At 41.1% G+C, this 123,832-nt stretch overlaps 2 protein-coding genes across 4 annotated transcripts; one reads left to right on the top strand and one right to left on the bottom strand.

The window, feature by feature from the left end:
* The first annotated feature begins 23,465 nt into the window (after nucleotides 1–23,465).
* LOC122407565 (calmodulin-A-like) lies at nucleotides 23,466–121,028 on the top strand. Of its 3 annotated transcripts, XM_043413873.1 has the most exons (10): nucleotides 42,183–42,289; nucleotides 60,967–61,083; nucleotides 61,222–62,051; nucleotides 74,338–74,379; nucleotides 100,873–101,115; nucleotides 108,883–108,916; nucleotides 113,971–114,072; nucleotides 118,019–118,154; nucleotides 118,258–118,406; nucleotides 120,040–121,028. In XM_043413873.1, the coding sequence occupies exons 3-10, from the start codon at nucleotides 61,965–61,967 to the stop codon at nucleotides 120,069–120,071; spliced, it is 825 nt and encodes a 274-aa protein (XP_043269808.1). In that variant the 5' UTR covers nucleotides 42,183–42,289; nucleotides 60,967–61,083; nucleotides 61,222–61,964; the 3' UTR covers nucleotides 120,072–121,028. The 3 variants fall into 3 exon arrangements, with proteins under 3 accessions (XP_043269810.1, XP_043269808.1, XP_043269809.1); XM_043413874.1 differs by lacking the exon at nucleotides 74,338–74,379 and having other exon boundaries at nucleotides 60,967–62,051; XM_043413875.1 differs by lacking the exons at nucleotides 42,183–42,289; nucleotides 60,967–61,083; nucleotides 61,222–62,051; nucleotides 74,338–74,379 and adding an exon at nucleotides 23,466–23,921.
* On the bottom strand, nucleotides 82,258–92,881 carry LOC122407566 (troponin C-like). Its single transcript, XM_043413876.1, has 5 exons — nucleotides 92,771–92,881; nucleotides 92,484–92,502; nucleotides 89,991–90,134; nucleotides 86,042–86,290; nucleotides 82,258–82,669 (listed from the first exon to the last, which is right to left on the bottom strand). The coding sequence occupies exons 1-5, from the start codon at nucleotides 92,771–92,773 to the stop codon at nucleotides 82,641–82,643; spliced, it is 444 nt and encodes a 147-aa protein (XP_043269811.1). The 5' UTR covers nucleotides 92,774–92,881; the 3' UTR covers nucleotides 82,258–82,640.
* Nucleotides 121,029–123,832: the final 2,804 nt, after the last annotated feature.

Genomic DNA, 123,832 nt, shown 5'->3' on the forward strand with positions numbered 1-123,832 from the left:
GCTTCAACAAATTGCTCTTCTTAGCCTCGCCAATTTTCTTTTTCTTCGGCGCTATGTTTCTTTTTCTTTTCAATAAAGACGAATCGTTGCTTGCGTAATGAGGCATTTATGGGCAATAAATTCATAGTCAATTTGGATGACTCGCGTGTTCGATAATCGATACGAGCAGTGCGTTTTTCTTCTTACACTCAGCCAAACTTTGTATGATTATTTTCAACGATCAACGAATTTGTCAGAAAAGGAATTTCAATATGAGTCCGCTCGATTAAATAATTCGTGCAAAAAGTTCTACGCACCTTTAGAATTCTTTGCAAGTTTTTTGCGTTCGCTTTCACTGTTTCAAGTGGCATAAGCAATGATTAAGGTAGTTCATTCATAAGAAAGTCTGGAAATTTACGTCTTTTTGGTTATTGAGACAAACGTGCTTAAATATGAAGAAAAAAATCGTTCATCTTTCCGTATAACGAACGAACGCTTCTTACGAACTTTATAAAAAAGTACACAATAACAATGAAGTATATAATGAAGGTTTGGGAAAAAAATCGAGACAATTGTCTTACTAGTAATGAAGATATATTACGTTGAAGATTGAACGAAATTGATAATATGCACTCGCATACCCTTACGTTTGCTTATTTCGGCATTTTTGTTTCTACTTGGCTTGACCCATTCTTGTCATAGTCTTCTGTCTTTTTATTAACACTTTTTCTTTATCCATTTCCCTTGCGATTTCTAAAGAAATTTTTTACACAAAAAACTATAGTATTTTCGCCAGGGACGAATGAAATTTTGGGTTCAGTCAGTGATGGATCCCTGTTCCATTAATGGCTTGTAATTTCATTCGCCAAAAAATAAGTTAAAAAAATGTATTCACAATTTTGAATTAATACCTCTGGCATTAATTTAAAGTGATTGTATCTTTAATTGGGGGGTAAAAATCGATCCGATTTAGACACCCATAAAATACGAGCCTTCGGGTATGATCTACCTTAAAATTCGAATAAGCCCAATTCACTCATGAGATATTCCATTCATTTTCATCGTTTAGAATAATTTCCACATATGTTCAACGTCCCCATTCAACAAGATATGAATCATCACTCTGGATTTTTTCACTATCTGAAAAGCACATCAACTGTTTCAATTATGCACAGATTTACGATTGCAAAAATTAAAAAAACAAGTAGAAACTGTGCACAGAGAATATTTCTTTCGTTCCATACCGAAATTATTATTCCACCGTGATTCTGTCTTATTACGTAGTACCGATGTAATGGTATCTCGAGCAGTTAGTGCGTCAAAATTGTGTAGCTTTGTCGGTTGATTAATGCGCCTTCTCTGGAGCTGACACCTAGCAGGAGTTTAATTGCACCTTATTCGCCCATGAATATGGATGCTTTGCCTCGCGGGCGACGAATATATACGTATATATAATTCACGAGTTGTCCAATAAGCACGTCTCGTAGTCCTCATGCCATAAAAAGAAGCCAGCTACACGTGGCTGGATAGACAGCTCGATATTAAAAACAAAAAATCAAGGGAAAAAGAAAGGAAGAAAAAAGTAATTATGATTTTGAAAAATGAACGGTACAGCAGTCTTCGGGTGGACGGGATGATCAGCTCACTATTTTCGGATGATCGACGAGGGTGAATATCCAATGTCCTTGACACAGGCAGACTGCATGCTTACTCAAATTTCATCAAATTTTTCTTCGGTCTCGAAGATTTTGTCGCTCGAGTGTCGAATATTTTTGATGGAGGATGGACCGGTCGTTGATTAATTCTCGACTCAATTATTGAGCGACTGGATACGGGAAGGATCGTTTTTGTTTTTCATTCGATAATATATGAAGAAAGGTTTGTGAATGCCTGAAATTTATGAGATACTATTTTTTATCGGGCTTAAAGACTGAGCAATTTTAGTTTTTGATTAAGTGCAATAACGGAACGTCTAATCCCGAAAAATTTTACGAGTCGAACCAATTAGCACCTCGGTCTTGGTAAAATTCAAGGCAACCCACCAATCTCAGTGGCCAACGCTCCGCACTCGATCGATAAATGCCTAATTGTACTCTTACCTTGATTTCTCTCTTTTCCTAACTCCCCCTCTGTCCCTCTCTCTCTCTCCCGCGGATTTTCTCGTCGAAGGGCGAACCTCCTGCACCGAAATCTTTGGGTTTACAAGTAATTATAGACTCTGGTAGACTCAATCGAACTGTTGGAAGGATCCCCGTCGACGCCATTTATTTCGCAGTTTTGCTGCTATATGCGAACGTTGCAATTATCCTGGAATATTTCACTCAACTCGCTTTCGGTGCAATTTCGTTTTCGTGCTTTTTTGTTTTATTATTTTATTATATTCACTGCGAAGTACGTTTAGGTATCGTGACAATGATGGATCGCTCGTTAATAATATCGTAGGCATTTTCGGGGAAAAGTGATCGATTAACTTCGGAGATAGTTCGTTTAATTGCAAGTCGTTTGTTGCTAATTTTATTCAATTTATGAGTTCTCAGAATCAAAGACTCCTCATTCTTTCAGGATTGGTTCAATTTGATCCTTGAGAAAACTATAAAAACTCAATCACGATATTCGAGTTTATTCAATTTTTCCTTCGTTTAATTGGAGTCTCTGAATTTCCGTCGTTCAAAAATCATCAATAAATACGTTCAAGAGTCTCAGAGCGTCCAGGCACAACGCAAATCTCAATTTTCAATTAATTTCATGCCGCACGCAGACTAAAAATGCGAACGAGGCGAGACTAATGTTGGGCGCGTGTCGCGATTTATCATTCGAACTGGTCGAAGCCATATTAGCAGAGAAATAAAAAAAAATCTGGCAAGAGAACGACGAGAAAAGAGAAAATAAGAAAAGCAGCGAGAACGCTCGACCGCGTTCCCCGATATATTGGATTAGACTTTTATGTTTCACAAATACATCGTTCAAGCGAGTCTCTAAATCAAACAATTCATGGGACTCTCGTGGAATGTTGTTGAACGCGCAACTCGACATAAATAATAAACGCACACGCCTCGGCAAACGCGGTGTCTCAATAATGCACATGTTTATTTGTCATGGGAATTTTCTATGCCGTGAGATCAAAATAGAATGCAGTTAATACAGCGATATTCCTCGTGCTCTCGCCTTCGAGAATTTTGTATCGAGTCTGCCACAAGAGTATTGAAATTCCTACGATAAAATTTCAGTTTTCGATTACAGTGTTTATTTTGTACATACTTTCGAAATCGTTTTCTTGAGATAGAATTTTCGATTTTTCTTTTGCGACTCCGGAGATGAGTTTGTTGAAATAGAGATTAAAATTGTCTTCGCAATTGATGCGATTTGAAATACTTCAGCTACTCGAATATTGAGTTTTTCCTCCTACTATGAAGCGAATTGGTCAGAAACTATTTCAGAATAATATTTTATAAGCCGAGTTCCTGTCGCGCTCTTAAAGCAAGAGAAATATTAAACGACTTTTCCTTTCGTATTAATTATATTTCGAATTATTTACGAGCCAAGAATTTTCTTGTTGCAATTTTCTCGATTTTAATACCGCAATGAAGTTTCATCCAGCGGGGAGGCTCGCTATTTTTCCAGGGAAGCAAGATTAAGGAAAAGCGCGCACAGGAGGAAGAGAGAGAGGGGTCGATCCCAAGACGCCCGCAGTATGGGGTTACGCGGGAGATATTAAGATATTATCTCAGCACCACGAGGACGTACGCGTTTCTCTTTATCTCGTACACCATGTGCATCAGATGCGAGTCCGCGTTGTGTATAAACTACCATGATAATGATAGTTATAAATGCGAATGAAAAAAATTGAGAGATATTTTGCGTTGGCTCGATGTTTTCTCAGCGCGAGGAAGGTTAAAAATGATACGGGCTCCCGATTCGATAACTGCAGTCTGCTTCAGATCAAAGATAATCGGCAATGCTGTTTTTGCATATTCGAGCTCGAAAAGCAGTAGAATAAAGCAGGAAACGAGAATCGGTCATGTTTCTATTGAAACAGATGTGAAAAAAGTGAAAGAATTGGGACGTTCTGTACATCGATTCAGTGTCGTTCGATCGAGCCGAAAAATCGCTGAAATAATAATAAATTACAATTGAATTTTTCTGCATGAGGATTCAGTATGAAAACTGTGATTGCGGGGACGAAGAGTTCACCGAAATAACGAAATTCTTCGCAATAGGGAAACATAAATCGTTTACTTTGTCTTGGGGGTACGAAAAAAATGTTTTCGCACAGCTATTTTGCAGAAATCGTCGAGAGCACCGCTTCCGCAGGGAGGGAAAATTGCTAGGAAAAGTGTTCGGCCGGTAGTCAAAAGCCTCAGGGATTACAAACTCGTTTTAAACTATTGATTACGCAAACGAGAAAATTACTTGTACTGCGAAAAGCAATCATTATTTTCTCGCATCGTTACGTGCGTGTATCGGAGGCTATTATTCCGGGATTTCCAACGATTTTACAGCACTTTTGACCCATTATGAGAGACGAGAGTGCACTTCCGCGGTGTCGTGGAAACGCTGCGCGAGTCGGTGCCAGGAGTGAATTTAACAAAATATTTTCAAAAAAACTATTTTCACGAATTTTTTTGACCGGAACAAATTATAAATATGGTCATAGCAAGTGTTAGGCCTAAAAAATGCACCCTTAAAATACAGAATTTTTTTTATATTTATTTTACTCAGTTTTCGTACAGAAAAATGGAGGAGAAGACAGATCCGTAAACAAGATGGGTGTGTTCTGTTGAAAAAATCTCTGGAATAGACGATGAGAAAAAAAAATAAAAACGGTTTTAGATTCGATCGCGTGTCATAAACCTACGAAAAAACACTTTTCTCATCGTTTTTTGCAAAAAAACATAGTTTCGCACGAAATTTCAAAATTCGTATGATATGCGCTATAGCTATAGTCATAAAAAACACGTGCTAAAATTTCGGTAAAATGCAGTAAAAAAATCGATTTTTTGAGAATTATAATCAGCTTAACAGTTTAACAGGTGAAAAATTCGATCACTTTGAACCCAGATAACCAATATTTTTGAACGAAATGAAAAAACTCACAATTTCGAGGCTTGAGTCTTCAGTTTCATCATGAAACTCCATTCCATGTAATATTACAGTTTTTTTTTTAATTTTTAATTTTTTAACAAATTTCCATCAATTAAGGAAAGAAAATTGAGATGCGCGCCTACAGATTTATAAAATCGTAAGTTCGTGAATTTCCATATGAAAATTTATCCTCGTTCCGACGTGATTTTTAAATTAATAGATCGCATTGTATAATTTGGAGTCATATGCGAAGTATGGTGGGGAGGTTTCATGATAAATGTAGCCTGCATGGATCTCCGTGTACCTAAAGTAGATGGAGTCGTTCGAGGGCGTAACCGACATTGCGGCGAGTATTACGATGCTAAAGAGTTTGTCGAAGACTCCGAATACCGCAGAGCTCGTGCGACCTACCTCATCGAGGCACTTCGCCACGTAGGCTCTTCTGTATTTTATGATTATTATCATTTTTATTCCCACACAGGAACGCGCGCATTGCGTACGAGGAAATGAATAATAAAGGATGAAAAAATAGCGAAGAAATCTCCAACGTAATTCAGAGTGAAATTAAATTATCCCTGGGCGTTAAATATTTATAAACATGACGTATATACATTGCCGGATGATCGTGTATTGCGATATTACCGCCTGAGAAAAGGGCCGGCCGAATCGAATCGAAAATTCGATAATGCCTTACTCAGCCAAGTCCAGGATTCGCCCGGAAGCCGCGAATTATACGCGAGCGCTTTCTTTTTCTGTCTTTCGAGCAAAGTTGAAGTAAAGCATTTTTCAATTCGAAGATGCGCTTCGTTACAACGTTTTTTTTCCAGTTTCGATGGAGTCGTGATTTAAACGAATTTTGTTCTCGACTCTCCAATCCTGGAGATTAAACAACAACTGAAAGTTCTTCGTTCCCTCGTATAATGAACCGAATCGAGGCAGGTTCACCCTCGTTTTATAAATATTTTCTCAAACCTCTATTATATACGAGACTTGTCGAAATTTCTTCGAAAATTTCTCCGCCATAAAACACTGAGCTGCTCATCAGGCTCGAAGGGAAAAAAGTGAACATTTTTTGCTGGAGCTCTAGTCATGCCTGGTTTGCCGTTCAAGTCGCTTTGAGAATCGCCTAATGAATTTAAAATGAAGGGGTGCATTTTTTATTCCAAGTTCTTGCACAAACGAGATATTTTTTGGAGCAATGGAGCGGGATATTTTGTGAAAAAGGTGGCGAGTTTTGGGCCAACACGCTCAGAAGCGGAATATCGAAGAAAAACATAAAAGTGTGCGGATTCATATTTCCGAGTTTTCAAATGTTGCGAAATCTTTTTTCGTTGCGCGAACGCGCAGACTTCTCGGCATAGAGAAAAATACGGATGAATATAATTTTTTTTTAGCCAAAGAAAAGAAACGGAGCCCCAGGCACGCGCCATTATCTTTTTCACCGCCATCTTTATCCGGTCGCGAAATTTTGGCAAATTTCTTTTTAACGATCGCCCTGCCATATCACCTTGAGCACGCATATTTCTCATTCGAGATTGCTGTATACAAGAAAACGAGAAAGAGAGACAGAGAGAAAAAAAGAACTGTGAAAAAGTTCATGGAAATAAACATGAACGCACGCATGCTTAAAACTCGGTTATGTAATTCAGAACTTTCGGGATGCTCCGTCTCTAATAACATATAATATCCGCTTCACCCCGTCCGGGTAGAAAAAGTTGTTCATTAATCTACTATTAAACATTGTTATCAGCACCAGGATAATTTTATTATCCCCTGCGTTGTTTGTTCTCTCGTGGATTTATCGCTCGAGGATTCTCGTAGCACACGCGAAAAGTGGGGAAACGAGATCGGAGAGAGGATTAATCACGGAAATTCATTCGGTCCGTTCATTTTATTGAATCACGAAAGAATTTAATTACGATTCATTTTTTTCAAGAACCAGCACATTTTTTACTAGCCGTGCAATCATTTCAATCAGTTCTGGGATTGAGAATTCATTCAGTCAAAATTCATATGAATTGAAAGTATTTCAAGATCATCTTGCCCATAAAATCGATCTGATGCCCCGAGCATCTTTTATTCTCCTCAGAATCCCACGACTACTCTAATTCTAAAAGGTTTTTTAAGGAGGATACATCCCAGTTTTTTACCGAAGAATCACCGTCAGGTGTCTAACGAGCCGGTAATGAAATCACAATTAAGGGAAGCAGAATCCGTCAAGCCTGAATTGCATAAGAGAATAGGATTTCGCTGCGCAAAGTCCCTTAATTAGATAATGGCCGGAGACTCGTCTCCTTTCCGAATCGGTCTGTCGCGCGGTGTTCGCGATCTCGTTTCGACTGGGTAAGGTTGTTTCTCGATCAATCACAGCGAATAATCGGCCAATTATCGCAATCGTAACCGGCGATGCAAAGCTATCTCCTCGCATCTAGGAATCTTAAGATCGTTCTTCTCCTTCGAGAGAAGAGATTTCTCGTCCACGGTAGCCCAGTTATAATACCGTTTCTCTCAAGATATATTCCCCACCCTCAGTTGCTCTTTCGGTTAATTTAATCCCTCGGGAATGGAGTGCGTGAGAGAGAGAGAGAGAGGTAGAAGTCTGTGCGGTGTATAGATTTAATCTCGATGGTATTCAGATCGACACGCTCGATTTATATCTCTTCGATGATTATCTCCGTGATATTTGCCCCTCTCTCTCTTTCTCTCTCCTCTTATGCCTCTTTTATTTGCCTTTCGTTTGCTCGCCACAACTCCGAAACAAAAGGGCCAATAACAATGTACAGACTAAAATATGACAATCGGATAAAAAAAAGTGTTCGATCCAACTGTCTTGAAATTTCGTTCGAAAAGTCAAGCGTTTCTCACCATAATTTGTGAATAAAAGTGAAAAGATTGTGAACGTGCGAGTGCTCGCGTCAGCGAAAAAAGACCGTGGAGAATCGCTCACTAAATACCTGTCATAAGTGCACGCGCGCAATAAGAGATTATCGTTGTCGTACGCACATAACTTACCATAACCGCGAGTTGAGAGATGACGAATTTGGCGTTTAAACCGTCAGCAAATTCAGTGAACAGAGATCGCAGCTCTCGCGGTGATGGTGCGCAATTAGTAATTACCTCGTCGTGCTACCGCACGCAAAAGTACATTCTATCATTATCCGCTCTGCTGCACCGGTGTAATTGAATGTCCGGTTGTCATGCTCTCGTCCAGACTCTCTTTAATCCCCTTGGCTCCCACTCTTTTCTTCTCCTTCTCGTTGAACGGGCACGGCAACAGGGACGCGAGTTTAATTATCGACGTGCGGGTACTTCGATCGGCGAGTGTGTCACAAAATCGGTTTTGTCACGGAGGAATTCGTCAGTTCGAGCACGCTCGATACTTCCATTCGAAATGAACGATCCAAATTTTTTTCCCGCGCAATTAACTACCGTACTTGCGACGATCATTTGTCATGAGATAATCGGATAAAAAGTTGGAGCGCACACGTTCAAATGTTACAGCCTCATTTGCCTCGAACGTTCCCCAAATCTGTTATTTTCTTTTCTTTTCTCTTATTTTCGATATCCAGAGTTATTCGCATGCGCGAACCACTCCGGGGAAGAATTATGAGTGCTAATTACTCGTTTCGTTCGGGTGCCCTTTTTGATTAGTGGTTAATTTAGTTAGCACCTGCGGGCTGCCTCTCGTTTGCGAAATAAAAATAAATATTGCGACGATGCGGACGTCTGCGTGGGAATGGACCTTTTTGCCGAGCGTCGACCTGGACGAATAACCCAACAATAATATATTGCGAGGGAAGCAGGAGAACGAAAAATGGGAGGACAAGAATCGACGAAAAACATTGCAAGGTCGCATAAAATTCGTGTCGTTTTTGCTCTCGTATTCGAGACGACTTGACGAAACAAAGTCGGCAATGAAATATTGTTTCAAGGGCAGTAAAGATGTAAAGAAATCCACGTTGGATGGGCACAAGAAGAAAAGTTTGAGATTTCAGCTTCCTTCTCCGAGTTCTCATCGCCGTTTGATCCGCAGCGAGAAAACGAGAGAGAGAGAGAGAGAAAGAACCGCACCCAAAGAATAAAAGTCGTCCGCGCAACGCACCGTAGGATGCCCAGCATCGAGTATTTTACATTCTTCGCGAATTGTCTTTCTTTGTCGCGTAATTCGCGCACTGAAAATTACCTGCTCTAATTCCACCGTAATTACTCTTTTGCCATAGTCCTGCGGCAGGCTGGAAGCGCTGTGTAAAACGCGAGTGTAATCCCGCGAGTGTAAAACGTCTCCGCTCTGCTGGTAAAAGAGCGAAACGATAGTCGTGTCTCTTGTCGCCAATCGTTTCCTCGCATTCCTCAAAAAAGCGCTCCAATTAAATAACTCGAAGACCTAATTGAGACGTACCTATTTGCAAGAATTTGTAACACAACCGGTTATTATTAACCCAACATCCAAATGCATTTGTAATCATTCGCAGAGTAATTAATTACTCTCTCGAACAGTTCTGGATACTCGAAAAGATTCTCGAGACAAAGGATGCTTCGTATGGCTGTGATTAGGATCACTCGAAGCAATCCATCACTCTCCATAGATAGACGAAAGAACATACTTTGGTAGAAGAGAACTAGATTAGTTTTTGGTGAAGAAATTAACGATGAGCTACAAACATGCATGATTCGGAAAAATCATTTCTTCCTCCTCATTATCCTTTAAGGCATTTTATTTTCATTGCAGCTTCATGGAAAAACTATATACTTGACGTTATATAGTTGAAATTATATTTTTATTATATATTTCAACATATCCTTCAGTATACGATAAAATATAAGAAAGATATGAAAAATTTCGCCGATCTTGCTAGATGGTCCAATATATTTTTCAATATAATTTTTATTATCTTTATTAATATACGATTCACATACATACAAATATATATAAAAGTATTTATTTATTTAGTACGATAGATCATCATCTTTTTCTTCGACGTGAGTGCTCTCCCAAGATCCTCCAACCCATTTCACGAGCGCCAGTGATTCTTTTCTCCCACTCATATTCGCGGTTCCTCGTACAAATAAAACATTATGACGAAAGTATCAATTTACTTGACGTTAAATTACTTTAAATCTTGAAAGTTATGCATTTTGAATTATTCAGAAATTTACAGATTTACTTAACCGGTTGACTGGTATTGGATCATATATGTACAAAAAAAAGTCGGGCCCATTCTGGTTTTGTATCATATGTGTAAATATTGAAATAACTTTTTCAATTTTCAACCGATTCGGACAAAAATTGGTATACAATGGTTTTTTGGGTCGCTGAGTCGATTTTTAAACTTAATTTTCACCTCATTACCCTTGAAAATCGAAGGTTGAGGGTGAAATTTTTCGTTTTTTCGAGAAACAAAATTCGCTACCCCCAAAAATGTGAAAAGTAAGGGTTCAGGGTGAAATTTGTTAGTTTTTCACTGCGAAAATTTCACGCTTTATCACATGAAAATGGAATCAGCAACCTCGAAAACCCTCAGAAATAAATTATCGTGATTTTCGGTAACATATTGGCTCGTACCAGATTTGGCACAAAAACTGGAAAAAGCTCACCAGTCAACCGGTTAAATAATACGAAAGTCTCAGCTAATCGTTGAATCTGTCACGTCTCTGCGGAAAGCTCAAATAGTGACGTTAGCTTTAAATGCTTGTCCTTCTTTTTTTATGTCTGTGAGAGTGTGGTAGAGCGCGCGCCGACTTAACCTTTTCGACCCAGACGTCGAACCGTTACTGTGGCTTTTGATTTATAACGTAAATAAAGCCGGTTATAAAATCTGTATATGCCGATTACTGGTTAAGTAGTCTAAAAAAAATACGAAACTTTTTTGCACTTTTGGCCGGAAACTCATCGTGGGGAGTGCATTATTTAATGTATTTTTAGCAACTCGAAATATACCGTAAGTTATACATTTTCTTGTATTGTTCCATGTAAGATTTCATACATCAACAAAATATACTGTTGTCTCATATTTAAAAAGTATATTGAAACATATAGAAAATTTCACCGCTGTATATCTTTCCTGTATTCATCAGTATGTTTTTTAAATATGTCTCGAAAATTCCAAAAATTCTTGATCGAGTTTTCGTGAAATTTGCTGAACACCGTAACATCAATAAAACCGAATTAATCAGGTGTAGCTGTCAAAAATGACACCTTTTGTGTGATCTTTCCTCACGAGGTTTCAAGTTCAAGTCTCTGCTGCGGAGAGGACTAAAGTCATTGCAGGGCAAGACAAATTGGTTCACGAGTCATGAGCTACGGGAGTTGGGTAATAATATAATTATACACGAGTGGGCCATGGGGCGAGGAAGTCTGAAGGATCCAGCCGGCTCGCTCGGGGCCAGTTCGGACTTTCAGCTTCTTGCACCCGTCGTAATCTGCATCCTCCTCTGGCTAAGTTGATGTAACGAGTAGATGACATATGCTGACGTCGTTTTTGCTCGGTGGATGTATTTAAAGGGTGATTTGTGAGGAAAGCTGGAACTGGCAAGTTTTTTGGCATTTACTTTGGCTTCATAGTTGTAACGATGATGGAGCTGCTTTACTTTTTGCATAAGTGTTTTCATTTATCTCAAGTGAACAAATAATATTGTCAAATAATTTGAAGCGCGTTGAAATCATAGTGGAACACTCACTTTGCGTAATCTCACAGCTGATGCGGCGCCCATGAAAAGGCAACGGCTGCGGCAATTGCGATGACGATTCGACAGGGTAAGGTCCAAAGATTAGAACGAGGAAAGTGTCTTGAGCTCGTTGATTTTCTGCCGCTGGTTTTTTGTCCTCTTCGTAGACATTCCCGCTCGCGGTGTACTAAGACGGATATTTTGCGACGACAACGGAGACGTGGATGCGACACACAAGAGGCGAACAGTAGTATATAGTTAGATCGCTCTCTCGCTCTCTTATTTTTCTCTATGGCCTTGCCTGCTGGTGAGTCGCATGCAAAGCGGATCATTACAACGGTATAAAAGCTGTGTGAGAAGGGCTCCGCCGGTTTGGCCCTATACGAGGCAATAAATACTTCAATCAGTGCCCTCTAAGGCGTCAGTTAGTATAGCGACGATGCCAGGGAAGGAGAAGAGAGAAAGAACGACGAAGAGTCTCGTTGTGGTCCATCGGACAGCCGGGCGGCGATTCCCAAAGACTTTTAGCTCCATTCTCGCTTTCGTCCTTTCTCTTATCCTTCTTTTCCCTCTCAATCTCTCTTCTTCACCTCATTCGTTATCTCTCTCTCTCTCTCTCTCTTAACTGTGTTTCGCGGTAATGTATGTTTGCCTCCGGCGACAGCCACCTGCGCAGCTCGAATCTTCGTCCAAACGCCCGTACACATAATCCCTGTCCTTCTCATTTCATCTCACCTTTTTCTCACCAATCTGCATATCTTCCTAGCTGCAAGAGTGTCATTTCGTCCTCGAGGAGCAGCGAGCCCTCGAATCGCAACAGGGATGCAGCAACGACTGTTCCAGGAATTTTCCTTCTACTGAAATTTCGTCCCATTTAATAGGGTGCCGTGGCTAAAATGAACGGTAAGTGAACGACCCGAGGAATCGAAGAGGGTCAAAAATGACGTTACCGCCGGTGAGCAATGATTTCACGGTCTCTGATGAATCGCCTTTTTGAAGTTTTCAGCACAACGTTGCGTGACCAATACGATAAAAGGAGCAATACCCAGCACGGATAATCTCATTACTCTTTAGCTCATATACTCCAATAAATCATGTCAATTATATAAAGTTTATGATTCCCCGGTACAAAGCACTGGAGTACGGCTGAACGTTGGCAGGGATTGCAAAATCGACGCGATGTTATCGCGCTTCTGCGCTTTTAGAGGGAAAAAGTCATATGCGGCGTGAAAGTCCTCACGAATGGACCGCAGCATCCACTTTCCGTGCCGGTAGTATTTCGAGCGAGAGAGAGAGAGAAAGGGACGCGGCGAAAGGTCGTTGTCAATAGGTTGATAATTGGGCGAGCAAAAGTGAGAGACCCTTGACACCCTCTCTTTCATGAGAACACGAATGCGAGAAAAAGAGCAAGCAACAGCGTTATCTCGCCGGACGATATCTTTGTGCTCGATTTCTCTTCTTCGGAGTTTTGCCGTTGGAACGATCAACAGGAGCCTCGAGAAGCTGAAGAAGGCTTTTCTCTCATCTCTTTCTCTCAAACTGTTTGGTCCTCCGAGATACGAAACGGCTCTGCCAGCCTGAGCTCCTCAGCCACCAGGGCAACTCGTCCCTCAGTCAAGTTCCCGTCGGGACAATAAATCTGGATGTTCGGTGCGCGCGGGTAATTGGGTTCACTCGCTCCAAGATCAATCCGATACTGTCTGCCCTCGTGTCTGTCTGTCCATCCGCTTACCTCTGTCCTCCCTCCTCTCCGCTCTTCCTCGCGCTCCTTCCCCTGGCTTTTTCAGTCTCCTGCTCTACGTGATTTCTACGCGAACGCGCGCCTCGTCCCGCGTTGATCTTGAGAAACTCGCGGGAGAGACGAGTCTCTCGAGGATCCTCCTCGGGGTTCGTCTCTAATCCCTGTCCCGTGTTTTCCCTCGGCTATTATAGCGAATCGTGAATCCCTCTAGTCGTACAAATCAAGTTAAAGACCGGAAAAATCGTGATTTAATGTCAACTCCTGCTTGACGTACTTTTTCTCTCATATATTTGTAAGCCACTCATCCGGATATCGAAGAACGCGAAAGATTCTTCAGAAAAAGCCTCTTTTGCTAAATCCCATTACATTTTATCTCATAAAATACCGTCCGAAGCGCCAAGAACCGTGAATACCGGATTCCTGAAATTTTCCGATATTACTTCGACTCGTCGGCAGGCGCATGGTCATCACGATCCGGAACGCGCAGTTTTTGTATCACTCTCACCCTCCGTAGGTTCGCTGCATTATTTCCTACGGAAAAGACAATTTTGAAGAGAATCGAAATTCGTTACTTTGAGGGATATACATGAAGATGGGAGTCAAAGTCGTTCCACCGAATTCACCGAATTCTTCATTTGCTTCGCAAATCCGAAGAATCCCCGGACCTCCGAGGATAGCGCCTTGTTATACCGCCGCCACGATCGCGCGGTTTCATTCAAATCGTGGGCTAAGATCGTGTCGTATGCAAAACGTCGAATTTCGCGAAAGGCGAAAGCCCCTCCGTCTCTCTTTCTCTGTTTCAGGGCGCGCACGTCGAAGAGACTTGCGAATTGAGCGAGCGCATAACAGCAGTTCGATGCTTCCATACTTTTTCGTACACTGTATACACGCATACATGGACGTTGAGAGGATTCGAACGCGCCGGGACATTCGCAAAGACCTGCCGATCCTGTGGGAGTCAGTTCGAGGTTGGCTATAAATCTGAATAATAAATGAGCCTCAACGGCCTCTAAGAAGTATCCGCCTCAGCGAGAAGACGCGCGCGCTTTTGCTGAGGGCCTTAAAAGATGAATTTACGAGACTGCGCTCCACCCGAGGAGACATCGCCAGCAGACGAACGGCAACGAACCAATAGAGCAAAGGGAGAGATCAATTGCAACGCGCGTATTCGCGCGGGGTAGAGAAAACAGCAGCCTGCGACGATTTTTACGCATGCTCATTACACGAGACTATGAAAAATTCATTTGCAAGCACTCGGCTTGTTATGACTGAAGGGCGAATTGAATTTCTGCTCAAATTAATTCCAACTCGATTTTCCTTCCCTCGAAATTTTCGCTGGGCTTTTTGAATCTTAAGATTTACTCTCCGATTCCTCGAGCCATTTATTCCCACACTCCTTAAGCGCGTTCCTCCGCACCGTCCGAGTATTTAGCTTCCATCTACACTTTTGTCCGGACTTTCATAAAAACATTCAATTGAGGAAGAAAAATAAAACAATCGAGCAGTAAAGAAACGTTCAAAGACGTTAGGCGCGATTATCCGTTTCGTGTCTCCACAGTCTCATTACCGGGACGAAAACAATTATTAGAATAAAGGTGTGCAAAAAGGATTTCTCGAGCTAACGATACTAATGACAACAGCAAGAGATTTTTCGGTCCCCTTGCTCAACCGGAAAATCCTCCCTTCGCAACAATTTTCCTCATTAATCGAGAAAACACGAAGCTCCGCATTCGTTTGTCGAACGAGCCTCGCTTCCTAGACCGCGCAACGAACATTCCTAAAGGAAGTTTTTTCCCCTATTTCGACGTTGGAATATTTCTCCCGGCATTCTTGAGATTCATGAGCACAGAGAGTATATCGGCAATCATTTGGAAAATCGCTCGTTTACAAACCGCTTCGTTCAACTATTCGAAATATTTCAAATCCTTTCGCTTCGTACCCAATTTCGAGAGGGGTCTGCTCTCTCTTTCTCTAGCCTGCTTTTTATCTTCTGCGTGTTATTCTCTGGAACACTGGTTAGGAAACTTTTCGTCGCACCTGCGCACCTCTTGTTTATTGTACAATGAACGCGTCCGCGCAACCCCCGTCTCACTCCACCGGCATCAAAATAGTTAGGGATATGCTCGTATTCATATTTATACCTCTGAGATCCTCGCACTAATGAATCTGACGTCCCGTATCCACGTATGAGACGGTGTGAAATTTCGAGGATTTCGTAATTGGCCCATTCCGTTTCTTTTTATTCGACGTTCTCGCTTCTTCGCTTCCTCCGCGATCTTTCGCAGGACCGTCTTAACGTTGTGTATATAGATGGGATACACACCGACGGGAAGATTTCTGGTGGACCAGTTTTTGAGAGTGCCGGAGGGAATATTATCCGATCGTTTCGCATCACCTCACCGTTCTTCGTCCCATATAATTAATCGCTAATTAATCCGCCCTTCCTCAAGGAAATAACAAAGAGTAAAAAACACACGGTCCGACCAGAATTTATCGTGCTCGATCTCGAAGAAACTGTGAAATTGCGTATTGATTGATGGCTCGAAGGGACAAAGTTGCACCCATTTTTTTCGACCGCCAGGAAAGCCTTTTTGCTTCATTAATTACTTTGAGAATTTATTGTCAATTTATAATGATATTTTTGCGTGTTGATTTTATACTTTTTTGTTACGAAGATATTAGATTTTCTGCGGTAGACTTGAAATTCTCGGAACAAAATAGTGACTCGTGTGGAAGTGATCTTTCGAGATAAATCCAGCATCTCGTCGCGAAATAGGTGGTTCCGGACACTCTGTCAGACTCATCATTTCGAGTTTCGTATGAAAACGCAAAGTCCTCGGCGTTCGTTAGCTCTCTCGCTCTACGCATATTCTCTAAGCAAAAGGAGCGAGAGGAATAAAAATTCGATCTCTTTTGTCTTCTTTTTCATCTTCTCAGCCTGCGGTTACCCACCTAACTCACGTCACCGCGCCCCGTATGATTAGATCTCCTGCCGTTCTTTCATTTTTTCCGACTGTACGTCAGTTCACGATGCACTGAAATACACGTCGTTCCCTTACGAGCAGACTGCGCGACGTAACGCAAACGTTCACCGCTTGAATTATTTCTACACTTACGTCCTTCATTTTTTGTTAACGAAAATGTGAAACAGCATCCACGATAATTTTACAAATGTGAACTCTGTTATTTACACTTCGTAAGTGAGGTTTCAGGTGTACGCGAAGATGCACGCACCTGAGCAATTTTTGTGATGGCAGGAGGGCTGGTTTTAAGGTAGATCATGCCCGTAGGATCGTATTTTATGGGTATCTAAATTGGGTGATTTTTTACTTCCTCATTAAAGATATTATCACTCTAAATTAATGTCAGATTGTAAATACATTTTTTCAACTTATTTTTTGACGAATCAAATTACAAGCCATTAATTGAACGGGGATTCATCACTGGCTGAACCCAAAATTTTATTCGTCCCTGGCTAAAATACTATAGTTTTTTATGTAAAAAATCGCTTTAGAGATCGCAAAGGGAAATGGATCAAGAAAAAAGTGTTAATTAAAAGACAGAAGGCTGCCCAAGCCAAAAAGTAACAAAATGCTGAAATAAGCAAATGTCAGGTTACACGAGTGCTCATTAACAATTTCGTTCAATCTTTAACGTAATATATCTTCGTTACTGGTAAGACAATCGTCTCGAATTTTTTCCCAAATTTTTATTATATACTTCATTGCTATCGTATACTTTTTCGTAAACTTCGTTCGAAGCGTTCGTTCGTTATATGGAAAGATAAACGATTTTTTACGCATAGTTCCTGTGTATTTTTCTTCATATTTAAGCACGTTTATCTCAACAACAAATAAGACGAACCTGTTAAATTTTGATACGCGTGTCAGTCGACTAGCCAACTCTGTGTAAATTTCAAGACTTTCTTAAGAAAATCGTTTCATGCATGATCTACCTTTACGAAAATTGAGACTTTGTGAGACTTGAGATTTACACAATTATCTTTTTTAACTTGAAATAATGAATTTCGTGTCTCTTTTCCTCGGCGAGTGCGAGCGAGGTGAGTAAATCAATGTCAATTAAAACGAATGAATCTCCGCATTCTGATAATCAAAGGAAACTTTCGAGTGGATAAAATCAGAAGAAAAGTGTCGAGTAAACAAAATGCAAGAACGTGAAACGAGATCAGGTGGGCGCGAGGACGGCGGAAGAAAAATTCAGACGATTTTTGGTACGAAGGCGTCTGCATTTATTTCTGTCTCTTTCACAATAACGTTGGAAGCGCGCGCGTGGGGGGAGAGACTTGTGATTCCACAGTGAGACGAGGGCCGCGAGCAGAGCGCCCGCGGTTTCTTACAAAGCTTTTGCGGAGGATATCGCGATGTTGCAAAAGGCTTCGTTCTCGAGGGTTGGGACGAGGCAACGCGAGAATTATCTCATGAGTCTCACGAGAGAAAGATAGTGTTTTGCTCTTTAGGAATCATTAGCTCCGGCTTTCGCGTACTAATTCAAATTGTAATTCCTTAGTTCAGGTTGAACCAGTGAAAGAGCAGGATCAGAGAGAGAGAGAGAGAGAGAGATCGAGATCGAGCTGTGGCATCGTCTCATCAAAATACCGTCGGACAAACGACGTTGTCCAGCGAATATTTCTTTCCTTTTCTCTTTCTTACTCATCCGACGAGACAAAACATCGAGCGAATTAACTTTATGCCGGAATGAAAAAGTGTGACAAGGTCGTCGGTATATTACCTCGTTGCAACCTTTCCTCGTCCTCCACATATACACAACTTTCGAACCTCTCGAGTTCTCCTTGCAAGATAAACGTTTAAACTACTTCTGTCATACACCCAAACGTTTTATACTCTCGGCAGATTCCCAATTTACGAATTCTCCGAATACCTTTGCCGCAGTAGCCCTTAGCGGCTTCAAACGAACGCGTCGAGAGCCACAGCCTCGCGCGACTTCTCGATAGTTACTCAGCTACGACATTGATCCCAATTACCCAGCCTGTAGAGCCAAATTGTAATGAACTCCTCTGAGTTATTTTTCATTCGGTAATTAAAGTATTCATTTTCAGACCAGGGAATAAATACTTCACGAGATCGCCTCTCGTTCGTTTGCCCTCTCATGGGTTTATGTACTGCAAGAGAGAATCCTCCGGCTCTGCTACTCCTCGATCCTTTTCTCCGCTCGAGCGGTTCAGCACGCGGGGCTCCAGCTCACGAGATCTTTGCACGGCTATCTTCTCCTTTCTCTTTTCCTCCGCGCCTCTCTTCGCTCCTTCTCTTTCCTGCTCTTTATTTCTCTCTTTTTCTCTCTTTTTCTCTCTCGGGCTAGCCGCGCGGAGCAGGTAGTCACGCGTGGCACGCTCTCCACACGTGGATCACTCTCGTCCCATTCGCCTCGGCTCACATCGGCTGATCTCGTATAACCTCGTGAGCCGATGCCACCCACGTGTCTCTCTCCGCAACCGATCACGCAGCCTTCCACTCTTTCTACCATTTCCTCTCCTTCTCTGGCTTTCTCCCTTTTAATAAAACAAGTACGCGCCGCATCCTTCAACGAGAATCGACGATTACTCATTAGGGAGACAAAGCTTCTCTCGACGTCCGAGTAATTAAAGTAAATAGGAAGGGAATAGAGGAAGGAATGATGCGATCGCGATCTCCGTTTCAGTCCGATTGGACTGCGCGTCCTTTGTAAATTTACCGTCGACTCGGTACCGACTCCAGTCCTCATTTCCAATCCTGCGATGCGCCATTAAAATCCGAAGATTTTAGAATTTGTGGTGCCAGCTCAAACAATATTTTCCTCCATCGAAAAGTTGAAAGATCGATCGAGTCGACGATCGAATTCGTTTCCGAAGCTCCGATACTCGTCCAGCTCCAAAATGACCTTTCAGTCTCCTGTTTTTATCCTCTCATCTCATTAAAAACACGCCCCTTTCATTTCCCAGGCATCCATCATTCCGCCTCGAAACCCTCTCGATCCCTTAAATCGGACAATTTTCGCTTCCGTTATATGAGCGAGTACCAGGAGACTCCTTCTCGAGGCTGCACACCAGTTTTTTCCTCTTCTTCATTTTTCGAAAAGCAATTAAGAAACGTCGGAATCCCCATTAGACAAACCGCGCGGAGCCCTAATTGGCCAAGACTCACTTCGCCATGGTAGTCTTATTAATTTTCCCTGTTTTGGTCCACGCTTGACTAATGAGTCTCGCGCACATAACTGGATCTCTCAACCGCGCTCTTTCTTCCCGCGCTGCTTGAGCAGGTAGGATTTTCGAACTATTCTCATAGCTTTTTCAATCTCGGTTATTTTAATAAAACGAAAGAATAACCTACGGACATTAAAAACTGATTGTAATAACACGCTTTCGTATAAGCATCGAGAAGTTATGATCTGCGATCTCATTGAGATGATTTAATGATAAGCAATCTCCGGGTGGCCAGACTTGCAGACGGTATTGCAAGATAAAAAAAATATCTTCCAGGCTATTTTATCTTCGGCGTTGGCTAATTCGAGCGATTAGGATATTCCTCTGAAAAAGCACGGGGTCTCCGGGGCCTTTGTTTCTCAGCGAGCCCCCGTTGAACTCCACACTTTCCCGTATGCTCGTAATCCGTCGAAAATTATGAAAAAATAAATAAATAAAAAATGTGGAACGGTCAAACCGGACGCATTTATTTTTTGAACTTAGATCATAAAATTGAGCTAACGAGAAACGCGCGCGCGCCCGAAGCACGAGCGCGCTCGTCCGGCCGCGGTCCGCTTCTCCCGCTCATTGGGCGCTATAAAAGCGGCAGCAAAAGTGCGGGTAATCGCGCCCCTTCGTTCTACAAAATGTCCATTATTACACGCTCTCAACGCTCGACCGCACAGGCCGCATCGGCCTGGGTGGTTCGACTAAAAACTTTCGACTCTGCACTCCGTATGACCAAAACTTCCCTCGATCCGCAGCCTTTCCAGCAAGAGAGAACAAAATCAAGTTGAAAAATCCTCTCGTTTGAATCTGTTGAGCAGCTAACGACTCTTCGTCGACGAAATTCATTTTTTCTTTGACAAACCCATTCACGCTCGTTTCGTAAACACCGCCTCGCATGGAACCGAGCACTTTTTTTATATCACGAGATCCGCGACAAAGTGAAGGGAAGATACTAACTCTGGAGTTTTGAGTGTCACGGAACCGTGGCAGGTGACGCGACGCGAGAACTTCCTGTGCGCCACATTTATAACTGTACCATTTCCCGGATCGCCTACCTTAAATTCTAAAATCGAGCAAATTTCTTCGCTCCCGTATCCTTGCACCCTGAAAACGTATTCTCATCGCATTGGGGAAGGTTCTCACGTCTGAACCACCACGCAGCCGGATGCTCGAATTATCATCGAGCCTCCATGAATCAAAACACCCTCGTCTTACTCCGCACCTGCCCGGGGGAGTTCCGACGTCTACAGTTACATTTCAATATTGTAAAACTATTATGTTGTAAGATCGATTCGGTCCCGAGCTGTTACGAAATAACAGTAAACTAGCTGAGAAGCAGGAAGTCCATTTCATGCTCGAAATCGTCAAGTGTATCACGGGTCTCATATGTCCCGCAAAAAACTAGTCTTTTCCATCCTATTGAAAGTGCTGCCCATGAGAACAGTCGTCGAAACATCTCAAGAGAAACGGGACCTCCGAACTAACCACAAGTTCCGGGCACCATATTGCGGACCAAAGAGATCCTGATTCCTCGAAACGAATACACAGTTACGTCTACGGTAACCTTCGAGGAAGCAAAATTTGAAGATATTGAAAGAAGAATGAAGTGCCTTGCCCCAATAATGAGCGAAAATATTGGCTCGCGCGAACAGTTCATTCGGTTGAATGAAAAACAACGAATGTTCAAAGATTTTCGAGAAAAGTCGTTAAAATTTAACGGATTATGAGACTAAATGTCAGGCCTCGACAGCAATCGACCTTAAACAGCGGTTTCGCGATGGATTCTCTTTTTTGTTACTGCGAGATTGGACAGACCGGAAATGGGATTTCAAAAAAATAGTAGGAGAAAAAACCATCGAATTTCACCGTCGGCGATTCTTCGTGAATGCCTCCAAACACGAATTACTATTAAGCTACTTCGCCAATATTGTTATTCGGGTGGTTAATTCAGTATCGGAGGTTATTAACCTTGGCAATCGATTCCGGCGGGTTGTACTGCGGTTGCACTGTAAATTTCTCAGTTTACGAATAGCCCGAGAACGCTTCTAAAACAATGATCGGCTTCAGTGATATCGAAAAGTAGAAAACTTTTTAACCAACACGAGTAAACGCGACGGTCGATAAGAGGGAAAAGTTCATCGACGTTTCAGGCTCAATGAATTTGTATCAACGATTGAAGAGGAAGAGGCCTTTTCATCCGCCGCAAGAATTCAAAACCTCGGTAGAAGCCCGTCGTCGATGAAGTGGAAACTTATTAAAAATCCATCAACATTCGATAAAACTGAAATTCCTTATTCGATAAAGTGAATCCCACGCCCTGATCCTCAATCTCGTCTCCCTACAAGTTTCGAAACTACACCACCAACGATCTAACCAAAACACAGAAATATTTTATTCCCTCGTCTCTTCAAAGTCCAAAAATAATGAAAAACTCGCCGTAGCAAAAACTCCATATAATAGAAAAGTAGACCGCAGAGCAGTGGCTTTGAACGACAGAAGAACAACTTATCAATAAAATTACATTTTCAGAAGAGAATGAAGGAAGTATCAAGATGCGAATGCCACCAAGTAGAACCTCTTCCAATTGCATTACCCCTCCACAGTACATTTCGTATACCAAAGCAAAGGATAACGAAGGCCTTAACTGGAGCTATCGAATTATGAGGTGCAATAAATTATGCAGGTTCCGTGTCTTCCACGAGTTTCAAATGAATACTCTGTGAGGGGGTCGATTGCAGAGTAGAGTTTGAATAGCTTACAGAGTGGTGTCACACGAACCGTTTCTGAATGGCTTGTGCGAAGAGAACAATTAAGGATGTACGCGGGCATGGAAGGGACGAGAGGAGGCGGGGGGTTGGAGGTTTGAGAACTGACCAGTAGAATGTATGAAGGTGTGATGACGATCGGAATTTGTGTTTACTAATATATCACGCAGCGGAGAAGGAGGGGCGGTGGGGGGGGAGGTAGAGTGCAAGGGTTGCATTGATGTTCCAGGAACAAGAGACCGATGAATACGACAGATTGGAAGGGATGTATTGTCTGCTGGCAATCTCACGAGAACAGTGAAAGGGGCATATGGATCCTCTGGTCGGATGGACGCGAGTAAGAGAAGAGGGATGGTGAGGAGAAGGAGGGAATGGGGGATGATGGTGAATTGTGTATGTTGTAAGAGCGTGTCGGACATTCGACCTCAAAGGCAGGCGCGGCCCTGGCCACGGTTTTCCATGGACTTGCGCCGTGTGCTACGGGGTACTTTCATCCCTCTCTTTTCCACATCAGTCTCCTCTCGCCTCCCGCCCACCTGTCTATCTCTTTCGCTTTCTCTCTTAGTGAATCGCACTTGCCAAGGAAGGCGCGCAACACACTGCGGGAGGGAACATTCTCTCGCGGCAATCGCGTCTCCACCACTCAACTTAAAATCCTTATATTTATATTTATTTTTGTATATATGTATACAGCTTTTTTATGGGGGCACACATACACTCGTGTTGAACTTTATACATTGGTGCGTTCTCCAGTACACACAGCACATCCCCCAATCGACGCTACTCCTCCGTCGACCTGACCACGACCAGACGGGATCGCGTGACATACCAACTATACACACTCAACCTCATCCACACAACCGACGGGGAAAAGTCTTTTACCACCTCTCGCTCTCTCTCTCGCTCTCTCGCACTCTTTTGCTTCCCGCACCGCCAACGTTACGCAGAATCCTCGCGTTCGCTTCCTCTTTAGATCACGACTTCCTCTCCGGCAGGTCACGTCGAAGAGCCAGATCAGCCAGAGATTCATCATCGACGCGAATCACTCGTGGACCGGTATCGAAAAGTAATCATTTCCAAATAATCCCGGCATTGAACTGCTGCGCGCTCACATACGCCGTTGAGACAGAAAGAGTGGGTGAAAAAGATTGCCATCGAAGGGGGTGCGAGATAGTTTCGAGAGCGAGCGCCGCTGGCCGACCACCTGTAGTTATTTGGATGAAACCAACCCCCACTACGCCCCAACCGAACTACTTAACTCGCCGTTTCAACGTTTCCCGGCTTGTTCCAATCTCGCGCTCGCGGAGGCTTCTCTTATCACTCCAGCCGTACTCGAATCTCATTTCGATAAACTTGTCGCACTGTTTTTCAAGAACGCGACATCTGGAAGGGACCCTTCGGCACGCTTTTTTGGGCATCGAGGACCGCCAGGATTGCCACTAAAATGAAGACTTCATCGTTCTCCTTACGGGTTATGCGCAGGGTGAGTTGTCTTTTTTATACTCAGTTGTTTGTCGTTTTCTATTGTTGAAAATCTGAAATATTTTTACCTCACGATTACCGTTTATTGCATTAATAATTCGCTTTAGAGTGCGGTGGAGCTTGAGTGGAAATTGAACGGTTGAGCAATTTGCATTTCGCTTGATTTATTTCTTCGCCTGAAAATACCGAATCTGCGTTTCGCTCGATAAATTATTGTTGAAAAAATTGCATTTTCTAATAAATTCACAAGTTTTTTGTTCTTCTTTTGAAACAGAAATACTCCTTGAATCGTTATTCGTTGTGTGAAGCCCCGCGAGACTCTAGTCATTCGTATTCGTGCTCCACTTCTCTATTTTTTATTTGCCACGAGAAGTTGGAGGTAAATTTGAATAGAAATCGTTGCGAGCATAGCGGAAAATTTGGCCTCCACAAACGTTCGTGATTTGATTAAGGGACATGAGGAAAGAAGAGAATAATTAAATCTCGAGGATTTTTACATATTTCTCACGTTTATTTCCGTGTGCTTGAAAACTGGGAAGATTTCCATCGAGCTTCGATCGAAGGTGTGGGTCGCGGTGCAGTAAAATTTTTTTCCTTTCCACCTTTTTTGATAGCGTGTTGCTATTTCTATTGAAATTTCCCATTCAAGCAGAACTTATTCATGGGAACTGACATTTCCGGGAGGCATTGTGTCGCGAAAAATATTCTCGTGTCTCTATGAAATATTCAACTGTGAAGTAGCAGAGCGAAAGCAACAGCAAACGATTATCATTCAACCGCAGTCAATAATTTGCTCACTTGCTTGCTATTGGCGTGGGCTCTGAAACTTTATGGAGTTGACAGCCAATTAAAGCATCCTATTAACTGTTGTAATCTCAAACGAAAATATTTTATTTCAAACAGAATACCTGAATTCAAGAAATTTCAGAACAGCAAAAAAATGTTCATTTGAGAAATAATTTACGAAAAATCTTTATATGCTAGTTTATTGAAATTACCCATATTATTTCTAACTGAATTCAAGGTAACTGTAAAATTATATCCACTTTAAAGGTACCATCGTAACACGTTCTGTGATCACTTGTCTCTTCGAAATAAAAAATATCGCCATGGAATTTAGATGCGAACTTAGATTGTAGCAACAATGAAAAATAATTCAAAATTTTTATATCGATTTCCTCGTCCTCCTCGAACCAACGAACCAAATGGAGGAAAGTCTCGAAACAAGAGACTGACAAATCTCTTGAGCGAGAGTCGAGGGTAACTTTTTCATTACGCACGAACACAGAGTCTCTGAGATCGCACGAAAACCACATTTTCCTTTGTCTACATGAATCCCCATAACACGGAACGTGCAAAAGCGATCGTTTCATGAAAACGCCTGTAAACGTGTTCCCCAACTTGAATAAACCCTTGAAGCATTTATTCAACTTTTCTTTCCTTGAGAAGAAAAAAAATGGAGGGAAAATAAAGAGAAGTTAAAATATCATAAATTTATATACTTTTTCGGCATAAAAACTATGCTGGAAAGTACGTATTTGAAAAAAAAAACTTTTTTCTCATAAAATCATGATCCTCGCTGAACATAAAAATACGTCAAAATGTCACGTGCCTCGATCCTACTTTTCGTCCATTTTGTTTCCCTGACATTTATTTCAACTCAATATGGATTCGTGTTTCGGGGTTAGAGGCGCGTCGAAAGGGCGTAATTTGCCACAGCCCTCCGCGCCAAAAGTGGCATTCGAGGCTTCTTTTTTTGGCGTCCAACACACTCGTGTATCAACTCTTTTTTCGGCAGCCCACTACAGAGTGAGCATCACCAAAGTTTCCCCTTCGTTCGCCACATTCGACTAACTTTAACACAATTTTACCCAACTTTTAGAATTACTCCCTAGAAACAAGAATTGGCAAAGTTCGTTTGTCCTCTTGCCTCGGCTGTTGGGGGGCTTTTGCTTCGTTCTTTCATCAAAGCAAAAAATCTCAAGAACAAAACTTTTTCATCTCATTGTTATTTTTTGTTTTTCAAACATCTGGCCGCGGAAAGTTCGTTCTTTAATAATGAGAACGGCTTCTCGTTGATTCGTTTAATTCTCCAAATGCGTACAAAAATGAACGATATTTCGCCTGATTTTGAACGCTAATATTAAATTAATTAGGACGCCAAGAGCATGACATTGATGCAAAAAAACCAAAACGGGCACCACAATGATGTTTTCAATAATTTCAACCGTTTCGATGCTTCCCACCCTATTTACTTGTGCACACAATAGGAACCTCGGGGCAATATTCACCATTTCCTCTCATTGCTGCTGGACAATTAGCGCTTGAGTCTGCCCCTCGATGCAGCGACGTACCCCAAACGATTTTCAATTTCCGCTCAATTTGTATCGACGAGATTGCACGATTACCGATCTAATGGCATGTTTACCACAAGCGATCCAAACATTCCCAGCGTATATCCGATCGTGCTCGCTCGCTTGGCGAGCTCGAGAGCTTTTAAGGCCGAATCACGGAATGTTTAAGCCCTGCTTTGTCACGCCAAGGACGTGCGTGAGATTTTTATCTTCCATGGCGCCCTCTACCCTCCAGGAGTTCCTCGAAATCCCATTCATTCTGAATTTTATCATTGACCCGAGCCTCGAATCATAAATCAACGACTCGACACGTTTCAGGAATACGTTGGGTTCCTCTTCAACGGAAATTTGGTTGTTCACGACGATGAGAGAAAAGACTGAAGCTCGTAGTAATAAATGCCTACAGAATCTTCTGTATATTTCGTGAAATTTTGAGGCTTGAAAATGAAAGAAAAATTTAAATTTGCCACGACAAGTATTTAACAAAATGTCCGATTGAAAAGCTCCTCGATTTTTCGTTTTGAAAATTGGCACGAGTTGGAAAATATAGTAGAAGCTCGAAAAAAAAATTCTGTCCTGCTTTATTCCACGGCTTTGTTTTATCTCCGCGTTGTTTATGATTTTTTTATAACTTCGTCGATACGTGCCTCATTGATCGACGCAGTTCCATCGAAACCGTAAATACGTTACAGTCCCGAATTACAGGTGCAACGTGGATGAATTGTGTACAGTTTCTGTAGAGAATATTGTGTTTCAGCATTATTTGCATAAGTATGGAAGAGCCCCACCCCAAATGTGGCGCGTACAAGGGTCTCCGGAGATATCTCACGTATCTTGGGAGTTGAGAGGAGGGAAAATCGATAAGCTATAGGAGTGAACCTCAGAAAGAAAGAGAGAGGGAAAGGACAGAAGAAAGCGAAAATGCCTGGAGCGAAAGTCTGGAAAAAAGGGAAGCGTACGAAGAAATAACCACGAGTTGCTCCCATCTCATCATGACATCTCAGTAAGAAGTGGCCAAAACTTTCGTGCGCTCGTGACATCAGAGAAATCCTTAAATTCGCATTATCGACTGACGTGAACGAGAGCTCCGTTGAATCTCAAAACACACATCGAATTCACAGTCAAGATTATAGCAAAGTAACGTCGTGAACTTTAGAACATGAATTATTCTCGTGGTACACTTGCCGTCATTTTAATCCCATGTCATCCACGCTCTGTACCATCCGCAAGTTTCCATACGCGATAGGGTCTTCGCAGCTCGAGACTTTCCATTGCTCTCTCGTTACTGAATTTATAACGCTTCGGTAAACCGACATAAAGTCCGGAGAAACTAGTTACAAGTGTACACCTTTTCATCTCCTTCAACCATCATTTTTGACGATCCAAAGTTGACCCAACTACCACACACCGCAGAGTCTGGGCTCACGAACTTTCATACCTTTTTTTTTTTTTTTATTCGTTTTTTTTTCTTTGCGTTCTAACTTTGCCATAAGATTTTCTAGGGGATTTCTCAAACCCTTGGATTTTACGAGACGAGAAAATTCTTTCGAGAAAAGGCATCCAAAGTTCCATCCTCGTCATGGCGTTTCGTCTACCCAGTAGTACGAGTACGTTACGTGTCAGACGCACTCACCACTCTGCTCCTCAGTAACGATCCAACGTATTCTCTTATCCTTTATATCGCCTCTATATTCCTCAAGTTGCTTCGATTTATATGCAGTCTACCCAACCTCTCTGTGAACGTGCAGGTTACTTCACTCTCTCAAGAAACGTATATTAGCTCGAGGGACTGTCGCGCTGCAAGCTCTCTGTCACTACTTTATTACCCATTTCTATATACGTTTTCTTCTCATTATTCATGCTGTAGATACTTCTACGAGCTTCCCATATTAACACGTTACTTGGACGTTTGTGTGTACGTAATGAAGCTTTGACAGCATTTTTTGCTTCCTGAAGAATATTTTTTTTTCTCTGTCTTTCATTTGAGGTATTGGGTGCTCACTATTCTTGCTTTATTGCAAATTCAATAACGCCATTTTTCATTAAACGTCACTGCTGTTCGATAGCTTGGAATAACGAAAAAAACTGTTGATGCAATTTTGAGATAAAGAAAATAGTGATTCGCTCTCTTTTTTTATCTGCAGTTGAAGAGGAGATTTAACGAACCTCCATTCAACTGTGTCCGTTCCCACCTTTTCCACGTATTTTCTCACGCACTCCTCTCCACGAGTAATTAACGTCATCCATTGCTTCCTCGGAAACCTTTCGTCATCCATAGAGTTAAATTTCCCACGAGAGACACCCCATTCTCTATAGTTAAAAAAATATCGTGACGATGAAAATTGCTCTAAATGGGGCTGGAAATTTGCGTCATAACTCTGAGACGTAATTGCGTTTTTGTATATTCTTCATTTTCTGAAAACGTAAATCCCTGGTGGCCTTGCATTTGTGGAAAGCTACATCGAAAGCGCTTGTACTTGATTTTTTTCCGTAAATACACAAAATTTCTTTATTTTCCTACCCTCCTAAGGTCGGCATCACAAAATGTCTATATTCCCGGACTTTGTGAGATCTGACGAATTTTACGATAAATAAAATGCGCGATTGCGTGGTGAAAAGAGGTCAGACGTCCGTCGAATCGAAAATCCTATTTATACGAATAAAAGTCATTTTAAAACGGATATTTCAATAGCGACATTATGAAAATTAACAACATTTTGCAACGGAATTTCGTTAGCCTTCTGTTTTCGAGTGGTATTCGTCATGTCAGACTGGCGCTTACTTATAAGTGGAAATGTATTGTAAATCACAAATTTTCACTGTCAGCATAGTAAATTCTATGATAAATACACGAATATACATCGAATACGTGACATTTTACCATGCACACAGTTTTTTTTCAGGCTTGCTCGAGCATACTTTACGATATAAACATTTGAATCGACTGAAAACATTTTTTACCATGCTTACAGAGAAAAAGACTCTCGAGTCTTTTGAATAAAAGTTATGAGTATTTTTTTTTTACTATGGCGGATAGAACAATTCTTATTACTGTTCTTCGAGTGAACGCTGCAATCCAGTGCGTATATACTGTCCCCGAGATACAATATTCCTAGTATACTTTCCTCTAGAATTTTCGGCCCCGTTTTCTCGGTGTATAAAAAACATGAATTTTTATCTTCGACCAACATAAACGTGTTAATAATTCAGTGAAATTCGTGGAACACATAGATTCAACCGCGTTATCATCGTCGTCATAATCGCCATTGATTTTTCCTCCACCATCCATCGCGTTCTGATAAATCTCTCATTAACCTAATTACGATTATTTCACAACTCGCGCACCCGCGGTAGTTGGTGAACGTAAACGTTACAGGTAAACTCCGAGCATCGGAACACCCATTGTTCGGATGCTCTGGGCGACTTCGAGTTGTATTTGCGTGTGGAGAACGGTGGGCATGGCCCCGTGTACATTTGACAACGACTGTTTGGTGTCGGAAGGGCGTAAGTGACGTGTGAGACGAATTTCATGTTATTTAGGTTACGCTCTTTCGTTTTCAATCGCGTTCAATCGATATGTATTTACATACGCAGAATTCGAAAATGGTCGTTCTGCAAAATCGACAAGGTATTTACGACTGCAGGCATTTCCATGGCAGCAGTTTATCACCCATGAAATGGTGCTGTTATCCCGACAAAATCGTTACCACGAGCGTGGTTCGCAATGGGCGATTAATCACGTCGATAATAGAATATTAAGCAGCAGTTACTTGCACTAATTGTAAAATGAGACAAAATTTGTTTATCTCCAATGATTTATCATAATTTTCCTCCGCATTTTTCCATCAACTGGCGAATCCAACATCTTGAGCAATTAATCTCGAGTATCAAGCCACAAGGCGCAAAAAAATGAACTCAAAGATTCCTCTCGAGGGAGAAATTCGAGCGAGAGCACTGCGAGACTTATTAACTGCCCGGAACCCAGAAGACTCCTCACCAATGAGCCACTATTTACTTTCCTTCTCGTCGCGCCCCCAGCTAATCTCAATTCTCCGGGCTTCGCATTCGCGATTGTAAGTACACAGTTGGACGTTCCTGGAGTCTTTCGGGTCCGTCAGAGAGTGTTCGTTGTATAGCTATAATTGTGAGAATTCGCTTGCTCGCTTAGCAAATGCAGTCCACCTGTTGCTATAGGCCTAAAGTGCTCTCATTCCAGCAATGTATATCCGTGGAGCGAGCAACGATGATAATCTAACCGCAGTGAATAAACTTCAATTATGCTCTCGCCGAGAGGTACAGCAATTCGAAAAACGTTGCTCAGAACGTCTCTCACTTACTGCGTTATTTTTCAAGTGATTTAGAATCGGTATTTATGACTCGATCTTCCCGCAATATTTCTCAGCGTTCGAAACCTCGTTTGTATAAAATTCGAGACAAATTTTCGTACCTATAAAAAGTGGTCTGTGAAACTTCACTTAAACACACGCCTCGCCTCCTCTATTTCATGTCAATCAAAAACTGGTCACGTTCTCGATCGTAACAAGATATTGAGCCACGCAGTATCCAATTTAAATGATAATTGACGTCGCCTCGCAATGACACATCTCTCGCGCTCTACACGTGCCAGCCTGAAAATTGGGTGTCGCAAAAATAGCCTTCCGTTTCACCAAAAACCCGTTTGTATACGAAGAGTGTGCGAATTTGAATTTTTATCGACTGTTGACGAATCGGTAACTGTGAGTGAGTTCCACATTTCATCCAATGATTTCGATTTTTTTTTTTTTTTTTTTTTTTTTAATTCTCCTAGAAAATGAGAATCGATTTAGTATTCCAGTTTATTATTACGTAAATTATTATTTTATAGGTTCAATGTTTTATTTGAATTTTTCTTCGTTTAGCGCTTTTCGCGACGAGCCTCAGAACTGGTGCTGCACGAGCCAAAACTTTTATTGCATTTGAATTATTATTGCTCATATAAAGGTGGAGAACAACTGTTTCAATTCAATAAATTCAATAATCGCTTTGGACTTGGCCAAACGCTGTCCAACTTCCTTAATTTATTAAATACCAACGTAGACAGAATATAAAAGGAAACAAATTAAGGGAAGACTCAAAGGGTACGAAAGACAATTGGATCTCTATGGAGCAAGGTTTATTCGTACCTTGAGTTGCCATAGAGACGATCCGCGAGCCTGCTTTGCCAGCACGTTCCCCAGAGTGAGAAATTCTCATGCTCGTGGCTGTCGTCATGTCTTGCGTCGGCCTCGCACCTCCTCACCCTCATCGTGCCTTTCTACCCCAACGGCGTTGGGCTTCGCGCAACTTCAAGGCAGGAAAACGTGAGAAGAGAATGAGAGAGAGAGAGAGAGCGAGGGCAAAAGCGGAGGTACAACTCGAGCCCCGACCTCGCCAGCCCTGCTGGAAACTTCGCTCGAAAAGTCTTACTCCCAGCTTTGTCAGTGTCGAATTTTTTAGCTGTACACCTTGGATGTATACGCCGTGTAAAGATGACAGCAAAAAAATCATGTCTGTCATAGCAAACGTACTTTGATAACAATAATCTTGCGAATCTGGACGAAGAAAAATTCTTGGAGAATCAGAAACTCACGGTTTCTTCATCGAGAAAATCATAACCGTCTCTTTAATGATGCATGAATCCATACAAAGATCGTAGAGGAACCCTTTGAATCGAAACTCTCACAAAATCGTATGAAAAAAAAATCACAATAATCATGCCCAGGCATAATTTATTCTGTACATACCGAGTTCGAGTGATGAAAAATTCCTTTCACACCCTGAGAGAAGAAACGTAGTCAGACACGCCGAAGTGGATTTCTTCGTTGAACATCGAAGTGAAAGGTTTTGAGTGCCTGAAATTCATTTTTCTCCGGGTGTTTACGACTTTGGTCGTTCCGTACTTAGAGTCCTGGCGAATTCTTACTCTTCCCATCAGTACGATAAAGAGAGATGCCTGAGGGACAGGAGCAAAGAATTTCACTGGTGTATGCTCAGCGAACGAAGAGCCTGAGCTCGGTACCAAAGCCTGTGAAGTTGAGCCCTCGTTGATCCGAGGGTCGGGGAGAAAATAAACGGAATGCGCCTCTCGCCCATCAATTCGGGGAGATCCTGCCAATGGGATTTTCCTCTCTTCCACGCATTTTCAAACGCTCCTCTATTTTCTATTTCCCCTTTTTCCTTCCCCGTTCTCTTCCTCCCTGCGTACCTTATTCCTCCCTGCTCCTTTTCATTTTTTCTTCTTTGACGAACCGGAGGCTGAATTATCGGGGTCACGTACCAATACATACCGACGTATGTAGTCCCGCGTACATATGGAGCAAGAGATCGAGACGAGAAATGCGAAAGGTCACGAAATCAATCAAGAACGTATAAGTTTTTTCCCCGTGAGATGCGAACAACAAATTCTTTTATAAAAGCTACGAAGAATCCTCCCCTCTTTTTATCGAATATATGAATATGTAGAAGCTGTATGAAGCACGTGTCGCTGTACGTGGAGGCAGCTGCGTGATAAAACTGAAATTATTATTCGATGTGGTGAACATACTTTTTATATTCTCGGAATAAGTATGAAAAAAAGTGATAGAAAAATGATAAAATTCATTTTCTCTGTGCGTTCTTACAAAGGACTTGGGTTAGATGTGCTTTGTAAGCTTTTTTACGTTACGCTGTTCGACCATACCGGTGGAAATGGGAAAGGAACATTTCGTCGAAATTTAGGAGACGTCTCGGGTGTCACAAGCAACACGTGACACGTTACGACTGCGCCAATCGAGCGAAAAAGAGAGATAGAGGGAGATTTGCAATAGCACTAAAGAAAATTGGCTCACCGAGAGGAAATTTGTCCCTCCGTTTTCCCCTTAATTTTCTCCTGTCACGAATACAGTTTGAATTCGATGATGGAAATTTCTCGATGGCTTATTCCCATATATCTGAAGGAGAATCTGAATCGATGCGACGTCAAAAAATTTTTGAGGCAAGGTCTTGATCACGATGTACGTAAACATCCGTTTGGCCTGAAAAAGTATGAAAAGAAGATCGCAAAATTGTTTTGAGCCTCCTTTTTTTTGGTTTGATCTCTAAATAAGTCATCACGTTTTACGAGGGTGTTGCCAAAAGTAGCTAATTTTTAAACCGGCAATAAAATGATAGAACATGCGCTCTGTACACGCCAAGTTTCTGGAGAGACGACCTTTGACATTACCTGCCCCACATAAGCGAGCTAGAATCTGGATCACCATGGCATCGTCGCTGCTATTGCTATCGGTCACGAACCCTCGCCATCCCATGGCCTTGTTCCATTTCAAATCCGAGAAAACAGAATAAACATATCTGATCGGACTGAATTTCATTACCAGCAGAGAAGAGAAAAAATGTTCGAAGTGGAGATAAATGTTCTCGGAAGAAGCGACGAATTTCAATTAGCGGTAGAATCAGAGTATGAGAATTGTTACTCGCGGTACGAAAGAAAAAAATTAAGTTAACGAATTTTCGAGAATGAAATATAACCATTGCCCCAAATGGCAATGACAAAAAACTTTGCTCGAATCGACTTTCCTCGTATATTCAATGGTAACCTCAATAAGGTGAATCTTACACGACATTCGGAGGAAACGAACATTGCATTGATACAGGAAATGAGAATTTAGTTTGAAATAAATTGTATCGTTCGTAAAAAGCTCGAGAATAAAAGGAACGAATAGGATTGAGTGTAAAAGCACGTGTTAGAAAAGACGTGGCGATATTGGGACGAAGCTTTCTTGGATTTCGCCCTGCAGCTCGAAATTTCATTAACGCCAGAAGGGTAACAACGTATGGCAAAGGATGCGATGAAAGAAACAAGGATGGCGTGCACGCAGAGAGAGAGAGAGAGAAAGAGAGAACAAGGAGGAGGACGTAAAGTTGATCGTGCAATGGCGGCGTATTCTTACGGGCAAACGAACACGAAAGGAAACTCTCTTGGGGGGATGATGTTGCAGCAATGTTGCATTAAAGAATACAGTAATACTTAGGTTTCTGAGTTGTTATATCCGCGGCTGAGAGAGGGCATTAGTTTGAGCATAAGAGAGTAGGTGAGTCACGTGGACATCCCAGGAGCGTGCGGAAATGGTATTTTCAATTTACTCGCGCGCAAAAGCGCGAGCTTTTCCTTTGCCATTTGCCCGCTCCACTATTCGCCTTTCACTTTGCTCCGGGGGCACGCGAAGGATAAAATATATTTCTCCGCACATATAAATTCTTCATTCTCTCGGCCACGGGGGAGGCAAGAAACTTGTAAAACATTCGCATTTATACATAAAAAGGGGCAAAAAGAAACGACGAGAAAAAGGGAGTTGTGAAAAGCCAGAGAAAAGCGATCCCCTTTGGGCACCTTTTTTCCATGACCACTAAACTTTTCGCCAGGTAAATCAGCGACGAGAAGAAAAATCTCGCTGAGAAGAATCATGCATAATGGAATAAATTGTCTGGCTCAACTAACTCCCCTTCTTCTTGCAGCTTCGTTTTTTCATGTCTTCGCAGAACGCGAACAGCTTCAGCTTCGTTAGCTCTCTGCGGTCAAGGATGCGAAAAGTGTACGCTTTCCGACAGCTGTGCACAAGTGAGAAGTGCAACAAGACACACGAGGCGCGCCAACTCACTCTCTTTATCTTTCTCTCTATGATGGAGCTACTTTTCCACCGTGTTTAAAATTTATTTTTCCATTTCTCTCGCGACCTCGACACTTTACACTCGATTAACTACCAGCTGCCATTTTTTTATTCCACTCATCCTCATAAAAATACTTTGATTATATGCTGACCTATAGATTCCAGTACAATCAACGGCTACATAATTATTTACGGTTTTTACAAGCGTGAGTGTTTGAATATATATCAAACGTACGAAAAACCACGATTCCCTCAGCCTCCCCTCGAGAAAAAACATTTTGCTCGCCCAAACCGGAATCGCAATTTCAAATTTAATCAAACGAATTCTGTTTATTTTGACCGTTGTCCAGCCCGATCCCGATCGGACGATCGACCTTCCGCAGAGGAACAGTATTTATAAATTTTTCATCGAATCCAAATCTTCGGAATCTTCAATAACATCAAATTTCACTGAAATGATTGGACGTCGTTTTATTTCGTCCTGATTCAAATAATTCGTCGCTTTCATACGGCATATCTGCGTCGAGTTCTCGCTTGATTAAATTCTATCGTGCATTTACACGTGCTTCTAAACCAACGATAATAACAAGTTCAAGGCTCAACAGCAATTACTGGAAGTGCGCTACACACTTGGGCACTCGAATCCGTTGTAGTGGAAATTCTAAGAGGACGAAGATACTCACGTGCCTACATAGGTTGCTCTCGAGGCTTTGGAATATCATGAATATATATCGCGATCAGACAAACGCTGTGTAATGCACGGAGAAATTGGTACGGAACACGAATTATCAACCGTTAGCTTTTACGAATGAAGCTTCGAACAGACGCATTGGGATTGATAACGAAATTGGAAATGTGAGAGCCGGACACACTGCGTGAGTTTTTTGTATGAAATCTCTTGTAATTAAGGGGTCAACCGTAATCAGAATTTTCAAAAAATCCATTTTTTTATTGGTTTTTTCGGAAGTGTACATATTTAAAAGTATCGTACTAAAATTTTATTAAAATCTGAGGAGTCTAAGTGCGCACTTTTGAGCGACGTTTACTCGGTTGTCTGAGCGCGCTAATACGCACCGCCCAGTGCGGTAACGCTCACCTGCCTTTGTTTGAACGCTTTTTTCTCAAAATTACGTTTTTGGACGGCTCGTTGACAAAATCTCCGAAACTGTTCAACCGATCCTTACCAAAATGTTATCACGTGTTCTTTGTGACTATAGCTGTAGCGCGTATCATACGAATTTTGAGTGAATTTATTTTTTTTTGCCAAGAGTGATGAAAAAAACGTGGTTTTTCGTAGTTTTTGAAAAAATGGCCGCAATTTTGTCATTTTTGAATAAAATCAAAAATTGTATGCTATAGCCTATTGAATCTCAAACCATTTTTATTTTTTTTTCTCCGATCAACCATTCCAGAGGTTTTATCAACAGCGCACACCCATCTTTTTTTTGGACCTCCCTTCTCCTCCATTTTTCTGTACGAAAACTGAGCAAAATAAATATAAAAAAATGTTTTTGTGTATTTTGAGAGTGTATTCTTTAGGCCTGACACTTTTTATAGCCGCATCTATATAATTTAACCGGTAAAAAAAATTCGTGACAATAGTCTTTTTTGCCCGTCTAATTAAGGTAGACCCCTCAATTTTCACTAAATTTCATCCCCGAATCGACTCAGAAGAGTAATTTCTGGAATAAATAATAGAAAATATAAAATCAGAAATTGTTCAAAGCCAGCCTCAATATCGAAGAATATAACTTGTCATTTGCAGCAAAAATTCACTAGCTTCAGGGCGTTTCGATATTATCTTGAAAGAATTTACCATTGCGTTTCTATTTCCGTTTGCTCGATCGGTTTTCTTTCCCGTGTCTCTGTCAACGTGTGCGATTCATTTGTTCTTACGATATCCATTTCCCCCCCCCCCCCCACGAGTCGTCCTCCCCGTACACGCAATCTTGGAATCGATCACATTCCTTTCAACAAAGGAAATGTCTATATCAATCCAAGAAGAATTTTCCACCTGCAATAGGAAGCTCGTAAGCTTCTTAACGGTTGCAATTTCATAGAGAACTCTCGAAACCTCGGACAATTCTCTATAAATGATTTCTTTCATTTTTTTGTTTCAGGTAAGTTCACTCCGTGCAATTACCGATGCTCATAAGAAAATGGTGAGTCTTTAATGTCGTTTTTATAGCTAGAAGAATTCATTTGAAGAGCGCTATAGAAATGGAGAACAAGAGGAACGAACTTGAGAATTTTAATGTCAACGAATTAAGGCATCCTCGAACGAAGTCAGTGCCAGAGTGATTTTTCTGTCTTGACTTGAAACTAATTTTAACAAGAGCTTTGACTTTATGATCTGAGAAACTGTTGAAATACTCATTTTGTTGACAATCGGAACACCTTAATACGAGAAAATTGTTTTACAATATCTCCTTGTCTCTTCGAACGATTCTTTTGTCACGTAATTCTTACTGTACGTCGATAAATAAGTTGTCAGTCGTTAGAAATTCATTTGTTCTGTAGTATCAAGTTCCCACTTGTCGGTGTCGAAGATTTCTGAATTATCGACAGCAACAGGTTTTTACCTGACTCGGATAACGTCGATAAGACAGGAAATCCCTGAGATGTATTACCCACGCCTTGAGTCGGTCGATAAGCGACCGACTCGTGCTTGGAATCGTTTTTCACTGTCTTACCCATTCCAATATTGTGGTTTCCCCATTTTCCTATTACAGTAGTCTTCACTCACTGGCACTCTATTGATTTCTGATACGCAGCTGAGATATCAGGATTAGCTTATTTCGTTGTTATCTTGCTTGTTCAACGTTGCATTGTCGATTGTTCTGTAACTCGCAACCGCGCAGAATAACGGAGCAACAAAAACTGAGTGCCCGAATATTGGCTGCAATAATTTTGATTCAACTTTTGGATCACAGGTTTTGTCATTATTCGTGACAAAAATCACCTCCTGCTTCGTCCCAGCGACCGAAAAATTGCTCATTTTCGAACGAACTTTAAATAAATGTGTGAATGCCGTGAATATCTCGAGGAAATAGAAGAATATAGGAAAAAAGGGGGAGCCGCTTTGTCAATGGGAATAAGATGGATGAGTGGCACGTGTTGCCCACCAAGCAATGTAACTTCTCACTACAATGACTCTCTCAGCGTTGTATCCACGAGGTTTCAGTTCCCTTGAACAAGTGCCGGAGCTCTTTTCTTACTCTTCGGTTTTTTTTATCCCCAATCGCACCAGCAACCCTCTTTGCCTCGTCGAGGCAACGTTATTTAACGCGTTACCACTCCATTGTTGCGGTGGGGAAAAATGAAAAGCACACTATGAACTGCTTTCGAAATTTTTCAAAGACTCGCATCGAATTTGGTCAGACTTTTTTTGATCCCATGAAATGGAATCCTCACTGTAGTTACTGATCTGACAATCGTTTGATAATAAATTGTAAATGCTTTGGGAATAATCGGTTAATTATCATCCCTCCGGATATGGGCTTTTGGGAATGCTCAACTGCCATCTATTCATTCATAATCGCTTCGTTAGAATTTTACATTTAACCTAATTATTACACATGTTAGCTGATACTTAACGTAATAAATGCTAATGGCTGATTGAAAATTACCTCGTTCAAATTTCACTCTGGATACACTGCTTTTATTGGAATCGTGCCGATCTCTGTATCGCCGAATCATCAACAGCATCGACATAAGTGGGTTGGGATAGTCCGTAAATGTTTGCCCGAGGCAAATAGCTCTATGGATAGGAGCCTTTCTCGGTTTAACAGCTACAAGAGCCTGGCGTTACACCGAGGGTTGTGTCTTCGTAGAAATAACGAAATTCGTCCCAGCCGACTGGCTGCTCTCGTCCTTTATGATAACTTGATTACCGGTCGTTGGAGACAGGACTCCGATTGCCCATTTCCGGTTCACGAGGACCCGGATCATTTCTATCTCTTCAACAGTTCTGAATGGACATGCAAATCTGGTTGCTGAAAAATGCTTTTCTCACTACATTGGACAATTCGAGATCGATTAAACGGATTTAAATGAATCTTTAAAAGGCAGAACGCCTCTGCTTTAATATGAGATTCAGGATTCATGATAGTGAAAAAGTATACACACAAGATGATTTAATTCGAATACGAGTCTAATGATAAACGGACGAATAAACTCTGAATATTTGTTCAACCAGCCTGTCCTGATGTATTTTGACAAAAACCATTGAGATAGTCGAGGATTTTTCTAACATGGTGCATTTCATCGCAGCACAATTATTTTATATTCACAATTAATTTTATATTCGTGGAAAATGTTGATGGGAAAACGGTAAAAAATTGGAATCCTCGACATCTCAGCTTATTAAAAAAATTACAACACTTTGAAGGAATTGCTCTCGTTGAGCTACGACGGGATGCGAATACCGAAAATTCAGATATTATAAAATAAAATTTAACATAGTCATACAACGAAATGGCGAATGGAGATAAAGAGCTTCGTGCCGGTATTATCAAAGGACTTTGAAGGACTCGGAGAATGGATATTTCGATGGGGACCGAGCAGGTTTTTCCTACAATAACGAGCTATTTCAACATTGTTTGAGTTATTTCGGTAATGAAACTGAGGCGAAGCCAGAATAATAGCTAGCGTGGTTCCACATATCTGTATACAACCTATAAATGTTCTCAGATCCACTGACAGCTGACATAACATGATCGAGCGAGCTTGTACGACTGGGTTAACGAGGAAATGTACACAGCTCAACTGGCAGGTGAATTATGTCGTATAATTTGTATAGTGGTAAAAGCCAATAACTCATGCTATACGTTCGGTCAACTTGTGTCGAATAAACTCTCAAAAGCTGGTCTTTAGTTTGCTCTAGTAGAGAGTTTGTAAAATAATAGCCTATCGAACAATTCCCATAGCTTCAAGCTCCCAAAAGATCACACGAAAATGATATTTCGAATGAAAAAATGGAATGCCGCGATTCCAAATTCACAAAGCAGTCCGAGGAGAATTAATGGCAGGCAGAAAAGCGTGTAATTTAGTGTGGAAAAAATTGGATCATTTTTCCATTAGAGGATGTCGTAAGCCCATTCTTCCATAGCAAAATGCCAAGGAATACAAAGCATTTTGAATGGAGGCTGAAGAACAAAAGTTTCAATTATCTCATTGGCTATAGAGAGAAACTAGAAGTTGTCATCGCTCTGTGTGGTCCTGCGATGTGACCGCCGAGCTTGCACACAAGCGTGGCAGAGCTGTCACTCAGAGCGTCCTCGCCGAGCAATCTGGAGTACTTTTTGTTTCTCCTTGGTCGACGACACGGGGAAATGACGAACAAAAAAACCGCAGGACATCAGCCGATTTCTGTGAGCAACCTCCCAGGGGAGTTGAATCGAAAAGCTCGCTGGAGCTTCCATGCAAATGAAAAAGGGAGGGCTCGAAAGAGAAGAAAAGTAAAAAAAGAAAAAGAATAAAGAGAGAAAATAACAATTCGTAATCAATGCGCACTCGGATAACTCGTTTCAACTGTCCAACGATTTCTCTCGCCTCGATCGAACTTTTGACGCGATTAAAATGTCACATAATACCGAGTGCGCTACTCGCTGGAAGCTTCGCCAGCCCAGAATCGAAGGACAACCGTTACGAACCCGGTTACAACGTATCCGCCATTTTATTCAATACCTTTTCATTCACTTTTCCATTTCGAAATAATACTCTGCCAGCCTTTCATTTTCAAACGAATCTATTCTTCATTGTACTCTTCTTTATGCAGCATCGAGTTTTCCTGCTTTGACACACGCCAATATTTCCCATAGAATAAAAAAAAACCTCGTAATCATCCGTGGCACACCGATCAACTGGCAATGTTGAAACTCTCGAGACTCGACACCACGTTCGTTCATCCTTTGAACAGGCTTCTCCCGTACGTCGGACGAGTGAGCGATTGGGAGATGTTCGAATACAAAACAATGTCAGATTTCATTGCTCTGGAATTTTCCCTCCCCTTCAAGAAATCAGAGAATCATTTTCCCAAAATTTGATGAGCCAAACCGAGTCCTCTGCTCTCCCATACTCGGATTCAACTTCCTGTGAGCTAATTCGATAAAAAGATATGCGAAAAAAATCCACATTCCCAGTGCGATCGAACATTTTGTTTTTGTCTTTGTTTTCGATGCAATCGAATTTGTGAGGATGCCTGTAATTCGAATGTGATCGATGACCAATAGGGGCTCATTCATGACGAGACATCCATTGTTGAAAATGGAGCCCTACGTCGTTTCAATGATTTAGGTACGTCTACGTTACCTGTGACATATATCTTAACCTTTTGCCCATGCTAATAGGTCACATATAAGTCGACACACACTGTACAAAGGCATAAACATATACGCAACGAACTGATGCTCGAACACATAATATTCGTGATCTATGTGGCGCCGGGCTAGTACACCAGAGGTGCTCGCACAGTTATACGTCGGCGATGGCAACGGGTACACATCGTTCTATCTATTTATCTGCATACATATGGATGTTTGCAGGCTGATTCAGAATAGATGATCGAGTCGTGGGGGAGGCAACTTTTGCGCTTGAATTTCCCGTCATCTTAAAATTTTCACGATAAAAACTTCGTTAAATAATTTTATTCGTGTTAAGGATTGGTGAATTTTTGAATTTCAATGTTCTTCGTAACTCATGCTCGAGAAAAGCATTTGATATTCGATAGGAAAGCTGAAAATGATGGGGATGAAAAGCTCGCGGGGTTGAGGAAAACTCTGTTTTCTAACGATTCGTTTTCTTCGTTTTCGGGGATCGAAAATTTGTTTTTTTTTATGAAGATTACATTGGTGAATTTGAATAAGGCTCCCGAATTTTTACTCAGAGGCTCCGGCAAAATGGACCGTAAATCGCATCGTTTCAGCTGCTCCGCTTTATTCTCGTCCACATCGATTCCATGGCTTTGGATAAACGGCGTGAAGTATCGATCAAATAATCTTGGAAAGGAAATATTCGAAGAATAAACTTTTCGGAAGTTGAGAAGGCTGCGTCAGTTTTTCCGCTGAGGATAACAGCAAATTTCTGGAACATCCTGTACCCTTAACCGCGAGATAGAGAGAGAGAGAGAGCGAGAGAGAATACATCGATGTGCCCGAGGAGGGAGCTCGCTGCGGGGGTGATTATATTCGCGGGAGCGCGACTGCCAGCTCGGTCCGAGAGATGCACGGGCCTGCGCAGTGCCGTAACAAAACGTAGGGGTTTGCAACTGTGTATATAGGGCTGTGGAGAGGGGAGGGCGCGTGGAGTTACCGGGGGTGTCAGTCACGGCCCATCTACCCACCAACGAGCACGTAAGTCCGTTTTCCACAAAACGAAACAACGTTCAAGCCATCAAGAACCATCGTCATTGTCATCACCACCATCGTCTTCATGTTTCGTTTTTTCCTTCTTTTCATTTAGTTTTTCTCCATAAATTTCCAAAATACGGGATTTTAAGAAAATTTTTATAAAGACGAACCGCCCGGCTACGCGAAATGTGCAATTTTGCTTCGTGACTATAACACAGCGTGAGAATAAATTGACGGAGCATCGAGGGGTGTCGCCCGCGACAAGGACAACATAAAAATGATTTTTCCTATGTTTTTATTTCAATATCCATTTGCACACCATTCGAAGACATAGATGGGTATCATATTCACGGATATACGTACACTCATCATGTAATAGGTGTGTTTATGTGTGTAAGAATGGCAGAGAAGGCCGGAGAACGAACCCCGGGTGCACAACCCTCCATTCGGAACCCTTTTCCTATCTCTTCTTTCTCTCCTGCTTTTTCGCTCGCTCTCAGCCCCGAAGGGCTCGGGATCCTTCAGGATTTTCCCACGATTCCAGGAGCCGTTTACCCAGATTTTAACTCTCTCGAGTGTGACACTTTTATCGTGAAAATGGCGCTTGTGTCCCGCCGATTTATCGAGATTGCACTCTCTCGCGAGTTCTTGTCTCCTCGAACCCATCCCTCTTCCATCTAGGCAACATTAACATTTGAGAAATTTGAAAAATTCAGACCCTCCTACCCGGCCGTTGACCTCGTCGATCTTGACGAACCGTTCCATCGAGTCTCCTCATCGTTGTTTTTTAGAGCTCGTAAAGTGGGGCGATTTACTTTTTTACTTTCATTCTTTCGTCCTCAATGAAGATGCAGTTTTTGCAGTACCACCTCCAAGGTCGTTAGGGATCAAGGAATCCCCTCGATTTTCCAGCGAGATTCACTCCGTCCAGAGAGAGAGAGCTTAGATTTATAAACAATCGAACGCAGAGGGCTCTTCGTGTGGGCTACGCCGTATACACACGTGTGCACAGCTCGCAGTGCAACAAAGTTTTATCGTCGTATACGGAGGACAGAAATAGGTGACGCACTATAAATTAATTTGATGTGCGATGGCCCGTAAAATCGTCCCTTATCTATGACAGTGACGGGAAACATTATTAGTTTATCTCGATCTGTTCATCTCTGTGTATATGGGGAATTCGAGGTCGAAGGATTCCAATTAATTGGCGATCTTTCGATGATCTGGCATCGATTAAAATTCAATTTTCTAGAGTTCTTCTTGGGAACGATCATTTTTAGGAGATGAAACCACGTCTTTGGGGCATTCAAATTTATCTCGATTCATAAAAATAATCTGTTTCGATTCACTATTTCGTTTGGGTATGAAAATTCTAATTCATTGAGCACGATGTTTGGATATTGTGATGTGAATTTCATTCGTGGTTCAGACCACCTTGTTTGAAGAGTATTCGCAAAGTATGCGGGAAGGAGCTTCACCGACGGTTACTCCATTTTTGTGGGTAATTTGTGAGCATCGTTAGCGGTGCAATGTTTCATCGATAGTGAGCTGTCGCACTCGTCAATCGGTCGGATGATTGATTTCGATGAAGCTTGCAAAATGGTTATTCGTCGACTGGCCAGGAGAGCTGGAAGTGCAACGTACTCGATTTGTAAACTTCATTTTTCAATATCTGCAATATTAATTAATTCATCTTTAAATAATCGTGGACACTCAATAAATTTCTATGATTAAGCTGAGAAATTGGTCGTTAATTTCGTAATTTATTTCATTTTGTTCCAAGATAATTAGCAATTTGAGGAAATTTAAAATTGTGGATGAGAGAACAAATTTCAGTTTCCAACTTTCATACATTTTCAGATAATCCTGTGTGCATTTAAGCCCAGTGCCAAGACAGCAGGGAATTGTAAATCCTTTTTATTCTTTTTATTCTTCTCGGCACTCAATCAGCCCCGCGGATTTGAATACGGATTCGAGTCCCAAGAGACATTATAATCGGATGCATATATGCGCATCGAGCACATATATAGATATACGTAGGTTTCATGCTCCATTCTACAGCCGTGTAGCAAGCCCTCGTCGAGCTTTTCGTTTCCTGCTCAAATTTGGCACGTCCTTTGTCGGATAAACTTTTTTTCGAGCTTTCCTACCGCGTCGTGTTTCAACGTATTACGGCGAGGAATCTCTAGAAATGCAACCGACTACCTTCTCCTTTTATTACGAGATTTGCCCTGACAATAAGCGGACGAGAACGAAAGCTCCCTTCCAATTTGTCACTACTGGACATATCTTACTTGAAAGCTCGAATTTTTATTCAGATATTATAAAAAACGATGCTAGAAAAATCGGGCAAAAAATGATTGAATTGGCTTTGGTAACGAAATTCATTTTTATATTGTTCGTGTCCATCGATGAAAATTAAGTGAAAGAATTATTTTGTTCCAATATTCGATTTTTTTGTAAAGACATTTCAGTCTTTCGTTGCAATCATTTTACTGAGTGAAATTCCAAAGGATTGTTGGAATTTTTCACAGAAATTCCAGCAATTATGTTATCATTTTTTTTCTTCCTTTTTTCTACGTAATTTTCTACTGTTCGTGTAGGAAATGCTGTAATGAGTAGAAAAAGCTTTTCTGAGATTACGAATCTATACTTTGAAATAAAAAGTTTTATTCGCTCAAGCAGGAGAAACCCATTACAAAATTGCTTCATAAAAAATTATTTTTTTTCTTTATATTTTTCTCCGTTCTATTTAATAAATCGATCACGAAATAATGAACACAGTTTTTTAAGCTAGTTCATCCACGAAACGATTTTCTTAACAAAGTCTTAAAATTTACTCACATTTTCAATGGGTAGTCAACTGACACGCATATCAAATTTTAAAGGGTTCGTCTTATTGGCTATTGAGATAAAGGTATTTAAGTATGAAGAAAAATATATACACGCAGGAACAGGGACTATGCTTAAAAAATCGTTTATCTTTCCATATAACGAATGAACGATTCTTACAAAGTTTATAAAAAAGCACACAACAACAATAAAGTATATAACGAAGGTCTGGGAAAAAATTCGAGACGATTGTCTTACTAGTAATAAAGATCAATGTACTTGTCTCGAGATTCTACCGAGTCTCTTAATATATTACGTTAAAGATTGGACGAAACTGATAATGAGCTCTCGTAACCTCACATTTTGCTTATTTCGGCATTTTGTTTCTCCTTGGCTCGGGCCATTCCTGTCACGGTCTTCTGTCTTTTTATTAAAACACTTTTTTCTTCATCCATTTCTCTTTGTGCCCTCTAAAGCGATTTTGTACATAAAAAACTGTAGTATTTTAGCCACGAATGAAATTTCGGGTTCTGTCAGTCATGGATCCCCGTTCAATTAGCAGCTCGTATTTCATTCGCCAAAAAATAAGTTGAAAAAATGTACAATTTCGAATGAATAATTCTGACATTAATTCAGAGTGATAATATCTTTAATTAGGAAGTAAAAATCGAGCGAATTTAGACACTCGTAAAATACATTCTTACAGACGTGATCTACCTTAATAAGGAATCGAAGTTTTTTAAATTTCTGGAATTGATTTTTAATTACTTACCATGTAATTGTTAGTCGGTACATTGGACTTTGGAAAAGATTGGCTTTCACTTCGGTCGCGAGGCTTTTCCGAGTTCGAGCAATGTTCGGTAACGTTCGCAAAGTCCACAGGAGTAATTAAAAGAGGGAATGAAATATAAATTCGCTCGTTTACGAGTAAATTAGTCGATCAAGGGCTCGAAGTGAGTGTCGCGTTGGCATAAAATCACAAATTCGGTCTCCCATAAAGCAGCTTACGGTTGCAACTTTAGGAACAAGTTAATTTGGCTAACGGCTCGACTTTACAAAATCATCGTCGTGTAACGGTGGTCCACTAAATCACCTCGCACGCAGCACTAATCGGGGCCTCTCTTGTGTTCCCTCCACATCGCTACGCAATTATTGAAATTAGTTTGGACATTGGCGTGCGACGGGTAAAATCAATTTGATAGGAAAACCTGCGATTACAGTAATTTTCTTTGCTTTCGTGTGTCCAATACTTGTGTTTTACTCAAAAATTTTATTCCCCAATTGAATGAGAGTGCAACACTGTTTAACAAATTCCTTGAATCATCTTCGTCCGAATATCTCCAACAAACTTTTTTCCGAGCCCTTTTTCATTGATTTCTAGCAATTATTTACTCGTCGAGGTAAAATATCATTTCCGTTTCGTTATCGATCACAAAATTATCATTCCAACAATAAATTATTAAAGTCAGAAGAATTACTCAACAACTAAAAAAAAAAATAACCAAAAAAAAATTGTTTATTTACCATCAATACAATATTCCAGTATCAGCGAAACTCAAATTTTCCAAAATCTCAACAAACGAGTCATGCGAATATGGAATAACAGTTGAAGAGTGAAGCGCATGAGAAAGAATTTATGGAAAGTGGAGGTTATCGCGTGCGATTTTATCATTGATTAAACCGCAGGAACACTCAGCACTTTTAGAGCTTAACACAACATAGGATATACACAAAAGTACATTGATAGCAAGGGTTTGTATCCCTCGTTTGTATATCCATCTCCATAATGACCTCCGAGAAGTTATTTCAGGCCACGTGCTTTAACGTTATCGTGTATCCCTTAAATACGAGACGCGAATGACTCTCTCGCCTATTTTTAGTTTATACTATACCGTTCGAGTATAAAAATATTTCAGACTTTCTCCAGTCATTTGAAATAAAAGTAACTGAGATTGGGTCAAGTACGTTGACGTCTGGTTAAAACGTAGTACACGAATCAGAGCACAATAACCTTCGAAGGGCAGCCACGAGAAGAGCAAGACGAACAATCGAACGGCGTTTGTCTCCAAGTAGTTTTACGTGACGCCACCACACTGAAAAAAAATCGCTGTAATAACAACTAAATGTCTCTAGTTAATATTTTTGTTGCTTTATTGAACTGAACTAACATCCGCTTGCGATAAATTTATCCGAATCACTGAATTTTTGTTTATGTGAATTGACTAAAGGAGTGAAACCAAATATTTTGTTCAAAGAACTCGAAACATTTGTTTATTTCTACTTAATTCACATGCACTTTTATGATTTATTTATTTGAATATAAAGTACTGAAGTATCTAAATGGATTTATTGAGAAATCGAATCATACTGGTCAGTTCAATAAAACCCAAAATTTGTTGAAATTTGTTATTACATTAGCTAACGTGATTTGTGACGAATAACAATTAATTTTGATAATCGGATTTTTTCTTCATGTAGCTTAACTAAATCTTATCGATGACGAATCAAATCAATTGTTTTGACAAATATCTACCCCGAGGGAAAGTTCATTATATTTTATGTATAATTTAGTTAAACAGATTTGCTTATTTCTGAACTAACTAACTAAATTTCTGTCCGATGTAATAGTTGATTTTCTTTATTTCAATTGTTGGTACGAAAAACTTTTTTTTTTACGTATTCCTAGTTTTCGGATGCACTAACTAATATTTTCGTACTAATAAAATATGACGTTATAGTAACCCAAATATCCTCACATAACCCTCAATTTTGTTAATCCAAATCACTATTTATTTGAATAATTATCTAAATATCTTGTTGTGCGTATGGGACTAAATATTTCAGTTAAATTGAACATTTTTCAAGTGTTTCAACCAAATTTTTTCTCACTGCATAAATACTCCAACGCGTTATTAAATACTCAATTTGCCTGATCAATGATGTTTTATCCGACCCGAATCACTTCATTTTTCTAATAGCTACACTTAAGTAAGGAATCCCAGCACATTAACTCATCAGTTTTAAAAGGCCACTAAAGGTTATCGCAAGCACATCACTTTTCTTGCATCGTGTGTAGGTTAAATCGTGAAAGCAATGCCAACGAAGCAGCACAAGTTTGTATTCTAGCAGCTATACTCAAACCAGCATTTCGTAATTAATTACTTCTCCAAATTTCATGTATTTCGTGTATAAAAAAAAAAAAAAATCGCTATTCATGATAAAATTAATACGAGATTCGCACACGCGTTACGAAACAAACATAACACGTAACAGAACGAATATTCGAAACGTGATTGCAGTAAAAGAGAAAAAACACACACATTTGACCGGAAAAAGCTCAACATAAAAACCGTTAAAATAATTACTTTAGGCATCGATTGGATGAAAAAAGTTTCAGGAATGTTAAAATTCTACCCCTCGTGTCAAACAAACGTTTTTGGTCGAGTATTTCGTTTGATTAAATGTAGGTATTTCTCCCAATGAAAACAGCCCGGGAATTTCACGTTTCATGATGTTTTTTTTTCTTTTTTCAATCCTTCCGAAAACTTTGATCTTTTTATGAAAAAAAAGCTCTACAAATACGACGTGAAAAACGAGTGAAAATCGCCAACACATTTACGGATTCCAATTACCTTTAAATACACTTTTTCGAGCCAGTATTTTTCATCTCGATTTTCGAGTATTTGGAACCCTCCGAAAAACGAAGAGCCCTCGAAAAATGAGGCTGAGAATAATAAAAATATTGAAAAATTGAGGATAATCGCACGCAGACAGTTTCAATGGTTTTTTCTTACCCTTTTTTACCTCACGTTTAATTTTATAAGGCCGTTACGAGCCACCACCAGAGATCAGTATCTCAACGAGTTGTTCGTTAAAACTAAGCGCTGTACGGGACGCGCAATGCTTCGTGGGACCAAAGTTGCGTATAATGACTCAGCTAACTCGTTTTATAGTGGAAGCCTGCTGAATGTTTCATCCGCACACACGCGATACGGGGATGCATGTAAATCCTGTCGTAAGCATATGTATGCGAAAAGTTGTAAAGGCTACTTTGTAAAAGCTCGAAGTCGAACGGTCCCGGAGAAAGGGAGAAAAATCGGGGGTTCGCCCCTCCGTGGATCTATCGCTTGAGCAATAGCTCTGCGAATTTTTGTTTTATCGCATCATTCAAATTTATATCATCTCATGCTTCGAGGATAAAACTTTCTTGAGCTCAAGTTCCAGTCGAATCTTCGAGTCGCGTGTGTGCCCAAGAGCGAAAAATCCTTGAGGGCAAAATTTCCATCTCACGTATTTTTCTGTTATGAAAAATCGCTTTTCACGAAACAACATTGAAAAATATCGCACGTACTCGAATCGAGAGTTATGACAGTAAAGTTTCGACTCCCTCAGCACTCCTCCCGCGAATGATCTCGAGCTTCGCAGCCTTAAAAATATTCGCCAGACACAAACAATTTACTGGAAAACAAAAAAAAACATCATCAGAATCTCAGCCATCATTCAAGCCGACGCTCTTTACGGGACAAAAAAATCGGCAAAGTAGTCCTCATTATCGTAACAAACGAGGCTACCTTTGGGATCGATTCGTGTCTCCCCGGAGCAGGCTCATCGATTCTCTGTAGAAGCTTGTTTGTATTTGGTAACTGGTTGATCCTAATGTCTCTCTTCACTATGCAGTTCAATCTTGTAAAGTAGGACATGAACCCAGTATCTGTACAAAGTGCAAACACAAAAACACATCTACACACACACACACACACACACACAGAGAGAGAGAGAGAGAGAAGATGCACAGTTACGTATGCACTGTCAGGAGGCGTATACAGAGATACCGAAAATTGTCAACCCCCATGCAAACCTTAGAGGATAAATACACCCTCGTCGTTGGATGTATACAGATAGTTATAAAATATATAGAATATATCAAACAGCTTTTGCCTCTCTGCTCTGCCTATACGAACGCCTGAGGGATCCAGGGGATTCCCCGGTTCTTCACTCGAGGTGTCGCGCGAGCGTTTTCGCCTTGTGGAGAGAGAAAGGGGGCGAGAGATGAAGAGAGACGACGAGAAGACGTTGGCCCAATTTCCTTCTCCAGCATCTCCAGTATCCTCGCCGAATTTCTCGCCCTCGGGATCGAAGAGAAGGATGTGAAAGAGGAAAAGCTTCTCTCGTGATGATAAATCGATGAGGGAAGAAAATTGCGTTAGGGGATGCAACTGCAAAGGTATTCGGACGAGGGGGAGGCAAAGTTTTCCAAAATTGTTAATAAATGTGGGGAAGACAAATATTTTACGGCGGTGATTACGAAATCGCGAGGAATGTCAGTGTGTTTATTATAGATCGAAATCGCTCTGTTGATTATATCGAGGGATTGAAATCGCACCGACATACCGCGAGTATACTAATTATTAGAGAATTCTCATATCGAAGTGATGCAGAGAGGATTTCGTCATTGGTACTATTTTGCTCTTCCATATACACGCTTTCAAATAGATCACTGATACAAGATATTAACGTGTACAAAATGGACATACATCTCATTTGTACGGTTTAACGGACCCGTACCTACTCGCGGATTAGCAACATTCCTGGCGCAATTCCAACCCTCTTTCTATCTGGCTCTCTTCAACTCTCCTCGTAGCGAGAGGATACACGAGCCCAACATTCGCCGTCTCGCTCCTCCAGAACATTTCATTCGTTCGCTTCCATAAATTACTCCCAATATTATGTTATCGTGCCTTAAATTGTTTCGGCCCCACTCTCCTCGAAATCCTCGTCCCTCGTTCCACCTTAATATCAATCGGTTAATTACTCCGGCTGAAGACTCCAGGTACGCTCCGCACTACTGTTTCTCCAGAGACGAAGTTGTCACTGCGAGATTACAGTCCATTTCACTTGCATCGAATGAGACGAGAATTGCTGTTGACTGCGGAATGAGAATTTTACGTCTCTAGTGCAGGAAATTTATTCTTGAACGAACCGTTGGATAATATTCGTACGGATTTTCAGAGCTATTGATAACTCTCGTTTTATCGGATATTTCGAATAGAATTGAATTCATTTTAGTTTCAAGCTTATACTTGATTCGATTTCAGATATCAAATCGCAATCGCAGTTTTCACTTCATTTTATAATTGTCTTCTCATTTCATTCTCGTATCCCAACGATTTTAATCTTCATTCCGTAATGATTGGATTGCTTATATTTTCATTATAAAGCCAATACGTTAGATTCCATTTTCAACGAGATTGATTGTACGAAATGAAGAGCCTCTTTTGGCAATGCAGAAGAGCAATGGTGAGCAGATTGATCGTTCGATGACGACGGAGACTTAGTTTCGCGTTTGTTATTGTACATTTGTACGTGTGGAAGGACCTCGAGGTCGGAGGACCACGAGCAGGACGAGCCGGGGCGCTCGAAAGTAGGAGAGGAGGGTGCAGACGGTGGGAGTGATCAATACTCCCCCTGTGCTAGCAGCCACGGGAGTAACAAAGATGAAACGAGAGTCGCGACAGGCAACAGGATTGAGGAAAAAGAAACAAATACGAAATCTATGCAAAAAAAGCGCTCAATCATTTGATTGGGAATTGAAAAAAAATGGAATAACGCGCCCCCTTTTCGATCGCCTCTGAAACAAGATTTTTCATACAAAATTTCTCCTGACACGTGGAAAAAAAGCAAATCCGTGTAATTTATTTCGCCGACGTTTGGTTTTTTCAGCTCTTTTGTACTCGTCTTTTCGCACCTCGACTCATCCCCCCGAGCCACCAGCACCCTCTCTGTCATCCCATTTTTCCCATTTCGTTCGACGTCGCCCTCGTGACGAGTGAAAACTCCAAACCCGGAGAACAAAACGAAAATCGGCCCCGAAATTTCGTTTCCGGTCCGATGAACGCGGCTCAGCTTCGGCTCTCGGCTGTATCAATACGCCCCATTCTCGTACGTACACGCACACCACGGACGCTATAAAGGAGCAGGATTTCCGGCAGGTCTCTCCTCTCTTTCCGAATCTCCTCGTATATTCATGGATATCTTCCTATATCTCGACACACACACACACAGTCCCGATGGATATCCTGCTTTTATTAGTCCGATAGGCGCCAGATATCGCCCCTATCTTTATTCGCCGCAAGGAAGTTTCTCCAACGCGAGATAATCGAGAATAGTCGCACCATGAGAGAAATTTTATCAGAATATGCGTTTTAATTGATTAAAAAAAGTAATGAAATTGCGTAGATAAAACGCTGAAATTTTATCGTTATGAAAAAGTTAATTGCTTCCATTGGAACAATCTGAAAAAATGGGTTATTGGTTGATCAGTGGATTGAAAAGATCTGTTACTTTTTCCGGCGTGACTCCAACAGTCGGAATTTCAAACGATTCCAATGACCGCGAAGAAATAACGGATGAGCGATTTTTCTTTCCGGCTTTGTTAAGCAAGTTCATCTGATATCGAATTAGACAAAAGAAAAATTATTGTGACCTCGTAGCCTGTACTGTCTGTACAGCTGTCATTGACAGAATTTTTCACGCGCGTTCATGCCATAATCAGTGTTCAAGCGCTTGGCATAATTGAAACATTTCAAAAATGTCTAAAAAAACAAGTTTTTATCAATTACACCAGTATTTTCTCACCCGTCCTTCATATTTTATTGCAAGTCCCTAATGCGAGTTGCGTCGATCCGAAAACGTAGTTTCCGATTTGAAAAAGCGCGCGGTTGCAACGTTGCCGTTGTGAAAGTAACATGTCGGTTAAACTCCCAACAATCACTACTTTTCGAGAAAAAAAATCATTAATTCCGAGCTTTATAAATATTTAATAGATTTTACGAAGATGTAAACATATTCTTTAGATATTTTTCCATCACTCATGGAAGTTTGTGCAAGAACCGTTTGTCAATGCCTGAAAATTTCTTATATAAAGATGGGGTAAAAACCACTGAAATGAACGCAAGAGACCGTGTTCATTTGGAGAATCCATTTTAATTTATTTCTCACGAACAAAGTATCCTTAAAATTTGCACAGGATATTTTTTTATTATTCATTACGGCGTATTAAAATTTTCGAATCGAAGTCTCTTTGTTATTTCGATCGCTAGATGGACTTCCTTAATTTCGTTCACAATTCATCGATTTTTTCATCCTGAATCAATAAAGTTGATGGCAAACGATATCGTTGTCTCAAGAATCGATATTCTTCATAGATATAGCTTTTGTGGCAATTAGAGAAAGAGAGAGAAATCGTTGGAGTATATATAGATAGTGTAATGAAGAATAGCAAAACTGACGATACTCCATGACGTCAAAATCTACAAATCGTGGCGGAGTAACATTGGCATTGTTCGGTGCTTGAATTTCTCAATTCGTACTTGTACCCTAAAAGCTTTCATATTAAGCTTCAACGTCATTTCACCACTCGTAAGTTTCACGACGTCGAGTGAAAGAGGAACCTGACGAAGAGACGTCGTCGTCGTTGACGACGAGAACGACGCTATCCTTTGTCCTCGGACTTCCGACGTCGAGCAGTTCCGGTTGAGAGGGAAGCCTGTTCGAGCTTTATAAAGTTCCATTTTCCTCTTTCTCTCAAGCTTCTTACACGCCAATGAATTGAAATAATTCTCCTGCCATCGTTAAATGCGCCTCAAGTCTTTCGAGGAAAGCCAAAACGTCAAAAATGAAGGTTTTATTTATCAATCAACCCCTGAAAATTGGCTACTTCAGTTTTCTTTTTATAATAATGAATTCTCAAAAATCCACAATTTTTTTCCTTCTTTCTCAATAGAAGCTAGTCGATACGTTCCGGCAGCCTCTATTCCATCGTCACATCCATTGTAACAGAGTCCCTTAATGAATTGTGTTGCCTTTTAATCCGATTATCTTCAGTTTACATCCCTTAAGTTTTAATACGCCGCACGTTAAAGCCGCACACGCGACACATGGCTCAGATCGTTGAATTTATCGTCGTCGTCGTCGTCGTCGTCGCGAGAAGCCACGATATACAATCGCGTTTATCCGCTCGTGCGTGACCGGAAGCTGTTAACTCGGACGGATACCACAACGGCGTCACCTTAATCTCTCTCGCTCTCCCTATACGTTCACTCCCCCGCATTCTCTCTCGTATTTACAAGAACGCGTGCATCTCCCTAACTCGATTTCTCGTACACGACGTACGTGTCATCGTAGTTTCCTCTCTGAGCCCCTTCTCGCGCACCCTCGCAAACTACAATAGTTGAATTATTCGCACGCCTACTATTTCTCAAAACCCTTCACCGACTCTCAACTACGCTCTCATCCGACGCACATAATCCTTTCAGTTCTCAATCATCCCTGGCGCTAACCGTTCCTCAGATTAGGAGGAATTAGCGCCGAGTTCGTAATCGAGTTTTTCGAGCACACGCGCACGCACCTGCCGCCATATCCGACGCTTCAATCGCATAATCTCATTTCGTTCGTTAGAAAATTTAAAAAACACTTTTTAAGGAGAGGGAAGTGGATCGATCTTGAATTTTGTTGACTCATCGTTGAAACCCAAAGTATTGTTGACGGTTTTCCTAATCCTGAAAATTTATTCGATCTCCGGTTCTCTTGGTCATGGAAAACTCAATTTCCACACTTTTTCAACGGGTTTTAGGAGCACTTAAAACGTGCTCGCGCATTTATTTTTCATCATAATACTAATTGACGATCGAAATGTCATGAAAACTTCGTGTTGCTGCAACTTGCATAGCGATATCTTCAGTTTTCTCCGTCATCGATAATTCAATTCCCTGCGACTTTTTCATCACGGCTCCGGGGACTTTCGAGAAAATATTTTGCTACTGCCCCGAAAGAGCGATAATTTTTTCGCTCTTAATATTAACGATTCAATATAAATGCAACTTCGGAAACTAAAGAGAATCGTTCATGCGTTACAAGCTCGTACAATATTTTATCCACTCTCCTAGTCATCTAATCGAATGAAATTTTTCGTGTTTTGTTTTTCATACTTGACTATTACTTTGAATAAATGTATGCCAGCGCAATAACGATTTATTTGACGAGACAGAAGGATCCTCGACGTACCAGATATTTTTTCTTAAACTCAATTTAAATGCAATTTCATTAAAAAATGATAGTTTCTCACGGGGGATCGGTACGGGGAAGAATTTGATAGAATCGTTGGAGAAGTGGCTGCGGAGCAACTTGAGACTTTCATCGCGAGGTATTTTCCTCGAGCGTTTCCGGTCGCGATCGTACATCACGTCATATGTTCTTTCGTAAAATGGTGTGGCGATGGGGAGAGGAAGTTATGGAGCTTATCGGGGATGAGAGCGAGAGAGAGTGAGGCATGTGGGGAATTTTCCTCTTCGCGCTTTCGCCATCTACACAGTAATATTGAATCACAACTCGCCTCTCTATAGAATCCACTAAATCGCCCCACTTCTCGAGCTTCGTGGACATTCTTTTATTATCGTCTTTTGACAGATTGCAGCCCGAAGTAGTCTCAAGATACCCAGTATCAAATTTCAATTTTCTACCCGAAGGAAATTATGCCTCGGGAGAAATACTCCGAGTTCGTGTAATTTCTCACGGAGGCAAAACGCGAGGAGAAAAGTCGTGCGATACGTGCATGAACTTTTCGATGGAGGTTATAACGGAAAGATTGGTTAGCATCTCAATTGAATTTCCATTTCGATCTTTCTCGCACTCGTTCGTTTGATTTAATTATAAAAGGAAGACGTCCCGGAGCTTTGCCTTGTCTCGGAGCCTCTGACACCCCATTTTACGAAGGTGAAATTTCACCATCTAAATACAGATTCGTCGGAGCTGCTCATAGGACTTGCACCACTTTTATACGCTCCCTTCGATCATGGGTTGCACAAAAATGTTGCAACGACAAAATTCGGCTCGAATATACTCGACAAAGTACTTAGGCCAGCTGCAACAGAAAGCTTTGGAGTGGCAAGAAAGATGCAATTTTTCAATGGATTTTTCTGGTGAATGTGGTCGTCCTTGCGAGAACGGAAAGTCCAACGGTTGGAAAAGGGGGCAAGAGAGAGAGAGAGAGAGAGAGAAAGAGGACTGAGGCGGAAATTCATTCGAGAGCTTCAATAGAGGAGCGTGACCCTTATCGAAGTTATTACTTCTACATATATTTTCTACACGCTTTTTTCCTCTCTTAAGCCCGTAAAAGCGAACTCGTGCGGCTTTAAAGCCGCTCTCTCGCTCGATTGCGTTATTATAACAGAGGAAGAGAAAGAAAAACAAGTGGAATAGAGCACGATGAAGAATCTCCTTTTCCATAACCGATCTCCGCTTCGTATTTACGTATATAGATTGAAACGAAAACACATTCTTGTATTTATATATATATATGGATTAAGAAAACCCGCTTCCTCATCCCACTGGCGAGTCCCGTGGTTGCTAGAAGTTTTGCAATTAGTCGGTGGGTGGAACGAGGAAGATTCTTAGGTCTTCGTGCTCTCGCGTCTGCAATGCCAGAACTTCGATTATAAGAAAGCAGACACCAGTCGAGATGAAGTTGTGTATTTATAGATATATTTATCATTCGAGAGAAACGTGAATGGAGAGATTAAAAAAACGAGAATGAAGTTGAGCGAGCCTTGGGGCTTAGAAATCTTCAACTTCTCAAACCGCGTATCGCCCTCGTGCGGCTTAATTCGAGGAGTGAAAATTGAAGGGGCTATATTTAGCAAGCTGAAATAATGGGCGTCGATGATCCGCTAGAGTGAAATTTTCGGTCTGAAAGATCATTGAAAAAGCACTTTTTATTCACTCCTTGAATAAAACGATGCAGACGTTTTCACTAATTATTTAATCCGCATACACGAATCGTCAAAAGATTATTATTTTCGAAGGAAACTTAAAGAGTTGGAGGTCGAAAGTATACAGAAAACAGTTAACAAAGTGCTTGAAAAGTGTGTCTTCCATTCGCCCACTTATCTGGGTCAAAGTTTCCATTCGCAATAGTAGACTGTAAAAAAAGTGTTTTATCCATCTTTATCCATTAATTTAGAACGAGGAAACACCCTTGTTTGATCGGAAGCGTGCGTCGAGGGGTTTTCGAGTCGCGTATATCGACTGTCTTTGTTACCGTGTAGTGCACACGTACGTGACTCATCACTGCAGTAATAAAAAGGGGCAAATGGTATGTGCGAAAAGGTAGTACGTCTGTGCGAGGAAAAAGATAGAATTTTCATGCGGGAATACCGTTTCACTTTGCGTGTGACATTCATCGCAATGATAAACTTGGGTCGCCCCGGCGCTGTCGTTGATGTTGGCATGCGTACGTATTCATTGACGTGCACACAGCACGGTTGCACTGTGAAAAAGTGTGTTCTCTGCACAGTCATGGCAGAGAGGCGGGGAGGGGGAAAAAAGAGCGACCAAAGTATCGTGACACACGGGACACTCTCTCGTGAATAATTCAAGAATTCGGATCTATACCGGGCATTTTATATTTTAAGTGATAAACCTTTCGAGTCCCGGAGCCCAGCGATTTTCATATATTTATTCTGTGCTCAATTCACCTTCATCGCGCAATCTGATGAATTTTGAAATATTTCGAAACAATTTTAGTACAACTGCAACGAAAAATGGAAGAATAAAATTCGGAATCGTATTCGAAGGAGATCGACTAGCTCGTGCGACCCTGATAAAACGCTCCCTCGAAACTCTCTTTGCACACGAAGTACATACGTGCGCGCATAACGACGCCGAATCAAGAGGCAAAAAATAGAGGAAAAGCTTATCGTTATCAACGGATTTGGGTGTCGTATAACAGACGCGATGTTTTCGCGATTCTGTGAAATATTGTTCGCCACGCAGCACTATGCGCCTTCGACCTCCTGCGTGAATCATGTTAAATCGTTCGATCTGTCCCGGATATCCGCGTGTTCTCGCTCAACCGGCTCCAAACGATTATACAGAGTACCTCCCCGCGCGCCCGCGGAGTTTATACTCGCGAATACATGAATATACAGCACGCTATATGCACCTATCGAAAGGATTGTATATAGGAATGAGTTCGAAGCTCGGACGACTACATTTCCGTGCAATTTCAGACGCCGATAGAACGATGAGGTTTGCCAAGCCGACGAGGTCTCGCCACACCGTTTCCCACGGATTTCACCCCCTTCGCTTCTCACTCGCCCTTCCGTCATTTCGTTATACACCGACGATATTTCCAGCCCCTCAAACCCCGATCGAATCGCCTTTACAAAACACCAGGATCCCGAGGGAGTTTCGAGGAAATCTACACTCCTTTGTACATAATATTGACCTACACACATGGAAATTCACGTACGTGACGTTTATATATGCAGTTAGTAATGAGGTTTGCCAAATTTTCGAATAGAACGAGGAATATTCTGCCTCGATCTTTCTCTCGTGATGCAGAGAGCATCGTGAAACATCAACGAACCTCATTAAATCGGGGAATAAAATCTTGAAAAAGACTTATTTCCGATTTTATACGGTGCCTGCACCGCAAGAATCATCTGAAAGCTTGAATGTACGCTTCTCGTCACGTTTAAGGTAAACCTGGACTGCGTGCTAGTCAAATGAGTGCTAAATTTTCAAAACGCTTTTAGACCAATGTGGGAGTATTGAAAACGATAGTTTTGCAAAAGCATCGACTGATAGATGCAAATTTCCACGATGGCACACTTTCACAGGCATTTTTCGAAGAATTATTTGTATTTTTTAACCGACTTTATTGAACCACGTCTCATTTTGTTTCTCAACTGCAGATCCTCTACGAATTCAGTACGTAGATTTTTTAAAAATTCGTTCTTCGTTCCTTCAGAAATGATAAATAAAAATGTTTTTTTGCTCAATGATCAAGTTGAACAAAAAACTACACGGTGGATTCGTAGAGGATCGGTTAAGGACCAAAATGAGACGCGATGCAATAAAGTCGGTCAGAAAATGCAGATAATTATTTGAAAAATACCTGCGAAAATGTGTCATCGTGGAAATTTGCATTTATCAGTAGATGCTTTAGCAAAACTCTCGTTTTTAATATTTCCACATGTTAATAAAATACGCTGCAATACAAATCCACCGACAATGCATTTAATCGGTTCGTTAGACTCGGTCTAAAAGCGTTTTGAAAATTAAGCACTCGTTTGACCAGCACGCAGCAAAGGGGTTACCTCAATGCTGCCGTGTTGTTGAAAGACTTGAATGCGGTGTAGATAAAAAAGGGTGCAGGCATTGTTTGCAAGTGAACACACGCGAATTGGAGCGAGTCGTTGAATCCGCTTGTCACGTGAAACTAGCGTTATTAAGATCTTCGTCGTTGTCATTAGTTTCGTTAATTATTGAAACGACTGGGTGGAGTTATGAATCCTCTTTACAAAACAGTTTTCATGCGTTTTAACAATTCAAACGGTCTCGCATCGTATTTATTCATATCGCGATGCATGTTCAGTCCAGCCAGTTGCACATTCAGAGGTCTGTAAGTGGCGTCGCAGGGACTGCGGGGAAGTTCGCTATTAAAACTAGCTCGCACGAGGCGCGTCCCGGTCATTAGAAATCGTGAGGGAAATACACGAGCTTTCCAACTCGCGAAGGTATCCCATAGGTTTGGTCAACGGCGACCTTTATTGCTAGTGTCGTGGCCGTTGTACAGGCTCATAATCAAAATATCTGTTGTAACATCGCGTTCCCCAGTTTCCGTCAAGCTGTGCAGAGAATCGTTGGTTGAGCCGTAAATGAGATGATCCGATTTCACGTATTTCGAGAGACTGTTGCGAAGCGTACAATTTAAATTGAGATGTTGGATCTGCTGCGATGGTGCTGCCCCATTCGAGGCTGTTTTCGCGTCGGAGCGTTCAGAGTCTGACAATTTTTATTTTTTCGGCTCCTTTCCTGTCGTAACCTAATTGCTGATTCGTTCACGCTTCACGAGACCCAGCCACGTCGTGAGGAGAAAAAATACAGTTTCAAATTCCTGATTATAAGTTTTTTTCGACGCGTTAGTTTCCGGTTAACCTCCTCCGCAGTCGGCCATTTTCCATTGATTTCCCTGATCGATTTCCCATTAGAATTATTCCGGAATTACAGAGAAAAAAGTGGGGCTCGGTTCTGTTAAAAGTCAGTTTTCATGCCGAGGATATTCGCTCGTGTTTTTTTCCTCGCCACGTCGTCGCTGTTTCCTCGCTCGTACAAATCTTTGTGATTGATTTGACAAGGGATTTTCATGTGCGAAAGCTGCACGCCGGACTTACATAGAGAAAGCCAAGCGTCACCGCGCGGTTGTGCAACCGCGTACACGCACGCTGGATCAAACTCTTTCGCGCGCCGTTCTGCGTTCGCTTTGGCTCGCAGCGTGTGCAGTGTCAGTTATCCAAGAGAAATTGTGCAAACAGAGTGGGCGCTGGTACAATAGAACTTTCCTTCTTCCTCCTCCGTTCCCCTGTTTTCACGAAAATAACCCGACAAACGAAAGGAAAGCAGAAAAATACCGTGCGAGAGTCCTTCGAATTTTTCCACACCCTTGTTTCCCAAAGAACCCAAACTTTGGCAAGTGCACTCGCAAATATTTCCACGCTTTCGAAAAGTAGAGCATTTCTGCATCCACGGGAAGGAACGATTGCACAAATAAGACGAAACACGCGCGCTCTGATCGAGGGATCGCGGGGACCGGAAAATCCTGAATTACGCGTGACTCGATCCGGTCAACCTCTACAGAAAACTCTCACAAATTCGACTCGCGAATCCCATCACTTTTTATTTTCCCATCATCGCTGCAACCCTCATCAATCGATCGTTGACTTCGACTCTTGTCAGAGGACAAGCCTCAAGGTCAAATCGAAACAATCAAAAATCATTGCTATTTCTAGATCCATGGCCATATCTCGATAGCTGCTTCAGTTAGCCAGAGCCACACACTGAAAAAGAGGGATGTTACCGCGACTCGTGTAGTAATCCAAGTATAAAAACACACCTTGGTGAACAAAGTAAATAAAACAAATATTAATTCGTTAATACGTATACAGAATTATATTCGCACTCATATGTATGTGTATATAAATATTTATTTGTATAAATATTATATATATTCATGTATGTAAACGAAGATCAAACATGGTAAACAGGGAAACGTGAATACAGGGATCGCAAAAGAAACGCACACAAATAAACAAACAAAAACGGAGGAAAAAATAGAAAGAAATCAAAGAAAGAAAACGTGAAAAAAAGCAACAGTGACCAATGTTCGTAGTGAACGACGCAACGGCTAACAAGAAGAAGAAGCAGCAACAAAAGCACCAACCTGACAAAAGTAATCCCGACGTTTCGATAACAGGCCACGACAGTTGTACTCATAATCGCGGTTATTCGATATCAAAATTAATTAAAATCAAAGTCATTCGTCAATTCCAACGTAAAAAGCTCACTAAAAATACCGCAAATATTCCTAGTCGATGTGGCCGTATAATCCGACGATTAATCGATAGTGTTCAATTAAACGATCAATTGTTTCATTCGTAATCGTCAGAGTTATACAAATTATTGTATACTCAATAACAACAATAATTATTACTATTACAAATGAATAATTATAAGAAATACTGAATAATAATAATAATCAGATTAGTTTTTTTCCGGGTAAATTAGAACAGTGATACTAGAAAATATCGTATTGCTGCGTTATAAAAGTTGTTTACCGATAACATTGAAACGGCGAAATAAAAGTTGGCCGAAAAATTTCAAAAAAATTGAATTTCGCGGAGCAATAATAAGGGGAAAAGTCGCGAGTACGAATCGACAATCGCGTGTAAGTTGATTTTTTTCGATACGGAAGTGCTTCGATAAAAAATTCACATCGCGATAAATCAAAATGGCTTTCGCGGCGGCTCGGATGATCCTCAAGGACAAAAGGCGTAAGGCGAGCAAAGAAGACTTCACACCACGAAACAGAAGCAAGGTAAACAAAAAAACAAATAAAATGAATCAACAGATAATGAAATCTGGAAGAAAGTCATTCGATGATTGCGCAATAACTTGATTAAATGAATATCGATAACATTGAAATTGACTTTTTATTTTTGTAGAGTCAATAGACTTGTGTGCGAGTCAAGAATTCTTCCGATTCTAGGCTTTGTTTTATTAATACGTTTAATGTTTATATAGACGTGCGAAATGGGGTCACAGTCTCGCTTACACAAGTGTCTTTTATATATTCTTTCGACAAACGCTGTCCGCATGAATAATAAGCTAAATATACGACTTGCCAGCAGGCAAGAGTGTAGAGGGAATAATTCAATCAACGTGACTGTGACAGTAATGTATACGGAGTAAATTATCCATACAACAGTCGACCAACACTTTATGGACAGATATGCAAAAGGGGAAAAATGAACTACTCTGTACAACAGCCCTTTCGAGAGTGCGAATCAGGATGATTGCTTATTCGTTATTTCTAATCAAATCACTCGACGACTAAAATTATGATTTTACACTTTTTTCACTAAATTTCAATTGCTCTCGTTCTGCTCGAAAATAATTTATGCGAGATAAATTTTTGTTTTTATTTAAAATCGCACTACAAAAAAAAATTCTGAGAGTTTTTCTATATAAAAAAAAATAAATTTTAATAATGTAGAACGTATCTTTGTCAGTTTCAATATATTTTCGTTTTATTAGTATTATACTCGTGGTCAAAGTTCAACAAAGTTTGTACCAAGTTTAGTGTTTTGTGAATAATTGCTTTGACAGCATGGGACTTTGAATGAAACGGTTCATTTTGCCTCACCGATCATATTATTCAACATTTGCGTAGAATTCGTGGTCAAAGAGGAATGGAGACGGTGAAATGCGCACCGCTCTGCAGGTGCATTTTGGCTCGACATGTGAGCCTCCACACTCCCAGACATTTCGTAATCGTTGACGCGGCAATTGTGCAACGCTGCGAGCACGCTGGCCTCCTCTGACGTGTTCAATCACAGCGATAGTAGAAAGCACTCGTGTTGGTCAGACGTGACCTACGAGTGGTAGTAGTTCAAGTAAACGGGCAGCCAGGCAGTTGCGCATTATATACATCCGTGAGGTGGTGCGGATTCGTTTGATTTCAATGTAATTCAATTCCATAATCCGCGGACGCGTGGAGTTTTTGGAAACTTTTCAAGTGACATTTCAAATAAATTAGCCAATTCATTCGGTAATGAAGTTGTTAAAAATTCATTGCGAATTTAGCTTCTCAGACGAATTACACAGCTTTTCGTATCGCAAATTGGAATCGCGCTTTCATCCATTCTCCCAAAGTGGATCGTACATTTTTTTGACAAATAAATTTTGATTAATGAAACTCCACTGCGCAGAACCCGCTTTTCGTGGGGATTATTATCTTTCGAGGAATCGAGTACGAACGGTTTTCAGAGCTCCGGTTGCACGTTTTACTAGCTATTTCTCTCCAATTTATCTAAAAGTATAAATTATGGAAACTCCAATGAATATTGTAACGGTTAATGCCAAACTCTCACAACTCGATTTACAGCAGGAAGATAATTACTGTTTTTTTTGCTCTGAACACAAATTTGTTCGGCTTGTCTCGCTTTTTGCCTTTTTTCTACCACTTTCCGGGGAAAAGTCCATTCCCCGGAAGGTTTTTTGCTCTCTTCCTGCCGCGAATTAAAGCCTTTGACGAAGCTACCGCGAAAAAGACATTGGGATGAAGGGAACACGACTCTTGCTTCAGGTTCTCATGCTCGGAGCTCTGAGAAAAGAAAACCGAATGAGAAAGCGTGACGGCGAGAGAGCGAGAGAAAAAGAAAATGCGGTTAATGAAAGGATGGACCGTTCTATGGATTGATTCCTCTGTGGACGGAGGACAAAGGATAAAATGTCTTCACGTTCATTCCCTCATGGCTACTTAGCAGATATCTTCTGCTCTTCTTCCCTTTTCACTTAATCGACAAAGTACTCTTCTCACGAAATTTCCGAAACTTGCGACGGCAGTTACACGCCCTCGATAGAGCGTTACATCATTTATTATATTCGAGTCTCGTTCTCATGATTACTAGGTAGTACCGCTATCAGGTACACGCTCTTGCCACAAACTTCAGCCCCAAAAACAAAACAATCTCCCTTCCGAGCCTCCTTGCCACCACCCAGACCCCATTCTGTCATACGTTGTTTTGTGCACGACGAGGCCACATCGAAATAAATTTTTGTGTGTATCGGAGTAGGTGAGAAAGTTTTCTGATTTCAAGGAGTGTTGAAATGGGAAAAAGAAAAAGAAGTCGTCGTCGAGATGAAATTGAAGATTTATTACGGCGAATTAAGAAATTGGAAAGACGTCGAGGTCGGTCAGAGAGCTCGTCGTACACAGATGGCGAGGAAGGAGTTAGCAGTCCTGGTTCTGAGTATGGACAGTTTCATCAAAATGAGAATTTGAGTGAGTTTGATTATATTTTGGCAGCAAGCTCATACCAGAGGTGAGATAAGCTGTGCGAGTTTTGACGGTAAGCTCACACGAGAGGTGAGATAAACCGGGCATTGCATTTCGGCGATGAGCCCTCACGAGAGGTGGGACATATCGCGCGTTGTCATGACGACAAATTTTTCAACAAACATGAATAAAAGATCATGCCGGAGGTTATATGCTTGAATATAGGCATCGTGGGTACACGAATGAGAACAATCGTTGGGTGATTCAAATGGCAATGAGCACAAATGGGGAAATTTGTCTATTTTTAAATTCATTTTCCAGGTGTATCCGGTAGGGTAGAAAATTCGGATGGAAATAATGAACCGGAGGTTAACATATTGTCGGAGAACAAAGCTGGAGAAGGGATGGCTGACGGTATTGACTGTATACCTTTGGATGAAGAGACAATGAAGTTGCTCGGTGAAAAATCTTCCGCATCAGAAAAGACAAGTTTGTTTCATTCAGAAATCTCGGTTCGAATTGCTCAGTGGGTGCAGGAAGGTTTGAAGAAAGAAGAAAAGGCAGAGTTATTAGATACGTATCCCCGAAAAGGAAGCGTACTGTTAGAGGCTCCGGTATTGAATCCGGAAATTGAAGCGTCAACAAATGATTCGATTAAGAAACGAGACAAGTATTTTGTTGCGGATCAAAATGTTGTAGGGTCAGCAATTTCGGCATTGGCGTCGAGTGTTGAGATTTTATTGGTTAGAAATGAGTTTGACAAGAGCGATCGGGAAAAGTTAATCAAATATCAGTTGGATGCGGTTAAACTGTTAGCTGAAGCTCATTATCAGATAACCAAGGCGCGCAAAGCTTTTATATATCCAGGGCTTGAGAAAAAAGCGAAAACAGTGTTGGAAAAAAGCAGATCGGATGAGTATTTGTTCGGTACAGGTCTTTCAGATAAACTGAAAAGTGCGCAATCCATGGAAAAGATAGGTTTGGCATTAAAACCAGTGCTACCGACAAAAAAGATGCCAATGCGTTCGACGCAGTCGGGAAACTGGCGAACCCCGTCTGTGAAGAATCAGATGTATACACCGACGGGGAACAAGTCACGAGCGTATCAGCGGAATGCTTATCAGTCGAAGGGGCAGACAAATCGAGACAGCGGCCCATCGAGAAATTACAACCAGACTCGAGCACGGGAGAGAGGTCCGCACCGATCGCAGAGGCCTTAGAAGTAGGAAAAATTGCTGGAAGAATTAGATATTTTTTTTAGAGCTTGGTCTGACATAACATCTGATAGATTTGTTTTGGACGTGATAAAGGGTTATAAATTGAATTTTGAAAGTGATCCAGAGCAATTATATGTACCACCTGAGCCGACAATTAAGAGAGAAGAAAAACGAGATTATGATAAGGCGATCGAGAATTTGCTAGAATTGGGTGCGATCGAGGAATGTTTGCCGTGTAAAGGACAGTTCATTTCTTCATATTTTTTGGTGCCTAAGTCAAATGGATTGAAAAGATTTGTTCTTAATTTGAAAAAGTTAAACAGGTTCATTGGCAATGAACATTTTAAAATGGAGGATGTTCGCACAGCCATAAGATTATTATCTTGTAATTGTTTTATGGCAAAGCTCGATTTACAGGATGCGTATTTTTTGGTACCAATGCATCAGGAAAGTAAGAAATATCTTAGATTTTGTTGGAAGGGACAGTTATATCAATTCATATGTTTACCCTTTGGACTATGCACGGCACCGTTTGTATTCACAAAAATTATGAAGCCAATTGCCAATTGTTTGAGAGAGCAGGGATTTTTGTCGGTGAGGTATCTAGATGATTGGTTATGTCTAGGTGCAGATTTTCAGTCATGCAGTACCAATGTTGAGAGATCCGTAAATTTGATCGAAGAGTTGGGGTTTAAAATAAATTGGAAGAAAAGTCGGGTGATTCCGAGCAAGGAATGTGAGTTCCTTGGATTTGTTTTGAACTCGGTTAGGATGTCGTTAGAATTGCCAACTAAAAAGCGAGGAAAAATATTAACAATGTTAAAGGAATATAGCAAAAAGACACGATGTAAAATTCGAGAGTTTGCACATTTCGTAGGTTGTATAGTAGCGGTTTGTCCAGCTGTGGAATATGGGTGGTTATATTCAAAGAAATTTGAACGTGAAAGATATTTGGCGTTATTGAACAATAATAATAATTACGAAAAATTAATGGTACTATCGGAAACATTACAAGAAGATTTGAATTGGTGGAAAGAAAAAATTGTCAGTACGGTCAACCCAATCCGTTCATTTAATTTTAAAATGGAAATTTTTACAGATGCATCGCTCAGTGGGTGGGGTGCATATTGTGGAGACGAATTGGTGCATGGTTGTTGGAAAGAAAGGGAAAAGAGGTTGCATATTAACTATTTAGAGTTAGTTGCTGCATTTTTTGGGTTGAAGTGTTTTGCGAAAAATTTAAAGGATTGTGAAATTCTTCTCAGAGTTGATAACACTACAGCAGTGTCATACATTAATCGTATGGGAGGAGTTCAATACCCTCATTTAAATCAAATTTCTCGTGATATTTGGCAGTGGTGTGAAAAACGTAAGCTGTGGATATTTGCATCTTATATTGCGTCAAAAGATAACACCGAAGCTGACAGAGGCTCCAGGTTTACGAATATGGACACAGAGTGGGAATTATCTGATAAAGTGTTTGATATCATTGATAAAAAGTGGGGTCCATTCACGGTTGATGCATTCGCATCGAGACGCAATGCGAAATGTAGGAATTATTATGCGTGGCACAAAGATCCAGGGGCAATAGCTATTGATGCATTTACAATAAATTGGAAAGATGTTTATTTTTATGCATTTCCGCCATTCGCTCTTATTTTGCGGGTAATTAAAAAGATTATGTCGGATCAAGCACTAGGAGTAATAGTGGTACCAGATTGGCATACACAGCCCTGGTATCCATTATTTAATTCATTGCTAGTGGAACCTCCGTTAAGATTCAAATGGTCACATAATCTACTTTTATCACCTGATAGGTCAGGGCAACACCCGCTAGCCGAGAAATTAACTCTTCTTGTCGGCAAGTTATCAGGGAGGCCTTTCTTCGACAAGACGTCCCAGAAGAGTCTGTAGATTTGCTGATCGCGTCATTGGCGGAAAGTACTTGGAAGCAATATAACAAGCCCTTAGAAGATTGGTGCGCGTTTTGTAAAAATAAGGAATGGGATCCGTATGAAGTTCAGGAAAGAAATGTTTTATTATGGTTAACGGAAAAGTTTCAGAACGGAGCCTCTTATGGAACGCTTAATACTTCTAGAGCAGCAATTTCGTTAATTTCTAGAGGACAATTGGCTAAAAGTGCGGTCATCTCTCGATTCTTCAAGGGAGTTTTTCGGTCTCGACCGTTGAAAGCGAAATATGACAAAATCTGGGACATAGATCCTGTTTTGAAAAATATAGCAAAGCTTTATCCGTTAGAAGCATTAAGTCTTGTGGAATTGACAGATAGGTTAGTAATGCTTTTAGCATTAGGGACGGCTCACAGGGTGCAGACATTAGCGGCAATAAACATAAGTAATATTAGGAGAACGTCATCTGGGTATGAAATTAAAATAGATGATTTTATTAAAACATCCCGTCTAGGAGCATGTCAACCATTGTTGATTATACCCAAATTTCAGGATAAACCGGAGCTTTGTATTGCCAGTACATTAGAGCGTTACTTGTTTGTTACTCGGCAATCGCGTGAGAATATCAATAGATTAATATTGACTACGAGAAAACCATTTAAGGCGGCGAGCGCTCAAACCATCAGTAGATGGATAAGAAGTTTTTTAGTACGCAGTGGTATAAGTGATGAATTCTCAGCGCATAGTACAAGACATGCAGTCACGTCTGCAGCTCTTAAGAAAGGAATTGATTTGAGCGTAATTAAGAGTTTGGCCGGTTGGTCAAGAGATTCGCAAGTGTTCGCTAAATTTTATAATAGACCAATCGTGCATGACAGAAGTACATTCGCAAGTACAATTGGTTCTTAAGTGTATCGTTCACGGAAGTTGTAATAAGATTGTGATTAATAAAATAGTTATCGAAGTCTGAGCTAAACATCTACCTAGTAATCATGAGAACGAGACTCGAATATAATTAAACGATCAAACGAACTTACCTGTTGTGAAGTTCGATCGTAATTATATGTAGAGTCTCGTTCGAAATGATTAAGTCCCACCCCATAAAGAAGTTAATGGCTTAAGCAATGATAAATACCATAGCAGCGCCCACCCCTTAGTGATAAGAAATATTTAAACGATATGACAGAATGGGGTCTGGGTGGTGGCAAGGAGGCTCGGAAGGGAGATTGTTTTGTTTTTGGGGCTGAAGTTTGTGGCAAGAGCGTGTACCTGATAGCGGTACTACCTAGTAATCATTTCGAACGAGACTCTACATATAATTACGATCGAACTTCACAACAGGTAAGTTCGTTTGATCGTTTAATTTTTGTGCTTTACGCATCGAGTGGATCGAGCGATCGGAAAATCACTTGCCATTATTCCTGTCGAGATAAAACCTGCTCGCACAACCCCCCGGAACGGAACACCAGGACAAAAACTTAAGGAGTTTCGGTACAGGCGATACAATGTTGCCATGCTAAACCATGCTAAAAACATAAAAAATTTCAAAAAGTTTAGAATTTTATAAAATTTGGTGAACATATTCTTTAGTGCCAAATTTGACAATACAAATTTTTTAAGATTTTTCTTCTACACAGTTATCGAGTAATTGATCACTAAAGTTTACGTGTATAAGCATAGCGTTTCCATATATATAGGTATACATTCCGAGCATAAGAAATCTGCTTTAATGCGTAATTACTCGATAACTAAGTAGAAGAAAATTTTGAAAAAATTTGTGTTTTCGCACTTGATGTTGAAGAACATTATCACCAAATTTGATCAATTTCTTAATATTTTGCCTTCTGTACCGAAACTCCTTAAGCCTGAGACTGTTACGAGACGTAATTCAGCTCGAAGTCTCCCATCATTTATCGAGCTCCAGACGAGCGTCTACCTGCGAGGGCAACATTCATCGATCCCAAAAATCGCCACTCCCGCCTCTCTCTAAAGTCGAGTCACGTGTCACTTCGCTGCTCGCGTGGGCTAAACGCTTTTTTCCCGTTTGTGAAACGCTTCCTTGTCACTCGGCCAGGAACGATACGGAGGCTTCGCGGGGCAGAAAAAAGCAGGGGAAGATCGTAACTGTCATCTTGCATGGGAATCAAGCAAAATGGATTTTTTATTTTGGGATCGATCCTCCGGAGAACACGGTAATACGGAACCTTTTATTTCCACGAGACAGAATCTCTGCTCGCGACGAGAGGGATTCAAGCTCGCTTCAAATTTCGTACCGAGTCTCGTCCCATTTTATTATTTTATTTTAACTCAAGACGACCGTTACATTTTCCTTTCGCGATGTGATTTATCGACAAAGTGAGTACGCTCGTGTTATCGACACAAAATAAATGATGAGAAAATGTTAGACAGGAAGGAAAATAAAGAGTGAAAGACTTTAACGTTACGAAAAAGATTCTCAAACACGAACGTGCCTCATCCTTCTCGCTCCTGTTACTTTTCGCGCTCCGGCCCCTTCTTCGACACGAGTCCTCTTGAAAGTGCATCGAGTTTCGAAGACACCGACGGTGCCACTCTTTCCTCCAACTTTCCCATTTTTTTCTTCCTCCCTTTTTTATCTCCGTCCACACCAAGTTTTATCAGGGATGAAAGACAAAATAAGAAGTACGGGCATTTCCACTCTCGTCCATCATTGGCGTACGGCTGTGGTGGAGTGGAGAACATTATTTTTTAAAAGTGTAGAAAATTCTTGGAAAAATCATCAATAATTCAACAGATTTTTCACTCCGGATCGCTCGAACGCACACCGCTAAAGGGAAATCAGCTTCGCTTTATCGTGGAAGCGTGCAAATTTTTTGTCCCGCGTATTTCCTGCATAATCCGTCGAAGTTTGTTATTCGCACGTTTGAACACCGGTAAAGACGACAATTAGCCTCACAACATTAATGCACGCCCCGATACGAGCGCGTATAACGAAAACCAATTAGCGCATACTCGTGAGACCGCTTGGGACCTTAACGACCTGCAAATTTAAGAGGCACTTCACCGCCGAGCGTCTCCCTCACACACTCTCTTGACCTCGGCTTTTTGAAGTACCTTAGGAAACTTTTGAATTCCGATTTTCTTTGATTTGCTTCGTTAACGCTCGCGCTTCGATTCGATGTTAATGATGAAAATTGCCAGTTGCTTGTTACAATTTTCAACTTTTTTTCCTATTTATGACGACGGTTGAGGGTGCGAAACTTTAATGTCGCGTACGTTTTTTAGAATTCATTCCAGCAGAGAATTTTGGGCAAATTATTTGCATCGAGGAACGAAATTTTCGTTGAATTTAAATCCCTCGCTGGTCTGGTTTGTCTCTTAAATTTTGGAATGCTGATATTCCTGAGCGCTATTTCTCAAAATTTCTACTATTTTTTCTAGTGAAAGTAATTACTGTCGAATGTCAGGGAGTTCGATGCGAGCTCACAGAAAATTCGAGTCGTTGCTGCAAGAATATATCCATTCGATGTGAATCCTTGACGAGGGTTCGCACTGATGCTGCGACGGGAGGGAAAACGTAGAACGCTGTCAGGCGACTTGATTACTCAAGCGGCAATCGGGACTCTTTTATTTTCAGTGAATTTATTCGGTAGCGAGAGGCAGCGATCGATCGGGCCTCCGCGCGAGTGTCCTCAAAAGGCATATCATTACAATTGCAATTCACCGGGGAGGAAAGATAGCTTCATGATTCTAAAAGCTTTTTCCTAGAGACTGAAAGCTACCGAAAGAAGAAACAGGTTCAATGGGTCTTAGATTCCGAGGGGGCTTGGGAAAGATTATTTTTCCAAAGAAAAATAGCAGATAGTCTCCGAAGCCTTTATTCTCATCTGCTGGAGTATCTGCACGTTTTTACGAGATTCTCTGCACGAGAGGCACCGATTCACTTTTATGTTTTATTTCTTTCACTCTTTGAGAAAATGCTGCCTCTTGTCCGGACTCTTCGGGCCTTTGAAAGCCCCGTCGGCTCTCGTGCTTCTTTCCTCGAGAGTCCTCGCCCCTTGTTTTCCTATTTTTTGCGCCCTTTTCCCGCGCGCGTACCGAAGATTAGTTTATGGAAATTCGGACATGTTTTCCGACTTCGCGAGATTTCCGATCGAAATTTTCAGGACTTTCGGCTCGGATTTTCGAAAAAAATTCTCTCCCACGTGGCGATTCATCGCGCTCCTGACCTCTCCCTCGACTGACCTCAACTCGCATCCTCCATGCTCACTTGCCAATTAAAATGACAATGCGTTCAAGAGCTGAACTGAAGCACCTTCAGGATTACAGAAAAGCCGCTTGGCAGTTTTGCCTTCCGGACACACCCAGAGAGTTTCCCATTCTTTTCGACGCTCCCGCATTTCCGCCCGTCAAACAAACGCGTCAGGGTAACCCGAATTTTTTGTTTTTTACTCCCTTTGTAACTCGTCCTCTTGCGTTTTCCTTAGGCGACCTACATCGTGAGCTCGACACATTATTCTTCATCAATATTCAGCCAACTCGCTTCAACTACTCGCTAATTATTTATTTAAATGAGAACCGAGACTGAAAGACACTTTGTACCATTGCTTGAGATTCTTGCGGACAGCGTATTATCAGATGGACGCGATGCCCAATATTCCTCTCAAATTCAGCAATGATACGATCATTGTTGTTTGCGAAAAGTTATATATTTCCAGGAAACAACGATTTCATTCTAAAACTCATTATCGTAATAGTTTTTTTTCTTCCAGCTCATTCGTCAGGAAAATTGGTTCAATAAAAATTATTTTCTAGATGAATCGAGCAAACTTTCTCGCCATTATCGATTTTTAATAAAATATTCGTTGTGTATTTCTCCAGTTTTTCTACAGTAAAAGAGATCTCTCACGGAACCAACGTTTTGTTCACGTGAACCCCGAATAAATAATGTTGAAAAGAAATAAATAAAAAACATTAAAAAATAAAAAATTAGAGAAACTGTAATTGGAGCCTTCCGGGGTAATGTTTAAAGATCATTAGTGCAAAACAGGTCAATGATACACTCAGCAAAAAATGTACACCGCCCTTAATTGTATAAGACTTGAAAATTCTTACAAGATAAAAGGCATCATTTGAATACCGTGTCATGCAAAACATATTTGTCCTCTATTCCGTACGCTCTAATAATTCAACTGCAAATTATATATATCTTTAATTAGAAATACTATAGATAAAATGCAAAAAAATCACGCTATTGCATTAACTGTTAGACTGTGTGTAGTGTGCTATAATTGTGAGCTGTGTCCACAAAACTTTTTACACGGAACACACTCATGGATCTCTAATAACTCATACCCTTTTGTGGCGAACTGAAAAAATGCAGATATTTTATCGTTGACGTATCAGGTTAAAGGCTCACTGAAATCACAAGGAAAGTATCCCTTGATCAAAGATATTTTCGAGTTAAAACAAAATTTAAGTGATTCTCAGAACTTTAATTTTTTAGCACTGTTACTTGTTATTAAACTTTCCATGGAATTGCTCACTCAAATTTCTTGGAGTGGACTCAAGTCTTTGAAGGATTTGGATACTTCGACGAGTAGTTGATTGGAAATGAAACTCTTTGGATAATCATTAGAGAAACGGAAAAATGGTCAATAATAATTTATTGTAAGCAAGTAAACGTTGTGACGATAACAATTGTCTTATTTTTGAACGTAGGAGAAATCGTAGTATGAAAAGGGTTGAAAAGTATTAATGAAAAATTCATTCACTCGGATCTATTTCTATATCGCCACTCCCTCTGACTTCCACAGCTTGTATATATAAGTTTTATAAACGAAGCACTGTTTTGTATACGTACATTGTTTCTATGAGAGTGCGATGTGCACTCGGGCTTGGATGTCCAACTGGGTATTTTTTCGAAACCTCATTTTAATGATTTTCCTCGAAACTTGCATCTCTTTGTATCAGGAGAGAATAAAATCGAAATAAAAACCTTGGAAAAAATATTGAAAAAGAAATCCCGTCTCGTGTCTCAACTCGAAAGACTTTTAGCGAATTTGAATCCTCTCGCATCCACAATATCCATAATCTGGATAAATCGAGAGTGATTATTTCGACTTAGCTGTAAGCTTAAAAAGTAAAAAGTACCGCGTTTCGGTTAAATGCCTTAAATAGAATACAAAAGGAGTCCTCGACCATGAATTTTCGACTCTCGAAAAACTCGCCCACGTCGAGAGAGTTCATTGAAGAGTGAGTCAAGGGGTCCTTTATGAATGAAGATTAAACGACTGAGGTACTTAGCCACATTTTTTTCGCCAACGTGCCTTTTCGGGTGATTTCTTTTGAGCGAACTCGTCTCTCCGTGCCCGAGCAGAGGAAACACTACACTGCTGCGAAAAAATGCCCATATCTTTGAATACGTACGTGTGCAAAAGAACTTTGTATAATATACAATAAAGCAAACTCACTTTTATCTCTATAATACCAACAAGCTATCTTCACTCTGCCTATGCAATGTCACTCTGTATATTCTGTATTACTCTGTCGACTCTATAATCTCTTGTACATATATATATATAATATCTAAGTCCACTACTATTTCTATATTTCACATGTCTACTTATTACTACTGTACTCTCTCTCTCTCTTTATACTTAACAACATGCGGTATGGCGTGGTGATTGGTGACCTGTACTGTACTTGTGTTTGCAGGCTCGCAGCGCCAGTACAAGTAGCTTTAGAAGCCTGAGCCAGGTACATACCAAGATCACATAAATCCACTTAGCTAAAATTTTCTTCTATAGTAATAGTTCATTAGATGAAGAGCAATGAAAAATTTCGATTTAGATTTTTCTTAGAACTTAGCCATTTATTAGGGATTGACTAGATTTTTAGATTCGCCGAGCATTTTATATTTTTTACGTTTTTATTGGATGTAGTGAGAACGTAAGACGAACGCAATAAATATTGGGAGCTGAGGATCGAAAATCTGCGATGTGCCTTAAAACAGCCAATTTCTCAGGCTCGTTTAATCGAATTTTACGTTCGTTATAATCGCACGTGCGGGCCAAGACATTGTGCATGACCCTCATATCGTACTTAGATGAAGGTAGTTCGTTTAGGTAAGGCGCGTATGTTGGATGAGGCATGCAAAATGTATTCGTACTTAATACGACACTGTAGGAACACGCTATCCGAGCGCGAACCCTGGCGTTTCACTCTACACGGTACAGCTTCTTCCAAAGGGAGTCGTCAACACGAGAACGTGCATGAACTCTAACATTTTTTGTGTCTTTTCTATTCTCATCTTTACACGGAGAAACTTTTATAGCAAAAATAATTACTATGTTTTTATAGTAACGTCGGGCCGCATCGATATTATAATAATAATCGCTACAGAGTGTGTCAAATAATTCAAAAGTTTGGGGAACCGTTACCACAGTACCACAGTAAATAACGCGCTGCATTATATCAAAAATGAACACCGAGCGAATTTTGATCAAAAACATAGCAAATTATGAAATGATTTGATGAAAATTTAGGAGATAACGAAGCAGTCGTTTCTCTGTGCTATACGAAAAATTGCATAGTTTCGTATTTTCCCTTTTACCGCACTGAATTTTGCTCAATAACGTAGCAAAATCCATCCGCCCACCAATTATACGAGGCGTTGCGAGTATAAACATGAAAATTAACCACTGGCACATCGTAAAATTTCAAACAATTTGTCCAGTCCAATTCACCAATTTTTAACATTTCGCCAAAGACACGAGTGACGTTCGGATATCGATACATCGTTCGATGTAAGAATGTTGCAGACCTAAATTTTGACTGTCGTACATAGTAAAATTTGAGAGAACTGCTTCCGACATCAAAATCAGTATGCACTTTGGTGAAATGTAATAGAATGGCGATATAGAACAGCGCTGCTACAAAACATAGCAAATTTTTCTAGCAAATTCATTCGAAATATTCTTATAAAAGTCTCTCCGTGTATCACTTTTATAATTCAATGCACTTATCTGAGAGTTTCGCTAATGGAATTTCATTCGTTCGAATGCGCATACACACTGATTACGAGCGAAAAGTTTCATTGTTCGAATCGTTGTAAAATAGAGAGCAGCTGAATCATTCACATTGAAAAAGTTCATTTGTTTGACATTCGATCGTTCTTTTTTTTTCATTATTTTTTTCTGATCACTTCGTACTATTTTGCCGTGAGATACTTTTTAAAATCCGATGACTTCATCGAACTTGGTGGAAAGTTATCGAACAGTAAGTAATTATTTGAAACGTTGGAGCGCCACGCTGATGTATTGGTTTTTGAAAAATGTTTAAACTGAGCTAAAATAATGGTTGAAAAGGTGGAGAAGGAAGGTTGCAGGAACGAGAAAGAAAAAGGGAAGGCGGAAAAGTCACTGCGTGATGAAAGCCTCGCGCATTTGCTCGAGCTACTCCAACGTGTGAAACTCGTAAAAGACATTTTATCACCGCGGCGCGGCTACGGGACTCTCATTTTCAGCGTGACACTTTTGTTGATGTGCAAGCGCACGAAAACGTGAAGGGAAACGATTTTTTACGCGGTGTTTTTAGTCGCGACACACATCAGAAGTGAGAAAATGACTGAAGGCTCATGAGCCTTTTAAATTATCAACTAGCAATCGTTCTTTTTCGGCGATGTGCATGAAAAAAAAAAAAAAAAAAAAAAAAAACCATTTTCGACGACCGTAACTTGATTTTGAAAATTACTTTTTAATAATAGTTTTTTTTTTATTTTCCAAGCACATGACGACGAATGCAACACTCTACATTTATTCGTGAATGTTTGAAACGGTTTTTCGAGTTATACGAGCCCGTTAAAGATCGTATGAAAGATATTTTGAAAGTTGCATTGGTGGAAACTCCAGTAAAACAATCTTAAATCCAGAGTTGAAAACTACTCGGCAAATTTCATAGAGGCTTGTCTTTGAGCGAATAAACTGTGCGCAAGGCCAACACCGCCCTCGATTACGCAAAGCCTTCACCCGACAAACTTGTCTCCCTCGATTTCCTGAAGTACGTACCGCATGCCCCTAACGAAAGTCAGCACCGGGTCGAAGCTCCTTGACAATTAATTGTGTTACGATGTGTGAGTACTCCGTAAACTGGTACACCAAAATTTTAAGATTATTGTACATTGCGTTTGAAAAGATGAAACAAAAATAGTAGACGATGGAATTATTGTTGTTGAAATAATAAATAAACGTCCATCAACGTCTGACCGTTCAGCGAGAGCGAGCCCTCGTTCCCAGCTCGTTCGCATCGAGCCTGCTGTTGTATTTTTAACTAAGAAAACTGTCCAAGTGTAAAGCCTTGACTTATGTCGAGTGAATTAAGAAAAATGACGAAGAAATGCATGATTTCCTTGAGACTCTTCAATAACTCGAGCCATCGAATACCGTCGAAATTTTTCTCCCTCTTTCCTTCCCAATTTCCTACAAAGGACTGCCAATTGCTATCGAGTCCCAGGACAATGAAGCATTGGCAATTGTGCTGGAACTTTATGGTGACTGTATAGTTGCTGGGCAAAGCAAAGTTACTCGGAAATGAAGCACTGCGGTCGAGCATTCACTGGCTGAAATCGACTGATCGAACTCTCGAGGCAGTACTACCGTCGAGGAAAGATTTTTTTCCAATTAACGATCACTGAAACTTGCAAACACCTCGAAGATCCTTTTTTTTCTCGTTTGAAGAATAATGCAATGGATACCCTCGAAATCGTGACCTGTCGAATGCACTTTCGATCCCGATCGAACAAAAGAATGAGACGGGACGTTCTCAGAGTCTAATGGGGTCTTAAGGCTTCGTTTTTTTCTCTCTCTCTCTCTCGTTTTTGGTACTTGAGAAAACGCCCCTTCCGACGAGTACGATCTCTCACGGATATAAAAGCAACACACTCGCACAGCGAGGAAAACGAGAAAGAGGAAAAGGCTGAACGCAGCTCGAGTGGCTCGGGATTTCCGTGTGGTTGTAGGTCGGGGTTGAGGGCGGTTTGAGGGAGCGTAGACCGATCGATGCCCTGGGTGAAACCCGTTCTACTCGCTTTCCAACGACCACCGACTACGACGCCGACGACGACGACGACGATGAGGCCAAGTTCTCCCTTGCTATCGTACTCTTGTTTATAATTATTATCAATCCGTTATAGCTTAGGTCAAATTCCTAACTCGTGAGTGCACTAACTCATTTCAAGGACATCGAAACAATCGAGCATCCGGAAATGAGATTTTTCCAATTTTTTCGCTCTCCCACGAGTTTCAAACCGAACTGAGATTCTCGAATTTTATTGAACGATTCTATTCCATTTTCTTCGCTTTCGTCCGCAATTCGATTGAAAAGTTTTTCCATCGACTCGTTCGATTTATCGACCAGGACATTATTACGCAGTTAAGCTCAAGATCAACTTCAATTGCGTCTAAACAATAACACCAGAGAAGAGTGTCGTGGCCTCAAAACATAAAAATCTTTGAATTGCCAAGGCGAAAGAACACACCAGCTCTTGTAGATTATCGCAGAGTGTTGCGGGGTGAAAATGTACACGAAAAGGAGGTGCGCTCCGCATCGTAGTAATGCTCCCACGGATGCCAAATGACCCGAAAAACCGTCCGAGAAAGTGAGGAGAAAAAAACCTCAAACTCTACCCGCCTCCGAGTATTTTCGACGGAGTGAAAAGAGCCGCGCACACGTTGATGCGCCCCCACAATAAGGATTCTCGTTTAGAAATATGAACGCAAGTAGTGAGGAGTGCTTTGTTAAAAGTACTGAGAAAAGAGGGAAAAAACTTTGCGAGAGATAAAAAGGTTCGATTCTAGGGGCGTTTTTAACTCGGGAGTGGTCAGAGTTTAAAGTTGTCTGAAATTATGTCGCTCTTAGGATCCACGATTCGTGCAGTCCTTGGAGAAGGCGAAGCGTCCGAGTTCATTCTTTAATCCAGCGTTGCAAGAACTCTGCGCTCTCGGCCAGTAGATTTTCCGGAAGAGAAACAGCCTCGAATCTCTTTTCCACGCGTACCTAAAATCCTTCATTCCCGACATATGAAACCCCTTCCCTCCTCTGTTCTTCGGTGCTGAGCCTCCCTCGATTTCCTGGTGATTCCCACCGGCAGTAACTCAGAGAGTGAGATCGAATATAATCCGAGCTCTCCGAATCGAGCTTTTACGCGGAGAGTCTTTCGATATCCCCGAGGAAGGGGTCCTCTCCTGCATCCCGGGTAGCTTGTATCTATCGGGGCGGAAATAGCAGCCCCGGGCGAGCCATAATTCGCCTCTCGGTTCCGTTGAAACGATCGTATCGATAGGAGAAATCCAAGTAACGTGTGCGATTGCGATAGAGTTCGTAAAAATTTGGGGGGATGAAACGAGATTTCGTATGGTCCATTGCGAAAAATATCACGAAATCGGTACACGAGGGAAGAGAGAGAGAGAAAGGACGAGCCCAAGGAAGGGGGAGGAAGCGTTATTCGCGTTATTCCAGAAGCTAAATAAATTCCCTGGCAAGGGGGTGCTCGAGGAGAGGGTCCACTCCTGCTATCTCGAGCTCGCTCTCCCCGAAATTTCACAGTTTCTCTCTTTCCGTTCCTCCGAGGTTCTTCCCCTCGGAGGCTCCTCCGAGGGGGCATAACTTTCCGAGGTTCCTCTCGCTCTCTCCCTCTTCGTCCTCCCTTGCACCCCGGCTTCTTATTGATCCCTTGGATGTGGCTTCAACGCCGGAACGGGGAGCCACGTCGGGCCACAAACACATTGATAAAACTCTCGAACGAATGTGGAGGCAAGCGTAGGAGAGAAATTCAGTCAGGCAGAAAAGGAAAAGAGAGGAAAAGGGGAACGAGAGGGAATCCGGGCTCGATCTTCCTCGGCGAAGAAACTGCGAGGCGAAGCTCCTTGAAAATCAACAAAAAACACCTACGAACCTAGACGTACGTGAACCTTGACGTCTCAACCATGCGCTCCGTTATGTAATCATGCACAAATGTATTTGCTCTACACCTTTCGACTCTGAACTCTCGAGGGATAAACCCGCAAAGTATCCTTGTACGAACAGGAAATTCTTCCACGTATATCTGGCTGACCTGTGCCCAACGGTATAACGCACTCATCGTGCAACCGCCCGGTTCTTTCACGCTGCAACGTTACGTCTGTGCATGTGTCGAACGATTATTCACGTCAACACCAGAAAGCAAATCGTTAGTCTCCCATTTCCTCTCTCTCTCTCTCTTTTCTCTTTCTCACGTTACATACTCGACCTTAATATCCTTCCACGTAAACCACCTTGTAAACATATATTTGCGGTTGAAAGGGAAAGACTTTAGCCCTGAGACAGAAATTTCTCCAAATACTCTCGTCGAGCACGCAATCAACGTCAGAGCTTGAGAGTTATCACGCGAACAAACTTACAAGAGAGTTGTATCGAATGCATCCCCATTCCCATAAATATGCGGCTCGGAGCAGGTCGTCGGTTCAACACATTCGTTTTGATCGTGACTGCGAGCCTATTTTGTATGAATTCCTTATAATTTAACGCTCGCTGTAATTTACACGGAATCGAGAGCGAATCGGTCACGTGGCGACCGATTCGCTCGCGGGGGAATAAATTTCGAACCCTCGCTTCTCAAATTCCCCGGCTCGCAATTCATACAACTTTTCTAATAAATATGAGAAATCCATTGTAAAACATTGACGTGTGTCGACAGAGGAAAAAAAAGAAGGTTTAATAACAAAAGTTTCGAAAAGTTTCCTCAACCCGGAAATGAATAACCACTATTTTACCGTCACAGACACTAAGACAAAAATCCACGCTACGGATCGTATCGAGTCACTCCGAATGAGCTGAAATTAGGAATAAATCGAGCTCCGCGATAATCAAGTCCGCGTTATAAACAGGAGCTGTAAAGGCCGAGAGCTTTTATGGTCAAACTCCAATAAGAACGTTCGACACCCACGAGCCAAAATCCCGATCAAGTTGTTCACCAAACGGTTTCACTTACGCCCTTCATTCCACGAATCTATAGATTCGCAGTTTGTGTCTCACACGTACACGTGTACAAGGGTTGAGCGGATGCGAATGTGTGGGCATCAATATCGTTGGGCAACCGTCCAAATACGGAACTCACGATTCATTCTTCGCTTTCTCTTCTGTATGAATGAATATAGTACTTTCGTCATAACACACACACACACACACACACACACACGCAGAGATGTGTGCAGACACAAATGCTCATATATATGTAGGGATTTTATTGTGCGTTGCGACTTTTATTGGCGCACGTTGCATCGATGAAATATGAACCTACCTTGGCCCAAATTTTCAGGGTTGTTCGACCGAGCGAGAACGTATTAGGACGGAAATATTCTTATTGACCCAAATAACAATGAAAATACGATTATCGAGAGCGATCGTTGCTGGTACTCGGTTTGGTGACCGATGGGTGACGATTGGCCCGTGGCTCAGATCACTGGGGGGCAGACAATTTATCTGATTCTGACGAAGCCGACGAGCAAAAACTCGATGGAGAGTCAGAGCGATGAACGAATGGATTGAGAATGAGAATATGAAAAAACGAAGAAAAATCGTGGTATTGAGAATCGTTTCTAAGAAAATTCGTTGATTTAAATTCGGTCGATCGGTGTTGAGCAGGATTGGAAATGAATGGTCGTTGCGTTCGACCTCACATAATTATTTAAGCACACGTTGTAAAGGTCCGGGAACGTGAGTCGAGCTCCGTTAAACCTGAGTAATTTGGCACGTGGATCTTAATTAGTTATGAATTCATGTTTGCGTGTCGCCATTCATTATTTTCCGCATAAACGTTTTGGGTCCTCGTGTCGTGCAATAAGTGGATCGTTTGAGGTGAGTGTGCCCAGCAGCCGCGGGTGACTCACTGGGCCATTAGCTTTCACCCCGCAATCTAGTAGAAACAGTGCCTGAGGCGCATAAGAGGAGGATGTTGAGAAAGAGAAAGACGAGAGGAAATGAATGAGAGGAGGCTACGCTGAGAGACGAGCTCCGGCAGCGTGGGGCAGGAAAGAGAAGAAACGAGATACGAAAAGGCCGAGATAAAAAACTGGGAAGGAAGGGGGAAGAAAAATCTTGCGCATGCCCGCTTCGAATCGCGAGAACACTCAGCGAGACAATTTTTACTCCTGCAGCTGTTTCTACACGCGAAAATTTCCCACAGAATATCTATAGACGCGTGACACACTCTCTCCCACCTACTTCCCCATCATCCTTCTCCAGCTCCAGCCTCGTTTCAGGCCAGACACCACGACGAGGTAACAATGAATATTTAAACAAGAATTTTGCCATTTACGGACTCGGAGAATTTGGCCTGCGGCCTCACTTGCTCCCCACACTGCCAGGAGATAAAAGATCCTCCGGACAATGGTCCTCTTATCGTGCTTCTGTTGCTTTTACCTCTTCCACTCATTTGATTTATACGTATCTATACGTGTGTGCGCACCAGCGCTTTTATCCGCTTTCAATACCTTTTTCGAAGAGCCCTTAATCTCAGTACTTTTAGTCTCGCAGCCTCTGGGACTTATCCGTTGGGCTTTCCAAAGCCTACGACAGACCTTGATTAAGTGAACAGCGTAATTAAAATTTTCCACTCACGGCTCTCTTCCTTTATTCTCTCTTTTATTTACCTAAATCCAACTCTCGTATAGCTCTCGCGTCACAGCTTTTCCTTTCTCGTTGCGCCTTCGCTATCGTACAAGCGTAAATACACACGCAATTTTTTCGCCTTTCATTTTTATTTACAGTCACATGATTTCTTACGAAAGAACGTTCTATTTTTCTTTCATCTAATTTTCATAAACAAGGTTAAGAAAAACATGTCGAAACTCTCCGGTATGAACTGTCGTATTGTACTTCCTTCCTCTTTTTATGACCTGCTTGCGTCGACCGAACGAACATCGCACTTGTGAATGGTGCTCATCGTACGAAGCGGGCTTGGGCTTCGGTGGGGATCGTTGATCTTAATCGCCGGTCATCATCTCCATGAATTCTGCAATTAAAAAAACAGTGACGCGATAAAAATTTGCTTTCGCATTTATTTGGTAAAATTTTGTGGCTCATCCTCAGAGCTTTTTTCTTTCCAAATTCAGTAGAGTTCTTGGCAACTGCTGCTATGAATGATTTTGTACAGAATCGTTTCTGATATTTTGCTCAGTAAAATAAGTGGATTTTCCTCCTCGGAGCTGTCCTGATTGCTGGAATGTTTTCAGGCAATGAAAAGCAAGCGTATTCGGAACGCAAATCGGCCTGGCCTTGAATATTTCGGCAAGACGATGATAAAACGAATATGGAAAGGGTTACGAGATTATATGTACTTCGGCTAGAATGTTCCTAGTCGAGAAGTTGTACGCGTTTCACGTTTCGACGATAAAGTTTCGTCAGCATAAGCGATATTATTCGTGACGATGCTCTGTCACGCTAGGGAACGAGTTCAGCCTCGCTGCGAAGAAGTCAGATTACGGACCATGTTCCCGACCTGTGTCATCTGCACGGTTCCTCTGTTCCACACATATTATTACGCTCGACAAAACGTACGCGCGTGCACGTGTGTGTGTGTGTTCTGCTCGAAATTGTCCCAACTAAACTTTTCGCCAACAATTACTGACCGAAACAAGCTTTGAACAAGTTCTGAAAAACCTTCATTCTCGTTCATTTAACTCCAGACATTTTCTCAGTTCGCTATTTCGTTATTAAGAAAATAAAATTATTTTTTTTTATCAAAACTGTTTAATTAGCTGCTGACAATTTCCGTTGAATGCAGTTTGGGATTTCGATCCATTTTTCAGATGCGGCGAGAAGCGAAAGTAGAAAATAATAATATACAAATGTCTGGAATTTTGAATGAAACTAAAAAACAATAGAAAGATCCCGGTGAAAAATCGTGTCTCCTGAACAACCAATTAAACACATTGTTAAAATTCTTTTCTGACAGAAGAGTCGACGATAAGCATCCGATCAAGTTGGACGATGGCTTCGAGTGGCTCTCGTCAAGTCTCGACGAAAAAGAGGCGGAGAGAGGCACAATAGTGCTGCAGTGCACGATAAGCATCCCACTGAGATAATTAAGAGGAAAAGCGCAATTAAATTTTGATTGTCTCTCGTATATCAGCGTTTGATGCATGCCCCATCTCGCTTTAAGAGAGACTGTGCGCTGCTGCTTCAAACTCGTCATGGTTTAGTTCCCCTTTTAGAAAACGCTGACAGGGTCTCGTCGTTAGCATAATGAGGTTGAGATTCATATACGAGCGTGTATGATATTATAATCAAGTAGTAACGTTGCTCACTGTGACATTATTAATACGAAATGAAAGTACGTAAATACGTTGCTGTTAGAATTTTTTCAATAATTTCTTTAACATTCGATCCTTCGAATGAATCCCTTCGCAGTATTCGAAAAATAATAATATTTCTAGACAAAAAAACGTGCAAATTATTTCTACGAGTATACAGATAATTCCATCATGTGAAAATTCGTCTAAATCGATCAGTCGAAAGTAGTTAATTAATTAATGAATAAAGTGATGGTTAAGAAACTTATTCGTACAGAAAATCATGGAATTTACCAATCGAATTATTCGACGAATAACGTCAAAAGGCTGTGTCGATGGGCAGTGAAAAATCGACGTCATTTTTGGAATGATGCGAAGTTAATACTTCGAGGTTTAGTGACAAATACGATATTCCTATTGGCGATATTACGATGAAAAAATAAAAAGCATCAAGACTCTTTTCAGCGCAATAGAGAGCACAAACCTGCCAGGAAATAAAAAGGAAATCGTGTCTGGATTCGTCCACAAAGTCCTCGTAAACTTTTGTATACCAACGAGTGTAATATCCCCACGTCGAGTGCACTGGGAAGCAAAAGGGGCTAGTTGACGCGGCTCCACGTGATAAACGGCGCGAGTTACGACTTTCAAATTCCTAGTGTACAGCCGATAGACAGCGTCGAATAAACATCAATATATCGCAAACGACGAGACTGGGGAAATGCACAAAAAATATGGGGATGGGCAATTGGGTCGTCCAGTGGTTTTTTACGTGAGCTACATTATGCATCGGTCCCAGTGGTGGCCGTCGGAGCTTCGGACTTCTGAATCGACATTCCCGTCAAAAATGAACCATTTCCAATTATTTTACGAGACGAAAAGAAGCGCCGAGTATTTCGAGCTGATTTTAACGGAGGACGAACAAATTTCGGTGGATTTTGCATCGCTCACGCTCGAATCTAACTTCAAAAAATTTGAGAACGAATTCGATTTTTCCAGAAGAGGAATAACGCTCGTCAAAATCGATGGTTATTTTGGGCACTAGTCATTTTTTTAAAAATAAACACTTTTAATCGGCAAACGAAAAGTCGAGCCTTGACCGCCAGCGTCCGAAAATGGCGACCAGCCCAAGGTAGCTTAGTTTTCGGAAGTTTCCCAAATTTCTAGGGTAAGATAGTGCGAGCCTAAATAAGGGAGAATCAGGAATTGGACCCCCGTGAATTTCGCTTCCGGGAAGTTTGGACACGAGTGAAAAGCGCGGGGCGCAGAGGGTAGACGAATCGTTACACAAAGCCGTAGCGAGAGAACATAATTAAATTTCCGTGATACGGAGGGCGGTCTCTTTCATATGTATCGTAGAGAAAACGAGAGGGCTTGTGCGGCCGACGGGAGAGGACGAGAAAAGAATGGAAGAGTCACATGGAAGGTCGCGACGCGCCCGGAGCTTTGGTGCTTGCAATTAAAATCTTAGTCGGTTGGACTTTCGGACGGAGCACACAAATATATTTATATTTCCACATAAATTTATATCTGTATTTTCGTAACTTGGCCTCGTTCGCATGGTTGGACGGTGCAGAGTTTCTTTCATACGCGACCGCAATGACGATAAAATTTTTTGAAAATCTCTTGCAGCGGTTCCGCGTCAAGGTTTTTTTCTCTTTCTCTTTCTTTTTCTCGAAGCAATGTGCAGATGTATCGAATACGTGAAAACTCGTTATATTTTTCTCATTTTCCTTCGGGACAAATTTTCATAACTTTCGAAATCAACATTTTCGGCAGTTTCCCTGGGCCCTCGCGCCACGGAGATTCTACGGGACATAGAATGGAGTCAGGGGGTCGACCAGAGGCTCGTACCAATCCGGAGTGAACATGCTTGGGATCGTAAGAAATTATGATGAGGGAGGTTTAAAAAATTCTAATAAATGACGAGCTTATTTGATTTATAGACAAAGTTAAAATCAAAAATTTTATTGATTTTGAAAATTGGCTGCTGGAATGAAAGAAATATTTTTCGTTCTCAAGGCAATCTGATGTTAGTAGGCGATCTTGAAAATAATAAAAGTTGAAAGGTAATGAGAGTAATGAAAAAAGCTTACCATCGAAGTCAACAGTGCCAGATCCGTCGGTGTCGATCTCAGCGATCATACCGTCCATCTGATCCGGTGTTATCTGATCGTCGAGGGCAGCGAGAATTTCGCGGAGCGAGCTCGTCGGAATGTAGCCGTTGCCCTCCTTGTCGTAAAGACGGAAAGCTTCCTTGAGCTCCTTTTGCAACGCCTCGTCATCTTCCTCCTGGAAGTGGGTCGCAACCCGATAAAACGAGTCGAAATTCAGCACACCGCTGCCTGGAATTTCAAATGGAAGAGATAAAAACAAAAAACGTTTTACAATTTCGTTTCTATTGATAATTTTGTGTTCGACTATTCCGCAGATCGATAGAAAAACGTTCGAGAATTTGTTGATTTCGAGGAAAACTTTGAAATCCGCTATTGTCATTGGCTCCTGGGCTCTTCGATTGTTTTCTTTTCGTCGTTTTCGTTGCTTCCGTCATTTTTTCATCACTCCATTCGGAGGTTTGGAACGATATAATTTTATGGGGTTCTAAAAACCCCGTGAGTCCGGTAACGCCATTTGGGCACGTCATTAAATGAAATAATGAAATAAATTCCCGAAAACAGATACGAAGAATTTATGTTCGGATCGCTGCAAGCAATAATATTCTGTCTTCCCCATATCCCGGTGCTCTCGACGTCGATAATTGCATTCGAAATTTGATCTCCGATTTCAGTGCGTTATATATTTGCTTATTCCACCAGTTTAAACCGAACACGAATAAATATAGTACATGTATGAAATATAGCCTGCATTGTCACTTGTGGAATTAATGTACGAGAGAGAAAAGGGATTAAATCAGAATCAACTCCCGAAGGCCATTGATCGAGCGAACCTCACTCAAGCGTTTTGATGGAAACGACGTGTTTAGAATAATAATGCGAGCCTTTAAAGAGCTTAAAAGCGCTCGGTGCACTTTAACTTTGACATAGAACGCTCGGTACAGCGTTATAGAGATTCTCATTAACGAACGAGCAGCTTCTGCTCACGGAGAATATGCGGCACAATTGAAAACAGGACGATTCTCAATGGTGCATATTCACTAGCAAATGAACTGCTGAGAAAGTAATTGAATAGAAGGAGACAGCACGACTGTCAAATTCCAGACACGTGGGTCAGCTCACTTTCTCTCGTAGATGGTCATTTCAGTGTCTCCGAGTATTTCCTTCACGTTGAATTTCCAACTCGGCTTAACAACGAATAAACGAAAAATTCGTTTAAAAAATAGCACTAATAAGTTTCACGTTGATGAAAAAATAATTTCGAGCGCTTAGAACTTAGAGCCGAACCGAAAGGAGGATCCGGAAATTCCAGAGCTCGAAGACTGCCCCCTTAACAGCTCAAAATTCAGCGAAATATGTGATCAGAGGGAGATGAGAGGCTTTGATTTCGACAGGGGAGTAACTATACCACGGTGGATCCATGGCTGTCATAATAGGGAGCTTTGTACTGGGTATCGAATAGAACGATGGAGCTCCTAGTTCGAAGCTTCTCCATACTAATTTAGAGAAGGGAGGTCGGAAGTTAGCCGATCACGGGAGTGTTAAATGGGGTTGTATGGGGCTCCGTGAGTCTGCTTACGAAGGCGCAGGCCCTAGGACGGCGTGTCTCGTATACGAGGATTGGGTTGTTCTGAGACTGTGTGTGGATTCGAGTGCATCAGCTCGCGGTCTGCTTATACGCGTTTGCTTCACCCTGAAGCAATACACACCCTGAAATACAGATATAGCGAGAGAAATGCCAGACAAAAGGGCTTGAACCGTTGAGTTTAATGCGTCAACTCAACACCGGTTACGCTCTTTTGTTTCACAATGCCAGCTACCTATATACGTGCTTCATCTCGTTGTACCAGCTAACGAGAATCTCCGCAGAACGCCAAGAGCCTCCCTCGCTTGCCAGTCCAATATGGTAAGCCTGGAACCTCGGCGTTTGTCTCACACCTCCTCGCCCAGCACTCCCTCTTTCTATCTCTAACTCTATATCATCGATAATATTGGTCTCGTTACACGAGACTTGGCTGATTCGTTCGAGCATAGCTACGAAATTGGTTGCAGACGTGTTTCTACCTCGTTCCGCACTACTCTCGATATTCTTTTTTATCTAACAGACACGATATTGATAAAGAGCTGGCAACACACGTGTCTCCTCGTACAATGGAGGTCACTGTGTAAACCTTCGTCCTTCCATTCGTTTTTTGACAGGTCAATAGTAATTAGACGTCATAACGGAGGTAACGACTGTACCGAAATTGCAAACTGAGGGGAATCTGAAAAGCTTATTTTACTAGAAAGTTCAATGAAAACTGACGAGTTCGTTGTTAATGATGGAAGAAAATCTAATAAAAATTAGGAATTATTCCACTTGAAAATAAAACTCCGGAGACTAAATGAGAAAATACTCTGGATTGAGCTGAAAATGTGCATGATGGTATAATTGTTTTGAAATATTGAAAGAGATACTAAAAGTAAATTCAGAGAAGAAAATCATAAAAATGTTCCATTATTAGACTGCTGCAATCTTTCGAATATTTTGAGAGGATTTTCAGAACAACGCGCAGGCAGTTCTCTCCCTTGCATTCGATGTTTACATTCGTATTTAATGTGCATTTCCAAATGGAAGAGATTCAGTACAAGCGAAATGCATCCTAATTATTGTAAACATGCTCGTGCATGGATCGGGCTACCGATTAAATACCAAATGTTTATGCATACTTGGATCAAGCCAGCTGCACTCAACCAACCTCCATTCAGTCTCTCTCTCTCTCTCTTTCGAGGAACCTTTTCAATTTACGTAGGGCAAACGTATGACCAAAACTCACATCATGATATGACACAAATTAAACCAATTGAGTGCTTCCACGTACGTAGACACGTTTGCGAAGCAGGAACCTGGGCTGCAACTTCACGCCTTGATACTCTCGCGCATAAGTGGACTCTTCAATCCTCTCCCAAAATTTATTTGACCTTTGAATAACGCTTCACGCCAATTTTCACGCAGAAGTGTACCCCTCGAGATTCGAGAAGCGAGCAAATGATAAACCGTGTGCGTTTGAACCTCAATTTTCCAATTACGCACGAACCAACAATAATTTTCTAATATTTACGTTTTTAAAAGTCGTTAAACACCGAGATCGAAGCGGCAATCGAACGGACAAACGGAAGTTGATTTTCCACCCAAATTCGATTGACTCGATATTCAATGCCGGCTGCACGAAGCACTGCAAACTTTTCTCCTTCGCTGCGAGCTCGATTTTCCCATAAAAACTCGATACGTTTCTATCACTCGGCAGTTTCAGTTGTCAAAGTCTCGGAACTTCGGTGGGAAAATGGTGTAGATTAGCTCTTAAAAAATATCTCCTGAACACGTTGACCGAAGGGAGGAAAAAACGTTTTCTCCTGCGGCTATATTAATCGATCAGACATCCCGCAGTGTGCGGCATTGTAATGCATTATTTATTCGGCGCGACGCCAATTAAAAATCGCTAATTAATGCGACCACCGCCGCGTATCCTTGACCGAATATAAAAATCCATGATTTTTCGTAAAATTGCCTTTTACGCTGTGAATAAAAAGGACTAAAATAATGCTCATTTCGATTTTTAAAACCGAAATACACGTTTTTACTTGAAACAACGTTTGCCCAGACATCAAGTACGTACTAGCCGTATTTCATGATTTATTTGGCCCACCTGCACGTCCAATCGATAAGATTCGATCGCGTTGAAGCGCACGTGCACAGCAAACTCCTATTGTATTAACTTTATAGCAGCTGCGACAAGAATGTATGATTTTCTACAATATCACCTTGAAACGCATAATACATGAACCGAGTTCCGATACCCCGATCGCTTTCCGAAGGATAATTGCGTGTGTCGAAAGCGTTTTACTGTTTTACAATAAAAATTTAAGGAGAAACAAAAAATTTGTAACTCACCATCTTCGTCCTCTTTTTGGAGGAGAACTTCGAGCTCCTGGTCGTCGAAGGTGTGGCCAAGAGTGTTGAGGATCGTGCGCACTTTTTCCTTTTCGATTCTACCGGCTTTGGTCGAGTCAAACATGGAGAAAGCTCTCCTGAGCACTGGAAAATAAATTCAAAAACATCGTGACAAAAAGCGTGAGGGCTTTTCGCAACGAAACAAACGGAGGACGCCGTCGATCCTGAATCTGGAGAACCTCAGTTTGTCGGATTCGTTCCCATTTGATTTTCACGATAACACGATCATCGACTAAAGACAGGGATACGCGGAGAAAAGTGAGTTGCAGCAGAGCATCGATGGGAAAAGCAATGCAGCGATAAATACACATCGTCCACAGGCGTACACACACGATTCGATGTTTGTTTATCGAAACAGGGAATTCTGGCGTTGCTGCTAAAGTCGTACGAGTGCGTGTGCAAAAATTTCGTTTGAAAATTTGCTCGAAGAAACCTTGCAACATCAATTTCACAAGAAAAAATATGGCCGATGCTTGTTGATGTGCTTACAAATATTTTCCTACCGGTCAAAAGTAGCTCAATTTTTGTTCAGGTTTATTTCCATCGTCTTTTGCAATTCGATATTACTCTCGCGCTATCTAAAGTGGAAAAACAAACAGCGAGAAACTCGTACCATTTTTCTTCTCCGAACGACAAAATATATACACACATTTGTGTACATTGGCAGTCGAGCGGAGCCAGTTTTCTTGTAAATCCAAGTAGTCAAAGCCTCGAGTGGCTCAGACTCGTTCCCTTCTCCACTGTTTTCCTACTTTCAGTACTTTTGTCTCTCGTCGAACGAGCTGCTCAAAAATATGACGTTCTTATACTCTTCCCGACTCTTCCGCTTTATTCGCTCTCTCGCAAACCCAGTAATCCTCGCGGTTACTGACACTAGCACGAAATCGTCATGGCTCCGAAACGATGGATTCCGCAGTAATCTCTCGCGGATCGCGCATAAAACGCATCACACGCGAAGTAACATTTGCGAAGCAACGATCCTTCCTCGATCGTCCCGTAACTACCAGACCTCCGTAAAACACACGAGCCGCAACGCTTCACCTCGTCCACTCGATGCTCTCGAGTAAGCGTTTCCTCCCCTTTTTTATAACGCAAATAAACGTATGCACGCAGCAAAAATCCGCAAGTGTATTTTTATACCGGTTTTTGCATTTTCTTCAAGTTCCTTCGGAGCACGATTCAGCTGAGATTTTCTGGCATGAAAGAGAAAAAATGCGAAAGGATTTCGAAAAATAAATTAATTCATGTCCAAAAAACGGGCCGATTTTATCTCACGATTTGACTGATTTTTTTCCATAGAAAAAAAGTGAAAATTTTTCTCGAGAAATTGGACACTCAAATTCCTTCACTTTGACGACGGATTAAAATGGGAAAATATTTTCAACGAAACTTGAGAATAATTGGACGATTATAGTCGTATCGATAATTACAAGTTTACTCTGAAAAGCCCCCCAATCTTATTTCGCATCCGTGAGTTGAAGAAAGAAAAAAATCTCATTACTTTATTCGCTCCGTTTATGGCTTGCAGAGAGCAATTGCGAAAGCTCGGCGATCCTCGTGTGCACGTTTTTCGCTCGTGCTATAATCGAGGATTTATTTCATTCTGTTTATATGAATTGCCACTTATGCTAGACAAATGGAAGTTTCCTCGCTCAAATATGGCCGCGATCACATACAATACATCAGGAAAATTTTCTCCATTGACCCAGATTCGCGCGGGCCGGGGTGACCTTAAGCACGAAACTTTAGCGCGTGGATCGAGATCGTCGACGCCTAATCCATGTACGAGAAAAGTATAAAATGTCGCCGAGACGCTTATGTAAACTAACAAGAAATCAGACAGTGATGCGGCAAAGGGTTGGGGGATGCGAGGCTTTTGAATCGCTCGTCTCCACGCCCAATTAACGGAGGAAAGAGTCGCATTTTCACTCGGAATTGTGACCGATGCATTTAACAACCTGAAACGAGGCAGCGAAGATGCTCCGAGTTAGATTGCCGGTCTCTAATCTTCCTCGAAAGTTTTCGAGCCTGCAAGTCACTTGCAGCTATTCAACGAGAATGGCAGCATGTAAAATCCACGGATTTGTAAATATATGTGTGTTATCCGAGAGTGTACACAGGAAAGCTATCAAACGGCACGATCGATCGAAGCGTTATATTCCAGAGGCTCGTCTCACGTGACGCGGCTGTACGTCGAACTCGCAACTATGAATATCGAATAAAGTGTCTGTCAACAGTCACTGAAACACACTTCACGACCGAGCATCAACGCAGAATTTGAGCAAAGTGACAACGAGAAAAAGCACTATTTTCGAGCAGCATAAAAATGTTGGTAGAGCTTTGAAAAATTAGGGAAAGTTGGAGAAACGTGAAAAAGTTTCGTCCACCAGCCAGCTCGATCGACCCTTTCTTCAGTTTGTTTTCTCTACTTACTCTGAACATGTTCGTCATCCTGAAACAAGCAAACACAAGCATTAGTTCACCGGATATATTTTCCTTCGAATAATCAAGCGATCGAACGAAATGTGCTCGACGCAATCGGCAGTGACACGAGGCGGTGACTTTTTCGAGCGACGCGAAAGGGGATTTAAAACTTTTAAAAACTTCACTCAGCTCGCAGCGTCGACGCGGCCCCAAATCAGTGGTCCGCAATGGACAAAAGCCTCGGATATTTACTCGAGAATGGATGCGAGTAGGTAAGAACTTTTGTCGAAACTAACCATTTTGTGTGCGGTAAGGGTGGTTTGTGAGAGTGCTGCCGGACTCTGGAGTGTCTTACACTAACGGCTTTCTGAGCTTGGCATAACTTTTATAACCGAGCTGAAAAATCCTCCGCCACCACTCCGCGATTCCCGAGAAAATATCCCCGCTTCTCCGGAGATTTTTCTCTCCACCGCTCTCTCTCTCTCTCTCTCTCATTCTCTTTCGTGATTTTGTCACGGGCTCTTGTGTATTGTGCGTGTGTGTGTGTGAACGTGGTCAAACTATACAGAGTATAACTCGGGGACGGAGCGTCTCCAGAGCTATAATGCTGCAGGCTCGCGTGAAAACGTCAGCCAATGGGGAGGACCGAAAGCTCCACAGCTCCGATTCGTGTGAAGCAAAATCTGCGGATAGAAACGCGAGGAGGAAACGCGCAAGGCGCGAGGGAATCTGTGGAGTGAGAGATATTAGAGGAGAGAAAATATCACACGCATACGGAGGCCTCGTGGGCGCACACGACCACGTGCCGTTTTCGGAAAATGCAAAATATATGCAGAGCCGCACGCTTTATTTACGCGGAGCTGGAGGGGGGAGAAAAAACTACGGTAATCGAGGGGGGGAAGGATCGAGGAAGGCGTGGGCGAGGCCGATTGAAAAAATCGTGCAAGCACTGTGGAATATTGGGCGATTAAAAATTATCATGAAGGAGAAATCGCGTCTTTAGTCTCGCCGAATTTGACTTATCGCCTGACGCGAGACCGAGCGGAAGTACAAAACAGCAATAGGGAAGCTTGAAAAAATACATTGTGAGCCTTTCGTGATGGGGGAAATGAAAAAAAGAAGAAAAAGATCGTAAAACTGTACGCTGGCACAAAAAAAAAGGTAATAATAGTAAGAAAACGAAAGAGCTTGCTATTCTGGCTGGCTAGACGTTATGAGCCATTTCCTTTTGTTACCCGGGCGAGTAGCATCGTTCCGGAAGTCTTATGCCAGAGTGGAATGAACGACGCGAGAAGAGCGAACGTACAGCCGGGAGGTTTGTTCACGAGAAGCCTCACTTCGAGGCAAACCCCGGAGATGCTTTTTCGTTCGAATTTTGAGAGAAAAGAGAAAGAGAGAGAGAGAGGAATGATGATATCCGCGCCAAAGGCGAGAGACGAAATAACGTTTATTCAGAGTTTCGAGCGTGTGTTACTTCCTCAAGCATTAAAAGTGCTGTGGGAAAGCCGTGTCTATGTTTGTAGAAAAATCAAATTGAGAGGAGCGCACATCTCTATTCTCAGAAATCGTGTTTGCATAAAAAATTAACGGCGAAAGCGTTGTAGTAGTTGAGGACAAACTGGCTCGCCTGTTCTCCTCAATCCTTTTCCTCAAACTTTTCCATAACTTCTGCGTCAACGGCTGCTTGCCTTTTCTTCATTACTTTTTCAGGAGCCGAGCACAGTTTGTTAAAAATTGTGCACTTCCGAGGTGGCTCAATTTCAGCTCAGTCAACGTGGGCTCTCTTCTCGAATGTTGTTTTTTTCTCCTCGATCGTTGAAGCGCATCGTTACGAGAACGACGTGACGAAGAGTCTCCGCGGTGACGGAGGAAACCGTGCCAGGTGGACGGGACACGTAACGCTCCAATATTCGTTGGACTTAACACAAATTTCGTTCTGCAAAATCCCTTGGATTCTCGTATTGTTTACTTTGTTCGAACATGAGAAACTGGCGAGTGCATACGGGGGCTAAAAATAGAGGGAAAAATATTTCTTATTCATTCGATCGTCTCGACAAATTTCTGATGGTTCATGACTGCATCGTAAATTATGCGTTCGCGGGTGTTCATTTGTTCGAAACGCTCGCGGGACAGCCTCCCACGAAAGAGCTTGAAAGATCGGAGGAAGCAAAGCTCGAGACTCTTGGATGAGTGGTGGGAGAAGAGAGAAAGAGACCGAGAGGAGTGAATAGCTATTTCAAAACATTCCAGAGACTATGATACTGCTGCTTTCCATGCGCGACTACGCCTTCGCTGGCGCGGCTCTGCCCGGATATTCCTGATTCTTTCCATCGCTCCCGAAGTCGGAGAGGGGGAGAGAAAAATCTTAGAAATATAGCGAGCCTTCCAGACCTCGTTTTCTAGCGTCGGAGTTAAATTCACCCAAGAAATTACGGGGGGAAAAAAATCTTCAGCCATTTCTTTGTCCGTTGCACCGTCGAGGTGATGTCGACGAATCAGAGATCGCCGGTCCACCGTGTCGATGGCAGAATCACCTTCAGCGTTTATCTACCGAGTTCCACTTAGCCGCATCGTCTCCGACGTGTCCGATCGACCGGTACTAATTCCATTATCTCGGTCTAAAGATCCATCAGAAAAAAAATGGCTATGAAGAGTTGCCTCGTAAAAAATATTCAAGCCCGAGCGTTGCACGCGATTTTCATTGAATCCCGTGCAGAAATGCCATCCCCGAGCACTTTCTCATGTCGCTTGTTCAGTAGACACGGTAAAACTCCCCACAGAGCGAAGGAACCGATCTTGCAGGAACGTTACCAGCTGCCACGAGGTCCGGCAGCACGACCCCCGAGTTGATGCTTCATTAGAGTCTTCCATGGGAGCAAAATGATCGCTTGATAATCACGCTCGGAGCGTTGCCGCTTCGAGGCAGAACGTACGAAGGTTGCAATTCTATGGAGCAGCTCCCGGAACATATGCGGGGGAGCAGCATTTTTATTTATCTTTCTTTAACAGCCTCCCAGCACTAAAAGGCTACCTTAAAATATATGGAGCTGGCAATAAAGTGAATTCTCTCATAATTGCGCGCCATTAAGATGATAATTGAGGGGACTCCCTTATGAATTTATTCTGCCAATTGCATCTCCATAACTACGTGGTCCTTTCGAATAAAATTATTCAAAATTCGCCGACTGTATGCTTAATTGAAGCGATTCATTTCCACTAATACAATCGAGGCTGCACGAACAATATTCCTGCAGAGCACCATTCCACTAATCATCGGAACATTCCATCGCGATTGTTAAAAACCGATCTCCCAAAACGCTCGAAACGAGGGACCCGAGGAGTTCGAGGGGTGAAACGCTCGGCTCGAGAAAAGCGCGAAATTGTGGAAACTGAATAATTTGGCACACGAGCCAAGAAAGTCGCGATCCTGACGTTCCTGGCCGAGGGAACTGTCCCGCTAACGCGGTGCATGTGCACGCTTAACAGAAGTCATTCCGTCTCTCGTACTCGTGTGTACAGACAGTGCACGTGTATACCGATATAGTCTTCGTCACAATCACACGTATACACGGATATTTGAGTTTACAGTACATATTATATGGAACGGAGGGGAGGAGACGGAAGCTTAAGCGTCGTTCCATTAACCCGAGGACGTAGGAGTGTATTATAACGAGGCAAGAGCTACGTTTGCGGTTCGATGTTACGTTTCGTGCGGCGAATCCGGCCTGTTTAAACCGATTCGATCGTTATTTCCCGAGAGACGTTCCTTCAACCATTTTCACCCTTATACAAGGCCCGCTCTCGCCCTCTTTCTCCGCACGAGCCTTTGACAAGGAAGCCACGAAACATGCATATTGTATCCTCTCAAATGTCACGCGAGAGGGGAGGAGAAAGGTTAATTCTCAGATGGCCCTGCCAGAGCTGCACTCTTCGGTTGCATCAAATTAGCACGAGAACTCTACTGATTAATGGCTCATCGGTTATTCATACCGCATATATGGACTTCCCTTAACCACGCTCTCGCTCCGAACGCTCTCGCTTTCCACGAAATATATAATGTGGACTTTCGACAAGATGAACTTCGGTGCGTAAATCATTCTCTAAATTCATGAGCCTCTACTTCCCTCTCTTCCACAATCCTTCTTGTCGGGTTCCAACTTCCGCTGGTTTATTACAAAAATTAATCGTCCCTCCTGAGACTCCTCCGCGGAATTGCCTGGAGAAGAAAAAAACTTCGAGTATTTCTTTTTCGATCTTACATTTGGGTTGGTGAAAACAGGAGCACTTCTGCTTCGAATCGAAACCCGAATTATTGCGATGGTCATGAACGGCGTGATCGGAAACGTTTTTTTTTTTTTTTTTTTTTTTTGACAAATATACATTTCAGAGTTTGTTTCGAGCACAACGTCCCAGATTCTCGATCGAGTGAGCTTCCTCCGTTTATTTTTTATCCACCAAACCGATACTGTATTGCAGCATCTCGCTGCTCGCTCGTGCGACTGCCAGCCTTCAATTTTATGCTAACTGCGTGGGAGTCGATCGACTTTGTTGCACGAAACTGCAGTCGACGCGCGTGTGCATATGGGGATTTTTAAAAGGGGATTATAAAAATACAATAAAAGTTCGATTTTCTGTTGCACTTTGCCAGATGCAAACGATTCGACAGGGGCCCTCGTTTCTCGTGGGTCTGGTCACTTCCAACAGGGATTTTCGCTCCGAATTCAAGCAGTTTAAGGGGAGTGGGACAGGCTGAAAAATGAGGTATTTTTTGGAATTTTTTTTTTTCTTTAAAACGGCTCTATCAAATTATTTGAAATTTTGTGTATTAATTATTGAAGTAATGATGTATACGAGGACATTTTCTTTATAATTTTAAGTACATTTTATTAAGCAGAGGAGCGGCCGCAAAGTGGCGTCTCAAAAAAAGACTCCGCGACGGTTGACAGCATGAGCGCCACAGTAAACATCCGAAATGGAAAATTAAAAAGATTATTGAATTATAATAGTATTGCTGTCGCAGCATCGTTAGAAATTTGAAAATTTTGATTGGAAAAAAATGGCGGCCATTTAAAAAAACGCATTTTACACAAAAATTTTGTAGTAAACTGTTAATAAAAGAAGGTAAACAATTAAAAAAAAACTCTACGATGCGACGATAGCGATAAGTTTTCTGGAGAGAATTCTTTTTGAATGGAGTTGAATGGGCAAAATTTGACAAAAAAAACATGCTTTCGAGAAAAACGCGTTTAAAGTTTTGAGAGAATAATAAAATTGAATGACGTAACTTAAATATTAATACAAAACAAGTTCTTACCGATTGGTCTGTTATCGCTGGACCATGCGGAAACTCTTTCGCCCCCACGCGCTTTTTTCCACACTGATATTCCCCCTTAAGAAAAATCCCGATTCGCAACGAAGTTCATGAAAATAAAATGCGTATTTTTATAAAAAATTACGCAGCACCTTTGTAAAGAAAGTCTCATTCGTTATCACCGAGGCCATTATTTTATTCAACTTTTCTAGCGCACCCCCCTTTATTCAAATGGAGACATGCGAATGTGCGTAACCGTAGTTCACATTCGTAACGATGAATGGGACAACAGGAAAGAAGGCTTTTGTCAAGCCCCGCGACGAACGGCATGAAGAATTCCTTCGTTACTAGTAAATCCGGGCCCCGGAGAGAGTACATTTTTCGCACAGGGAGGAAGAATAAAGCGTGCGTATAGCACGCGATAATGCCTGTTGGACGAAAGTTAAATAATGCCACCTACGTGTGCTCTCCTGGGACTGGGGAGATTAAAAAATGTAGAATAATCCTGTGAAAGAAGAACGAAAAATGAAAAAACATCCTCTCATTGTTCGTGGTCGACGCGCGCACTTTTATTCCGTACGGAAAATCGTACAATGAGGCTCGATAAGACAAATGGCGGGTGTCCATTGAGCTCCGGGCTGTTCGTTCGCTCCCCTTCTATCTCCATTTGCCAGCACCAACCAAGAGAAGCAATTTTTGTATCATACCGTCATTATTAGAGGGAAAAAAATCCTCCGAAAATTGAGCAATAGCCCTGGAAACTAATATTCACGTTGCAAACAAGTCGGATGACTGCGACGGAGAGATTGGAACATCGAAAATTGTCCCTGTGAATATTCATACGATCGCGGGGAACGCTCCCAAGGATGTGGTCCAGTTCAGTCAGTTACGGAGCTCGTTCCACTTTGCATAAAAGATCATTCGTCCGTGACGGATGCATGGAGATGAAGGTTCGGAGGAACGTCGCAATATGCGGACAAATCCATCGATCATCGCGTCCGTAAATTTCTTATAACGTGTATCGTCACGATATTTATTCTCGGTGCGGTGACAAGGATTAATATCACAGAAGACGAATAAAACGGACCGAAGAAAATCGTTGTTTGATAACGGACGACGAGTCGTCGGGCGATGTTCGGATGTTATTAGACGCAAAACAGCAGGCGCTTGGGGTTTTGCACACGAGAAGAAACCTCTCGAGACATTTTCGTTTCTGTTGCTCGGTTTTTTTCTTAGCTCGAAAAATTCTTGACAGGTTTCTCAACGAGACTGAGACGTCGCGAATTCAGTGTTGTCAATTTTTCCATTTCGAATAATCGCTCCTACGAATAAAATCCTCGCCTCGGTTCTCTTTGAGCTCTCGATGCTTCCGATTTTTCGCGCTTCCGCCCGTCCTCGCAGTCGGAGCGATAAACTCAAAGCGCGTTTTTCGCAATTCTTGCCATGATCGATGAGCATCGGAAGCTGCGCGGATCAATCCCAATTTTTTCGCCTCTTTTTTCACATCGAAATATCGGGATGGCGGGATTGAGATAAAAAGTAAACACGTATTTGCAGCGATACCGAGCATTAAATACCCGCCGAACTGGTCAGCTGTTTCAGCGAGTTGTAAATTCACGAAATTCTGGCGTTAATTTGCCTGCACATATTTACCAGCGAATCGTCGAGCCATTTTTGTTCATGTGACAGATGCATGGAAACATATAAATATATACGGTATGGATTTGGAGGTTGAGTACGGTTGTGTCAAGTCGGACGTACTCGAAAAATCCTCGAAAGCCGAGAGCCCTGGATGTATACATCAGCTTTTGATCATTTGTGCGCGAATTCAACGAGAACGAGTTTCGTCGTTTCGTGCTCACACGCGCGCGCGCAACGTCAGCTGAAACTTGAGCTTTTTTTCGGCCCGAGAGCTTAACGAACGATGCACAAAAATGTTGAAAATCACTGCCGGATTGCGGAAAATTCTTGGTTTCCGTGCACGCGTTCACAATTTCCTCGTCCGAGGACAAAAAATTCTACGAAATAGAATCATGCACGTGCGCGAATATATCGAGAGCTTACGTGATTTTTCTTCCCTCCTTTGCATCTTCTTTCACGTTTTTTCTATGCAACATGATTCGTAGAAGCTTTTTCATCCGAATACTGTTGGCCAGATTTAACGAAGAGATTAAATACGCTCCGGGGACTCTTTAAAACCGCAGATGTTATCGGGATTTTAGTTTTTACATTGGAAAAATGCATTAAGAAATCGCATGTACGCAGATGCTCTGAAAACTGTAACGCCCGACAGAAATTTACCATTCACGATGGCAAAGTTACTCGTGAGAACGAAGGCATAGAAAAAGGAAGACAGCGAGGAAGAAAAGGGGTAAGCGGAGCTCAGTGCTCGCAAGTTGCGATCGCTGATGCCCCAGTTTCTCCGACACAGGCTTTGCCATACTCTGAATCCACACCTTCGATATTTTCTCAGACGAAAATTGCAAGATGGGACACTCGCGGATTAACTCGATCTTTTCCCTCGCTTTTTATAACCCTTCCTTCCATTTTTTTTCCACTTTTGTCTATTTTATTTTTACAGTTACCGTTGAAAATATTCTGCTAAGTATCAAAGTTACCGTTGGTTACAACAATTTTCGATAATCCATACCTGACACTCCTGGAACACGCAAAGTAGCATGACGCACAATTTCTCTTTTTTAATAACTTTTCTAGTCAATAGTGCACGAAGTAACGAAAGTGTTTTCTTGCATAAATGACTGAGAGGCTGTCAATGGGTTTTCAAATTATTCCATTCCATCTTTTTCCATTACTCCATTTGCTATTACAAAATCCATTTGAGTAAAATACGAAAGAACTTTTAGAAAAAATATTGTGTTAGGTTGCACCAGAGTTTGAATTTTACGATCGTATCGGAATATTTACGGGCTCGAAAATTGGGCCGAATATATTTTCGTCCTTAAGAATTATTCGAGCTTGAAATACGCTTGAAAAATTCGCTGCCCAGTTCAACAATTAGTTCCAGCAAAAAAGGGCGTCAGAAATTGTCGTTTTTAATTGTTTGCGTTTGTTTCTAAATCGTCGTAGGCTCGCAACAAACCTGCGGATGGGGTCGGCCACGTCAACCAGAAAGGTGCGAGCGGCCAAAAAGCTCCGGTCGGAGGCCAGAAAGGTGCACCCGGTGCGAAAGGCGCTGCCAAACCGGCGCAAAAACCATCTGCTCAGAAGGGTCAGGTCAAGGTGACGCCCAAAGCTGCCTCGGTCAAAACAGGCAAGAACAAGAAGAAGGGACAGAGACAACAGTACGATCTTATCGTCACGATCAATTTGGTGAGTATCTGTAATCCCTACCCAACTTTTTTCCGTTCAAACTGCACATTTCATGAGATGAATAAGAAACAGGCCGAGACAGAATACGAACGAAAGATACCGAAACGATTGCGAATTCTGAGAATTTTGGGGTTTCCGAACTCAGATACAGAAAAAATCTTCGTTTTCTCGTCAACTTTTTACAGCATCAAAGTTAAAATGCTTAAAAACCGAAGAAACTATTAAAATTCAAAAAATTCTAAAGAACTAAGCAAATTAGAAAATTCAGTTTTTCGAAATTTCGTCGCAAAATTTGGCATTGGGAAAATAAACTTTTAATCAAATTGAGGGAAACCCAGGTGATTTTTCATATTTTCCCAAAAATGGAAAAATAGAGATTCTTTCCAAATTTGTTTAAATTTTTTTCAAAATCTTTTTTTTTTTTTTCGTTCTCTTTTTGGTTTGTATACACTCTTGACTGCTACAGACTACATTGTACTCCAGACAACGTTTCTAAAAGGCGGTCAAAGTGTATTGGATTAAAATCGCAGCAAAAAAAATATACACAAATTTTTGAAGGGTCTAATATTTGTAGTTTTTCTTAAAATTGCAAAAATTTATATTAATTCATATTTATATAATTCAATTTTTATATTAATATTAAAATTAATATTATTAAAATGTATATTATTTATTAAATTCTTGTTGCTCGAGAGTACGGAATTGAGAAAGGTTCCGAAATTTCTGAAAAGTACAAAACAGAGTGAAACGAACGGCTAAAAAATGATCGAAAATGGAACAATAGTTTGTATTTTTCAGCGTGAAAATGACCGTTTTTCATATTTTTAATTGAATAAACCCATCGATATCGAAATACAAGTGAAAACGATTCCGAACGTGTTTCAAGTTCGTTAATAATCTTCGAAGTAATTTCCCCCATAATGAGCCACGAAAGCACAGCGAGAGGAACTTGGCAAACCATCGTTTTTTTGTTCTCGAACAATTGTCGCGAGGTATTTTCTATTGCGCATGTAACCTCTTGGCAATCGTCGCGGTGAGGAATTTCGTAACGGGCACAAGAAAAACGGGAAGCGATGTAGAAGGCGCTCGACGTCGAATGTGTCGACCAATTATTGCACAGAAGATTTAAAACTCCGTAAATTTTTTCTTCTCGAAAGCGTCGCGTGAGCTGGCGAGATATTTTTACTGCCTCATTCCACGAACATTAATAAATAACTGTAAATTGGAAACTCGAAAATCTGCCGTAGAATTTGCAGTAGATCTTTTAGTGATCGAGCCTCCGAAATAGCTCATCGCTGTCTCATCACTTCGTGCTCTTGACTTTCATTCAATGATACAAACCAAAGCGTTCTATCATCGAAATAAAAATGTGCTGACGCAGCAAACTCTTTGTCCAAATAAATATGAAAAATCGGCGAAAAAGAAACTGAAATATTCGATTTTGCGGGGAGAAAAAACGGCTCGTATAGCAAGGCCACAAATTCCTGTGGCCGCGGTGATTATATCCAAGGCCGTTGAGCCATGATCGGTTCGCCATCTTACGAGCTATAATAAATAGGAACACAGATATGTATCGAGAGCGTGTGGCTGTACAGAATCTCCGGGTATACACACAGTCGGTCCAAACGGCGACGGCACTTTTGCGTCGCGACGCACTTCTAGAAATAGATGCCGCACGCTTTCCTGGATTGTGGGTGGCGTTCGGGTACGCCGCGCGTCGTTTCCCTTGCCCGGCGACACACATATCTTTCCCCGGGATCCGGGTTTTCGGTTCAAACATCGAAACGAGCCCGACATACATGTAGGAAGTGTCACAAAAAGGATGGGAATCGAGAGAGAGAGAGAGAGAGAGAGAATTGACAAAAAACTTACGAATTCTCCAGAGTCGGAGAGAGATTTCCTGCGCACTGCATTAAAATTCCATCGGTGGTTCCCTCGATGTCGTAGATCCGACTCGAAATAGTCTGATCATCGAGCTCGTTTCTGAATATGATTTTGTATCCGTCCTCCTTCAATTATTCGTCCGTTTTTGTTGACCCGAGTTTTCTTGGTTTTTCTTCGTTCCGGACGAGTCAGATCGAAATCGTTTGCTTTCTCGTATCGGAAAACTGCTGCGGTCGAAATTTATGCGATTTATAATTCGTGCGGAATTTCACCACGCGCTCATTTTTCAGAATCGATCTCTTTGGATGGAGCGAGTAGGAAGGGGGGAAGGCACGCAGCAGAAAAAAACCAGTACACATAATCCTTGAAAGAACTCGTTCGTTTAAAATGTGACCCACTTAGTTGGACTGCGGCAATGATCAATCGATAGGTCCTTAGCACTCTCCGAGTGGTGTTGGCGGAGCCAGTCCTCAAGCGACGACGTTTCGTTTCGAGTTTTGTAAATGGGATCGAGGCGCCCTCTCGATTTTTCAACTTTTCTTTTCTATTTTTTCGCTCGAGCATTCTCCTGGCTCAGTGAGTTTTGATCGATCATCAAAAAGTGAAAATGTTTTGTCTGTCGGTGAAATAACTTGGTGGAAAAAAATGTTTCCCTTCGTCTAATCGTCTCTTCGCAGGGGGAACGAAACGCACCGACGAAAGCTCTTCTTTTTTTAATCTCGATCCGTCTCTCTGTCTCTTCCTCTCAGGGCCAACGCAAGAGAGAGCCAATCGTATCAAATATCTAGCGAGAGTTAAAAACGGACGAAGGTCGACACGTTGAACGACCCTCGACATTTTTCTACCCTGTGACAACTTTCGTCTTTCAGCTTAACGAATACGCGATCACCCGCAACACTCGCTACTTTCACAAGAGTAGATTTCGGGGACGATTCGCAACTCCAAATTTACGTCCATTCATAAAACACCAAACTCTTTCTGTGCATACGAATTCAATGGACCTTTATCGCTCGGACTCAACTAACTGCGCTTGTTCTCCGATGCGGGGACAGAATTAATGCAGTTCTGCAAGTTTGAGTCGTCGCAAATTCCCCATTTCGATAAACCAATTCTGCCGAAATTCATAATTTTTTAATTGAATTCCATTTTTCAAGGAATTCGCGTACTGAACTTCGTTCCCGTCCACGATATTCTCGACATTCCACGAAAAATTGACTGCAAATCTTGTGAATTCCTAAGTCGAAAGTATGAATAGTTTTTTGGGTAAATTCTGTCAAAGAGATCTGAAAACCGAGGAATATTTGAAGTGATTTAACAAAGTGATTCATAAACGTTCGGAGCGTCTTTCATCATTCGTTTGAACGATCCAAATCCACGATCGTTTCTCACTGATCGAATCGTGAATATATACGAGAAAAGTAGATTCGAATTTCGGTGTTTCGATGTTGATATTTACACAATGTTTCAAGGTTTTTCCCTGTTTGGAAGAGTCACGTTTGCGCAATCAATAACTCCAGGGCTCTAATGAGGAGAAAGGAAATGAGAAGGCATATTCCGAAAAGTACACTTCGCACAGTTAGTTTTCTCAACAGAACTGTGATCCGCTTAGAATCAGTGATTTTATCCCCTGCGCATTATGTACTTTTGGCCCCATGAATATTTCATTAAGCTAAAATCCGGTGGAAATCTCGTATGTGAAAATGCTAGAGAATGCTTTTTGGTGGCTCTCAAAGACGAGAGGTGGTTCGGGTATATTTTGCATTGTGTTTTGTGCAGTATGTGAGAGCACGAGTTTCGTTGCTCGGCAAGTGGGACGAATTTTGGCCCGGAGTTATTTTGGCAGCAGTTTGGAACGTGACTAGCCGCTGCGGTGTAATATCGAAGACAAAAGGCTCCTCGAATCTCGTTTTCAATGATCCGAGTGAATGTTAATGAATGAAAAGCAATTCGAAGATGCATCGAGTGAGAAGAAATATTACGCAGTTTATCCTTCCTGCGGAAGCTTTTTGATACTTTGTCTTGGGAAAAAATGAGATCCGGAGGTGTTTCGAGGCTTTGTCGCAAATCGATAAGTTTTACGAAACGTTTGGTTACCCGGGAAAGACACCCGAGAGAGTTCTGGCTCGAACGTCGTTCTGTCCGAAGACCGCGGTGCGAGACTGGCCGAGCGATGAGCCAGTAATAAATGTAGCGAGCTCACAGACAAAAACGCTGCGAACCAATACGCGCCCAACGCGAACCACTGACTGAGAGATTGAATAGTTCGAGTGACGAAGCAAAACGTGCTTCGTGTTTTTCACGACAGTTTTCTCTCTCCTCGGACACAAACGGACACGCAAACATTTTTCCGTGCTCAATCCTACGGGGATAAAGCTTTGGATATACATAAACAAATAAGTGCGACCGCGAGCTTCTCGTGTTTGTACTACCGGCGAGCTCGCAGTTTCTCTAACTAAAAGTGGTGCGAGCGCTCATTCGCCAACGTTGCGAACTGCACTTATCGGATTTATCGAATGAATCATTGAATATTGAAAAGAATAAAAAATCAACATTCCAAGAGGAAAAGACCGTTGAGAAAAATTCGCCACTGTGTTAAATAAATCAAGTGGGTGACGACTTGGATATATAAATATACTGCAATGGCGGATACGGAAAAAAAGTATTCTTACGAGTACGGAAGACTGAGAAGATTGACGAGTACGATTGATGGTCAAATCAGACAAATAAGTGTAAGTCTCATGAATTTTTCGTTGGTTTCTTTCCTTCGCGGTTTATTTGAACAGCAAAATTTATGGGAACATTCGTGGGGTTTTTCGTCCAAAAAACTCTTCGATTGTTGTTCGATTCCTGGGGGAAAAATGGTGTTAATAGCATGAAATTGCATCGTTAAAGTGGAATAAATACTCGTGATTTCTTGGTCTCCGAGGAACACTTGGTTGCTCCAGTAGAAAAGTCCTCGAGACTATCGGGGCCTTGTGACATTTTAATTCGATTGGCTCTCACGAAAGGCGAGGGATCCGAATAGCACTCAGGAAAAGTATCGAATTGAAGGATCGGTCACGCGACCTTTTACTGCTCGGAACAAATTTTTGGTATCAAAGGCGAAGAGGCTTTCTTGTGCGAGTGATTTTGCAGATTCAAATAAAGTAATAGACTCATGAAAAATATCCGAAATGAGAAAAATTGGGAATAAAGTAATCATCGAAAGCGAGCTTTGCACTCGGAAAAAATGAGCACTTGAATGAACTTAAACTTGGTCGTTTTTTCTCCCTTATTTAGACGTCTCCGAATACTAATGATCCACCGAAGCAAATAAGGAGTAAAGCTCACGTCTTCATTCCATTAGTCTCGCTATAGAAATTTTATTGTCTGATAAACGAAGCGCGGCAAGGACAGTATAACGCAGCGAAGGGGAAGAAACACGGCTATTGGCTTAACGTCGAGGGAACGTCGTAAACCCATGGCGTGCGCGGCGTTTCTTCTATCGTGTGCAAGAAACCCCGAACAGTGACAGTCCGCGCTTAAATTCACGGTCGAACTGTCGTCCGATGTACAGAGCCTTGCAAAATCCTCGTCCCATTTCCCCAGGGAGAGTTGACGTCCGAAAATCGTAAGACGTTTTTTTACTCGCTCGCTCCGAGGGTCGTTACCGAGACGACCGCGTCACCGAGCGATTTCCTTTTTGGAGGTTTTTCATTTTTGCTGTCTCCTGAAATTCGATGCAATTTTTTAACGGCCTGTACCAAAGGACGGGGAATACGAGGGGGTTGCAGAAATTCTGCAACGACGTCGAAGTAAACACGTTTTACACCCCTGTACAGCCATCTGTCATGTTTGTATTTATAGAGATCGTGGCTTGCCGGAAGTGCGAGACCGCGCAGTCTGAAAAACAGAGAGCGCGAGGGAAGGAGTCCTTCCTCTCGCACAGTAGTGTATCGCGAGAAAATATCTCTTCGCATCCGTGCCGAGGGGGCTCGCCTAAAGCACGATCATCGGACTCCGATAATTTATTGGCCGTGTTGCACAGATCCTACACCCCAGCAGCAAAATCTCCATCGAACCGATAGATTTTCTAGCCCATAATATTCGCTCCGCCAACACCGTTTGCACACTAATATTTCCAATAATTCCTTGCGTGCCGCCCGGACACATTTAAAAATTTGGATTAGTCCCGTTCATCCCGAAATTCGATACGAAAATTATAAATCCGATAAATTAGTCAGGGTTTTTCTCGCTCGCGCGCGCGCGCGCGCCCACGTTTTCGTTGAACGAATCGTTTCTTTTCACTCCGCGTGTGACGTCCGTGAAAAAAGGATCTTGACCTACTGCGACCCTCGCGACGACGACTGCGAGGGACGATACTTTTTTTGCGGATTGAATCGCATTCCTATTAATTATGACAGAAGCGAAGTCGAGGAATGAGAATGTATAATTAAGTGGACGGAATCGTTGCTCGAGAGGCACGATACAAATTGGCAGATTCATGGAGCTCCCTTAATGAACCAATAAAGTTTTGTGAGAAATGAGTGCGAGCGTGGAGCGCGGTAGGATGTCACGGGCATTATTAATAATGCTGGGACGCGAGAAGCTTCTTAACGAACGATGTAACATGCACGAGTGGAAGACAGACTTCAGAGGAAGCGTGCACGTCATGGGCTTTCGGTGCATGCGTTTATAGCAGGGCAATTGGCCAAAGCTCCCTTCTATCTCCCTCTCTTTCTCGCCGAGCAAAATTTCATCTCGGTTTTCGTCTATGGTACTTTAAAACGTGTGGCTTGGAGACATAGTCGAATCTGGAATCTCTTTAAAGTCTGTTGCACGCACTCTCGAGCATCCGCACGTTTATATTGAAATGGCAGAGGACGATTATTATTCTCAAGAGTATCACAAAATTCGTCGATTAACTTTGGAACTCGGTTCTGAACTTCGGGGCTTTTGTGTTAGTTCGCTCATACAAGCGTGTGTATTATTTTATTCGGATGCTTTCGCGCACTCTTCTCCGCACTCTGTGTGTTTCGGTACGCAATCTTCGCGCGATTTAAACCCTCTGAAACGTCATGCTCCGCTCCTGTGAAAAGGGTGCTAAGTGGGGCTGGTAAAGTCTCGATGCTAAAATCCGATATCTCATAATCCCGATATTAATCATCCGTTTCATCACATTTGTGGGAGGCCTCGAACCAAAATATTCAAACACAAAAAAATCGTTGTGCTGATCGAAAAGAATTTTGCTTTTTTAGTGAAAAATAATTCAGTTTTGTACGAAAAGAGTTTTTAGACAACACGTTATTCGTGAACGTTCGAACAAACGTTACTAGCCAAGTAAGCCAAAGAAAATAATGTTCGTGCAGCAAAATATGGTGCGAATGAACCAATTCTTTCCTTTTTCTATCAATTCTCAATTCTCGTCAATTGGATTATTAAAATTCAAGCAAACAAATGTAGGATTCGAATCGATTAAAGCGAGCAATAATCAACTCGAATTCAAAAAAAATTATGAAAAGATAATTTTATTGACAGCCAAATGATACACGTCCGTTTCAAGTCACGACCGATAAACTAACTTCTTCTTTTTTCATTCCCCGATCGTCTCTATAAAGTAAACTCAGTCGAGTCAGTTGAATCAGTCAAAAAGGATTCAGATCAATAAAAATAAATATTTTTCTCGGTGTGCATTTCAAAAAATGGAAAATAAATAATCACGAACTGAATGAATTGTTATCACAAAGTTTTTCGAGTTATGCATAAACGAGAAAAGTTGTAATTCTAATATAAAAAATGAAGCGTCACGAGAGGACGCTTTGTTCACGTTTCGATGAAACTTCGTAAACGATTATGTGAGTTTTGATAAAATACTTAGTGGCTGGTTAATTTTATCTGTTACAGTCTGAATATGGGCTCACGGAGGATCAAGTTGCGGGTAAGTTTTGATTATAATTATGTACGTATGCATATAAATAAGTGAATATATCGTGAGGCTGACTCCGAAGAGAGATTTCCACTTACGCCGTAAGTGGTGACGGTGCACAAAGCTGGTGCGCCGCAAGGCGCCCGTATTTCACGATCGTAAAAGGTGCATGAGAAAAGCGCGGAGTGTGTCGAGAGCTCCGTGTCTTTTGCGTTTCGCGTATCGTGTGTACCTTTTCCCTCAGTCCCTCCTCGGATGTGTGTACGTACGACTATTTGCATATGTAAATGTGCATGGGCGACATATACGAGTTGACCCAGCGAGGGTTGGTAAGGTATCGCAACGAGAATTTTGCAACAACCTCCTTCATGTCATTTTCTATATCGCTCTTACAATTTTCCAAGACGATAAAACTCTCACAGTGAAAATTCCCTTGGCTGCGAGCGCATAAAGTTTTTAATTGCAAATGAAACCTCGAATTATATAATTATGTAACGAGCACTTGTAGCCCCGGGCATTAGGGACCAGCTGCGAAAAATTCGCAAGTCCTGAATCGTACGCGGTTAGCTCGATACACTTTATTAATATTTTAGAGAGCGACTATAGTCCCATTCGTCAGTGATGCGAAGAAAAATCTATTTTCTTCATATTTCAAAATTTTGAAAATTTTTTTATTTGTTTATCGTTCTACCGTGGTATGTTAATTACTCGGGAAATCTGTGAAACTAAATGCCGTTTCAATATACGAACGCTCAAGGTAGTTCATGCACGAAACGATTTTCTTAAGAAAGTCTTCAAATTTACTCAGAGTTTGAATGGGTAGTCGACTGACACGTATATCAAATTTTAAAGGGTTCGTCTTATTGATCATTAAGCAGCATTTCGTTTCTTCTTGGCTTGGCCCAGTCCTGCCTTCTGTCCTTTTATTAACACTTTTTTCTTTATCCATTTCCCTTTGCGCTCTCTAATGCGATTTTTTGCATAAAAAACTATAGTATTTTGGGCAGGGACGAATGAAATTTGGGGTTCGGTCAGTGATGGATCCCCGATTAATGAATGGCTTGTAATTTCATTGGCCAAAAGATATAAGTTGAAAAAATTTATTTACAATTTCGAATTGATAACTCTGGCATTAATTTAAAGTGATAATATCTTTAATTATGAAGTAAAAATCGGTCCAATTTAGACGCTCATAAAATACGATCGTTCGGGCACGATCTACCTTAAAATCCGACTGATCAAACTGAAATTTCATTCGTTTCGTTTCAATATTAATTCGAGAGCATGAACCATTGAAAATTCATTCACCGCAATATATAATTACTATCAATACCAATATCCTTTTAATTTCAACGGTTCTTTTTGCAAAAGCGCAATCTTCGTAATTAAAAAGTTCTATAACGCGGTGCATCGTCCCAAGGATAACCGAGAGGAAATAATTATTGGCTTGCCTCTCCAGCCCTTTTCTCAAACCAAATCGTCAAAGTTTCATCAATAGCCTACTTTCCAATCGTCCCCTCATGTACTCGCGCCTCTATAGCTCTTCTGCTTTCAGCCGCCCCAATAAATTCTTCGGCTATTCATTTCGCGGGATATTGCGCGATGTATTTCCCCTCACAGTATAATTTCTCGTAAAGTGTTAGCATTTGATAACGTTTCGACGCACGATTGTCAAAGAGTAGAAAAAAATGGTGAAAATTGTTTGAAAAAAAAAAAAAAAAAAAACAAACAAACAAACCCAAACGTTTTTTACTCTTTTTCTGTTCGATGACTCATTCCCTGAGACAAGGCCCAGTGGAAATTCTTCCAGAATTGAATTCGCTGTTTTGAACTCAGACTTCGATAGAGAAATTGCTGCCTGACACGAGACCCTGTAAAATCTGCTCCAAAGGCCATTTGAGAGCAAAATGAAAATGCGGTAGCAACTGAAGTTCATCAAAACAGTTGTTTTCGTGTTTCGAATGATTCGGACCGGAAATCGAGACAAAATCGATATAAACGTGTGAAGAATTCGCGATGTTCGACTGTGCACGTGCAGGAGAATCGTGAAAGTTAGTCGGCTCCCCGTAGTGATAGATCGAGAGTAAAAAAGCTCGATGAAAAACAGACAAACTGCGATTAATTGGCGGCGTGTTGGTGCGGTGCATCGAATGAAAAAGCTCGGTACACGGGAGCCTTCAATTGACCGTTTTATGAGTCTGGATTGCTGGCGTACAGAGGAGAGACTGCACGTGTATACATGCGTGGAGTCGTAGTAGAACGGAATGAAACGGAAAAAGCAGAGGAGAGAAATAAAAAGCAGTGGGAACGGTAACAAAATGAGAGAAAAAAGAAATATTAAAAAATGAGAACAAACGTGCCACGATTAAATGCTTTTCGGTTCGTGTCCCAGGCCATCGGAGCATTCTTGTGTCCATGAATTGTGGTTCAGCACTATTTATCTCATTCGCCGAACACAACACTCGCGTTCTACGTAATAAAGTTTCGTTCTCTCCTTTTTTTCTTTATTTTCTCGTTTCACGTTACGATCCCATGAAAAATTACAGTCTCCAATTTTTACAGAAATATTTTGTGCCGATATGAAAGTTCTCAGTCCTTTTGAATGCACGTGGGCAATCGTTAAAATTCCAGTACAAAATAAATTCTTTATTCCCTTTGAAAAAATGTGATTTTTCAAAAAATTGACGAAGAGTCGCTTTTATTGGACATCAAACCAGTAAATATCAACTGCTGGAAACGAATGCGTCCGTGTCGTAAAACCGGATTCCTATTCACCCTACATAAAGCTTCGAATGTTTGTTGGTCGTAATTATTGCTGTACTGAAAAACCAAGCGAACGGAGCTCAATGATTGAGTGGCAATTATCATTTTTTCCATTAGAGTTAATTATCACAAGCTCAACTTTCGGTGTACACGATTTATTTCTGGGTCACGAAACGCGCGGTGGTCCGCAGTCATTATCAGGAGTAAATAATCCTGGCAGACAAACGGTAATAGCGAAATCAGAAGCAGCGATATATAAAGAGCTTTTTTTATTCTGAACAAAGTTGTACTTACCGGGTGAATTTACTTCGCCTTTTCTTAGCGCGTGGCACTTTCTCGCTTCGTCGTTAATTTATCGGTCAGCCGAAGATCTCGCCCAGACCAAACACGAATTTCATGCGCACATCGTACGCAACTTTACAGGGATATTTAACATTTGTGGCAACCTCCCGAGCCGCCAGGCCGGGAATAAATTTACATTAGAGACGTATATAGCGCAGAGGATCTAAACATTTCGGCGCAGGGGACTCGGCCAGTGTCGCCGACAAACTTTTTGGAAGATAAAGCGATCGCGAGAGCGATCGGGAAAGAGAAAGTGAGAGGAAGGCAAGAAGGAGGACGGAAAGGGAAAAGAAAAAAGCGAGACACCAATACGTGCGAATGGATGTCGTTCGTTGGATTTATAAGATCACATTTCTGGAAAGTATGATGGTGTCGTATCTGGCCTCGTGCCCGCTCCGACAAAATCTCGTGAAAATACACGTTTACACGGATACTCTCGTGTACGCAGGCCAATAGAAAGTGGTTACAGTCCGAGAAACCTCTCGGCCCAAAGGCTGCCTATATTCATATGTACAAAGTCAAGATATTCGTATACGAGTCCGAATGCATGTAGTTTTTATAAATCTTAAGGTAGATCATGCCCGAAGGATCGTATTTTATGGGTGTCTAAATTGGGTCGATTTTTACTTCCTAACTGAAGATACTATCACTTTAAATTAATGTCAGAGTTATTCGTTCGAAATTGTAAATACATTGTTCCAACTTACCTTTTGGCGAACGAAATTACAAGCCATTGATTAACCGGGGATCCATCACTGACCGAACCCCAAATTTCATTCGCCCCTGCCCAAAATACTATAGTTTTTTATGCGAAAAATCGGATTAGAGAGCGCAGAGGGAAATGGATAAAGAAAAAAGTGTTAATCAAAAGACAGAAGGCTGTGACAGGAATGGGCCAAGCCAAGAAGAAACAAAATGCTGAAATAAGCAAATGGGAAGATGTACGAGTGCTCATTACCGATTTCGTTCAATCTTTAACGTAATACATCCTTATAATTACTATCTCGAATTTTTTCCCAAACCTTCGTTACATACTTCATTGTTATTCTGTATTTTTTAATAAACTTCGTAAGAAGTGTTCATTCGTTACATGGAAAGATAGACGATTTCTTAGGCCCAGCCCCTCGTAATTTTTTCATATTTGAGCATGTTCATCCCAGTAACGAAGAAGACGAACCCTTTAAAATTTGATATGCGTGCCAGTCACTTATTTAAACCCTGAGTAAATGTGAAGACTTGAGAAAATGGTTTCGTCCATGAACTACCTTAAAAAGAGCACTGTACATATGTATCTGGAGCCACGGCAATGCCCGTGGGTGATTTAGGTATCTGAATTCGTGCGCGAGTCCGCGAGTTCTTCGTTGCGGGCTAACTCGCTCCCTTTTTCGCGCTCGATCTCAACTGTAGCAGAGAAAGCACTCCACTGAGCGCGTTCGCTATGAGAAAACCAATCGTCCTACTATATTTCGTGTCACACTGGCCATTCTATCGGACTTATACGAAAACCGAGTCGTAGCTTGCTGCCAAGAAGTCTTTCGTTTCGTCTGTGTCTGCGTATGACTGGAATATTGCGAGTTTTTTGGTAGTAGTCGTTGGTACGCGTGTGTTATAGAGTCTACGACATTTTATTTATACTCGAAAACTGCTATCCGTAGTCGTGTTTAAGAGATTCACAAATTTGGGGTCATTTATAAACGCCCTCTCTCCAGCACCGTTCCTGAAAGCGCTGATCCGTCGAATTTTCTTTTCTATCGAGTCCGAGTTTTTCTGTTTTTTTTTCGTCGTTATTCGTCTGGCGAAATAATTGATATAAAAGGAAAGGATTTTATCGGGGTTTTGCAAAAATCCTGTCCAAAGAGTTGGACGTTTGAGCCATCAATCAATTTTCTCTTTTATTATCTTTTTTTTTTTTCTTTTTTTTTTCAATAAAATCTGACGGTTTTTTCTCGTTTGTTTATCAGAGTTCAAAGAAGCTTTCATGCTTTTCGACAAGGACGAGGATGGGACGATCACAATGGCGGAACTCGGCGTGGTCATGCGCTCGTTGGGCCAGAGACCATCGGGTAAGATTACACTATTTTTTCAACACTCGCATTACTTCTTCTTGTAAATGTACTATCGTAAATCGTATTGACAGTTTTATAAGGCTTAATGAGCTCGAACTTTCATGTGCAAATTTATTTCGTGAATCCTGATGCGGAGGTAACTACGAAGAAAAGGAAACTTCGCCAAGTTTTTAATGCACATTTATGGAAAAATACACTGAATGAAAAATTTCTTGAAATTCTCGAAATCGTCAACTGATATGTGTAAAATTCCATTGTGAACTTTCTCGATATCTTCTTATGAATACTCCGCACTTTTCTACTGATTTTCATGCAACACGACTCGATTCGTTCCTAAAAAAAATTATCCACAAATTCTCTGCATTTTTCCTTGATAAGTGCTACGATGCAAATTGCAGCGATTTGGTCCACAAGCATTTTTTTCCAAAAAATTGAACAGTGGGCTGCGACGGCGCTGAGCCATGAAGCTTTGGGAAAAATCGAGTCATCGACTGATTTAGTAAGAGAATCCTTGGAGGAACACAACGAAACGTGGCGCATCGAAATTGGTTGGAAGATGCGAATTATTCGGAAAATGAAGATAAAAATATTAATCGTATCGTTGGTTTTAGTATTTTGATGAAATTTGCGCTGATTAAAGGGGTCGTAACGCAAGAAGAAATGATCTTTGCACTTTCATTCGCTCCTGAGAAAACTATTTTTGATAACGAACGCGTTTGTCAGCGTTGAACGTCGAAAAAACTGGAGTATTTTTCTCGAGAATTTCATTTCTCATCGATCACTCCGAATAATTGAGGCAACCTTTAGAAAATTGGTATTGAAAAGAATTTTCGAAATCGTGCCGATATCCATATTTAAAAGTTTCTGGTCTCACAGCAGGTCGCGCGTTATGACCTTTGTCAATAGTTGAAATCTCGTTTTTCCTTATCCCCGTGGTTATTCGACCTGAAAATCGTGCTGGATGATTCGGTAAATATCCTTTTAATACGAATAATCTTGCGAACGAAATGCATTGTAAATGGTGATTAATAATTGTTCGACCTGAATTGAGAGTTTGTTGGTGAGGAAAATTTTTCATTTTATCGTGACCCCAATTTGTTCGGGCTAATGAAAAATTGTACTTTTTCCGAGGCCCAATAATCGAGCTGCTACGTTTTGAAAACAAATCGTTGTTTTCTCTCGCTCGAATAATATGGAAATTGCCACGAGGCGTGTAGTTGGAAATCTGACGGATGAAATATTGACGTTCGTTCAAAGGGAATGTTCACAAAGAGTTCATATTCGTGCACGCAAATACAAAAGGGATCGTATAATGATGAGCGAGTGAGGTCAATTCTTTGGTGCACGTCGATTATTCTCTCTGCTTCTGTCGATCTTCCCTAGATTGTGTACCGTTCAATAAATATTCGGCAAAGGAATCTCAAGCTCGATGCGTGCCATGCATTGCTGCACACAGAATGACGATGGGTTTTAAAAAGGGGCGGTTCCGTTCCTTTACGATTGTCGAAAAACCACGGAAATGCATTCGGCCAGCGATTTTAACGGATCAACGAAACTGGGCCGACTCATTCCGTCGATGGGATATTATCGTTACTCCGCATATTTGAAGTCTCGCGTTGAAGTTTTAAAACTTTTACATTTTTATTTATATTTTTTCTAACTTTCCTCAATTTTGAGTCTCAAACTAAGCGTTTCAACTGCGCGGAATAACTCATAACTGAATTGGACTTCAACTTTATTTAAAGCTGCTAGAATAAATGGAAAATAAAATATCAAAGTCATTACATATGAATAATTATTTATTAGTTACTTACGCAAGTTTTAAGAACAAATTTAAGAAGAAGAAAAAGAAGAAGTGTAGCAAGAGGCGTGATTAAATAAATCCTTTTTTTTACCTGAATAACATTAATCTTATAAAATTAATGAAACGGCATTATTATAATAAGTTTTAACTTTACCTGAACAGAATCTCAAAAAAAAAGAATATTAATTGTAATGACGGCTTTTTTGAATGTTGACTGATAGGTTTTTTAAGAAAAAATAAAAAATAAGAATTTAAGAAGAAAAAGAAAAGTTTATTGTTGAAAAAAGTTAAAAAACAAAATCCTCCGTCCAAGTATCAGTTTTTTATGCTTCTAAACAACTCTATAAACTTTATCCAAATCCCTCTAGTGGTTTTTATACACCAGTGCATTCAAAGTTTTAGCCACCGGTCGTCAAGGGTCAGAGAGCCCTTCAGTTAAAGCAGAATATCTCGAAAACTGTTTGATGGGATGACTTGAAGTTTTAAAGTGATATTTTTGAGACGTTAAAAATCGATTAACTCTAACTTCTTGATGAAATTTACTTTTTCTTCGATGTCTCGAGAATGATTATCCTTCGCTATTGTTCGTTCCTGTTGACTCAAACGCAGGACTGAACTAATTCGGGAGTCACCGCGTTACTTTATTGGAAGGGAATTCGAAAAGGGACAAAAATAATTTGTAAATATTCGAGCTCGCGACGTGGCATCAGGGGTCAGAAAAAATCCAGTGCCCATCGTCCCATTTCCCCTAAAACCCTAAAGACCTTAACAGCAACAGCCCGAATACCGAGAGAATGAAAAATATGCGGAAAAATCTGCGAGCTCAATGGTGATAACGAGCCTTCGCGCTTGTCTTAATGATGGACGCGTCAGTTAATTTTGTAATTCGTTCGTTAACGCAGTCCAGCGTGAATTCATTAACGCGGACGTTCATGGCGAGGCGTTAAACTCATTAAGGTCGTTGTTAACGAATAAATGCGTGTAGGTAGAGCCGTGAGAAACAAATGAATTGCTGAGAAATAAGTTCACAATTTCAGTCATATTTTTGCTGCTGCTTCATCGCGTTGAATTGAATTTTGATCCAATTCTGATATAAATGACAACACTGAATTTCATTCGTTTCGTTTTTCTTGGGCAAAATACGAGGAATTTAAAATTTGATGATTTTCCTACGACTCATTGTCTTTTATTCACGGAGAGACTTTTATAGCAAAAATTACTATGTTTTTATAGCAACATCGAACCATATCGATATTATAATAATATCGCTACAGAGTGTGTCAAATAATGCCAAAGTTTGGGGAACCATTACCACAGTCCATAGTAAATAATGCGCTGTACTATATCAAAAATGAACATCGAGCGAATTTTGATTAAAAATATAGCAAATAATGAAATGATTTGATGAAAATTTAGGAGATACCACAGCAATCGTTTCTCTGTGCTATACGAAAAAGTGCATAGTTTCGTATTTTCCTTTTTACCACACTGTCAATAACATAGCAAAATTCATGCGCCCACCAATTACATGAGGCGTTGCGAGTACAAACATGAAAATTATCTAGTGGCACATGTTAAAATTTCAAGCGATCGTTTCGTTCATAAGCGAACTTTGTAAAGTAAATCTTTGTCGAAAAGAAAATTTACTTCTTTTCGGACGGTGCGACTCAACGATACAAAAATTTTCGACATTTCACCAATTTGTCCAGTCCAATTCACCAATTTTTAACATTTCACCAAAGACACGAGTGACATTCAGACATCGATAGATCGTTCGATGTAAGAACGTCACAGACCTAAATTTAGCCTGTCATGCATATAGTAAAATTTGAGAGAGCTGCTTTCGGCATCAAAATTACTATGCACTTTGGTGAAATGTAATAGAATGGCGATATACAACAGCACTGCTACAAAGCGTAGCAAATATTTCTATGTATTCATCCGAAATATTCGTTTAAACGTTTCTCCGTGTTCTGTTGCCATTTTAGTTTTAATGATTCCAAGGTAAATAGGGCTCTCCGAGTCCTCTAAAATTTTCCAACCATTCTTCGCTGCACGGGGGTGAATTTTATCGGTGATTCTCAATCATAAGAAAAATCACAATTTATTTTTCTTCTTGCTTGAATTCGTTCGATTCAGAGACGGAGCTACGAGACATGGTGAACGAGGTCGATCAGGACGGTAATGGCACCATCGAGTTCAACGAGTTTTTACAAATGATGTCGAAAAAGATGAAAGGCGCCGACGGTGAGGACGAGCTACGCGAAGCTTTCAGGTAGAATTTGTATTCGATATACGCAGCTTCGTAAGCGTTTCCTCATTTCCCATCAACCCTTCCAGAATCGTCATTAACATTCACAACTTTCCGTTTTCTTCAGAGTGTTCGATAAAAACAACGACGGTTTGATATCGTCGATGGAGTTGCGGCACGTCATGACGAATCTCGGCGAGAAATTGTCCGAAGAGGAGGTCGACGATATGATCAAAGAGGCTGATTTGAATGGCGACGGAATGGTCAACTATGAAGGTACGGGAAATAAATCCACTGACAGCATTCCTTCATCCTTAATCTCTGCTTTTAAAAATTTCAATTGCTTCTGAATTCTCTGAAAAAAAAACACGAACGATTTTAATGGCGAACGACCTCGCGAAAAGTGACGTGGATTTCGTCACGAAAGTTCCCTCCCAAAAGGAGCAACGTTAAAACATTTCGACTGTCGATTTTGATCGATTTCTTGCGAGTCTTTTGGATATTGGTCTAACCCGAAAGTGGGGATGCAACATAGAGACATGACATCTGGTGGCCGAGAGTGAAAACAGAAAAAGAAGGAATAAGAGCAGTCAGTCAATACGCGTTGTTCTGTGGATTTTTATCAATTGCAAAACAATTTGTATAAACTGAAGTAGAAAATTATTGTTATGATTGTTGTGAGGTTCTTGTCCGTGCGGAAGAAGAAGAGTATATAAATGGGGTTTCGTTTGTTTCAAGACTTTTGGGGTAGAGATTTGAGATGTCATGGAAACGAACGGATAACAAAAAGGAAAATTCTGGAGACAAGACGTGAAAAAGATTGATTAATAAAAAACATCCAACTTATTGTATAAAGTATTAAAAAGTCACTATTTTATCTACGACAAAACTGTAAAAATGCACCCAGCAAGATATTCGTCACGTGCGCCACCGGGGAGAAATGTTTACTGGGTTGTACAAGCGTGTGAAAGGTCCTCCAAAAAGAACACAGAGTTGAGTTTTTCACGTTCATATAATTTAAGAGTATGGATCAGTCGACTAACCTCACTTGGAATTTTTGAAATCGAAATTCTTTGATACAGTTTGATCGATTAAAAAAAGGCTCTGTCAGTCTACGCAGAACGATGGCAAAAATCGACTGACAGAGCCTTTTTTTAATCGGTCAAACTGTGTCAAAGAATTTTGATTTCGAAATTTGCAACTATCTCTCTCGCACTCACGGTTGCGATATACCAACTGATCCATCCTCTTAAACCACATTATATTATATGAGACTAAGTGAGTCACAGACGTCATCTTCTTGCATAGCGTAACTTTTAAGTTATTTTTATCAGGATTCATTTACATTTAATAATTGCACTCATCAATAACTATTGAAAGAATGTCCAATTCGAAGATTTTTCGAGAAGTCGAGTCGAGCAAAACGATATCGACAAAATGTCAAAGATGCTTTGAATTCCAAGCTGTCATTTTGACAGTACGAATGAACGTTGCTTTTTCCAAATGAATTTAGCCCCACGATGGTCGTGTTTCAAGAACCAATCGAAATCGCGGAAAAGCGATGACAATGAAGAGCTAATCGACGCGTCACAACCTTACTTTATAAAAAGAGATTTGCAGCTAATACCCGTTCTCCTTCGTCAAAATTACGTCAATCAGGATTGGTGCCTGCCCAATGACAAGTATTTTCTAAGCTTATAAACATTTTGACAGAAAATTAATGTGCCACACAAGTTCATTGAAACTTTTCTCCGTCATATTGAGCATGCAGGCCCGGCCCACGCGTTGGATCCCAATCGAATCGAAATGTTAGCGAGGAAGATGTTGAAACCGAGTTTCACGTCAGTCTCTACTCGCCTTTCGAAACGAGGGTAATTATTCCAGTTTCTTTTTCTGTTCTTTTACACAGAATTCGTGACAATTCTCACATCAAAGAATTAGCTTGAGCGTCACGGAGGACCGAGAGTCAACGATGCCAGGACAACGGGAGCAAAGACAGTTCGTGTCCTAACGAAACAGCTGCGAAGGGATGAGATAGCGTCAACGAGCGAGCGAGTGAGCCGAAAAGCCAAAGATTAAAAAGTGAGACGTTGGACACGGGGGTTACGGGGGATGCGACTACGAATAGAATAAAGAGGAATGAGAGAAAAGCGAAGAATCAAGAGAGTATGAAACGTGTGTATGTGCGTGTGCAGGGGATTAAAAAAATCAAGAGAGCTGTGAGTTGGTTGGGGGGAACGAGAGAAACCGAAAAAAAACTGGATTCGGGGGATGAAAATGTTGATGTGGAATGGCGAGGAACCGGAAGTGAGGAGAGGCGAGGAGAGAATTTCCCGATCCGGTAAACCGTCGAGTTTACAGAAAGCACGTACTCGCGCGGTCTCGTTAAAAAAACGCCCGAGTGAAAAAAAGAAAAACACCAAAAAAAAAGAAGCAAGCTCCTCCCTCCTCGTTTAATTTCCGACTTCTCTGTAACAGAGCCCTACTTTCTCGTGGTCCTCGATACGAAGCAACGAGAATAATACAGTTTATGTTATTGTTGGTACAAAAAATTTTTAAAAATTTGAAAAAAAAAAAAAAAAAAAATAGCGAGATACACCTCGAGCTCAAGAACGTTGCTGAACCGGCAAAAGACCAAATGAAGAGATAAAAAAAAAAAAGCGATAAAAAAATGAGGCGCAACCAAAGAGAAACTTCAAATACGTACTAAAAAAATAAACATATATTTATATTTATATCGTCTTTGTATAAATATATTTATATATTTATTTATTTATATATGTGGTCAAATATGACGAGGAATAATCCGTGTTTTGGCAACGCTCAACGAGCCTCGCGACTGTAAAATGACTTCGCGACAAGAAAAGTAAAGAAAATAGGAAAAAAAAGAAAAAAAAATAAAAATAAAATAAAGACACACAGGAAAAAAGAAGGAGGGAATAAACGATAAATCATTTCTATAATTATTTTTTGAATTTGTTTGTAATTTATTAAGATAGAGTGTATTTCCTAAGAACAAGGTTGCTCCTGAAACAATCAACTGAGCTTCGTTTAGCGTACCTACTTTATGCGTATGCTATATCAAAATCTCGTTTACAATCACACTCAAAAACAAAAACAACAAGACACGTACACCAAAATCATCTCGAACGAGATTAAAACATTGTTGATATTCGAAAGAAATACTTAATTAAATAAATGAATATTAAGCATATAAATATAGCACGTAAAAAGTATATTTCGTATGGGGTCGATCCCTCGCTCAACATCGAGTGGATCTCATCGTCCATGTTACATTTTAATTATTATTATTATTAAATTAATAAGATGACAGTTTAGGTGCGCGGTTGCGGCCAGCACACATTCCGCTCTAAATTTCTATACGCGAATGAAATAATTATTGATATTAATGTTATCAGATATATTCGTTTAACGCCTTGATTTTCAATGCGATCTTATACACATACTTCATCATAGAAATTCCAACAGGAAACCTTCGAATATTAATACTATTTCAACACCAACTCAAACGTTCCTCTCGAAACGTCAGTTTTACGACTTTCTATAAAAAACGTTTCATTTTACTCTTGCTCATGAGGCTCGGGTAACTCGAGGAAAAGGAAGAATTTTGTGGAGTATGACTTTTCTGTCCTAATGAATTTTCAAACTGTGTCGATTTTACTTTCACGAATTCCAGGCGGGCCCGACTCGAGCCCAGGGAAAGAAAAAAAATAGTGAAGAAGAAACGAGATCGATCTTACGGAGGATCCTCGCGTCAATCCATTTTTCATTTATTTTCCATACATGTTCACACACGCGCGCTACATACCGAGAAAATGAAAATGAGACAAGTAAAAGGAAAAGAAAATCGTTCTCCCACGTAAGCAGAGTTCCGCACGCGTACATGTTATTCGTTATAAGTTGATATTTAACGAGCCTAGCGAGGGTCAGAGATAGAACGTAGCGATTGAGCACACCTAGTCACCAATCGAGTTGATTACTATTCACCTATTATTACGAAGAAAAACACAACAAAAGAGTTAACACAGCAAACGAGAATCCACGAATACGTGAAGCACTAAACAAATATTGATGTAGTTATCGTAGTCTGATTGATAGAATTGTCGTATGTGGCATCGATATTTTCGTGATTATAAGGAAAAAAGCAGAAAACGAACAAAGGAAAGAAGAGAGAATCAGAGAGAGAGAGCAAGGAAACGAAATGAAAGAATCAAAGGCGTTCACACTCTCCAGCAAATAAAGATCGATTCATACGAATGTCGAAAGCAGCAAGCATATTAAGGTAACTCCTGTATACTGCATGCTAGTCAAATGAGTGTTAAATTTTCAAAACGTTTTTAGACCAAGTTCAACGTACCGATTAAACTTATTGTTAGTAGATATGTATTCAAGCATATCTTATTAACGTGAAAAAATATTTAAAATGATAGTTTTGCAAAACTATCAACTGATAGATGCAAATTTCCATGATGACACATTTTCACAGCTATTTTTCAAAGGATCATTTCTATTTTTTAACCGATTTTATTGCACCAAGTCTCATTTTGTTCCTCAACTGATCCTCTACGAATTCACCACGTAGATTTTCCTTCAAACTCATTCCTGAGATAAATTATGAATGAAAAAGTTTTTTCACTCAATCAACAATTAGCTGCAACAGTGAAACGATCAAGTTAAAAAAACAATTACATGGTGAATTCATAGAGGATCAGTTGACGAACAAAATGAGACTCGTTGCAATAAAATCGATGAAAAAACGCAGATAATTCTTCTCAAAATACCAATGAAAATGTGTCAGCCTAGAAATTTGCATTTATCAATTGATGCTTTTGCAAAACTAGCCTTTTTAATATTTTCACATATTAATGAGATATGCTGTAATACAAATCCACTAACGATACATTTAATCAGTACGTTAAGATGATGGATCAGTCGGTAATCACAACGGTGAGTGCGAGAGAGATAGCTGCAAATTTTGAAAAGGTAATTTTTCCACATCGTTCGTCTGATCGAAAAAATAAAAATTTCATTGGATTTTTGCGATCGCGCTGCGTACGATGACATTTTTATTATTTTAATCGGACGAACGATGTCAAAGAGTTTCAATTTCAAAAATTCGAGGTGTAATTACCGACTGATCCATCATCTTAAGCTTGGTCTAAAAGCGCTTTGAAAATTTACCACTCATTTGACTAGCATGCAGTACAGGAGTTACCTTAAATGAAACAAATGAAAAGAAACAAAATACAAAAGTCATTGTTATCATCGGTTGAGCCCGATGACCCGATGATTTTACATAGAGATAGACAATAATGTGTTACGTTTTTCGTTTCATACCTTAATCTATAAACATTCGATATTATAGATATATATATATATTCGATATACACGAAAGTGTATCGTGTTGATATTATATATTATTAACAAAACGACAAGAAAAAATAACGGTGCTTTTAATCGTAGATGGAAAAAAACAAACAAACAAAAACAATTACGCGTGCATCTTCGGAATTGCTGGCTACCGAGAAGAGTTTCAAAAGATGGGCCCCGAGCATTGAATTTTCAAAGTGGAGCTTCGTAATTATGCTTTCGGTCGTTTATACCGACGGGATCGTTTCATTTTTCATCCCAATTCAGACTCATTTCATATTTACATTTTTTTACTCAAGCTTTTCTCCTTT

This window comes from Venturia canescens, chromosome 3 (genome assembly GCF_019457755.1).
Source record: "Venturia canescens isolate UGA chromosome 3, ASM1945775v1, whole genome shotgun sequence".
Classification (NCBI taxonomy): Eukaryota; Metazoa; Arthropoda; class Insecta; order Hymenoptera; family Ichneumonidae; genus Venturia; species Venturia canescens.

Coding starts and splice junctions, on each gene's coding strand:
- LOC122407566 (XM_043413876.1), bottom strand. Junction 86,291..89,990: donor CCAAAAAGAGGACGAAGATG/GTGAGTTACAAA, acceptor TTGAAATTCCAG/GCAGCGGTGTGCTGAATTTC. Junction 82,670..86,041: donor TGGCACTGTTGACTTCGATG/GTAAGCTTTTTT, acceptor TTTTAATTGCAG/AATTCATGGAGATGATGACC.
- LOC122407565 (XM_043413873.1), top strand. CDS start 61,965: ATGGCTTTCGCGGCGGCTCGGATGATCCTCAAGGACAAAAGGCGTAAG. Junction 62,052..74,337: donor CACCACGAAACAGAAGCAAG/GTAAACAAAAAA, acceptor TTGTGTTTGCAG/GCTCGCAGCGCCAGTACAAG. Junction 114,073..118,018: donor GTTGGGCCAGAGACCATCGG/GTAAGATTACAC, acceptor CGTTCGATTCAG/AGACGGAGCTACGAGACATG.